This window comes from Vipera berus, assembly GCF_964194415.1.
Source record: "Vipera berus genome assembly, chromosome: 6".
Lineage (NCBI taxonomy): Eukaryota > Metazoa > Chordata > Lepidosauria > Squamata > Viperidae > Vipera > Vipera berus.
In genome coordinates this window covers 61,399,293-61,518,778 of record NC_138208.1, presented here as the reverse complement: position 1 = coordinate 61,518,778, position 119,486 = coordinate 61,399,293, and the positions used below count along the sequence as shown (strand labels likewise).

General features: G+C 39.0%; 2 protein-coding genes across 12 annotated transcripts; one reads left to right on the top strand and one right to left on the bottom strand.

The window, feature by feature from the left end:
- Positions 1–3,434: 3,434 nt before the first annotated feature.
- Positions 3,435–40,600, top strand: SGSM3 (small G protein signaling modulator 3). 8 transcript variants are annotated; one of them, XM_081331744.1, is made up of 23 exons: positions 3,435–3,510; positions 6,347–6,430; positions 8,904–8,966; positions 15,023–15,108; positions 16,822–16,888; positions 17,893–18,110; positions 18,190–18,297; positions 20,993–21,136; positions 21,638–21,833; positions 22,820–22,965; positions 24,508–24,732; positions 25,476–25,530; positions 26,304–26,431; positions 26,663–26,818; positions 28,128–28,182; positions 28,278–28,327; positions 31,202–31,354; positions 31,796–31,866; positions 32,709–32,757; positions 33,010–33,095; positions 35,602–35,724; positions 38,618–38,678; positions 38,909–40,600. In XM_081331744.1, exons 3-23 carry the CDS (start codon positions 8,960–8,962, stop codon positions 38,984–38,986), a joined length of 2,262 nt encoding a protein of 753 aa, XP_081187870.1. In that variant the 5' UTR covers positions 3,435–3,510; positions 6,347–6,430; positions 8,904–8,959; the 3' UTR covers positions 38,987–40,600. The 8 variants fall into 8 exon arrangements, 5 of the variants coding, with proteins under 5 accessions (XP_081187870.1, XP_081187869.1, XP_081187872.1 ...); XR_014026985.1 differs by lacking the exons at positions 3,435–3,510; positions 6,347–6,430 and adding exons at positions 35,900–36,103; positions 37,637–37,747 and having other exon boundaries at positions 7,317–8,966; positions 38,909–38,988; XM_081331743.1 differs by lacking the exon at positions 6,347–6,430 and having other exon boundaries at positions 3,439–3,510.
- Positions 40,601–40,809: 209 nt separating this feature from the next.
- MRTFA (myocardin related transcription factor A) lies at positions 40,810–113,440 on the bottom strand. Of its 4 annotated transcripts, XM_081331740.1 has the most exons (17): positions 113,300–113,440; positions 100,209–100,470; positions 84,584–84,634; positions 72,372–72,437; positions 65,216–65,271; positions 64,341–64,416; positions 55,434–55,595; positions 54,429–54,604; positions 53,552–53,710; positions 52,566–52,819; positions 51,340–51,508; positions 49,389–50,489; positions 48,844–48,939; positions 48,556–48,720; positions 44,785–44,967; positions 44,426–44,486; positions 40,810–43,680 (listed from the first exon to the last, which is right to left on the bottom strand). In XM_081331740.1, the coding sequence occupies exons 4-17, from the start codon at positions 72,376–72,378 to the stop codon at positions 43,184–43,186; spliced, it is 3,162 nt and encodes a 1,053-aa protein (XP_081187866.1). In that variant the 5' UTR covers positions 72,379–72,437; positions 84,584–84,634; positions 100,209–100,470; positions 113,300–113,440; the 3' UTR covers positions 40,810–43,183. The 4 variants fall into 4 exon arrangements, with proteins under 4 accessions (XP_081187866.1, XP_081187865.1, XP_081187864.1 ...); XM_081331739.1 differs by lacking the exon at positions 84,584–84,634; XM_081331738.1 differs by lacking the exons at positions 84,584–84,634; positions 113,300–113,440 and adding an exon at positions 112,962–113,061.
- Between the last annotated feature and the right edge of the window lie 6,046 nt (positions 113,441–119,486).

Sequence of the window (119,486 nt, the reverse complement as noted above, 5' to 3'; positions counted from 1 at the left end):
GGTCTAATTTTTAAATATTAAACAGATAAAATCCTTATTTTCAACTAATTTACAAATATTTTAAATCTAATGACCAGAATTCCCCTTATCTCAACTTCTCCCTCTAACCCTCTAATTAATAATATGAAATCCCCTCTAATAAATCAAAACCCCAATTTTCTTCAGCCTTATTCTGGCTTTCTTCCTTTACCAACTAGGCTTCCATATCAATGCCTTTAGATAGTCAAATAGATCTCCCTCTATTATACATGTTATTTGAAATAAAGGAGACCATTTAATTGCCATTTTTTTGGAAGAACTACTAGCCCATTTGTATTCATTAAGTTGTCTCCCTATTATTCCAATTCCCCATGATTGTCCTGATATGTTCCATTCAATCTGTTCTTCTTTCCCAAATTTCTTCTGATTTATATAGAAAGTTTTTTCCATTTTCAGTGTTGTCAACTCCCTTTTCTGGATTTTCCATTAACTATTTGTTGGTCAGTTGAGTTCTCTGTCTTAATATTTGATTGTTCCACTTCTTCTGTTATCTTCTGCATTGTTAGTTCTTTGGTTGTAGTCAGAGTTTGGGTTTGTGTATCTAAGCTGGCGTCTTGATGTTTTATGTTAGGTCTTATTTTATCACAAGCTGAAAGAATGGTTTTATGTATTGCTTTCAACATGGAAAGGATCTTTTCCTGGTCTTCATCCATCTCTTTCATGTGTTTATAAATAGTCTTTATAGTAGAAATCATTTGTCAAACAAGATTTTATAGCCCAAGTTATTTCATCATCTTATATAGTAACCAATATTCCTCAAATAAAGAGGTAGGAAGGCAATTCCCCACATAAAACTCTGAAAGTCAGTACAGGTTTACATTCACAGTTCAAGTAGGCCAGTTATGCTGCCCAGCTGTTCTCTTACAGCTGAGTTTCTCACAGGTGGTGCCAGGGCAGAAGAGTCTTATCTAAGGTCTGAGCTTCAAGTCTCTTAGGAAATAACAAGTGGTAGTAGCAACCCTCGCCACAAGATGTCACCGATGCCATGTAAGGTTTTTTAAGTCCAAAATTTTTATAATCCTTTTTCCAATTTTATTTCCTTTTTGTAGATAAAAGGAAGTCTCCAATAAAAATAGGAAAATTTTTGGTCCCCAAGTTTCAGGAACATATAAATCCAATTAGATTAAAGTTGTTCTTTTATAGTGCTTTAATTCCCCTGGGTAGTCAGTTGCCACTATTCTTAGAGGGTGGGATAGAAATTCCTTCCCTCTCTCCTCACGGGGAAAGATACTTCAGGCAGCTTTTACAGAAAAATAAAGTACTTAGGGTAAAGAGAAGATCAGATCTCACCCAGTTTCATTCGCGTTGCCTTCTAAGTGCATGGTGGTAAGTTTCACTTCGGCTGTTTGCAGCCTAGTGATGGGCCATATTACTATGGCCGGTCTTTCCTCCGCCTGTTTGGAGGGCTGCCACCCTCCAGCGATCAAGCGGGGGTCCCCTCCTTGTTCATCGCCCCTACAGGCAACTTTCAACCCTTTCCAGAGTACCACAGCAGAGAGAAAATGAATGCGGAAGATGGAGCTCACCTTCCAGCATCTGCGGTGGCCGCGATGGGAAACCAGAAGAGGAGATTTGATCTCTCCTGAAAAACATTGAATGTGAAGGATGGTAAATAGTACACTGGAGGCTGGTGACACAGTGAATAAAGATGAAATCACAAAGCAAATATATAAAGGAAAAGCAAATACAGGAAAAGGAAGAGTAAAAAAGTAATGGCTAGAGATCTTAAAATAGATTTAAAGAATAAAATGAAGTAAATAGTAAATGGATGGAAGCAAAAATGGTTTGCAAGGACAGGTAGGCAAAGGAAAATTGTACTGAATGATGTTAATATCACCTAGTTTTAGCTATGTTATCATCTATTTATCTATCATCTAGTTATTTACTTTTTTTCTGTGCCCTGTAATGTTTTTCATGCAGAAAGACATATTGTCTATGTATGTCTATGTATCAAATGATTCAACAGTGGCAGAAGCCTGCTCCAGGTTCTAGAGATGTACAAATAGAATTTCAGAATCGAGCTGGGAGGGACCTTGGAGGTCTTCTAGTCCAGCCCCCTGCTCAAGCTGGAGATTCTATACCATTTCAGACAAGTGACTATCCAGTCTCTTCTTAAAAACCTCCAGTGATGAAGCACCCACAACATCTGAAGGCAAGCTCTTATACAGGTTAATTGTCTTTGCTGTTAGGAAGTTTCTCCTTAATTCCAGGTTGGTTCTCTCCTTGATTAATTTCCATCTGTTGTTTCTTATCCTGCCTTCAGGTGCTTTGAAGAATAGGTTGACTCCTTCCTCTTTGAGGCAGCCTCTCAAATACGAGAATACTGCTGTCATGTTCCACCTAGTCCTTCTCTCTAGACTAGCCAAACCCAAATCCTGCAACTGTTCTTCATGTTTTAAGTCTCCAGGTCTTTTAATCATCTTGGTTGCTCTTCTACTTTTTCCAAAGTCTCAACATCTTTTTTGTAATGTGACCAAAACTGGATGCAGTATTCCAGGTGTGGTCTTACTAAAACCTTATAAAGGGGTACTAATACTTCATGTGATTTTAATTGTATGCCTTTTTATACAACCAAGGATTGTATTTTTTGGCTGCTGCTGCACGCTACTGGCTCATGTTTAAATGATCATCCACTAGGAATCCAAGCTCCCTCTCAGAGTTATTGTTTTTGAGCCAGGCCAGGTTTCGCCCAATCTGCACTTATACCTTTGGTTTTTCCTGCCCAGGTGTAAAACCTTGCTTTTCTCCACATTAAATTTCCTTTTGCGGGATAGGACCCATTGTTCAAGTCTATCAAGATCATTCAAAATAAGAAACAACCAACATAACATACAAGAACTGGGAAAACGTGTGAAGTCTTAAACTTGGCTTTAATAGGATGTTTAGAAGGAGAGATAATAAAGTTGAAAGTGAAATCGGATTAAATCCATTTAGGATTTTAATGGGAATCACACAAAACACTGAAATCTATTGTCATTTATTTCCCATTTTCAATGCAGGAATATCGGATTTTTTGCAGGCTATTTGTGCCAGGTTGTCTTAAGCGCTGCCAGATTTAGAGTGCGTTGTCGGGAGCTCTAAAATTATAATCTCCGCAGCCCATTTCCTCCCTAAATCGCAGGATAGTAGTACTCTTGAGATCTATTAGAATTGACCTTCCATAATTCCCAACACACACTACCACTTCTATGAATGGAAATCAGGCACCGGATTGGACAAGATTTTGATGAGCATCGACCACTTTAACCTCCGACAGAAAAGAGAAAATGACGTCAAGAGAAATTTCGAAACGCTCTCCTCAAGCGAAGTTTTCTAGCGCTAGCGCCTACCTACACTTCCCGTCATGCTCTGTGCTGGCCGCTCCTTCCGCCAGCCTCAGATCCCGCGCATGCGTGATGATTTAGGTAGTGCTGACGAGACTGACGGGGCGGGGGCTGCTGGTGGGCTGCGAAGTCCGCCCTGGCGTCCCAGGTAAGGGTCCGCTGGGAGCGGGGAGGGCGGGCGCGTGGGATGTTCTTTAGCGAGCAGCAGCGCCGTTCAGCAGCGGCACCGAGCGAGGCTCGGAGGTACTGAGAGCCCGGGAAATGGAGCCCATGGAGAGAGACCTACGGAGCAGGTTGGTGGGCAGCATAACCGAGGGCCAGGTCTCCGTTCTTGTGGCAGATTGAGGAGGAAAAGTGGAAGAGTAAACCGAAGAATTGGCCAACCAGATCGTTGAAAAAAAAAACTATGGGTAATCTACGGCAGCGTTTCCCAACCTTAGGAACTTGAAGATGCGTGGACTTCAACTCCCAGAATTCCCCAGCCAGCATAGCTGGCTGGGGAATTCTGGGAGTTGAAGTCCACGCATCTTCAAGTTCCTAAGGTTGGGAAACGCTGATCTACGGTAGACAGGTTTGGCAAAGCAAATATGGGTTGGGAAGTCCGTCGGGCTGATCCAAGATTTCATGAATGACCCGATACATCCATTCCTCTCTCCATCTGCGTTCGGATCTGCTGGAAACTGGAAGGAAGCAGCGTATTACAAGGGTCGGGACACTGCTGTAGGGAGAGATGCTGTTCCCTGAAGCAAAACTAACAGGAAGCATCTGCTTTTGCTTACAGACCATCATAGGAAAAACCTGCTGTCATTTTCACCTTGTTGTTGTTGTTAGTTGCGAAGTCGTGTCCGACCCATCGCGACCCTATGGACAACGTTCCTCCAGGCTTTCCTGTCCTCTACCATCTTCTGGAGTCCATTTAAGCTCACGCCTACTGCTTCCGTGACTCCATCCAGCCACCTCATTCTCTGTCGTCCCCTTCTTCTCTTGCCCTCGATCTTTCCCAGCATTAGGCTCTTCTCCAGTGAGTCCTTCCTTCTCATTAGGGGGCCAAAGTATTTGAGTTTCAGCTTCAGGATCTGGCCTTCTAAAGAGCAGTCAGGGTTGACCTCCTCTAGGACTGACCGGTTTGATCGCCTTGCAGTCCAAGGGACTCGCAGGAGTCTTCTCCAGCACCAGAGTTCACCTACCTTATAGATAATAGAATAGAGAGCTGGAAGGGACCTTGCAGATCTTCTGGTCCAACCCCCCAACCCCCCTGCTCAAGCATTTCAGATACATGGTTGTCCAATCTCTTCTTTAAAATCTGTTAAGGAGCACCCACAACTTTTGAAGGCAAGCTGTTCCACTGGTTAATTTTTCTAAGTTTCTTATTTCTAGGTTGTTTCTGTCCTTGATTAGTTCCCATCCTTTGCTTCCTGATTTGCCTTCAGGTGCTTTGGAGAATAGTTTGATCCCCTTTTCTTTGTGGCGGCCCCTTAGACATTGGAACTACTATCATATCACCCTTAGTTTTTCTTTTCATTAAATTAGACATACCCAATTCCTCCAACCATTGTTTATATGTTTAGCCTCTGGTCCACTAACCATGTTTGTTGCTCCATTCTGCATTCTTTTTATAGTCTCAACGTCTTCTTTATATTGTGACGGCCAAAACTGGATGCAGTATTCCAAGTGTGATCTTACCAAGGCATTATAAAGTGGTTTAACACTTCACATGATCTTGATTCTACCCCTCTGTTAATGCAGTTTAAGACTGTTGGATTTTTATTTTAAACAGAATTAGAAACAGCTAAGTCTTACTTTTAAGGTTTGTGCGTCTGGTAATGCCTTATTCAATCCAATAAATTATTAGAAAGTTGTAAGCAGTTCTTCATTACTCGTTCTGGTTCTGGATGTTAAGCTAAACCATAGGGAGACAAAGAGAGGTAACCATTTTCTCTTTATAACCAATGAAATGTTGGTCATGCTATCCAATGGTAATTACTTACATTTTCTCCCAACAGCCATAATTTGATCAAATTAACTGTTAGCTACATTAACTTGTTAGCACTTCTGAATGTTTTCTGATCTCAATACTGCTGTTTTGTACATATTATACATAGAAATGGGTTAGTCAGGTGTGCACCTTTCTGTTGCCAGTTTTCTACTCTTGCTCTCTGCAAAATGCAAATTTGTATTACATTAGGGATTAGGTGATGATATTGTCTAAGAAAAGTTCCTATGAAAACAAATTATTGACTTTTTGAGGACAGTGATAAGGGAGTAATAGTTGCAAAATCCCCCCTCCCCCATAATGTAGAACCAATATTATTGTGCAGACAATTCTAATTCATGTTATGATGTTACTCTCAAATGCAGTATTCTCTGCAGGGTTGTTTCCCTCTCCTTATTGCTTGAGGTTTGAGATTCAAAATTTGCCAGAACTATACCTATTTAGTAGGAATCCCAATTTTATTTCTTTTTTAAAAAATCAAAGCTATTATTTCACCCAGGATACATTCTCGTAAAATAATCCGTTTATTGCAGAGAAAAACTGAGAAAAGGCAAAGTAGCACCAAATTACAATATGTTAGCATATTGGTTTCTCTTTAATCAATTAAGAATCTATGTTTACAAAAATTTTTTACTTTTTATTCCATTTAGTGACTCATATATCTCACTGCAGTTTTCTGACTCACTTGTTTAAAACATTCAGTGCTGGTTGCATACAGATAGTCCTCGACTTACAACCATTTGTTTAATGACTGCCAAAGTTAAAATGACCCTGAAAAAAGTGACTTATGACTGTTTTTCCCACTTACGACTGTTGCACATCACCATGGTCATGTGACCAAAATTCAGATGCTTGGCAACTGATTCATGTTTATGACAGTTGCAGTGTCCTGGACGTCACGTGATCACTTCTGACAAGCAAAGTCAATGGGGAAGTCAGATTCACTTAACCATGTTAGTAACTTAACAACTGCAATGATTCACTTTAACAGCTCTGGCAAGAAAGATCAGAAAACAGGGCACAACTCATTTAACAACTGTCTCACTAAGCAACACAAAGGTTGGGTTCAATTGTGGTAAGTTAAGGACTACCTGTACTGTTGGATTTTAGTTTTGGTAATTTGCTGTTTCCCTCCCACCCTCCTTTGCTTTCTTTCTCTTTCGCATTTTCAACTTTCGCTTCCTAAAAGGCCATCTGTTTTTTCATTTTGAAGTTATTGGTGACTTTTCATTTTTGTTTTTAAAGTTATATTTTGATGTGTTACTGATATGGAAAAATATAGATTAGGGAAAGCATCCAGAGAAAATCTTTTTGAATAACATTAAAATATTTGTGTGGCCTAAGTATCAAATCTTCAAAGCACTCTGAATTCAGCCATATTTCTTGGTTTTTCGGTGGCCACAGAGATTTATTGAGATTTTACCGGGAGCATAATTACCCCAACCAAAAATGTATTCAATGAAAGAGCTGAGATCATACATTGATAAAACCTTAGCAGGGATTTATCCAACCAGCAAAATCCTGAGTAGTAGCCCTAGTACTGTTTAAAGAGAAAAAAGATGGGTCGATGAGGCTCTGCGTAGATTATAAAGGGTTAAATTGTGTGAGTGTGGAAAACACATACCCTCTCCCCTTTATGAGGGACATGTTGGCCCATTTAGCGAAAGGAAAAGTTTTTACAAAATTGGACCTAAGAGAGGCGTATTACCTAGTAAGAATCAAGGAAGGAGATGAGTGGAAAACTGCTTTTAACAGCCCCTGAGGAAGCTTCCAATTCAATGTCATGCCTTTTGGTCTGCAGGAGGCTCCTGTGGTATTCATGCAATTGATAAATCAAGTATTGCATAGTCACCTATATAAGGGGTTTTTAGTTTACCTTGACAACATTCTCATCTATACCGAGACCATGGCAGAGCATGTTAAATTAGTACTCGAAGTGCTAAAAAAAGCTGTTAAATGCCAAACTTTACGCAAAACTTTCAAAATGTGAGTTCCATCAAATGCACCTGAATTACTTAGGATATAGGATTTCCAGTGAAGGTGTTGAAATGGACCCAGCTAAAGTGAAAGCAGTACTGGAGTGGCAACCCCCATGAACCCGAAAGAAGCTCCAGAGTTTTTTGGGGTTTGGTTTTGTGGGGGCTGTTCTTTTGCGAAGGAATGACAGTGAAAATTTACATTCCTGCACTTACGCCTCCAAAAAGTTAACAGACACTGAATGAAGGTGGGTAGTCTGGGAGAAAGAGGCTTTCGCTGTGGCACCATTTTCTTGAAGTGAGAGACTTGCCCTTTGAAGTATGAACTGGTCACAAAAATCTAGAGGCACTAAAAACCCCTCGCAAACTGTCCCCTAATTAAGTCCGATGGACACAGTATTTTAACCGTTTCAACTTTACATTAAAGTACATCCTGGGAGGAAAATGGTAGTAAGGAATCATTTTCTGCTCTGGTAGCACAATCTTGATAAAATGGTGTGGTTGCAGTTCTATATTTACATTCTCATCCCAAAAAGGATTTCTATGCCCACTTAATAGAAATAGCAAGTACTTATAAATAGCAATTTAAGTAGCATTACTAGAAAGCAAGTTTTGGCTCTGTTGCTCCCTTAATTTTTAATACCTAATAAAATTTATTTCACACACTGTGATTTTTTTTATGCTCTTCTTCCATTTTTGAATAATAATATACTTGACCTCTGTTTTTTAAGTAACTTCTTTGCTGTTCAGGTTTTTTAATGTAAGCTTCCTGGAATCTATTCGATTAGGCAGGACATAAGTGATTGAAAGAACTTCAAAATTTGTATATGCTTATAATTTTATTAATGATCAAACAAGGTTTACAATTCTAATTTTACTATATATTTTGTTTAACCTAATATTATGTTGCAGAAATAAAAATGTTTTAAAGAAATAAATTACTGTGTTAATCTACCTCTCCTTATAATTTTTTAAAACTTCTGTTCAATTATGTCTGATTCTCGTAGACTGCCTGGAAAAGTCCCTGCAATTTTCATGATAAGGTTTTTCAGAAGTGATGTGACTTTGCCTTCTTTTCAGGGCTGAGAGAAAGTGACTAGCAGTAGTCACCCAACTGGCCTTGTGCTTGAGGTGGGACTAAAACTCACAGTTTCTGGATTTCTAGCTTGATGCTTTAATTACTATACCTAATTAGCTCCAATTATTTTTTAAAATGCATTAATTTGACTATAACTACAACTTCTTTGGTTATCGGGAGATAGGGCGGCATATAAGTCCCAAAAATAAATAAATAAATAAATAAATAAATAAATAAATAAATAAATAAATAAATAAATAAATAAATAAATAAATAAATAAACAAATAAACAAATAAATAAATAAATAATCAGGATATAAATTCAACACTTGCCAGATAAAAATAGTATTTAGTAGCATATGGACAAAGTATGTGTTGGAGTTAGAAATTTAATATAATTTTAGTAGAGCCTCTAAAAGTTAAATGGGAGTTACGATTGCTTGGTTCTAGGAATTAATTTGCTATTTCAATATTATGTCTGTATTTTGCAACAGAGTAATGACTTTCTGCAGAGTCTAAGAACCCTCACTGACTATATTCCTCCATAAAAATGTCAGGTAAGCCTTTTATGAACATTGAGTATTTGTGATTTAAATCAAACCATTGAGACTATTATCAAAAGTTTTACATTTTAGCACTGCCTTTTTATATACTCCTTCCTAATAATATTTGCTCCATCAGAGAATATTTTTTCTACTTTTGCTATTATCTAAAATTGCTTATAAGATGGGATACATATGATTATAATGAACCACAAATCTATATTTCACTTGTCTTCATTTTACTCTGAAATATAATATTCAGAAAACATATTCTAAATTATCTTTTCAATGACTTGATAAGAATTATGTTGGCATGAACTTTATTGGAGTAATTTTCTATATCTCTTTCCTCAACCACTTTCTGGAATAACAACTTTATGGCATTCCAGTTTAAATGAATTTCACATGTTATTTCAGCTGTTTTAACTAAATCAGTTGAGATCCCTGTAATATTTTCTGTTTCTATTCTCAAACCATGTCCATAGTCTCTGAATAGGAAATAATAACTTGCAAATTAAATTCTTAATAATGGAGAACACAATGTTCATGTCAGCTTTTTAGGTTTCAGTTTTAGATTTATTTTTGTAATTTGTAATTCATGTGAATTTGACAGGAGTTGTGGTGCTTGATTTAATGTGTTTCACTGTTGCTTTTACCTTCTGTGGGTTCAGAAACTAAACAGCCTCAGGCCTGGTTAGTACTTGGATGGGAGACTTCCAAGGAATACCAAGGTTTCAGGTTGGACTAGAAATTTGTAAAACATCCTGGGAGAGAGTAGAAACAAGCCATCATACTATTCATACTATTTCTAAATAAACTGTGTGGATGCATCCATGAAGTTACCAGATGTAAAGATTAACTTGACCAGTCTTTATCATTATTAACCTTGGCAATACATTAGTATGTTAACTACAGTTTGATTATAATACATATAGAATATTAGTTATTTTTAAGAGCAGCAGGGAGAGAATTTCTCAAGTGCGTTTTTCATGTTTCTTCACCTGATCTATCTTTCCAATATTTTTGTGAAATGAATTTCAGATATGGATATGGAAACACTTTTTCATGTCTTCTTCCAGAATTTTTTTTTGACGTCTCAGTTTAGCTTAGAGTGCTGGTTTATTCATGTTTTCCATCCAAGTAGTAACTAGGTCCAAATCTATTTAATTTCCAAGCCCAGACAAGATCATGAAATCACAAGGAATCCAGTTTATCTCAAAGAATACTTCTTTTATTTAGTAAAGTTCATGTAGAGATGATGTCATGGTTCCGATTAATAAGACAGATTAATTATACAATTAGTTGAAGTCCTCAAGCTTCTTTTATTTTTCCAGTGTAAATATTTAATACAGACATCCAGCTATTTCTATTGCTAAAGTATCTGTGGAAGACAGTTTTGACATACACAATATGCAAAAACATCACTGGATAGAAAATTGCCCCCCACAATGTCAAATCTTGACTTGCATCTCAAGAAAACCAGTTGGATTTGACCAGCCCCATGCAAAATTGGCAATGCTGAACCGAATTCATATTGGCCACCACAGCTGTCCTAACGCTCCCTACCATATAAGTGGGGCAAAATACCAATTGTGACTGTGGAGCCCAAAAACAAATTATCCAACATATGGTGACAGAGTACCAAAATAGAGCCTATAATGGAGACTGCTGATTTCCTGGCTGCAACAAATGAAACAAACATATCTGTAATCTACCGTATATACTTGAGTATAAGCCGACTCGAGTATAAGCCGAGACCCCCAATTTCACCCCCAAAAACTGGAAAAAGTTATTGACTCGAGTATAAGCCGATCCGCCGTTCTGCAAGCCTCTGCCGCCAGCAGAGGCTCGATCCGCCATTTTGCAAGCCTGAATACACAGGAATACCCTGTGTGGCCGCGGCTCTCGGGGAAGCCCTGGCTGTCCGCTTCCTCGCTCCACGCTGCCATTCGGGGCCCGCGCGTTCCCCGGGCAAATCGCGGCGCCCAGCAGGCGAGGAAACATGCCCGCTCCAGTCGCCCCCCCTTCCCTCAGGAGACGCGAAGCAAGTGACCGCCCGGAGCTTACCGAGGACTTGCACGCGGCCGAGGCTTCGGTGCTTCCAGGATCGCGCGCACCTCTCCCAAGCCGCCGCCGTCCGGAGACCTGCCGAAGTTTGGGGAGGTTTGGGGAGGTGCGCGCGCACCTCCCCAAACCTCCCCAAACCTCGGCAGGTCTCCGTTCCTCCTGCCGACCTTTGGGGAGGTTTGGGCGCCTCCCCAAACCTCCCCAAACCTCGGCAGGTCTCCGTTCCTCCTGCCGACCTTTGGGGAGGTTTGGGCGCCTCCCCAAACCTCCCCAAACCTCGGCAGGTCTCCGTTCCTCCTGCCGACCTTTGGGGAGGTTTGGGCGCCTCCCCAAACCTCGGCAGGTCTCCGTTCCTCCGCGCAGACCTGCCGACGTTTGGGGAGGTTTGGGCGCCTCCCCAAACCTCGGCAGGTCTCCGTTCCTCCTGCCGACCTTTGGGGAGGTTTGGGCGCCTCCCCAAACCTCCCCAAACCTCGGCAGGTCTCCGTTCCTCCTGCCGACCTTTGGGGAGGTTTGGGCGCCTCCCCAAACCTCCCCAAACCTCGGCAGGTCTCCGTTCCTCCTGCCGACCTTTGGGGAGGTTTGGGCGCCTCCCCAAACCTCGGCAGGTCTCCGTTCCTCCGCGCAGACCTGCCGACCTTTGGGGAGGTTTGAGCGCCTCCCCAAACCTCCCCAAACGTCGGCAGGTCTGCGCGGAGGAACGGAGACCTGCCGAGGTTTGGGGAGGTTTGGGGAGGCGCCCAAACCTCCCCAAAGGTCGGCAGGAGGAACGGAGACCTGCCGAGGTTTGGGGAGGTGCCCAAACCTCCCCAAACGTCGGCAGGAGGAACGGAGACCTGCCGAGGTTTGGGGAGGCGCCCAAACCTCCCCAAAGGTCGGCAGGTCTGCGCGGAGGAACGGAGACCTGCCGAGGTTTGGGGAGGCGCCCAAACCTCCCCAAAGGTCGGCAGGAGGAACGGAGACCTGCCGAGGTTTGGGGAGGTTTGGGGAGGCGCCCAAACCTCCCCAAACGTCGGCAGGTCTGCGCGGAGGAACGGAGACCTGCCGAGGTTTGGGGAGGCGCCCAAACCTCCCCAAAGGTCGGCAGGAGGAACGGAGACCTGCCGAGGTTTGGGGAGGTTTGGGGAGGCGCCCAAACCTCCCCAAAGGTCGGCAGGAGGAACGGAGACCTGCCGAGGTTTGGGGAGGCGCCCAAACCTCCCCAAACCTCGGCAGGTCTGCGCGGAGGAACGGAGACCTGCCGAGGTTTGGGGAGGTTTGGGGAGGCGCCCAAACCTCCCCAAACGTCGGCAGGTCTGTGCGGAGGAACGGAGACCTGCCGAGGTTTGGGGAGGCGCCCAAACCTCCCCAAACGTCGGCAGGTCTCCGTTCCTCCGCGCCCTGCCTGCCTGCTTCTTTCCGCTGCGGAAAGAAGCAGGCAGGCAAGGCGCGGAGGTCCGGAGACCTGCCGACGTTTGGGGAGGTTTGGGCGCCTCCCCAAACCTCGGCAGGTCTCCGTTCCTCCTGCCGACCTTTGGGGAGGTTTGGGCGCCTCCCCAAACCTCCCCAAACCTCGGCAGGTCTCCGTTCCTCCTGCCGACCTTTGGGGAGGTTTGGGCGCCTCCCCAAACCTCCCCAAACCTCGGCAGGTCTCCGTTCCTCCTGCCGACCTTTGGGGAGGTTTGGGCGCCTCCCCAAACCTCCCCAAACCTCGGCAGGTCTCCGTTCCTCCGCGCAGACCTGCCGACGTTTGGGGAGGTTTGGGCGCCTCCCCAAACCTCGGCAGGTCTCCGTTCCTCCTGCCGACCTTTGGGGAGGTTTGGGCGCCTCCCCAAACCTCCCCAAACCTCGGCAGGTCTCCGTTCCTCCTGCCGACCTTTGGGGAGGTTTGGGCGCCTCCCCAAACCTCGGCAGGTCTCCGTTCCTCCGCGCAGACCTGCCGACCTTTGGGGAGGTTTGAGCGCCTCCCCAAACCTCCCTAAACGTCGGCAGGTCTGCGCGGAGGAACGGAGACCTGCCGAGGTTTGGGGAGGTTTGGGGAGGCGCCCAAACCTCCCCAAAGGTCGGCAGGAGGAACGGAGACCTGCCGAGGTTTGGGGAGGTGCCCAAACCTCCCCAAACGTCGGCAGGAGGAACGGAGACCTGCCGAGGTTTGGGGAGGCGCCCAAACCTCCCCAAAGGTCGGCAGGTCTGCGCGGAGGAACGGAGACCTGCCGAGGTTTGGGGAGGCGCCCAAACCTCCCCAAAGGTCGGCAGGAGGAACGGAGACCTGCCGAGGTTTGGGGAGGTTTGGGGAGGCGCCCAAACCTCCCCAAACGTCGGCAGGTCTGCGCGGAGGAACGGAGACCTGCCGAGGTTTGGGGAGGCGCCCAAACCTCCCCAAAGGTCGGCAGGAGGAACGGAGACCTGCCGAGGTTTGGGGAGGTTTGGGGAGGCGCCCAAACCTCCCCAAAGGTCGGCAGGAGGAACGGAGACCTGCCGAGGTTTGGGGAGGCGCCCAAACCTCCCCAAACCTCGGCAGGTCTGCGCGGAGGAACGGAGACCTGCCGAGGTTTGGGGAGGTTTGGGGAGGCGCCCAAACCTCCCCAAACGTCGGCAGGTCTGCGCGGAGGAACGGAGACCTGCCGAGGTTTGGGGAGGCGCCCAAACCTCCCCAAACGTCGGCAGGTCTCCGTTCCTCCGCGCCCTGCCTGCCTGCTTCTTTCCGCTGCGGAAAGAAGCAGGCAGGCAAGGCGCGGAGGTCCGGAGACCTGCCGACGTTTGGGGAGGTTTGGGGAGGTGCACGCGCACCTCCCCAAACCTCCCCAAACTTCGGCAGGTCTCCGGATGGCGGTGGCTTGGGAGAGGTGCGCGCGATCCCGGAAGCACCAAAGCCTCGGCCGCGCACAAGTCCTCGGTAAGTTTTTTTGTTGACTGGAGTATAAGCCGAAGTGGAATTTTTCAGCCCAAAAAGTGGGCTGAAAAATTCGGCTTATACTCAAGTATATACGGTAGATATATGTTTATAATACTGTAGATTTTATATTTTATATTTCATATTTTTATCTTTTGTGCTTTTTAATTGAAATGTGATGTAAATGTGTCATACAATAAATAATGTGATATTACATACATAAACTGAATTATAAAGTCAATATGTAAAATATTGACAAATAGAAAGTAAAGCACTCATGAAGCTTTCTTTTGGCATTATAATTATGTTGGATATGGTTTCCATATCTTTGCATTCTACTGATCCCTAATACAAAAAAGACAATAAAATCAGAAAAAAAGAATATTAATTGCATGATCAGATGTGATTTAGAATTATCATGACACAGCAGGTGGTAACACCTACCTTACCTTTTCTGGGTTTGAGATTCAGCTGAATTAGGTCTGGTTAGTAGTTGGATCGCCAAACAATTGAGGCCCTTGAGGACTTTGAACTATGGTGCTGGAGAAGACTCCTACAAGTCCCTTGGACTGCAAGGCGATCAAACCAGTCAGTCCTAGAGGAGATCAACCCTGACTGCTTTTTAGAAGGCCAGATCCTGAAGTTGAAACTCAAATACTTTGGCCCCCTAATGAGAAGGAAGGACTCACTGGAGAAGAGCCTAATGCTGGGAAAGATTGAGGGCAAGAGAAGAAGGGGATGACAGAAAATGAGGTGGCTGGATAGAGTCACTGAAGCAGTAGGCATGAGCTTAAATGGACTCCAGAAGATGGTAGAGGACAGGAAGGCCTGGAGGAACGTTGTCCATGGGGTCGCGATGGGTGGGACACGACTTCACAGCTAACAACAACAGTAGTTTGATAGAAAAGCAAGACGAATTCCATAGTTGTAGGTTAGATAACCATTGGTTAAACATTTTTAAAAAATCCCAGAGGAAGGCAATGTTTCCATACTGCTGTGAAGAAATGAGTTTATCCATTTACTCATCTGGAACTGAATTGAAATATCTTTATCTTAATATTGGCTATCCTCTTACAATGTTTTTGGTTATTTCTGTAATACTCCTGTGTATGCTTACTCTTTTTGTGTATAGGAAGCTATACTCCCTCCACTGGTGGGCCCTTCTCTGCTCTCACTCCCAGCATATGGCCTCAAGAGATTTTGGCAAAATATGCTCAGGTACATAGATAGCAAAGTGAAAATCTGTTTTGTCCTTATTTTTCTTTTGCAAGAATCATTAATATCAAGTAATGGTAATGAAGGTGTACAAGAATGGTATAAGAATGCTTTGTAGACTTTGCAAATCAACTCATACTAACCTTTCGGCAGTAAATGAAGAACTGTTTTGCTCCTGCAGCACCACTCTGCCTTTCTATGATGAATGCCAAAGCTCAGCCTGACTCTTCTCTTAGTCATCTGGTTTTTCACCCTTGGCAACGAGGAGAAACCAGCCTGTTCACTATCCTGTAGAAGGTTCTATGCAGTTGCCTGCATACAAATTCCTTCTTTATAGCTGTCAGGAAAGTGCTTAAATACAAGGCTTGTTTAAAGCATGAGCACATTTAATTACTGGCATAGTCATATTATTATGAACTCATACTTGGACAAAAAGATTTCTATACAGCCAATAGGTAAGTTATAATGGAGGAATAAATGGCATACATCTTACTTGAACCTAAGAAAACAAAAAAAGTAAAAGGTCAGTAACTAGTTAATTGCCTCTTAAAATCATGTCTTACATCTGAATATAGAGAAAGTAGAAAAGACAGACTTCCCTTATGCTTAAAATGTACATAGATTCTTTTAAAAATACTTTGTGGGATGGTTGACAATGATAACCTATTCAGATTGGCTTATATACGTAGCTATGCATATTGATGGCTAAAGGTTGTCATGGGTCCATTTGTATTAAGTCAGTTAATCTATTTTAAATTAAATATGATTTGATAGATTTTTTTCTTCTTAATGAAATTGGGACAACTGTAATATAATAAAATAGTAATAGTTCATACTACAGACTCACTGCTTTTAATTTTTAATTTTTAATTTTATTGAATTTATATACCGCCCTTTCCCGAAGGACTCAGGGCGGTTTACAGGGTATAATTTTTAAAACATTAATACAAAAATTAAGACCAATTTAAAAAAGATTAAACTAAGTCCCTGCAGCATGTAAAACCCCAGTTAAAACCCCAATTAAAAACTCAGCCTGAGCCGGAAAGCTCGAAGAGCCAGGTCTTCAGGTCTCGGCGGAATGATCGAAGGTCGGGGGCAGTCCTAAGCTCCGCAGGCAGCTGGTTCCAGAGGGCAGGCACCCCCACAGAGAAGGCCCTCCCCCTGGGTGTCATCCGCCGGCATTCTTTGACCGGCGGCACCCTGAGAAGACCCTCCCTGTGGGAGCGCACAGGACGAAGGGAGCTTGATGCCGGCAGCAGGTGTTCCCTCAAATATCCTGGACCCAAGCCATATATTTAATGAATTAAATAATATATAAGTTAAAGAACTGATGATTGCTAGGTTAGAAGAATGGCTGGGACAAACAACCATAAAAATGTATGCACACCACAGATGGTGAAACACTAGCAACATTTTTGGTAAGAAATATGTTGGGCAAGGAACAGATGCTAATTTGGAGCAGTGAAAGAACATGATGTGATAGAAATTTCATTTAAATTCTTGATTTATGTATCTTGGAGAAATAGATAAGAGTGTGGAGGAATAGCCTTTCTGCTCTTAAGGTGTGTTGGCTGGTGATTAAGAATGAGGAAACCATGTTGGAGGAGACATTTGAGAGCAGTCACTGCTCATTTTGGATATCAGCAATGTATAAAAGTATTGCATTCGACCATTGCATTAAGTGACAAATAGCATTTCTTTTCTTTTCTTTTCCAGAAAGAAGAGTCTGTTGAACAGCCAGAGATCCGATACGATGAATTTGGTTTCCGAGTTGGAAAAGAAGGCAAGTTCTTCATTTCTGAAAGGCTTGACCTGTGATCAGATCCCTCTGTTTCTCATTCAGAAGTTTTTATTCCCACTAACACTATTTCATTTCTTTATTTTTTTTTTAATATTTTGAAAGAATATCAATGAAAAAGATATCTCAGACAATAAATATAAAATAGATATGCCCTATGTGATTTCTTGTTTTAGGACTATACCTTAAAATTACTTTGAGTGTGAAGAAGAAAAATGCCATCTTTAACTATGAAAATTATGAATTTGGGATCTTGTTAGTTATGAGGGCATCCTTATATGTGCATGAATTTTGTTTGAAATGTCCATAAGTGATAGCCAAAAAAGAATCAGAGATGCAACATCTTCAAAGATATATCAGGATTTGTCCTACAAATGTGGTTTTGGTTTGTTGTTTTTTTTTGAGAAATCAGATTAATCTGATTCAGTATCTACGTTTTCAAGACAACATTGGTGGAGCAGTGGGCTAATGCCTCCTTAAGTAACACCAGCTGCCTGCAATTAGTGCAGGTTCTCATCCCACCAGGCTCAAGGTTGACTCAGCCTTCCATCCTTCTGAGGTAGGTAAAATGAGGACCCAGATTGTTGGGGGCAATTAAGCTGACTTTGTAATAATGCCGCTTGGGGTGTGTGTGTGAAAGCCCTAATAAGCAGGCATATATACATAGAATGAAGGCTACTGCTAAGCTTGTAAGCCGCCCTGAGTCTTCGGAGAAGGGCGGGATATAAATGGAATTAAAATAAAATAAAAATAAATAAACATTTTTCTTTTCCTTTCATTTGAATTCATGGACGCGCATAGGCTTTATTAGGAACAGCTCACATTCTGTTTTTACTTTTGAATTCCTACATCTTTGATTCATCCAATTGTGAATTAGGAATTAACTCCAAATCAAAGTTCAGAAACTTGTTCTCCAATTATCTTTTGGAATACCTAAATATTTAGAGACTTGTTTATTTTTCCGGTGTTATTTTTCCCCCACTGGTTAGGATATACTACAGATAGTGCAGAGCCACTCAGCAAACTTTTGGGGATCTCGCTGATTGAAGAGCCACAGCAGAGATTGAAATGGCAAGCCCATCTGGAGTTCACACACAATCATGATGTGGGAGACCTCACATGGGATAAGATTGAAGTCACACTTCCACATTCAGACAAGCTACGTTCTCTGGTTTTGGCCGGCATTCCTCACAGTATGAGGCCCCAGGTAAGACTACTCAGGAAAGAAAACTTGCCTATAAGAATTTCTGACTACATTCAACACTTTTTCAACAATTTTTCCTCAGTTATGGATGAGACTGTCGGGTGCTCTACTGAAAAAGAGAAATTCCGAAATGTCTTACCGAGAAATTGTGAAAAACAGCTCCAATGATGAAACAATTGCTGCTAAACAGGTGAGTACTTCTTAGTGTTAATTCTTTGGGAAATGAAATCAGTAACAATACTGTTCTTGCACAGAGCAAGGGCTTATACCATGTGGACCCTGAGCTTCCTTTGTGTAGTTCTCTGAGCTTTTCTGACCATGATTGCTGAAAATTGCCAGCATAGTTTAAATAGGCATTCAATTAAAAATACAATTAAAAACAAATCAAAGAAAGTTCTCCAAACTACTCCCCCCAATACCCAGGCCTCATTTGTGCTTTATCCAGTTCACAGTCCTCAGCACTACAAAATGTTACCGATTTCAAGCTTAAAGAGGTAAGCAAGCTCAATCATCTTTCCAGGAATGAGTGGAAAGCATTTGCCAGCAGATTTACCTTTATAGTCTAAAGATCAAAGAGGAGTGATGTGCATATATCATATTATATAAAAAGTGTAATTAACAGAATGTGGGAATATACAGATTTAAATATAGAATTCTGTAAGCACCTGCCTTTATCAACACAGATCTATTTGCTGTATAAAAAGGTAAAGGTAAAGATTCCCCTGCACATGCGTGCTAGTCGTTTCCGACTCTAGGGGCCGGTGCTCATCTCCGTTTCAAAGCTGAAGAGCCAGCGCTTGTCCGAGGACGTCTCCGTGGTCGTGGCCGGCATGACTAGACACCAAAGGCGCACGGAACGCTGTTACCATCCCACCGTAGTGGTCCCTATTTTTCTACTTGCATTTTTACGTGCTTTCGAACTGCTAGGTTGGCAGAAGCTGGGATGAGTAACAGGCGCTCACTCTGCTACGCGGCACTCGGGATTCGATCCACCAAACGGCCGACCTTCCGATCGACAAGCTCAGCTTCCTAACCCACTGAGCGAGGCTGAATTCTCTGAGGGAAAGATTTTACATAAAAGATTCTTATGCAACAGCTGAGATTACGATGTGTTAATAAATAGTGATGAAGCACTTTGTTGTTGAATTAAACACTGAGCACTGTTGTAAAATAATTATTCATACTGGCAGAAGTGAGAATATTTTGCAAAAGTGTATAGAGGATAGAAACAAATAGAAGTACTACCTACCTTTGCACCTTCAACATCTGCAGATGAAGCATTGCAGAATGATTTGTATAGTATCTCTCATTTTGTTTAACATTTACATAAAACAAAATCATTGAGTGAGGTCAGCTGCCAGTTTGGGGTCTGGTATCAGTATGCTGATGATACCCAGTTGTATTTTGCCATCCCAGGCTGGGATGAAGTTTCCAGTGCCTGGAGTCTGTGCAGACCTGGATGGGGAGAGACTGACAGACTCAATCTTTCCAAGTCCAAGTGGCTTTAGCTGTTGGGACCCACCCAGATCTGGGGATTTTCCATGTTTAATCCTGAATTGGATGCACTTCCCTAGTCAGAGTGGTGCACCACTTGGATATACCTTTGGACTCACTGCTCCTGCTCAGAGTGGGTGTAGTCTGCGTCCCCATTATTAAACAGTGTTGTCTTTCAGACTAAGGAGATACCTCTTCTTTGTAGCAGTGCTTACTCTCTGGAAGGAGGTCCCCTCTGGGCTCCATATGGTTAGGGTATCCTGACTATTTATCCAAGCTTTAGAATAGGGTGGATGGGATGCATGTGTTTGTGATATTTATGGTTGCTTTTTTGTGGATTGCCACCTTGTGATTATTTTGTAGTTATTTTTGTATTTTTTATCCCACCTTTATTACTTTTATAAGTGACCTAAGTTAGTGAACATACTTAATACTGTTTCCTCCTCCTCCTCCTATTTTTTCCACAGCAAAAATCCTATGAGGTGAGTGGGGATAAGAGAGAGTGACTGGCCCAAAGTCACCCAGCCAGTTTCCCTGCTTAAGGTGGACTAGAATTCACTGTCTACTGGTTTCTAGCCTGGTACCTTAACCGCTAGACCAAACTGACTCTGTTTTTCGTTAGGGTTAATAATATGTATCTTCTTGTTTTGATGTTATTTTATTATAAACCAACCAGAATTAGTTGCAGTTGATTGGCATAATGAAAGGAAGGAAGGAAGGAAGGAAGGAAGGAGAAAGAAAGAGAAAGAAAAGAAAGAAAAAGAAAGAAAGAAATCTAAGAGACTTCTATACAGGGGTGACATGAATATTTATAAGTTAACTTTTACTTTGCGAGCTGTGCAAAATGGGAATGTTCCATTTTGGAGGTGGCTAGAAGATTAGGAGAAGATCCCACCCTCCACCCTATCTATACATTGGTCTTTTTAATTCTTTTAATATTAATGTTTTAACTTTTAATGTTTTAATCCTATTCTAATATTTATGGTATTGTGAGCCACCTATAGCCACTTGTTAGAGAGATGAGTGGTATACAAATAAAGAAAACTCACAGCATACTGTGAGCTAAATAATATGAAATTAGAGTTAGAACTGTGAAGACCTGAAAAAGTAGTTGGCAAAATTAGGAAAAAAAAGTACATCTTAACTATATATTTCTTAATTTTCTACACCAAACATATTTTTGAATAAACCAAGATAAATATAATGTATTTTGTAAAATAATATAATGAAATAATAAAAAAGGGGGTGAAAAAGTTTTTACATTTTAACTGCCAAAAGAAAGCCAAACATTTTTTTGTCTGGGAAAATTTCTGGGAATGTTTTATCTCTCAGGGAAAAGCTCAACAGTCACTGATTTTAAGTGCTTATTTTTGATTCTTGATATTTCTCAGATTGAAAAGGATTTACTCCGCACTATGCCCAGCAATGCCTGTTTCTCCAACATGGACAGCATTGGAGTACCACGGTTACGCAGAATTTTACGTGGCTTGGCTTGGTTATATCCTGAAATTGGGTACTGTCAAGGCACTGGCATGGTAAAATATTCTTTCTGATTATGAAATGTATTTGTGTTATGGCCATTTGCTTTAAGAATCTGTTCACAGAAAGGTGAGAAACAAATTCACTCTCAGTGCAGCTCTTGAACTAATTACAGAAAATCACAGGGAATCAAGCTTTTTGTCAATTTTTCTTAGTTGGCACTCTATATTTAATTGTATTTCAAACTTGCTTATTTAGGTAATATGTAGACTTCCATTTAGCAATACCTGTTAACATAATCACATTGAAATTGTGGCACAGAGTTGTGGATATATCCCAGGGATTCTCAACCTAATGCCACAACTAAGCTCTTCAAGCCTCCAAGATATAGGAGGCAAAATTATTAGAATTCTAATTTTCAAACGCTTCCTTTCTATTCTGCCATTGTACAGATAAGACTGTCTTGTATTTAAATAGTATTCTTTAAGCAGAATGAATTCCTTTTTGTGATCACAAGTGCTTTAGTTCTTACTTTTAGATCTTTTTCTTCATGCTAGGTAGTGGCTTCCTTACTTCTCTTCTTAGAAGAGGAAGATGCCTTCTGGATGATGTGTGCTATCATTGAAGATCTGGTGCCAGCCTCCTACTTCAGTACCACCCTGATGGGGGTCCAGACTGATCAACGTGTCCTGCGTCATCTCATTGTGCAATACCTACCACAGCTGGACAAAATTCTTCAGGAACACGACATTGGTAAGGACCCTTTATCTGCTAACTATTTTGGTTTGCTGAGATGAGGCAGTTGTAATAGATTGCAGTTTAATGGAGGAATAATCACTTGTTAATAGGAGACCATCCAAATTCAATCTTTAGCATAACACATTGTCAATTTTTAAAATCATTCTCAGGCAGAATATTTTGGAGACCCATTATCAGTTAAAGAAAAACATACTTGATATGCTTTAAAGCAATTCCTAAATACAGTTTCTGTTGTATGTATTATGATAGAGTTCTTTGGCTATTTTACATTCTTCCTATAAGCAGGTAATTTCATTTTTAAAGAAGCCTTCAGTTCAATTTAAGACTTTAACATTCAGTTCTGTGAGCAACAGCATACTGAACAGTGATAACAGTGCTAATAATATAGGTCAGAAATTTTAATTGAAAAATCTATTAGGTCATTGATTGTCTAAAAGATTGTATCTTAAAACAATTAGAATATGTGTAAACTAAAAACTATGGATATATGTAAGAAAGTTATTTTTTATGTGATAGGATAAAACTTGTCTTTAAATCTACAAATAGACAATATATATGAAAGGAAAAAGAGAGGAAATATTTATGGTAGCAATTTGAAATCTGTACTAATGATATCTATATATAATTGATTTACTACTACCCAGCCATCACGTTGCTTTTCAAATATGTGAATGTAATATTAGAAAATCAATACAATTTGTAAAAAAAGTATAGGTCAGAAATTATTTCCACACAATTTATTTCTGTAAATATGTGTCTGTGAATTCAAGAATATTCTGGTTTTTGAACATTTCATCTATGGGAAAAATAGTGTGTTTAGTTGCTGGGAATGATATATGTTAAGATGACTTAAGAACAGTGTATTTTCTTCTACATTGTTTAAAGCAATAATGTTAATGCTCTTGTTTATGTTGGCAATGAAAGGAGCAAGCATGCAATTGACAGATCAACTGATGTTATATACTTATTTCTATTCACAGAGCTCTCCCTCATTACCCTACATTGGTTTCTTACATCATTTGCTAGTGTGGTGCATATCAAGCTATTGCTACGTATCTGGGACTATTTTTTCTACCAAGGCTCCATTGTTCTCTTTCAGGTTACACTGGGTATGCTCAGTTTGAAGGTAACTAACATTTTATAAAATTTTTCCAACTCCCTCTTTTTCTTCCTCTCATGGAATGGAATGGACATACTACATGGGGTGGATAGAATTCAAGACTTCTTAGCTCTCTGAGGATCTTGGGAAGAAGGCTATCATTTCAGGAAGAATAAAAAGAATGAAAAGTTATCATATTTTGCTCACTTAAAACTCAGACAGTCTTTGGATTCTCAACATCCCCATAGCCTTAACATTTCTCTTTTCGGCCTTCTGTAATAGTGCCACTAGCCTAGTTTATAAACAAGACATTAAATACTATTTACATTTTAAAATATGTGTATTTCTGGATAGAGCTAGAAAAATCAGTAAATGCACATTTCTAACACCAGAATTAAATATGTTGTTATCTTGGTTTATCTTGAGTGCACGATAAGTAGACGCATGCATATTCAATATTAATGGATTAGTGAAACCCATCATTTTATGTGTTATTTTGTAACCTTGAGTTATTCTGATAAAGAATTTTTTTGAAGATTTGAAATTTTTTTCTCTTGGACCAAAACATACCTTTTCTTTTTTGTGCATTCATAAGAATGTGTTACCTGCAACGGGGCTTATTCCAAGTTAGGTGCAGGCAGACTGCAGACAGAAAAAGCCTGTATTTTGCCCTGTATAAAGTATTCATTTGTGTAGTAGTCCTTGACTTGCAGTTATTTGTTTAGTGACCATTCAAAATTACATAGGCATTGAAAAAAGTGACTTGCAACCGGGTTTTACACTTAGGACTGTTGCAGCCATCCCCATGGTCACATGGTCAGAATTCAGGTACTTGGCAACTGGCATATATTTATGACAGTTGCAGTGTCGTGGGATTGTGGGATCACCATTTGTATCTTTCCCAGCTGGCTTCCGACAAGAAAGGTCAGTTGGGGAAGCTACATTCACTTAATGACCATGTGATTCACATAACTGCAGTGATTTGCTTAACTGTAGTAAAAAGGTTGCAAAGTGGGACAAAATTCACTTAACAATTGCCTTGCTTAGCAATGGAAATTTTGAGCTCAATTGTGGTTATAAATCAAGGACTACCTGTAACTTGTCTAGAGTGGCTGTTGTATATCACTTGTAAAGAAGTGGCTGAAAATCTGGGTATTAGTGAGAAATTACTTTGCATGCAATTTTCATCTAAAGTCAGGAAATATAAGAATTCGTACAATCTACTTAAAACAATAGTTTATTTGTTCATCAAGTTAAGCTTAGCCAGAGTTTACTAGAAATAGTTCCCAAATTCCTGAGAGGAACAGCATTAATAAGACAACATAACTACTTCCAAGATTTGAATATTTGCCTCTGAGAGTAATATATCTTTATCAAGTATCTGCTCTAGGCATCATTGAGTAGCCAATGTGAAATGAGCAAGCAAAGCAGTGACTGATTTTATCTTGCTTTGAACCTCCCTCACCATTCCCCCATTGGATTAGGATTAAGTACAACAAATGGGAGCAAAAATATTCTATAGGATGATTCAACTGAATCATACAGAATAACTTGTCCATATTAACACAGGAAGATGAACTCGCCCAATCTGAGAACTCTGCATCTATCTTCAACACCCTCTCGGATATCCCATCTCAGATTGAAGATCCAGATGTGCTCCTACAGGAAGCTGTACGTGTGGCTGGCTCACTGACAGATGTAGTAGTAGAAACTCAGCGTTGCAAGCACCTCGCTTACCTCATTGCAGACCAAGGGCAGCTACTCAGCCCTGGTGCTGTGGTAAACTTATCAAAGGTATGTTTTTAAAGTCTTATATGTGGCTCAGTGGGTTAGGACACTGAGCTTGTCGATCAGATGGTCGGCAGTTTGGCGGATCGAATCCCGAGTGCCACGTAACAGAGTGAGCGCCGTTACTCATCCCAGCTTCTGCCAACCTTGCAGTTCGAAAGCATATAAAAATGCAAGTAGAAAAATAGGGACCACTACAGTGGGAAGGTAACAGCATTCCGTGCGCCTTTGGCGTCTAGTCATGCCGGCCACATGACCACAGAGACATCCTAGGACAAGTGCTGGCTCTTTGGCTTTGAAATGGAGATGAGCATCAGCCCCTAGAGTTGGAAACGACTAGCACGCATGTGCGGGGGAACCTTTACCTTTACCTTTATGCTTCATAAGTTCAAAATGCCCTGTACACTGCCCTGAGTCCTTCGGGAGAAGGGCGGTATAAAAATTTAATAAATAAAATTTAATTTAATAAATAAAATATATTTGGCCTTGGTTTCCATTGTCTTTGATAGTAATGATGGTGGGTCACAGTCTTATATACTCTGTGAAGAAATGCTCCCAGGCTCCCCAAATCTGTTACCACTATTTCAACTATATCACTTTTGTCACCAGTATTTCCTCCCCCACACCCATTTCTTGACCATAATTTTAAAAATATACCTTAAAATTCTAAACAAAGTGTAATTGCTCGGTAAAGGTTTTTTAAAAATACTTTTCTCCCTTTTTATGCATTGCTTTTCCATTTCACTCAGATTGTGCGACGCAGAACACAGCGTAGGAAGTCTGGAATCACATCACTCCTTTTTGGTAATAAAAAAAATTACATAAAGTATTTAATTCCCTGGAAAGCATAGTTGAAAGTTGCTAATGGCTTTCTGTATTTATTACCAAACCATGTATTTGCTTTCAGCTAGGTTAAGCGGAATAGTGCTTCTCTGTGAGCCCATCCCTAAAAGCAATTAGAAGTTGCAGCTAATGTAGAACATATGAACTTTTAGACTCTCAATAATATGTTTGAGCTCTTAAATAGTTAGGACCTAGAACTTGAAGAAACGCCTCCGCCAATAGGTGCCTTCTCAAACACGAAGCTCTGCAAGTAGATCTCTTTTCAGCATCCCAGAATTGGGAAGATCATCTACAAGGAATGAACTCTTTTCTGTTGTGCCATCCCAGCTTTGGAATTACAGATAGTTGTCAGAATTGCTTACTTTTCAATGCTAGATAAAGACTTGAATTTTTTACATTTGTGATTTAACAGCTTCAGCAGCCTGGTCATACTATATTTTCTCTTATAAAAATATGTGCCCCTTTTTCAATTAATTTAAAATTTTGCTTATTTTTTGCCTCATTTTACTGTTTTATCATAGATATTGTATAGATTGTAACTCACCTTGGGATTGTTAAAATGTTGGGCAAACTGTGTATTTTAACATATAAAAAACACGAGTTAATATTCTAACACTAGTGACTGTACAACTTAATTCCTTCTGATTTAAATGAAATGATGTTCATTTGAAATTTTGTCAGTACCTGCAATGAACCAATTTTTCTGCTTCATAGAAATTATTTCTTACTTCTAGGAGAAGATGATGTGGAGGCACTGAAAGCCAAAAATATTAAGCAAACAGAGCTAGTTGAAGACTTGCGTGAGGCCATCCTACAAGTGGCCCAGCATTTCCAGTGTGTGGATCCCAAGAGTTGCAGCATAGTGAGTATGAAGCTATCCTCATGGACACATCTATATATTCTGTTAATAACATAGCTACATTTATGTTTCCAATTTAAGGGGAGGCATAGTTTTGTATGATTGTCATGGAGAAAATTTATCCTATGTGGTCACTGAGAGATGATACCAGCTTGATGGCACATCAGTACTAATAGATTTGTATAATATTAGAATGGAAGAATATAGCTTACTGCTGTCCACCCTGCTGTCCAGGACTTGACTCCAGATTATACCATGGAAAGCCACCAGCGAGACCATGAAAGCTATGTTGCGTGTTCCCGTAACCAGCGACGACGTGCCAAGGCATTGTTGGATTTTGAGCGTCATGATGATGATGAACTAGGCTTCCGCAAGAACGATATCATCACGGTATGGTGGTCAGGACCGACGCAATATGACGTTAGACAGTGGGAAATTGAGATGACCTATTACTATAATATTGTATGAATAAGGAACAACAAATGTACTGAATTTTTTAATTTGTTTTATTTGTGCTAGACAAAACTATAACAAAAAAACTAAAAAAAAACAGAAAATCATATTTACATATTTACATAAATGAGGAATCCTTGGTGCTCTTTGAACTTGGTTATTTTCTTGCAGCCATTTCATTACCCTAACTAGTTAACGTCGTCAGTGCTAGGAAGGAGTGGGATTTGCTCTCCATTTATATAGTAACTTGCCCTCTCAGTGTTGGTGGGGGTGGTCTTAGAGGTTCTATGTTTGGGCTGTTTACTATTACCTTGTTTGGCAGTTCCTTGATTAGGATATTGATTACTTCTTGATTGTTGGTCTGATGTTAATTTTGGAGTTAATCTATGCTCACCTGGGCTTTGATTGTCGGTGGGGAGATGTTTTGATCTTTTTGTTCCCTTTTTGGATTGTCTCTTTTGCATAGTAGTTAGATTTTGTTTATGTGTATGTGTCTATTTGTAGCTAATTTGTCAGAGTGATGACTTCTAAAAATTCTTTAGTGTTTTTGGGCTTGGCTTGGTCTAGAATGGTCACAGTTTCCCATTGAAACAAATTAGGCATCAATAGACACATGGACATGAATCTCAGAATCTGCCATTTTCATTTTTCCTGAAACTTTTTGTTCTAGAGCAGGGGTCCCCAACCTATGGGCCATGGCCCAGTGCGCTAGTGCTGCTACGTGGGTGCTAGCGGTCCCGTTAGTGCATGTGTGGGGGCGCTAGCACCGCTGCTAGTGTCACACAGGTGCCAGTGGCCCATTTGCACGTGCGTGGGCGCTAGTGGCCCGCATACACATGGGTGCCAGCATGCCGCCAGTGGCACTGTGGGGGCTGCTTGTGCATCCACATGGGCCACTTGTGCTTGTGTGCACATTAGCACCACAGTGCACACGCCTGTTTGGGCATGCATGTGCGGGGTCACACAAATGCACATTTCCCTGTTCCTCCCTTTCCTTCCGGGCTGCCAAGCCGGAAAGGTTGGGGAGCTCTGTTCTAGAGTACTCTGGAGAATTTAGAGAAATAGCTGGCTGAATCTAAATTAGCTTTTCTCTTCTTTATGGTCTTTTATAATTAAATAGCAAAGTTGATCCCAATTCATGACAGATACACTTGAATTCTCTTCACCTCTCATTTCCTGTTCTTATTTGCCATTTTTTCTGTTTTTTTCTCTGTGTAATTATTATTTTTCCTTTCCATTTCTATAGATTATATCCCAGAAAGATGAACACTGTTGGGTGGGTGAACTGAATGGCTTGCGAGGTGAGTGAAAATGGGACTTGCAAAGTTCTTTTTTTTATATTTACCTTTTTTAACTAGCTGAAGTTTTATCCTTTTACTGCTTTTTTAAAAAATAGGTTGGTTTCCTGCAAAATTTGTAGAGGTCCTGGATGAACGGAGCAAAGAGGTAATCTTGTGTACATACCTTATGGCTGAATCTTGGTCAGTCTCTTGGCTCAACACATTCTATTATATTTTGGCCCAAATGCAAATCAAAATGTAAGAACACCAGGGAATTAATTAAATGTACTGTAAGAGCTAATTCGAAATTACCGTAGTAAGAAATCTTTTAAGAATAGCAAGTGAAAAGGCAAATAGAAAATTATTTAGAAATACTGTAGCAGCTTTACCCATACATTTTTGGGTTTATAACAGAGTTAGAAGGGACATTTGAGGTCTTCTAGTCCAACCCCTGCTCAAGCAGGAGACCCTATACCAGTGATGGTGAACCTTTTAGAGACTGTGTGCCCAAACTGCAACCCAAAACCCACTTATTTATCGCAAAGTGCCAACACAGCAATTTAACCTGAATGCTGAGGTTTTAGCCTTGGTGGAGAAGTGGGCTAATGCCTCCTTAAGTAACACCAGCTGCCTGCAATTAGTGCAGGTTCGCATCCCACCAGGCTCAAGGTTGACTCAGCCTTCCATCCTTCCGAGGTAGGTAAAATGAGGACCCAGATTGTTGGGGGCAATAAGCTGACTTTGTAATAATGCTGCTTGGGGTGTGTGTGAAAGCCCTAATAAACAGGCATATACATAGAATGAAGGCTACTGCTAAGCTTGTAAGCCGCCCTGAGTCTTCGGAGAAGGGCGGGATATAAATGGAATTAAAATAAAAAAAAATAAAAATAAAACTCATGTAGTAACTTCTTTTGTTTTAAAAGAACACAATAACAAAGCTTTCAATGATACAAGCAACTTTTTATTGAAAGGTAAAAGTTTGCATTTGGCATGCTTTTGAACAATTAGTGTGATTTTTGCTGTTGTATGCATGCTGATAATTTGTCTAACCTTGGCTCATACTTTGTAAGTTTGAGAGCAACACATGCAGCACTCAGATCATCTGTTAGTCTGTTTCTGGTGTCAGATTTGATATAATTCAAAGCTGAAAACAGCTGCTCACAAGCATAAGATGATCCAAACAAAGTAAGGAAAGCAATCCCAAGTGCTTTCATTGACTTAAAATTATTTGGCAGAGAATTCCACACTTTAAGGATTTCATTTTCAGAACTAACTGTGCTGTCCTTTGTCATCCTTGTTTTTGCAGGATTGCTCTCAATAAGAGCAGGGTGTGCTTTGGCTCCATTTTTGCCAGAAAGGGGCTTGGGAAATGGCTTTTCCTGGCAAAAACCAGCCTCCGAGCCCTGATGCTGGCGGAGTGAGGCAGCAGAGGCCAGAGCAGACCCTTCACTCTCTCTCCTCACTTCCCCAAAGCCTCCTTTCCAGCTCTGTTCTCCGCCACCGTGTGCAGGGTAACAAAAGAGGCTTGTGGGACTACCCATTAAAAAAAAAGTTTAACCAGACCTTCCAACTTTGCAAGATTTTTTTTTCCACGAGAAGTTGGAAGGTTAGATTGATCTCTTTTTTTAGTCCCATGTTGCCCTGCACACGAAGAACGTAGCTGGAAAGCAGGTTAGTGAAGGAATGCGGTTGCCCTGGGGTGGGGGTTAGCATTTGACATTGTGGATGCCCTGAGGTGTGGTGGGGGTTAGGGTTTGGCTTTGTGGATTGTGGAGTGTTCGTGCTCTAGTGGGACTATTCAAAATGGAGGGATTCCCTGCGTTTTGAAGCACCCTGTGTGACTGCACAGAAAGAGTGCTCTGTTTCTCAAGCACCCCATTCCAGGCAGACAGAGCTTGCCGTCTCTGCCAGATCTCCACTGGGATAAAGTCTTTTAGCTCCTATAGAGCGCTTTCAAATGCAGCCAGTCCCTGCGTTTGGAAGTGCTCCATAGGTGCTGAAACATAATTTGATCCCAGTGGATATCTGGCATAAGGCTCCATTTCTCAAGCACCCCATTCCAGGCATATGAGCTTGCAATCTCTGCCAGATCTCTGGCAGATCTGGCGGCAAGCTCCACATGCCTGGAATGGGGCGCTTGAGAAACAAAGCCTTACGCCAGATACCCGATAAAAAAATGTTTCGGCACCTATGGAGTGCTTCCAAATGCAGGGACTGGCTGCGTTTGGAAGCGCTCTATAGAAGCTAAAAAACTATCCCAATGGTGATCTGGCAGAGACTGCAAGCTCTTTGGCTAAGTTTTCACAGGAAAAAGCCATTTCTCAAGCCCCTTCCTAGCAAAAAACGTGCCTTGCTCTTCTTAAGAGCAATCCTGTGAACACTTAGCCAAAGAGTGAAGCATGCTCAGTCTGGACGCTTGATAGGAAGGGGCTTGAGAAATGGCTTTTTCCTGCAAAAACGTAGCCCAAGAACAAGGCGCGCGTGCACACAGAGAGGGCTCTGAGTGCCCCCCTCTGGCACGCGTGCCGTTGGTTCACCACCACTGCCCTATACCATTCCAGACAAGTGGCTGTTCAGTCTCTTCTTAAAAGCCTCCAGTGATGCGAGGGTACTCACAACTTCTGAAGGCAGGCTTAACCAGGTGATAGAACTTGCTGACAATGCATTTGATCTCACTGCACTTGTCACACCTCGACTTAGTGCATAGGAACCAATTGCTGTGAAGTTGTTTTCGACTCCTAGTGACCACAAAGATAGATTTTCTTCGTGACCATCTAGCCCTAATCTGATCTTTCAGGTTTTCCAATGAAGCAATCATTGTTACCACTTTGCTGCTTGTCTTCTTTCCTTTCCTTCTACCTTTCCCAGCATTAGAGGCTTTTCCGGAGAGCTAGGTCATCATATAATGTATCCCAAGAACTATAATTTGAGCTTCATTATTTTTGCCTTGAGTGAGAACTAAACAAATCTTTATCATGAATCACTTTCTTGGCTGGGCTACCTTCAGGTAATTAAGAGGCTAAAATCTCATTCCTTTCAGTACTCTATTGCTGGAGACGATTCAGTAACAGAAGCTATCACAGACTTGGTTCGAGGGACCCTCTGCCCAGCTCTCAAGGCTATATTTGAACACGGACTGAAGAGGCCATCTTTGTTAGGTGGTGCTTGTCACCCCTGGCTCTTCATTGAAGAGGTAAAGAAAGCATTCACTATTTGCAGGATCTTTGAAAATACTGATAGTCCTTGTTTAGTGAACACCTCATACAGTGACCATTTGCAAGTGCAACATTGGGGAAAAATAACTGTGTGACCAATCCTCACCTTTACGACTGCAGGTTTGTAAAGAAAAGGAAAGTTGAAGTAAGATCATAAGCACAGTTGTCGTTTCACGTAGCAACCACTTTGCTTAACAACCAAGTTGCCATTCCCAATTGTGGTCACTAAGATAGTATTGTGTACTAGAGTATATCAACTCTGTATTTTTGGACTGCAAGGCATTTGAATAAACTTGGGGACTAGATGTAGCTAATTTTGTGGGGTGGATATAGGTCTAAATTAATGGTCACCTGTAAGAGAAATAAAACCCAAGATTTAAAATAAAGTTAATATATGTGTGGGTGGTTCTTGTCTTTAGGCTGCTGGGCGTGAGGTGGAGCGAGACTTTGATTCTGTGTATTCTCGGCTTGTACTCTGCAAAACCTACAGGTAAAGTTTCTCCTCACTGAAATGTTCTATATTTACCAAGGTTTTTCTTGTAATATTTTCATAAGATTCTGGCCTAGTAAATGGTGGAACAGAATATTGTAGCATATATTCCTTAAACAGACAATTCTCTTAATTATTATTTTGGGGCAATCCAATCAAGTTTCAGGAAAAAGAAAATAGTATCTCCCCTACCATCACCATCTTTGTCTGTAACAGCCCCTGTGCTATCATCTGCCATAAGCCAAACTCAGAAGAATTAAAAGAAAGAATACTGGTCTTTATATTATCCAGGAAGTAATTTTAGATGTATCACTAGGTAAAAATTTATTTCAGTAAACCACTACCATCTTGTCTTTTAAACCCAAACATGCCTAAGATTTTTTTTTGAAATTGCACTGTAAATGTTTGGCTGTTTTATCTTCTTGCATTTTGTTAATGCTATTTTAGGATGTTGGCCATTGCCTATAAATTGCCAGTGAATGGGACTATGTCCTTGATTTATGAAACCCGTTTTTAGATTGCAGAAAATCATCTTTATCTGGGAGCAGTCTTCAGCGTTGGACATCTAAATATGTTATTGAAAGCACATAAAAAATCATCATGGTTCCAGTTACAGATTATTTTGGAGGGTGGGGACCAGAATGGCTGTCCTTTTTAATCCTCTATTTTATCTCCTACCCATATCAAAATATGACAGCTTCTAAAAGTATCTGTATGATGGAAATTGCAAGGACTTGAGACTCTATTTAAGAAGAAATACTATTAGTTTAAAGGTAGAAATGGCACTGGGCCTATTGCTTTGGCATAACTAATACATAAAGCAAATTACTTTACTGTTTTAGGTTAGATGAAGATGGAAAAGTGCTTACTCCAGAAGAACTTCTTTATCGAGTGAGTGTACAGTTTGATCCCTAAAATAGACATGGAGAAACTCCTAAATAGGCTGTTATGAGTGACCAAAATCTGTTAACCTACGAGACTGTGGAAAAGCCATTGGTACTGTCAGTGTCAGCAGATGGCATTTTAAGATTTAATCATCCCAGTTGCCTCCAGAGGCCCTAAATTGAGAATGTGAAGTTTTGGTATTTTCTGGTACCAAAGGGAGGAGGGTTATCCACGTATCTTCATTTTTTTTTCTGGAAGGCAGTACAGTCTGTGAATATGTCACATGATGCCGCCCATGCTCAGATGGATGTAAAGCTTCGGTCTCTCATCTGTATTGGATTGAAGTGAGTCATACAATTTTGTTTCAAGCTTGCATTTATTAATAGTAAAGAACAACTTTGGATTTCATTTTATTGAAAAAGCCATGGAATAGCAGTTCAGGGTGTATTTATTTTATTTATTTTATTTATTTTAATTCCATTTATATCCCGCCCTTCTCCGAAGACTCAGGGCGGCTTACAAGCTTAGCAGTAGCCTTCATTCTATGTATATGCCTGCTTATTAGGCATAATAAGTATTATAATAATAATAAGCATTAGTATTTGTCAGCCCATCAAGGTAGATCAGACTAGGAAACCAATGTCATGTGGATTAATGCCACTTTTATTATAAAGCTATATTAACATAGCCTTGCAGGTCTGAATGTGCTTCCTCCCTCCCTCCTTTGTGTGAACTATGGAGGGGTTTGCCTGAGATATTTTCCTCATGTCACACTCTTGTCCCAGATGCAGACTGCTCTTATCTGGCCCATTACCTTGGTAGCAACTCCTCCTCCTCTTATCTTTCAAGGTAATTCCTTCTGCCCTCCACACTATTGTACCAGTTTATGTCTTTAAGCATGCCAGATGACTCAGACTGCTTCTGTTGAATGCTAGTCTGTTTAGCTTGCCCCTCCATAAAGTGATAGAGGGGATGGGACAGCAGACTCACAATCTATCGTTAAGACATGGCTAGGTGAGGTTGGAGGATTGCTTACATCTGAAATCTGTCTTGCTGGATTTTGTATGGCATACAATCATAACTTCAAGGCAGAGGAGGAGGGTGGTATTGATGTGGCCAAAACTCTTAGCTACATGCCCTATTCCTCATGGCCAGATTTGAAGTTCTTTATGAACAGATGGGTCCAGTGACAGGCTGAGAGTTTTTGTGGTCTCTTCCCCCCAACCCCTTAACTCCTTCCTAGGCTCCTGAATCTGATAGCTGAGCTAGTGATGGATATTCCCAGGCTCTGTGTGCTAGAAGAACCGCTGGGTGAGATCATTCGTGGCTTTGGAGTTGGGTATTATCAGTACGCTGATGATACCCAGCTTTTTCTTTCGACCCCAAACCACCCCAGTGATGCCCTCAACGTGATGTCCCGTTGCCTGGAGGCGGTTCGGGTCTGGATGGGGAGGAACAGACTTCAACTCAACCCCGACAAGACTGAGTGGCTTTGCATACCTTCATCCCGGGTCTATTTGGATATTCCATCTCTTTCTATGGGGGGTGAATTATTACCCCCCGTAGATAGGGCTCGCAACTTGGGAGTCCTCCTAGATTCACGGCTCACCTTGGAAGACCACATAGTGGCTGTGACTAGGGGGGCTTTCGCCCAGGTTCGCCTGGTGCGCCAGTTGCGTCCCTATCTAAGCCGGGATGATTTATGCACGGTCACTCACGCGCTCGTGACCTCTCGTCTAGACTACTGCAACGCTCTCTAGATGGGGCTTCCCTTGAGGACCACCCGGAGGCTCCAGCTGGTACAGAATGCAGCCGCGAGAGTTGTGTTGGGAGTCTCCCGATACTCCCATGTCACACCTCTGCTCCGTGAGCTGCATTGGTTGCCAGTTGTCTTCCGGGTGAGATTCAAGGTACTAGTAATGGTGTTTAAAGCCCTACATGGCAGGGGTCCGGAGTACCTTAGGGAACACCTGCTGCCGGCGTCTACTTCCCTCCGCCCTGTGCGTTCCCACAGAGAGGGCCTCCTCAGGGTGCCACCGGTCAGAGAATGTCGACTGGTGGCCCCCAGGGGGAGATCCTTCTCTGTGGGCGCCCCGAGCTATGGAACCAGTTACCGGTTGAGCTCCGGACGGCGCCCGATCTTCGCTCCTTTCGCCGCGATCTAAAAACATACTTGTTCAAGCAAGCCGGCCTGGCCTGAGGGGGGATTGGTGGGGTTTTTATTGTCATTTTATTGGGGTTTTTATTATGTATTAACTGTATTTTTAATGGGCATGTATTTAATTACTTTTTAACTTTTGTAATTCTGTGTTTTATTCTTGCCCTGTACACCGCCCTGAGTCCTTCGGGAGAAGGGCGGTATAGAAATATTAATAAATTAAATTAAATTAAAATCTGTATATCTTGGAAATAGGGCCAGGGGAATCTAGGAGTCCATGGATACCATGTGCCAAAGCACCTTCTCAAGGGGAGGAGATATTGCCCTGTATCTAGGCTTCACCTCAAAAGCAATTAATATGTAACTTGACAGTGTAGGTGATTCACATCAATCTGTTTTCATGGTCAGGTATGTTAATCAGAATAAATTCTTTAGTTTAGAATTCATGAATTCTGGCTGTAGGTTGTAGTGGGTGGAGTGAATTAAAAGATTCCATACATTACTTATTTGCATGGCTGATCTAAAAAATCTGGCACTCAGTTCTAATCATTTCAGGATTCTGTTATTGTAAGTTGCATAGAATTGCAAAAAAATAAACTAATGAACAAGATTTCTTTCTTCTTTTTTCACCTGTTATCCTGGATTGCCTAATATGATGGAACTTGTAACTTGATTTATAACTTGATTTTCAGTGAGCAGGTGCTACACCTGTGGCTTGAGGTACTTTGCTCGAGTCTGCAGTCAGTGGAGAAATGGTTCCATCCCTGGTCATTTCTGCGCAGTCCTGGCTGGGTACAGATCAAGTGTGAGCTCAGGTAAGTGGCTTTTTTTTCTGCCTTCCATATTACTGTACTGCCAGATTGTTTTCTGGAAACTGCTCTCTTATCTAAATAAATTCATACCAATTTGATGCAATGAAGTTAAGTATATTGTTTAAATATCTCACACTCTGATGTCCTTGAGATTCTCTTATGCTGCCCTTCTCTGTAGAGATTCACAACTCTTTATGAGCAGATGGGAGTGGAGTCCTGGTTAGGAGAGCCCTTGCACAACTCCATGTTGCGCACCCGTTGTGCCTTTCTTGAATCAGGAGTTCCTACACACAAGTCACTGATCCTGAACCTCACTCAGTTGGACTGCTGCAATGTGCTGTATATGGGGCTACCCTTGAAAACTATCCAGAAGCTTCAGCAGGTGTGGAATGCAGCTGCGTGGGCAGTTCTTGGGGCCTCTAGGATGGTCCATGTTACATTGTTGTTCCGCAAGCTGCATTGGTTGCCAACTTGCTTCCTGGTTCAAGTCAAAGTGTTGGTCATTATCTATAATGCCCTTCTTATAGTATGGGTCCAGGTTATCTAAGGGACTGGCTCATCGCAACGGGATTAGCTTGCCCCACCTGCACCAACAGAGGCGGCATGCTGCGGACCCCGTCAGTCAAGGAATTTTGGCTGGGAGGGTCCAAGAGAAGAGTTTTTACTGCTGTGGTGCCCGCCTTCTGAAATATCCTGCCCCTCCCCTCTCCCCGTAAGTTCTGACCCACCCTTCTGACCTTCTGAAAGGGCTTGAAGACTTGGCTCTGCCAGCTGGCCTGGGGTCCCAATGGGGGAATGGTATTTTTGAAGTGGTTAATGGATTAGTCAGACCCCGTACCTCCTCATTTGCACTTTGCTCCCTTCCCTTCCTTTGTAATTAATTGAATTTTATCTAAATTCAGTTAATTTAGATAAAGTTAAAAGGGAACTGCTGGGCATTTGCCATGAATGGCAGAGTTTGATTGATAGGTAATTTGATTAGAGGCTCAAGGCTGCATGTTGACTACCTCCAATATAGATATAGGAAATCTGACAAGAAACTCATTGTAAGTAAAAATGTTGCACATGTACAGTCAAATTAGAATAAAATACATTCACTTTCAGTGTGCTGGGTGTACCAGTTTACCTTTTCCTTTGTTCTTTTCACAATTAAAACCATTTATATGAATATCTCCAAAGCAACAGTTTATTGTGAACTGGGCTTTTTTGTTCAATCTTGAGCCATGGTAGTGCTATGGTTAGAAAGCAATAGTGCAGGCTAACTCTCCCCACTGCCAGGAGTTTGATCCTGACTGGCTCAAGTTTGACCCATCCTTCCATACTCCCAAGGTCAGTAAAATGTGGACCCAAATTTTCGGTGGCAATATGCCGATTCTGTAAACCACTTAGAGAGGGCTATAAAGGACTATGAAGTGGCATATAAGTCTGAATCCTACTGTGATCTGATTGGCTCATTGCCAAAACAAGATGACACCTGATTGGCTCTCTAAAAACTCATGCTCATTGGCTGCAATCAGATAAAGGAAAGCTACCTGATATCAACCTAAGCAAGTTGTGCTTCCTTTTTCTGGTTACCTGGCTATAACTTTGCACAGAATACAGTACAGTTAATTGAACAAACTTTGTTGTATTACATTCTTGATTATATTATCTTTCCATTGATATATAATTTTATGGTACTACTCCAAAATAAGTGGTGTTATTAGCCATCAAACCTCAAAAATACATTTTTCCCAAAAGATTTCCACAATTTTGGCCACTACTGTACATGGCAACATCCATCGTCTTTGATGGGTGAAGTTGTCCTGTCCCCTTAGCAGAAAAACACCCCCAAAGCATGTTTCCATCTCCATGTTTAACGGTGGGGATGGTGTTCTTGGAGTCATAAACAGCATTTCTTCTCCTCCAAAAACAGCAAGTCGAGTTGATGCCAAAGAGCTTGATTTTGGTCTCATCATCTGACCACAACCCTGTCACCCAGTTCTCCTCTGAATCATTCAGATGTTCACTGGCAAACTTCAGACGGGTCTGTACATGTGCTTTCTTGAGTAGGGGAACCTTGCTGGTGCTGTAGGATTTCAGTCCTTCACGGTGTAGTGTGTTACCAATTGTTTTCTTGGTGACTATGGTCCCAGCTGCCTTGAGACCATTGACAAAATCCTCCCATGTAGTTCTGGGCTGATTCCTCACCGTTCTCATGATCATTGAAACTCCACAAGGTGAGATCTTGCATGGAGCCTCAGACCGAGGGAGATTGAGAGTTATTTTGTTTCTTCCATTTGCAAATAATCACACCAACTGTTGTCACCTCCTCACCAAGCTGCTTGGCAATACTCTTGTAGCCCATTCCAGCCTTGTGTAGGTTATAATCTTGTCCCTGGCATCCTTGGACAGCTCTTTGGTCTTGGCCATGGTGGAGAGTTTTGAATCTGATTTGATTGATTGCTTCTGTGGACAGGTGTCTTTTATACAGGTAACAAGCAGAGATTAGGAGCATTCCCTTTCAGAGAGTGCTCCTCATCTCAGCTCATTACCTGTATAAAGCATACCTGGAAGCCAGAATCTTGCTGATTGATAAGGGATCAAATACTTATTTCACTCATTAAAATGCAAATCAATTTATAACTTTTTAAAAATGCGTTTTTCTGGATTTTTTTGTTATTTTGTGTCTCACTGTTAAAATTAACCTACTGTTAAAATTATAGACTGATCATTTCTTTGTCAGTGGGCAAACGTACAAAATCAGCAGGGGATCAAATATTCTTTTCCCTCTATAAGCCCCAACCTCAAATAGGTCTGCTACAAATTCAGACTGTAGCAATGTTACCTAATTTCATTGTCTATATTATATATAGTTTAATCTTAAATCCTAATTGCTGGGTATATTCTATCACAGGGTTCTCAGTAAATTTGCATTCAGCCTTTCTCAGGACTGGGAACTCCCAACAAAAAGAGAGGTGAGTATGTTACCCTGAAACTACCTGGATTTTTTTTAGCACAGATCAGAAATTTCTTACTATCCTTGGCCTTGAATAGGAGTGGGAGGTGCATGTGACCGTATCTTCCTGTCCTAGCCCTCAAAGCCTTTCTTTCTTAGGGACCAACTGTCTGAAGGCCCCGAATGATACATTAACAAGAATCACTAAGGTTGTACACTGTTTATAAACTCTCTGCTTGCTTTCTATAGGAGAAGAAACCACTGAAGGAAGGTGTTCAGGACATGCTTGTGAAACATCATCTCTTCAGCTGGGACATAGATGGGTGATTCCTTTATGAGCTCCTGTTTGGACTTCCTGAATGGCAAATGAATGTTTGACATATATCCTCTCTTCTCCCAGGCAGTTTTCTGGCCCTTTGTGTGTTACATATCTTTCTGTAACCTGCCTCCCTCCAGTAAACGTCTACTAATTACTATTAACATTTGGCAGCCATTTGCAATAGAAGAGGATCGAAGACCCTGTTGTTCACGCATAGTGCGAACTATAATCTAAGTAGCCTACCTAATGGTGAGCAGTATTGGCCTTCTAAAGGGCCACAGATTTCCCATTCGATAGCAAACAGGAGCAGCATTTCAAGTGACCCAGGTTGTTCAGTAGTGTTACTTTTCTTCATAACTTATGGCTACAAAGAAATGTGACTTTATATCACTTGGGCCCCCGTACTTGTTAAAAACAAACACTTTTACTGACTCATAAATGTATTAGAAAATGAAGGATTCCCCCAAGGTAATCATCTAGCAGTTACATTTCTTCTGACCAGGAGAGCAGAGCGATGGTGGAAAAGTTCTGTTGAAATTTGCCTCCTTCATGGAAGAGGCTTTATTTTGCAATGCAAAAAATGCAAATTTACTTTACTAAGAACTTGATAGTGTGGAAATGGTTTTTCTTTTCTTGGTGCTAATATGCACAAATGGCTTTGGTACTGCCATAAAGTGCCTAAAAAGACTGTCCGGTGATTGAGGCTGCCATGGGTATTATAAAAAATAATTGCAATAGCAGTCTGTCCTTTTCATTCTGTTTAGCTGTGATCCAAGCCTAATTATTTTACCTAGATCATTTTTTAAATTATTACAAGAGAGCTATATTATATTCAGAAATTTATGTATATTTTGACATATCTCTAGAATGGGAAATGGATTCAGGCTTGAGCTGGCTCAGGGGATAACTTCAGCTTCTATCTGTGGGTGTGAGCAGAGTGCAGGGCAGAAGCACACTCTTTGCTTCATGGTATCTGTATTAGTCCAAATAAAAGAAATGAAGAGCACTATTGGAGAGCACAATCAAACCATTAAAGGAAGATTAATCAAAATTGTATCATTTTTGGCTTATAAATTGATGGTTTATCTTGTAACTGCCTATGACAGGCTAAATAGGAGTGAAATGTTATATATACTAGCCTGTTGTTCTTGTTCTTCATATGAACTACAGAGTATTAAGTCTTACTGAGTGGGTCTGACACTTTTGTACTTATATCTCTATAGACACTGTATACCACGTATGGGATGAATTATGTGTCTAGATGCAGTGTTTCTAATTCCATAAACAGTACTCTTACAATCAGTTTTTTCCACCCTTTTTCTTCCTACTTATGGGAACAGGCAAATTCTATTCAAAAGTAAGATAAAACACAGGTACAGCTAATGCTAGTAGTAGAGAAAAACTTCCCACCTAAATTTTGTGTCAATAGCAATACTGTGAAGTAGTTCCATGTTATTCATGTGCAGAATGCCTTTGTCTGTATTTTCACCATGGCAAATACATGTTATTGATAATGCCATGACCAAAGATAAGATGTACAAAAATGCTAGAACACAATTTTTTTTAATAAAATGGATTTTTCAGATATCTGTAAATGAAAAAATAAATTTGATTTATCCATTCTTTACCCTTCCCCAATTTCTCATTACATATCCTTTTCCAGTTGCATGTTCATTCTATGTCAATCCAAAAGCCCTGCTTAAGACTCCTTACGTTGCTAATTATTTTTGTTGATGGATACAGGAAGAAAATGTGCATGCTGATCAAATACATGTTATTCAAATATGATTTTCAGCAGAAAAATGTGTATATTTAGACTAGAGGCAAATTCTTAGTTGCTGTATGAAGTAAAAGGAGAATTTAGAGAGGATAAATGACAGATACTATTTTATACATTGGAGAAAAATGGATGTACACCCCAATTCCCCCTTCCATGACAAGTAATATCTCAAAAGCCTTTTAAGTTCATTAATAGTGTTCTGTCAAAGCTTTTCATTTTATTTTTGTATTTGCTTATGGTGAATAGTTTCTTCTTTCAGAGACAGGCAGTTGTCATAGCACCCTTTGAGATAAAGTCCTCTTGTTTGATAGCTTGTTTACTGTTCTCAGAACGAGGGGACATGCAAAAATGCTCACACTGATCTCCCTCCCACTGATATGGCCCTAATGTAGGTTATACAAGTTGTATTATCCAAACTATCCAAAACTAGCTATCTTTGCAAACTAGCCACTAATCTATATGATTGGTTGCATGTCCTGTAGAATATAACGGATGAATACATTCAGCAATTCTAACAATCTGATTCCTGCAGATTTTTACAGAAATCAGCTTCACTTGCAATTAGCTACTCTAGGACTCTGGCTAGTCACATAACCGCAACTTTTCAAGATGAGGCTGTTCATCATGAACGGGTATTAGGATGATATAGACTCTATAAACTGTTAGAGAATCGGAAGTAAAGGAGTTTTTGGAATTCTGTGAAACTAGAGAAGTCTTTTAGTGGGGAAGAAACTCATGCCAACAGATCCATGAGTTACACATTCTTCTCTATGGAAAGGGAGATTGACTAATAATATTTAATGGCATATGCAAAAAGGTTAAACTGGTAGTTCAAGGGCAAGGTATGTGTTCCAACTCCCAGCCTAAAATGATTGCTTTGTAACAGTTTTACAAAAAGGAGAAGCTAAAGGAAAGCATCACCTAATAATGATTAATTTCATTAGCTTTCTAGAACAGTTTTGTAGAGATATGTACAAGTTTACTAGGTAAAAAATAAAGACAAGTTTCAAGAGGAAAGACTAGGATTTACAACCACATTTCACAGTAGCAGGGGTTATGGCTACGTAAGTTTCCTCTGTGTAATAGTACGTGCATGTGTTCCTCGAGGTTCTTATGAATTGAATTATGTAAACTCTTAAAATAAGCCCTAGTTTTGGGCGAGGCACACACCTAAAAATCAAGCTAGGGCAAGGATGGGGGTATGGAGCTGCCTACGCGCCCTGCACCCTCTTACCTTGTAGCCAGGCCTCTCCACGCCAGCCCACTTCTTCCGTGGCGTCCCCAGGCCTACATTTTGCAGAGACCTTTCCTTTGCAGCTGAGAACCCAGCCATAGATTCAATCCATAGCTCAGGTTCTTGGCTATAGTGGCCTTCCAGAAAGGCCTTTGACTGCGAAATGCAGGCCGGAGCTTCATTCTCAACTGCAGAATGAAGCTGCTCCATTGGCCGCAGAGGTGGGCTGGCTGGGCTGTGCTGTTGGTACCGGAGGTGAGTGGAAAAGATACACACATACATACACCTGCTTCTTTGGGAGGGAAAAAAATAAAAAAGACCAGGGCTTACAGCTCAAAGTGCTGATGTTTAAGACTGCCAACCAGTCAGTTCAGAACTCCATTTCCTCAAAACAGCCCTATATTCCATAGCTGGAACCATTAGAATAATTTTTAAAGAAATTACAGGAAGCTGAAAATACTGTACTTTGTACAACTGTCTTGATTCACTGCAAATCTTAGCTCGTAAGATACTAGAACCAGAATAATTGGCCCTCTGTTTATTTTACACTGGGGCAATCCAGAACAATGTTAAACAGCAGGAGCTGTTCTCTTAAGTTATGATATAATATGGATTTAGCTTTCTTAATAGGCAGGAAGCACATACACTACAGCATTATCAAGAAAAAGGTTATTTTAACTAGACTGTAACCCTCCGAACTGATTGTAAACTTCAGTATGAATTCATCCTAATTCCCCACTTCCTTTCCCAGATGAGTCATATTCTATGTGAAAATCTTTACAGTGTGGACAAATCAACTTTTTCCAATTTTTTTATGCTTTCCAATTAATCTCCAGCAAGGAGAACTGTGTTTGCCAATGATTTTTCTGGATCCTTTGCCTAGAACTGCTCCAGCTTCTGCAGGATGTTGAAGTATCTGCAGTCACCCATAGAACTCTGATGCAATTGCTAAATGTTTGAGGAAAGAGCCCCATTTTGACAAACCACTGGAAAAAGTGGCAGCTTTCCTGAGATTGAATTTTCATTCAGAAAACATCATGGGTACTTGCCCTTGGCTCTAGCTTTACAAAAACTGGTCAAAATTGGGAAGGGGGGAGGAAAAAAGAAGGTTCATTAGATGCATTGTTTACTTAAATTCTTGCTCATCTCCTACACCCACCTGTACTCCCTTCAGTTTACTTGGTCAAAAAGTTATAAGCAAGAATCCCAGTGCAGCTGCAAATCATGTCCATCAAGGAAATCTGTGGAGAAGAGGCTAGGGGTTGCAGAACTGAGGGGTGTAAGGCTCATCACTGGCCCTCCTGACAGCTCCAACCAATCCATGCTGTCCAAATTGGGTTCTGCCAAGTCCAAACCTGGTCCCCCAGCAGATTCAGGGGCAAAGTGCAATTCTGATGTGTCCATAGGTGATGATGGATGGTCCAGGATAGCTGAACTGCTTAGCATCTCACTGTAGAGATCAATTAGGGGCTCGGTTCCATCAGGGACGGCTGTCAACAAAGAGAGACCAGTGGTACTCTCTAAGAAGTCTTCCAGTCTGCCTGGTGGATTAACGGAGCTTGGGTGACTCACAGGCCCCTGCAGAGAAAGCTCTGAGGAATGATGATTGCTGGATGGAGACGGGCATTTTGGGGTAACAGTGGGATCTTTCTTTGCTAAGGGAGATTCTTTGAATTGAGCTGAAATCTCTGTTGGAAAAAAAATGCAAGTAAATTACATGCACTCTAACACTAATGATATAGCCATTAACTCACCACTACTGCAGCACTTCAGGAATTACATACATCCTTACCACCTTCAGAAGATAATGGTGGTTTCATATCAGTGACAGGTGAAGCTTTCTCTCATGCATCCATTAGCCATTTCCTCATTCCACTCACTCACTGACCCTTTCATCCTGTTATGCTTCTTCAAGGCACCATCACTTACCTCAAATGTTCAGCTTTCCACCTTTTGGGGAAAACTTTAAGTTTCTGTTAATTGACTCTAATCATCATGTATCTATCTCCCCCAGTTCCCACACACGAAATAGGAACCAAACCTCAGAATGTAACCCAGTATGATCTCAACAGCTTCTGCAGACTCCATACACTGATTGTATTATGTTTGCACCTTACAACATTTCCTCCCTTTTTCTTCCATTAGCACCAGCATTATGTGGGAAGCCTAAATTTCATAAGAACTGGAGTACTTGCAGACTGCTTCATTCTGACCCAGCACACTTGTTCCTCCAGCAGCCTCATAGTAACGAGGAATGAAATACTAGGAGGGGGGCGGATGGCCCAAAGGGACTCCAAGGGTATTTTCCACTGGTGGAATGGCCTTTCCTCTCTGCTTTGATAAATAAAGCTGATAGGCACACACTTTTAAACCATTGGGCTAAATGCAGTAGAAGCCATCAGAATGATAGACCAGAAGATCCTCTCTTCATACCTCCATGTTCAATTAAAATATCAAACAAATCATCCATCTGCTGACTTGAGCAGCCATTCTCCTAAAAAAGAAAGGGAATAGGTTTGTATTACATTTAATAGTAATGCAGCAATTTATACATTATAATCATCACCCTGTGGCCAAATAATATAAAACATGATGTGCTAACCAAAAGTTTTACCTGTATCTTCCTTTCTGGTATGAAGAGTACATATGAAATATGGCAGAACGTAACCTTCAGTGGTGCAAAGTGGATCGAGTCAATAGATGAATTCCAAAAATTTTAAGATAATTTGCAAAAAGGATAGATCCATACCAAGTACTTTCCTAATTTCTCACAGCAAAGCAGTTACTCTCACCTCAGAGGACTTGGGTTGCTGCTTCACAGCCTCCTCATAGCCTGGTGGTTCTTTCATCACAACTGAGGTGGCAGGGAGAAGCAGTGGTGGCAAAGTGCCAAAGAAGGAAGGGCTCTGCTTCTGCTGCTCAAGGTCCACCTGGGGTGGAGAAGGAGGAGCTGGAGAGCTTGGCTGTGAGAGAAGCTGTGAAGGAAGAACAAGTAACAGGCGGCTGTAATTCTTTTGAGACCAACTCCAGAGCAAATTTTCAACAAAATGTTTGATGATGTACTCTGGCTGCTCTAGTTTATACTTTTTTCCTCTTCTGAGCAGGATGGCCCATTGTTATCACTTGTCCTCGATGCAATCTATGCATCATCCAATTCCTGATGGATTTCTTTATCTCAGGAAGCTCTGTATTCTTTTATATATTAAAAATAATTTTCTCTTACCTAAATAAAGTTTATATAATAAATTTCCTATTAAAGGGCTAGATAGAATTTCTCTCTAAGAAAACTCTTGATAGGATTCTTATTTCCACACCATGAGACACCATAACAGTAACATCCATTTGTTTTTAAAATATGCACAAGCCATCAGAAATATATAAGATTAAACCCATTCCTCAAGTAGATATTCCTAATGACACAATTGCATACACCCACCTTCAAGACAGCAGGCCTATTTTCTACATACTTAATATGATGCCTATTCAAGAAGGTTAAATAAAAATGCAAGAATCAAGAGAATATTAGTGTATACCCATATTTGTATCTGAAAGCCAGAAACCCATAGGACAAAGTGGGTAAACTGGAATGCCTTAAAATGTTCAGGTAGTCCTTGAATTACAACTGCATTTGGGACAGGAACTGCCATTGCTAAGCAATGCGATCTGCAATCATAAAGCATAACATCGCATGACAGCATAGCAACAGTAACCTACAGGCAGTCCTAGTTGTCCTAATTCCACATATTTATTTATTTATTTGTTTGTTTGTTTGTTTTATATACCGCCCTTCTCCCGGAGGACTCAGGGCGGTGTACAGAGCAATAAAGTAAGAATACAATAAAGCAATAAAGTGAGAAAATTTTAAAACCCAAATCCATCAGGTCAGGCCGGCTTGTTGGAATAGATAAGTTTTTAGATCACGCCGGAAGGAGCGAAGGTCAGGGGCCATCCGGATTTCAGCTGGTAAGCGGTTCCAAAGGATTGGCGCACCCACCGAGAATGCTCTCCCCCTGGGGGTCACCAGCTGACATTCTCTGACCGGTGGTACCCTGAGGAGGCCCTCTCTGTGGGAGCGCACAGGACGGAGGGATGTTGACGCTGGCAGTAGGTCATATGCAGGTCATTTAGCAGGAAGTGGAGGAAGTCACAGGAAAAAAGTGCAGAGGTGCTGCAAAGGTGTGAGGGAGACCTTGGGTGGCCCACCATCAGCCATGTACAAGTTGGGGGAGGGGAGGAAAATTAAGAGGGATATTAAAAAGCAGCCTGAAAAATTAAGCCATGTTTTATGGGAGATTTCAACTAATCTCAGTTTCAATCTACACACTGACTGGAAATTTTATGTTCAAACCATGGCAGAGAGATAACATTCTTTGATTCAATAAATAACCGTAAACTGGAGTAACTGGTTTTGGAACTGATGGGGGGGGGAGCAATACTAGACCTCTTAAGCAATGCTTTTTTTTTTAAAGAAATAGATGTAATTGAACCAACTGGGAATAATTCAACATTCAAAGAAGCAATAACATAGCAATTCCAACACAGTCATAGTTGACTTCAAAAAGGAAATGCCTCAAAACTGACAAAATGGGTGAAAAGGAAAATCAGGCATGGCTGAAAGGGCAAACACAAATACAAAATACAGATACTCCATTGAATATTCCACTAATCCAGATGGAATTTTTACCAGGAAAGTTAAGCTTTTTTCCTAGAAAGGCATCACTTGGCTTAACAATGCTTAACAGAAACAACTAAATTTCATTTCAATATAAAACTACGCCTGTTTTCTGAGAACTGACCTATAGTCTCTATTCGATCCTGCTTTATTCATGTACCCAGCCACACACATACTCATTTGACTTTGGCTCTCCCTCCCACTCTCCACTGATTCTAGACAGGTTAATGTAAGCAACCACTCCCCCCACCAAAACAAAAGAAAACAAGTTAAAAATGCAATAGAAACAATAAACAAGATGGAGCATCTAACCATCCATCATGGAAAACATATCCAGCAACGAAGTCCATTCAACCTAACCTAAGACGGGAAAATAGCAAGATCTTTAGCCTTCCTGAATGCCATTAGGATGGAAGCCACCTTGAGTTGAGGAGCAATCCTTTCCAGAAGCCACCTGGAGTTGAGGAGCAACCCTTTCCAGAGAACAGACATTGTGACATAGAAGATATGCTTCCTAGATTCCAACAGATGATATTACTTAATCAAGGGGACCAACAGTGTGCCCACTGTTGGCCCTTGCTGGCTGAACAGAAATCAGGGGCAATAAGAGAGTTCTTCAAATAGGTAGCTTCATGCCATATAGGGCTTTATAGGTGATAACCAACATCCTGAAGCATACTGGCAACTAGTGCAGTTTGTAAAGCAGGGGTGTTGTCTGGACATACTGATACAAGCCCATTACTGCCCATGCTGCTGCATTCTAGCCTGGGTGAACTTTTGAATGGCCTTCAGGGGAAGCCTCTAGAATGTATCACAGTAAGAGGTGGTTAGGCACGAGTGACTATCTGAAGGGCCCCTTGATCCGGAAAGGGGCACAACAGGGATCACCAGATAGAACTGCGCAAAGACCTTCTTGGTCACCTGACACGTGCTCTTCAAGCTGGAAGTGTGAATTCAAAAAGATCCTCATACACACTGCTTTTGAATGGGGAAGTGCAACTCCACCAAAAGCAAAGATAGAAGATCCTAAGATGTAAATGTCTATGGAGATTTTCAGTCATCAAGGTCATGGTTGTCCCAAAGGTGCTTTTTCAAAAGGCAACTGGACTTTTTTTCCCCTTAAAGATGTTTTGCTTCCCATCAAAAGGGACGCGGTGGCTCAGTGGGTTAGGACGCTGAGCTTGTCGATCAGAAGGTCGGCAGTTTGGCGGGTCGAATCCCGAGTGCCGCGTAACAGAGTGAGCGCCTGTTACTCGTCCCAGCTTCTGCCCACCTAGCAGTTCCAAAGCACGTAAAAAAATGCAAGTAGAAAAATAGGGACCACTCCGGTGGGAAGGTAACAGCGTTCCGTGCGCCTTTGGCGTCTAGTCATGCCGGCCACATGACCACGGAGACGTCCTCGGACAAACGCTGGCTCTTTGGCTATGAAACGGAGATGAGCACCGGCCCCTAGAGTCGGAAACGACTAGCACGCATGTGCGGGGGAACCTTTACCTTTACCTTTACCTTCCCATCAAAGAAGCTTCTTCAGTTCTGAACTGAAGAAAGCTTCTTGGATGAGAAGCAAAACGTCTTCAAGGAAAAACAAAGTCCAGTTGCCTTTTGAAAAAGCACCTTTTGGACACCCTAAGATGTAGGAGGTCCCAGCAGCTATTGCCACTCAGTCTTGGTAGGAATGAATCAGAGAGAGTTCCTCCCATCCAGCCTACAGGCATCAGGACTAGACCTAGTTGCCTCACTTGCAGAGGCTGGGATCAAACGGTGTAATTAAGTATCATTAGTGCACTTGATGATACAGGACCCCAAACTGATTAGATGACCTCATCCAGTGTTTTTATGTAGATATTGAACAAAAGGCTCATCTTATGATATTGGGACCTGCTGAGAATACCTTTTTTGTCTCACTGGACTGGCCAGTTTTATCAGGAACTCTGGCATTCGGCGGTCCTTTGTGGAAGCCGTTCAGGAAGAACGGCTGCAAGTTGGGAGATGCAGAAAAAGATAAGATTGTTTGTGGCAGCTGTCCAGTGACCATTTGCAGACCTGACTTCTGATGCTATATGAGAGATAAGAAAAAGAATTCAAGATCAGATTCTGATTGGTCCATTGATTTTAAAAAGGAGGAATACCCTTCAGTATGCAAATCAAGCCACGGTTAAGAGTACAGGTGGTTAGCTACCTTCTGGATGGACTCCTTTGGTGGAAGTTCAGGAGATGATGGAGAGTTCTTTATAAGTGGCTTGCTGGGTGCTATTGTAGATGGAGATGACATTCTCTGGAAAAAAAATACAGGTTTTAATGCTTGAGAGTTAGGCTGAAAGCCAAATTTCACAGTCACCTGTTATAGATGTCTGGGCAAAAGTTAAAGTAGTAGTGCAGGAGGGGATTTACTGAACAGGGAGAACAAAAAATGGACTTGCAAAACTAATGAGTTATCTAGAAAGTGTACAAAAAAGGAGCAGATCTAGTTTAACACAAGTGGACAATTTATGGTTGCTATCACAACAGTATGATTTCATTCTGATAAACTGCTTTCAGCAAGAAACATATGAAGTTTTGTTCAAAATGTTTTGTGTGTCAAACTAAATTATTAAACCAATCCCTGTTGTTCTAACATTATATTAGTTTCTTCAACCACTTTTGTGTGCCTCTGTGTGTATGTGCATTTATGTGTGTGAGAGAGAGGGAGGGAGAGAATGCACAAGAGTTTGTGCATTTACTTACTTTCAATGGCAATGAACTGCTTCCCACTTTCTCCTGAGGTGAGGGGTTCTGCCTTTCAGCATTCTGATTGGTCACAGTGAGGACTATGTGAGTGCCTGTGGAATCTGTGATGAAGGTAGGGGGGGAAGCTCCCTTGATGAAATCACTGAAACCTCCAGCTTGTTGTCCAAGGAAAAAACATGAGGTCTGACATGGTGGCTCAGTTTCAGCAGCTAGCACCTCCTGCTTCACCATCACTGCTTTCTTTGGCACTAAATTTGTATCTGATGTCTCCATTTGGCTGGTGGTCTGTGTGGGTCTTAGTTGGTCAATTTGGCAGTTCAGCTGCTCCACAGATTGGCAACTCACAAAGCCTTTTTCATTCTTGACAGAGGGGCCAAAAATAGAGGGCTCACAGACTGTAGCTCTGTCTTCTCCAACAACTGTAGCTGACAGTGGTTGTTGAGATCTCTTTTCTTTCTCCAGCTGCAGCTTTAGCATCTCCACCAACTGCTGTTTTTGTTTTAGCATCCGGGTGAGTTCCTCAATCTGCTTATCTTTCTCCTGCAGCATCTGGTCTTTATCCTGGACCTCCATGTCTTGGTTGCTGTTTATGCTGGACTCTACCCTTGACATTGCATTTGTGCTACAAGTGTTACCTTTGGAAGGCTCTTCTTTTACCAAAAATTGGACTGGCGATGCTTGTAGAGTAAGCTGAGTCAGGGGAGAAGTCACCATCTCCCCAAAGGTATCACCACTAGTTGAATTCTCATCTCCAGCACTTATCAGAGAACGTTCAGAGGGAGTGGGTGACACAGGAGGAGTTGAGCCTGTGCTCCCAAACTTCATGACCCCATTGCCCGTGACAGTGGCTACAACAACCTCTGTTGAAGTAAGGCCTGTATTGACAAGTGCAGGACCTGTACTCAGCCGAGCAGCTGGGAAAGTTACCACCACTTCAGTAGTCTTCGGGAGAATTGCTGTGTTAGCCTTCGGAGCAGCAATTACTCGACTGGTTATACCATTCTGCTCTTGATAAGCCTTGAGCCGCTCAATTAAATCTGTCTTGGTACCCGAAACAGGCAATGCCCTTAGCTTCAACTCTTGCTTTAGCTCTGCCACCTATCAAAGAGTCAGAATTCTATCAGAAGTTGTTTTACCTAAGATACCCTTACTTACTAAGGCTACATCAAGTCACAGTTGGAAGTAAACATGAGGGGTCCATCCTTTCAATTCTAATATATTTTTTAAAGAACGGATGCCACATATTATAAGGCATAAAACAAAGAGCACAAAAGTTCCATTTTCAAAGGACAATTCTATCACCACCAATAAATAAAATGTATGGCTAGCATCAAACTCATCAGTTTCAATGATAGTATCACCATCAACTAACAATGCAATAAATAACTTATACCACATTTTTATTAACAAATTTTAAAGGCTAAGGCAACGTACTGTTTAAATGAAATAAAATAAAGAACCTGTATTATAATTCATAATATTGAATGAACAACTAGACAAGTAATTACAATACATTCTATATTTAGGTAAAAGAAAGCTGATGTAAACATGCAGGAACTGTATTATCTTAAATTTGATCCAAAATTACCAGAACTAGTAGTAATGCTATGCAAGTAATTACAGCCTAAATGATGCTTCTGTTATTGCAGTAGTAATGATAACCCATCCAACAATAATACAAATACAAGATGATTCCTAGATGTATAAGGTGGAGTGCCTCAAGCTTAAGAAGATTAGGCATTATATACTTACAATATTTATCTATTTTCTAATATTTTATCCTTGTTTTATAGCTGCTATATTAGCCACCACACCAGAAGATGGAATCTGAAATACATTCTCTTACATTTTAAATATTTGCTGTGCTGCATATTCACAATAATGTTTATTTTACTTTCATTGTATGTCTAATATTTCTTCTCAAAGCAGCTAACAAATGCTTGGTTACCTTCATGTCATCAAGGTTAGTAGGGAGAGCCCCAGGTTTGCCTACTGGAGAATTGCTATTTTGTCGCAAGAGCCCGCTAGAACTAGAAGAAAGACAAGAGCCGTTTCTGGCAGCAGTGGAAAGATTACGCAAGGCTGGGGTGCTGTTGCCATTCTGTTCTCCTAAAGGCCTGAAGGGGAAAGAAAAGGTGAATTGAATAGCCAGCTGCAAGAAACTAGCAACAGAACCTTTGTCTTCAGTCTTTGCTTCTGCACTTCCCAGAGGAAGCTGAACATTCACTGCTGAGAAAACTTCTTAATCTAGTCTGACAATGCTTATAAAAGGTGCCAAGCACTTAGATAAAGCACAATGCAAATCATCGCTGCTGGCTTAGCATTTGCTTTCAGCTATACTTTGTGATAAATCATGAAAACTTCAGATATTTTCTTCAGTACTTATGTTTTGAATGCAGTAGAAACAGAGAAATATGAAGTAAAACAAAAAGATCATTATAAGGACTTCCATCATGCTTTTCAGCAGGACTAAATGAGGAAAAGCAGCCATCTGGGAAATTCCTATTAACCATTATCTTTTTAGTTTCATTCTGTATTGATTATTTATTGATTAAATTTTGATCCTACCACTTTTAAGTTAGTCAAACATGCATAATACTCCTTCCTCTTCCTATTGTCCCTACAACAAGAACCCTGTGAGGTGGACTATGTGTGACTGGCCCAAAGTCACCCAGCCAACTCTCATGCCTAAGGCAGGACTAGAACTCAGATTCCTGGTTTCTAGCCTGATACCTGCCCAGAGTCGGCAGATGAGGCTGGGTTATGAAAAACATGTTTGCTGAGTTTACGGAGAAACAAGTAAACAAATGAATATCCAATTAAATATATGCATTACTGATTGGGGGATTTTCAAAACCTCTCTCAAAATTATGTTGCCAAAACTTTTATTTACATTTATCTTACACTTATCTTTACACTAAAATCTTACGACATCTTCACTATTACAAGTACATTTACCATTTTCACTTACTTCTAATATTTGCAAGCTATACTTCCAATCAAGTGAACGTTAGAAAGTGAAGAAATATGGCTATGATTGAGTTGATGATGGGTTGACTTTACAAATCTCATACTTTGATGGGAATGGACAGATAGAGAAATAGGCTGCAGCTCTGTTGATACTAAGCTCTTGAGAAATAAAAATTCAGAATTTTAAGAAGAAGAAACCCCTACTTTGGTGGAGCTGGGAGGATGGTTTGATAGTTGTAGTGCTGTTGGTGCTGTTGATTAAGGATCTGGAGCTGTAAAAAGAGCTGTTGTTGCTGCAAGATTTTGGCATAAGATGAATCCATGGGGGGAGCTTCTTCATCCTGTTTTTGGTCCGGTGGAATATATTGGTGATATTTCAGCTTCTTGACTTTTGGTTTCGGCTCCTTGGATTTTTTGCTACGCTGGGACTTCTCACATGAAGATTTTGGCTGGCTTTGCTGTTTGAAAGAAAAATAGGTGGTTCAGGATAGGATGGTGGCATGATAAATATAACGAGTGACATTTTGAGAAATGATTGGTTGGTTTAATATTTTCCATACAATTTCTTCATTCTACTGATCTGCCCTAATAAATGTATACCTATTAAATAAGTATAACACTGCTAGCTTTTAACTAGACCAGGAGTCTCCAAACTTGGCAGCTTGAAGATTTATGGACTTCTGGGAGTTGCCAAGTTTGGAGACTCCTGAACTAGTATAATGCTAATTTTAAGATATAACAATTATATTACATCAATGCAGTGAACCTGCATGCACAATCCTTAGACCAATTAATGGTCTATTGCAGTTTTTTATTCATTAAATTTCTGTCTACTTTATACACGCATAAATCCACAGCATTTACATTCCATATACATCATATTCCAAACTGACAGGAAAAAAAAGGAATGATACAGCAAGGGAAACACATGTCATCAGCTCTGGGTATTTAAGTGAAAATATTTCCACACTGTGTCAAAACTACTAATCTACTAGCAAAGGATCCTAATGTATCACTTTAGTAACTATTTACTTAATAAGGAATTGAAAATGGCATTGAATGGTTGATTCATGATCTTGATCAAGATCACATTACTCAGTATCTCACCTAATCGTTAAAGGAAATCCTTGACATACCAGTAATAGATTTTTTGGCTGATAGTAGTACTTAAGACCTAATACAAAAGGTACCTTTATAAGAGTTGGAAGAGGTTTGGCAGCAGCAGGAGCAATTCCATTAGTGAGATTCAGAGGCACTGGAGGTGGCGGCTGTGTCAAGGGGGTTGGAGGCTGTTCAGACACATAAGTTGTCTCAGTGCAGTCTGTGCTGATTTTTAACTGGCACACAATCTACAAAGTAGATGAATATGAGTGTGTCCAGATGAATTTTCAGAAGACAGAATAAGCAGTTAGCAGGTGACTTCTACAGTATCATAAAAAGGCAGACAACTGCTCAGGTACATTTGTGTACTGCAAAATACAGATATGTGAGCAAAGCCAATTTCCAGAATCAATCCCACCATATAATAAGAGAGTTTACTTCTTTCCATGGTCAAATTTTAAGAAAATAGGAATTTATTTTTTCCACAAAGGAAAACAGCATAAGTGATGTTATTAATATTGTTTCAAGATCCAGTTTGAAAACCACTTTGGTGTAGTGGTGAATGTGCTGGCCTAGAAACTAAGAAACTGGGAGTTCTAGTCCACCTTAGGTATAAAAGCCAGCTGGGGACTTGTGGCCAGTCACTCTCTCTCAGCCCAACCCACCTCACAGGGTTATTGTTGTGGGGAAAACAGGAGGAGGAAGGAGTATTATTTATGTTTGCCACCTAATAAAAGATAGGATAAAAAGAAATCTAAAAAAAGATTCAGGTATCAAGTGTTTTATTGCTAATAAGCACAAATTCCCATAATGAATCTTTTCTGCCAAGGAAAATACCTTTCTTGCTTGAGCTTCTACAATCAAAACTGCTAAGCTTGTAAGCCGCCCTGAGTCTTCGGAGAAGGGCGGGATATAAATGGAATTAAAAAAAAATGCAACAAGGGGCAACACCTAAGGTGTCCTCACCTGAGCAGGGGATGCCACTGTGGGAGTAGGAACTAAATCACTCATCAGAGCATCCATTGGGGATGGCACAGATGCCTGGGATTCATGGCTAGCCGGTTGTTCTGGAGACAGGGCATCACTGCTGTCCTCATCAAAGGAGGAATTATCTGCTATTTTAGGATAGTCCACTTGACCTACTAAAAACAACAAATGCAACGTTAATTAATTAAAAACAGAGGATCTGGATCACTGAAAACCAGCAGGACATTTCTGGGCCACTATAAAATCCAAGATGGTGAAAAGTAGAGGAACTTTAGACAACTGTGCATTGTACATATACAATTAGATTCACCAATTGACCAGAAGTTGTTAACAAAAACCAAAATCTAATTCTGAATACAATAAAGAACAGGGGAGATTTTTTTTAACAAAACATTAAAAATACTCCTATTTTTTGTAAAAGTAAAATAAATCCAGAAGAACATATGTGCAATCTTACAAGTTCTAAAACTCCTTCAGAATGACCAATCAGGCAGTGATCCACAAATCTTTTAAGCTGTTACAATTCAGGAGTAAGAGACACTTTCTATATATTGTGTGAGGCCTGACTCCTTGCAGTGCTTATGCTTTGTATCCATACATTGTATCCATAAAAATATTTCTGCTCCTCTTATCCTACATAAATTAATCTGTATTTAATGCTACTCTCCATCACTCACTTAGAATAGGGTTCCACTTTAATATGACTATAAGAAAACAGAATACAATGCCAGAGGCAGACAACTTTTGTACAGCATCTCTTCAGTCTTAGATGTCAGCTCCATTTCTGCTTGTAATTTTTCTTATAAACTTGCTCACAAAATTTTGACTGAAACCATTTATGCAGGATAGGAAGTTGAGGGCAGAAATATTTTATGGTTATACAAAACAGCAAATATATTCTGTTTTCCTTATTTTAAAGAAGGGATTAAAAAAAGAAGCTACTGTTTTATCTACTACAAAGCTTCCTTTTTTTAGCAGACTTACCAATGAGCGCTTCCTTCAAGCTTGATTCCACAGGCAGAATATTTTTCTCCACCAATTCCATGGGGCCTGGTCTCTGGGCAATCTTCTCATTGAGATCATCAGCCAATCTAGCCCGCTTCAACTTCAGCTGCTTGGCCTGAAGAGAAGGTTCAGCAGAGGTCTCTGTTCAACAGAAACAACAAAAACACGATTATTTCTTAACTATAAAACCCATTACAGAAATCAGTTCTGTAGTTTCCTTTTGGAGAATCTCAAGCAGTACATAAAAAGCCAACCCTAACCATACTGGTACTCTTATACCTAAATAATTTTTAAGAATAACAGACCTGCCCTTCTGACTTGTTCCAAAGGCCTGTTACTCCATTAGCTAACCTGAATTTTGTGAGAAGACCCAAAGCAGGACACACAAAAATATCTGTATTTGTAATAACAGCAACTGGTATTTGAGAATATAAAATATTGACATTATCAGTTTAGCTTAATGTCATCTATCAGGACCCCCAAATTGAGCCTTCTCAGCAGCAAGGCCAGCCCTCTGGAACAAGGATCAGTTCTAAACTATTCTGCTGTGGTTTAGAAGAGCTGTAAAGACCTGACTCTTCAACCAGGTCCTTCAGTGAGGAAGAGTAAGGCCCCCTACTTCATCCCACTTGCCATCTTTTATTATAATTTCTTTATTTGTTAGCTGTCTAGAGTTGAGAAATGAATAGCATACTACTAATACTAATACTAATAATATTATCATATTCACCATTCACAATCATGGTGAAATCACACCTGCCAGTTCTTTAGATGGCCTTAATACACATTTGAGTTCTTCCTAAGAACCTAGGATGTTGTAATGAATCGATATAGCATATGTGCTGATCCAAGAGGTGTGGCTTTTGTAATTGACAAGGTACAAATTTTGTCGACGCACAGATTTTCTAAGTGCCCCCAATATTTTTGGTTATCATACCCAACGTATCAATAACCACAACAGTTGATTATGCCATAATCTTTCATCTTCGATTTTCAGATCTTGATGCTTTGTGATCTCCAATTCTTTGTCTTCTATTCTCCTATCCCCTGGTATTGCTACATCAATTATCCATACTTCCTCTTCCTTCTCCTCCTCCTCCATTGATAACCTTATTTTAATGTAATTAATCTCCATTTAATATTATCAAAATTGGAGCTATCACTAATTGTAGAAAGAAATTCAATTTTTACTCTTTTTTTAACCTAAAAATCTGACCATTTTGATTTATTAGATATCCTTGGATTTAACAAATACTAGAAAGGAAAACATTTTTATAATAAAACATACATAATTTTATATAATTAACCTGCTTCCTTGCTCAATATTTTCTAAACTAAAGCATTCCACGCAGTCCCAGTTAGATTTAATTTTCTATGCAACAACAGAAAAAAGGGGTGTTGCTGTATAAATTAAAGAGACAATAGATTCTAAAATGTTTTATTCAGATGAAGAATGAAGAATTGTGATGGTAGAAATATACTTCTGATGAGAAACTAATTAAGAAAATGTATGCTTTTCTATTAACTTTGAAAATGGAAAGCGTACAAGTTAAGAAACCATGATAAGATGGGCAAAAAAATTTGGATACAATATAGAATTAGAAAAATTGTGGCTTCCGGTTTGCACGCACAGCGCCGGCAGATGTGTGGGAAGGACACTCTCCCCGCCATATGGTTTTTCTTCCTTGGAGGACCCTGAAAAGGGTCGAAAGTTGCCCTCTAGGGGTGACCACTGTGAGGAGGCCCTCCTTGTGATTGCAGAAGGGCGGCAGCCCTCTGTTTGATCCAGAGCAGCTCTTCTGGCCCGAAGAAGAAAAGATCAGCCATCAACATGGCCGATCATTAAGCTGTTCCCAGCCAAAAGCCAAAATCACCATCAAGCACAACAAAGCAATCTGGAGGATTAGGGTGAGACCTTACCTTCCTTATTTCCCTAATTACTTTCCTGTGGGACTCTTAAAAATCTTCTCCCTTTTTTTTTGAAAGATCGGCGACTACCTACCTGGGGAACTAAAACTCTAAAGCCTCAAAAGAAATGGAAATAACTAAGCTAAATAATTAAGCAACCTTATTTGTACTTCTGGAATTTTTGGTCTACTAAAAGCTCTTACTTCTGCGGGGACCTGCTACCCTATTTACTGCTCAAGCTGTGAAAGAAGGGGAAAAGAAAAAAAATGGATTAATTGGATAAAAGCGTCATATGACTCTGGAAAGATTTTACATGCTATTGAGGACATCTTGTGGCGAAACCTGGCATAGCAAGTAAACTTTTTCTTTATTGTGAGAACTGACTGTAACTCAGATTTGTCCTTGACATTATCTTTAAAGACAAGAATTGGAAACACATGGTACTGAAAAACAACTTTTAGGAATAGTGGACGTGGACATTTACTGACTCTTATTAAAATAGCCCCCACTAAAGATCTATCTCTAAACATCAAAGAAATGGAAAAATATTATCCACCACTTGATTATAAACTTATACTTGAAACAATTCTGGCAATGACTGAGCAAATAAAAACCAGATTGAAAGACAAATCTGACAGCATAAACTCACCAAATGAGACCTTGACTTCAACTGATGAATTGACAATCCAAAAACCAACAGAAGAGGAGGAAATCAACATCAAAATAGGGGACCCTAAAGACCAAGTACAATCTACTGAGAGCCTTGATGCCCAAACTTCGATTTCAACTATAAAACTTACAATTCAACAAACAACAGAAGCTGAAAAAAGCAATACTAAGGTGGATGATGCCAAAGGCCTTCAAACACAGTACTCTGAGAATCTAGCCAACCAAATAATAACTATAACACTGGACATGACCTCTTACCTAAGCCAGATGGGATTGGAAGAAGAATGACAACTATACTATGTCAAACATGGAGATTTGATCTATTAGAGCAACAAGTCAATGACTATAAAGGGGTCGCTCTCTGAAAAATTGACAACTGGATGGTCTCCCTGGATTTAAACAATGTGTGTAGGAAGAAAGGGAGACACATTTGAGAAGCTAAAGGCACTGATATGGAAGCCTGCTTGGCACAAAAAGAAAGCTAGAGTTAAATTTAAAAAATGGTTTTTTTCTTAATGTTGGGATTTGTAATAATAGAGCTTAAAATTTCTTTTAATGGGCCAAAGGGAATCGTTAAAAGATATAAACTGATTTTATATTTAGGATCTAGATTTCTAAAGGAATGAAAATTAGCTACTAGAACATAACTGAATTATTTTACAGAACTTGGAATGATGCAACAAAAGATACTTTTTTTTAATCATTGATGAATTACTAAGATGACAAGTAGAATTTTTTTGAAATATAAACAAGAATGCACTTAAATGAACAACGTACATATTTCAGAAATGATAATTACTATACAATGAAATAGGGGAAATGTGTGTTACCCAAAAACTAAGTCTTTTAGATACTGTAGGCTAATTTGGAGCACTGTATTGGAATTAGATAAAATTTAAAAACAGGACATGGATAAGTATATGTGAAAATGTATTGATAATTGCTCTGACTGTGTCATAACTAGAAATGTATTAATTCGATGTTGATATTATAATTAAGGGAATTGGAGAGGGAGTTTTTGCTGATGTACCCTGAGCTATATGTACAAAAAGATTTTCCTATTGGACTTTTGACTACCCAATCACCACATTGCTTCATAAATATTTGGATGTAAAGTTAGAAAATTAATAAAACTTGTTTTTTTTAAAAAAGAATTAGAAAAATGGCAAAATTTATGGGTAAGAAATTACAAACTGACAATGTCAACTTTCTACAAAGAAAATTTATATAAAATGTTTTATAGATGGCACTTGCCACCAGCAAGACTAGCAAAAATGTTCAAAAACATGTCAGATAAGATGTTGGAAATGTAAACATGTCAGGCACTTATTATCATGTTTGGTAGACTTGTGACAAAGTAAAGAGTTATTGGAAAAAGATACATGACTGGCTAGAAAAGATGTTGGGAGAACATGTAGATTTTAAACCTGAACTTTTTAAATTAGGTATAATACCAGAAAAGACTAACAAACAAAGCATGTATTTGATTTTGCATGTCACAACAGCAGCAAGAATTATATTTGCGCAATAGTGGGAAAATGTAGAAATACCATCAGAAGAAGAAATAATTAAAAAAATACTAGAATGCGCAGAGATGGATTGACTGACTATGAGGCTGAAAGAAAAAGAAGAAATGGAATATTATCAAACTTGGGACTTATTTTATCGATGGCTAGAGGAAAGAATAAAGGATTAGGAATTAAATATGTATTAGCGAATGTAAACTCAAGACAGCATGTTTGTTGAAAAATGATTATTGAATGTATGGGGAAAAAAACCAATAAAAACCTTTACAAAAAAGAAAAGAAAAATCTACTTCTTTCCCAGGCAATCTTTTCCACAGCTGAACAGCTCTTAGACAATTTTTCATAATATCCAACTGAAATCTACATCCTTGTAATTTAAAGTTATTTTTTTCTTGTCCTATTTTCTGGAATAACTTTAACAATGTTGCACTTGCTCCTAAGTGACAAAGTTTCAGGTCCTTGAAAACAACTGTCATGTCTCTTGAACCTCTTCTCTGGGCTAAAGGATCCCAATGCCTCCAGCCATTTCTCATGTTCTTCCTTCCAGGCCCCTTACCCCTTGGTTGTTCTACCCTGGATACTAGCAATAGTAATAGCACTTATACACCACTCCACAGCGTTTTACAGCACTGTCCACATATTGGCCCCACCAATCTGGGTCCTCATTTTCCCGACCTCGGAAGGATGGAAGGCTGAGTCAACCTTGAGCTGGTCAGAATCGAACTCCAGGCTATGGGCAGAGTTTGCCTGCAATACTGCATTCTAGCCATTGCAACGCCAGGACTCTTTCTATACTTATTATTAAATGTTCTTCCTAAAATGCTGTTTCCAGAACTGCATGTAATATGTTAGATGCAGTCTAACCAACCTAGAAAAGAAAGAAACAATGACTTATCAGCATCCTGGCACTATACTTTGATTGAGGCAGCCTAGGACTGCATTTACTTTCCTTTTTTTTTTGCAAGTGCTATTGGCTTCCAGATAGCTTATGATTAATCAAGAGAATATGACCCACCACATCCTATACTTATGTCTTTGATTGAAATGGAGACTTGGGGGGGCAATGCACACGTCAACCCGGGGCTCCATTCTCAGCTGCAGAGGTCTTTCCTGAAGGCCTCTGCCAAAGAAACGGAGGCTGGGGGCAACACATGCGAGTGGCAGCGAGTGGCTGTGGAAGAAATGGACCGGCGCCAGCCATACGGGCTCCTGCTGGACGGGATTGTTGTTGGTGCCGCTGCGAGGTGAGACAGTGGAAAAAATAAGACATCCCCCCCAAAATAAGACCTAATGCCTCTTTTGGAGGCAAAAAAAAATATATAAAAAAATAACACTGGGCCTTATTTTCAGGGAAACACGGCATCACTTGGCATCTCTTTCCAGCTTGATGCAGAAGCACCAATGTACATTTGGTGGAGAAATTGTTCAACCGACTCACTATCCATTTAATGCTATTAAAACTGTATTTCTTTACCAGAATCTCATGACTCTGTTGAATATTTTGTTGATGATAAGTACAATAAGTCCACCTCATTTCCACATTCAACTAAACTGGTCATTCTATCAAAAAAGGAAATCAAGTTGCTTCAGCATGACCTGCTCTTGATAAACCCTTGCTGGATTCTTCCAAGCAATATATTCTTTTCTAGATGCCAAGAAAACTTTATTAATCAGCTGGGCTGTGATGGAATCTGCACCTGCAGGAGGAGTGGGAGAAAAGTTTGGCAACACTTTCCAAAAAAAAAGTCCAGATTAAGAGACAAAACAGTCTTGAGCTGGATGGAGAGTGGTGGTGGTGATGAGGTTCATGGTAGTCACATCCCCATCTCATTTCATTTTTCTTTAGCTACGAACATAGGTAAACAGCCCTCCTCTTTCTTCTTCTATTTTTATCTTTTCATCAACATTTTTCCTATTGATGATCAACAAAATCACTGAGGAATTTGAGACAATGTGGTTTCTCCCTGAGGTTTTTTTTAAAAAAAAAACAGATATCCAAATACTCTCTGCCCTGACAGTTCTATAAAAAATAATAAGAGCATTATCCAGTTCTTGCATTCTTACTCGAATGCTATTGACTTACTCAAATGTTCTTCAGTCCATGGTCAAATTCCTTGTGTGTGCACCTCCTTTACATATACCTTCTTTTCCCCTTTTGCCAGGCCTATTCAAGTAAGTGATACCTTTCAATTCTGGCATTCCACTCATATGTTTTGTCCTATTAGGTTTCAACAAGTCCTAATAAATCATTTTTGCCTTCCTGAATTAGGAATTCAGAAGAGTTACTTCTTCTAATTTTTTGTAAAGAAATTATGGAAACCTTTGTTCAAATATCTTGACTTATTCTTTCCTGTCTTTACATTCTCAGTTGTTGCCTTCACATCCTGAATACCCCTTTCAGTCTGTTTCCCAGTACTTCACATAATATTGTTTCCCAGATCTTTCTCTCTTCCACACAGAATTCATTGCAGAGCCTGCTAGATCAAACTTACAAGACACTTTCCTGTTATATTTGGGGGGAACCATCTTAGTAATCTTCCATTTTTCAGAGAAAAATGTATTTTCTTTTTTCCTGGATCACATCCTTCAACAGAAAGGTGTGAAGAAACCACCACCTGTGACCCTCCTGCTCCTTCACTCTCCTGCCCAGTATTCCACCTTGCAACTCTCTCCACAGTTGCATTTTCGGTGCCATTTGTTCTCATGAACACTACTAGACAGAGCAGGCTTAAAGAACTTTGGATACCTTTTAGCTTTGTTCCAAATTCATGACCCGGGAAAGCAACACAGCTAAATGGTCCAGCCAAGATTGCTGCTTCAGTCCCTCTCAGTAGAGAGAGTACCTGATCACCACTGTTTACTACTTCATGCATAGGCAGACATTACTCCCATGGCAAGGTTTGTATAGTCGCCTTTGCCGCTCTGAGGCTTGGCAGGTGCTTTTCATCCAAGGGTTCATAAAGATCATCAATAATGAGATTATGGAAATTGTTCTGAAGCTTTAAAATATAAGAGCTCACTTGACAGACTTGGGCTTGTGTTTCAGATTCCTGTAACTTTCCACAGTTCGGCATGTTTTAATCTGGGATGCTTTCTAGTGTTTATCTCTTTCTGCAAGCACTCCTTGTATCCAATTCAAAAATTCCCCATCTTCATTGATCAGCTGAGAACTGGATTTTGTCTTTAACTCTTTCAGCTTCTCCTCCAGCAAACATTTAGATCATGTTTGCATATTTTTTGTCATCTTTCAGAAGAAAAACAAAGCATATTCCCTGCAGCACTGGAGAGCAGCACTCTCTATTTCCATGACTTCCTGATGAATGAAAACAATTTTGAACTTGTCTTAAACTTCTGTTCTTTTTTATTTGCTTGATCACTGAACTACTTCTTGGATCTATTAAAAACTGTTACATTGGCCATTTTAATACTCTATTCCCCCAAAAAATCTTATGGATCCATATTTTTTGCTACATCAAATAATTTTGTAAGCATTCATTGGTGTACAAAGTGATTTAGTTTCTCATTCTCCTTCTTTCCAGCATTCTTTAAATCTCTTTTCATCAACAATAACAATCCAACTTCCATACCAATTCCATCTCTTCTTAGCATACTATTATTAGCAATGAGTACTTTGAAATCTTTTGCATCTCTTGGGCATCTTATGGAAAACAGTGTGTTTTGTTCTCATTTGGCCATAGTCCAAATTTTAGAGGAAGCCATTTTTCCAATAGCTTCCTTGACATTGTTAATCATGCAGATGACCTCTTGTATTTGATAGTACATTTCCTGATCTGCTTATATTTTAGCTGAGCCTATATTACTAACTTTCCTTTCCAACTTCCTTTTTATGAAAATTTTGAGACACTTCTTCTTTTGAAGAAAAAGATGCCTTTTCTTTTGAAGTCAAATATAAAGTGATAGACTGTGGTGAAACATTCCAATTAGGTGTTAAGAGTGGGACCACCTTAGAGTCTTTGCACTGTAGAAAGTGGCATAGGCCACCCTTCCCCAGAATTCCTGAAGCCCTTATCTGACTATTCTCATTGTAAGATTCTTGTAACGTAGATGACTAACAATAAAGCTTCTGCTTGTATCTATTCACAAGCAGTTTTTGTTGCTTCCATCTGACAAAGACTTTCTGGACAATTTTCAGATTTGCTAATGTTGTGAAACAAGATGCTTTAAAATTTTGCAAAAAGTTGTAGAAACTGTTTAATACAGAATAAATTGCTAATTTAAACTAACATTTAAGAAACTATTTAGAGGTTAATAAAAACAGAAAAGAGTTATGCCAGAGGTTTAGCCTAGTTGTCTGTTCTCACAATGACCAACCAGATGTTGATAGGAAGCCCACCAATGGCATCTTCCCCTTCATATTCTTCAGCAATATGTATATAATTATCATCACCGCAGGCAGAATCTGGTAGCATATTACATCTGGCAGTATATTACATATACTGCAATAACCAATTTTTTTCCACTATAAAAACAGAAGTAATGTTTTTATTCTTTAACAATTATTACATTCTTCACAGTCAGCCAGTTTTCCAGGACCAACAGCAATATATTTAGAAAACTACCTTAAAAATCTTATTCCTCAAGTTGTAAGACTAGCACAAAATAACTGATATTGCAAGAGCTACTTAGGCAAGAAGTACTTAGGCCCTAACTTTATTAGCCTATCCATTTCTAAATGAATAGAAGTGATACATGAGAACAATGAATGTCTATAGTTTGTATGTTTTCAAAAACTTACTAAACAACCATACACCAGAGACTGTACCTTCTAGAATGTGCATCCTCACCAACTCCGACCTCTCTGGTCGGGACCGGATCTTCCGTTTCAAGTAATCCTCTGTCTGTAAAACACAGAAAAATACATTCTAAACTTCAATGAAGTCACAAGACTATAAATATGGAATATGCAAGATTTTCCTGTTACAATTCATGATGAGATTCTTAAGTAGAAGAAATAACACTGCCTCAGATCTCAGCAGCTATGCTGCTAAAGAATGGAAGAAGCAAAAGGTCCACCATATAACTTTGCTTACTTTGCATGAGTGCACAGTATTTAATCAGAGATTGAAAACCTTGAGGGAAATGAAGCACAAAGTTTCCAACACTGTGGTGTTATGAAATGTTTAGGATACATTAATTGTCTATTTTCACATCTACTAACAGGGACACTTAAATCAATCTTATTCCCAGACTATATACATATCATTGTATAACAAACGTAAAGGTTTTGATTGAAATTATAATTCCCCACACATTTTAGTTTTAAAACACGTCAAGCCAAGTCACTCAGTCACAACTCCTCATCAAACTCATTGAAGGTCTTTATGATTGTAGCCCAAGATATGGTGTATTTATTCAATTCAACCAGAAGTTGTTCCACTTAAATTTATATTAGCAGACAGTTAATATCATAGAAGCAGACAGTGGGATCAATCAAATAAATTGTAGGATTACTGAAGGGGGAAGTTCTCTCTCTCTGCTATAGGGATCCTAGGCTCTAATTCTATTAATAATGCTACCATTTCCATCATATTACATATAATGTATAACATAAAATACTCCAGGAGAATGGAGGTCTCCATTTGGAAAAATCAGAGATCAAAGAAAAATGATATAGCTGCTAAGCATTCAAAGACTTACCCTGGCCCGTTCCAAACTTCTTCTCTGTTCATGAAATGCAGCTGGACTTTTCAGAGCTGTTGGAAGAGAATAATTCAATTACATGCCTTAATTTCCCACGTATATAAACATTTATGGTTCAACAATCATCAAAATCAATTGGACAAGATACTGAAGGCAGCTATTTTGACATATGGTGAATTGTATCTTGCACTCATTTAGTCTACATCGTTGTACTTTTCCAACCTAAGCAAATGATGAAGATTACATTCTGATCACTAAAATACCATACCTAAATGTAGGCAGATTAGCAAAGAACACACCAAGGAAAGGAGCTAGTGAAGTGGTTTAGCAAAAAAATATTTGTTTAACAGAGAAATTCACCACAACGTAATCATATATAAAGTCTTCTAAAAATATTTGATGACAATAGAATCCCATGTATTTGGATTTAATCATTTAAAGAAAGAAAATATAAATGTCTGAGGAATACACTTTATGCATGTTTAACTAGCAAGATAAAGGTGACAGAAAATTTAAGAATTAAGTTCAACAATGAATAATTTTTCCCCAGTGGACAATTGCCAAAATAGCTCCTGTTTTAAGCCACTGAGGCCCATCTACTTAGCAGTACGCAAGTTTTGGAAGAATCCTCTGGCAGGGTTTCCTCTGCCAGACTTTAGTAAGTTCACTTTGGTTGGGAAAAAAATGGTTGGCAACAATTTTTCTCAGTACATTATCATCAGAGTCAGGATAAAATTCAGCTCTCTGCTTTTACCACTCCAAGGAGAAAAGAACGTAGAAGAATTAATTTAATTTAATTTAATTTAATTTAATTTGTATACCGCCCTTCTCCCGAAGGACTCAGGGCGGTGAACAGGGCAATACATAATAAAAAACAAGATACAAAGATTAAAAAGTAATTAAACAGCAATGCCCGTAAATAAATTAGTACATATTAAAAGTTAAAACCGATTTATAAAACCCAACCCCATCCCATCAGGCCAGGCCAGCTTGTTCAAAAAGGAAGGTTTTGAGATCGCGCCGGAAGGAGCGAAGGTCAGGGGCCATCCGGAGCTCAACCGGCAAGCGGTTCCATAGGTCTGGTGCGCCCACAGAGAATGCTCTCCCCCTGGGGGCCACCAATCGACATTCTTTGATCGGAGGCACCCTGAGGAGGCCCTCTCTGTGGGAGCGCACTGGACGGAGGGAAGTTGACGCCGGCCGCAGGTGTTGCCGTAGGTAACAAGAATACACCATACAGCTGTTTATTTTGTTGAATAAGCGTGATTTTTATAACAGTAAATTGAACAGCTCCTATTGTTTCGTTATACATAGTGGGGGAAAATCTGACATATACTAAGTAGGTTGATATGTACTTATTCATTAAGCATTGTCGGGGGGGGAACTGACTCGATCTAGCCTGAGTAAAAGGCAAAAAGGAAGACAAAACTATAGAAATCCATTTAGAACAGGTATATTCTCATATGTTCTGAAACAATAATATGAATTAATTAATTAGTCCTTTTATTTAGGTGAAACCAATTTCTGGTTTAGAAAGGCTTGCTAATGAACATAGCTGATGCACTGTGAATGAACCAACAGCTAGGATAAAATTAAGTTTCCTATTTGGAACCAGTGGGGGAAATGTTTATAGTGAAGTAAAATAATAGGATGAGTATTTGGAGGGGGGGAATATTCTAGGGGAGAGAATCTTCACTGGATGCTATAATTCAGCTCACAAAAATACCTTCTATTGCAAGTATCCTTTCCAAAATGCTTCCAATATAGAAGAAAGATATTGTAATGGGGTGTGAGAATGATCTTGGGAGAAAGAATGAATATCTGCACCCAGGTCAATGGTCAGATAAGAGGAAGCTTAGCCCACAGAAGGAATATGTGTGTGACAATCTAGTTTCTTGTGCTGTAAAGATGACAGAGGAGAAAGGTACTTTTCAGACATGGATGATTCTGTTAATAAAACTTTACAATAAAATATAGTTGGTTCACTTGAGTCTGCTTCTTGTATGGAGTATCTTCCAAGGCTAATAGAAGTGGCTTGTATGATTGTGTTTGTTGCTGAGGCTTCTGAGTTTTATATACAGGTAATCCTCGACTTACGATCCCAATTGAGCCCAAAATATCCATTACTAAGCAAGACAGTTAAGTGAATTTTGCCCCATTTTTTGTTTTTTCTTGCCATAAAGAAAAGCAAGTAAATCACTGCAGTTGTTAGTAACACAGTTATTCAGAAAATCTGGCTTCCCCATTGACTTTGCTTGTCGGAAGTTGCAAAAGGTGGTCACATAAACTTCGGACACTGCAACCATCGTGAATACATACTAATTGCCAAGCATCCAAATTTTGATCATGTGACTGACTTATGACTGCAACAGTCATAAGTGTCACTTTTTTCAGTGTCGTACTATCTCTGGTCACTAAACAAATGGTTGTAAATCAAAGACTACCTGTAGTTGATTTGTAATGCTACGTACTGCTTGGAGTCACTGTATGCCACATAACTCTATTTAGTAAATAAACAGACAGACACATTCTGAACTAAGAGGTGAGAAATGATGGATAATGGATGGATATTGATCCTGGAGATGGCTTCCTTGCTATTGAAGGAAGAAAGACGTGTAGTTTCTGAAGTACATGAGCATAGCCAATTTGACTCCACTATACAATACATTTCCTACCTACTTGGAAACTTTTTGTTATCCTGAGATTGTATACAAAATTTGTGGGGTGAGTGACGGCCAAGGCAAGCTGAAGAATAATGCAATAGGCATAGAATCATATCATAAAACAGTCAGGATTTCCCAATTTTTTCCTGGGTTTTTTTTGGTGGGGGGGATAGAAAAAAACTTCTATCATAGTTTTGCCATGATTCTCATCCCAACCCTTCTAATTTCCAATAACACCACCACTGAAATTTGGCAAAATGATTCCAGAGGTTATAGAAAAAAAGGAGATTCAAAGGCCATATGTAGTCATGGGGCTGTGATCCCATATTTTATATACAAATGGATCTCAGCAATGCAGCCTGTTCATTTTTCCAAACCATCCAGAAGAAATGATAGCTAACTAGCAAACTGCCATTTAGCAAACACTCCGGAGGGAAATGCTTTCATATCCTCATGAGAATTTCTTTGGAAAAACACTCTGGTTTATAGTTCTTTCTAGTGCTGGCACTGTGACAAAGAAAATTTCATACTTGACTTTTGAAAATGCCAAAAATGAACAAGTTTCTCTCTATTTCTCCCATAACATTTTCACAAATGAAGGCAGAATTTGAAAAGAATCAGTGAATATGTATTATCAGTTTCCATCCATTTTTCTTGGCTGTATAAAAAGGACATAATAAATGGCCCAGAAATGTCAAACAATTTTACCATGTCAGTTATAAAGCTGAAAGGCTTTTTAAAAGCACGGCTTTAATATGTTTTTTAGTTATAAGTAGGAAGTTATGAACTGTAGTAACACCCATGTTTGGTTATTCTAGAAGGATGATTTAATTTTTTCAAGTTTAATTTTTAAAGAATGCTTCTTTTTTATATAAATAAGAAGAATATATTTTTAAATATGAATCTTTCAAACATTAAAGTGCTTTGATTTCCCAACTTTGCTCCCATATGATGAAATATAAAAGGTTTACTTATACATTCAATTATTAACCAAGAGGTTCGTTGTTCTAACTTGAACAAGTGAAACATGTTATCGCAATAAGATTTAATATTTAGAATTCCAAGGCCTCTTTCACTGGGATTTTGAAGGAGGGTCTTTGAATATATTTTTTTGCTTTTTCTCCATTATGTATAAATTTATTAATCATTTTCCACCTTTTTTCAAATATTTGAGGATTATACATGTAAATCCTCAAAGTCAAAACAAACTACAAACAGAAAAATACAAAAAAGGGGGGAGTTGTATGAATAAGGAAAAGAAAGGAAAAGAGGGGGGAAAAAGATGTAACTTTCCCCTTCATTCCATAAGGTAAAAACAATTTTAAGAGCTTATCATCATCTTAAAAATGAAATATAATCTCTCTTCTCCCTGTAGCTCATTTCTCAAATAAGGAAAACAAAGTCCAAATACTCGGCCAATCAATCTTTGTCAACAAAAGTCCAGTAAGGGCAACCAAATATTATTTTTATTTTATTTATTTTTAATCCCATTTATATCCCGCCCTTCTCCGAAGACTCAGGGCGGCTTACAATCTAAAGCACAAATCAATGTGCTTAGCAATAGCCTTCATTCTTTTAACTCTGATTGAGCAAGCCAATATTATAAACCTTCCCTGATTTTTTAAAAGTATTCTTTTACACCTTCAAAAAAAATCCCGGAGGTAATTTGCTGCTCATCTATGTTTCAAAGCAAAAAATCCTTTCAAACTTCCAATAGATTTCTCTTGTATAGATAAGTAAAATTAATCCTTTTGTTTGTCAGCTTTTAAAAAAGTTCTTACATATTGAGAAGAAAAAAATGATCCAAATCAGTTTCCTGATTTAATATCAATTCATCTCCTTTATGGAATAAGTCATCCAGATTCATTTGTATTACATTTACATCCTCTTTCAAATTAATTTCATAAACATCCATTGCAGCTCAATCTTGTTTTACAACTTTATTAGAATATGCTTTGTCAATTTTAACAAGTATCTACCCAAAGGCTTAGTTGAAAAGAATTCAAAAGTTTGCACTAAGCATTTTTGCTCCATTTTCTTTATCATCTGGCTCTAGCGTCCAGCCTTCAAGGTCTCCTTATCATAAAAAAAATGAAAACAATATCCATTTTCCCATGAGAAAGCATCTTCTAAATAATACAAAACTATAATTCAAAATTCCCTATAGTCCCCTAGGGTCTTAATCTCTCCAATTTGCAAATAATTCAAAAAAAAACCAACCCAAAAGTAATTAACATATGAAGCTCAATCAAGTTTAGTGTCCATAAAGGCTGTTTTGTGAGTCTGAGCTTGATGTAAATCCCGACTCTCAGTCATTCCAGTCATAAAGTAAAAGTAAAAATGACAAGTTTTTGCAGTCTACTCATGAGGAACAGCTGTTCAGAGCCACCTGGATAATAATGGATGATCTCAATGATTTCTCCTTCATTCTGGAGAGATTATACTATTTCAAATCAAACATTCAGGGACAATTCTACTTAGAAAGCTATCTTGCTAGCAAGGTGTTTGCTCACCATGGCACTTACAGAAACTCACATTTTACACCATTTTAAGAAATTTTTCATATATATGTATAAAGGGAGGGGGTAATACTTCTCTCCTTGAAAGAAGCAGTGGTATTCCTCTCCTAAAGAAGAAGTCTTTAGACCCAATGATTTTAGGTAACTATTGTTATGTTGTCAAACTTTCCCTTTTAGGTTGAATGTTATAGAAAAGCTGATGGTCAGTCTGCAGTTAAGAATATGAAAGTAATGAATTATCTAAACCTGTTTAAGTCAAATTTAGGGTCAGGGTTTCATACAGAAAAAGTCTTGTTTCATGTTTGTAGCTGACCTGTGTTGGAATAGGAATGGAGATGGCACATCCACCCTTGTGCACCTTGAACTGTAAGTGGCTTTTGATATCATTGACCACAGAGCCTCTAAGAACCCTCAATGACGCATTATTGACAATAACCACACCCCTCCCAAGGTCTTGGCTAGTGCCAAACCTGAAACCCAAGGGGTCATATTTCCGAGCGGGAGAACCTCCCTCTCAGGACACTCTCAGGTCTTAGTTATGCATGCCAGACTGTTACCCTTATCCACAACTAGATTAGATTGTGGATAAGGGTAAATTATTTGCACACCAACCTGGCATTCAAAAGCAGCAGCTGGAGCCTACTTTGTTTCAAGCAATTTAACCATAATGTGATTCCTCAGAGGCTTATGAAAGCCTGTTATTAAAAAAGAGACAAGGCACCTGCACACAATCAATAGGTAATTTATCCCTCCAAATTCTAATAAAAGTGGAAAGCATATATGAATACAATTTACAATTACAGCATAAAACAACATTTTAAAATCTGACAATTTTTATACACAAGCACATTCTTTTAAAAAATGTGTGTCCCTTATACAAAAGAGAAAGCAAATCTAGATAAAGTAATCATCATAAATCTAAACTTATTTATTAATATTAAATTCATATGGCCCCCATCTCAATATCCAAGCAACTGTGGGTGGCTTACAATACAATAAAAGCAATAAAACATTTTAATTAACGGGGTGAACAAACTTGAATTTTCCTTTTTATTTTTTAATATTCACAGATCCAAGAGCTATTTTTAAGTACATGTTTGTAACAAATCAATAAACAAAAAAACATATTTCCACAATAGCTAGATCTTACAAAACAAAACAAAAATGTGTGGTTTAATCTGAAAGAAGGAAATTCTTTCTAAACTGCAAATGAAAGTATGTAGCTCATACTATAAAGTGCAACAAAGTGTAGATGTGTTGGGCACCTGATTACTCAACAGCCCTTAACACCCTTTCTGCAGGCTTCACACCAAACACCAAAACGGAAGAAATTTCTGCTTTACTACTTGCTGAAGCATTATTGCTGCATTTAATACCTAAAATTCTTGCTTTAGTGTTCTATAGTAGTTTTTCGCATGTGAAAGTAATTTTAAAAACATTAATTAATCCTGCATGTATTCATTTCATCATTCTCTTTCCCTGTATCTGATGAACTAAATGCTGTAGCCGGCCACTTTGCAAAACCTCTGTTATCTAGTGACTCTGATGTACAATAGTTCTTCAGTGTGACTGTGTTGCAAATGCAGAAAAATTAACTTTGTAATTTACCTATCAGCATACTACTAAGCAAGTGTGCAGCCATGTTTACAATTCAAGCAAGACAGCAGTGTATTAAACAGGAAACATGCTAAGGAAATGATAATGTGAATGCAACATTTAAAATGTTTTGAGGATGGCAACAACTTGCCATATATTCTTTTTGTATAGTACTACTTTTTTACATTGTATAAATGTTCAGAAAGCAGTGGCTAGTGTGTTGAGTATCAAAAATTAAAAATGGCTTATGCCTGAAGCTCAGAAATTCTTCACAGAGAACAAACAGATCTTACAAGGCCACACATTTCAAAAAAAATTCTTTCATCTGAGTGGAAATGTCTCAAAGAGGAATAACAAACTTGAAGTTATACTTACGAGGCATGATCCCTTGACTAACCAGCTCTTCACGTGTCCGTCGCTGCTGGAGCTTCAACTGTAGCACTGCATAAGGCAGACAAAGAAGTAAATGAGGAGCAAATCACTGTATGATATACAGTGCAGAGCACATTTTCCTGTTCATTTTTATTTTCTTCTATCTCAAGAACATTAGCAAGGAGCAGAGAAGCTGTAATCCCCACCCAACACTTGCAAATTGCAGAAGTGGCCTCAGCAACAAGGTTTCCGTATTCTGCAGCGGACGGTGGGAGAGGAAGTTACAAAGCATTTTAGTAGGCTGATTTTAAAAATCCACAAAGTATGAAAATAGGCCATTACTCAAGAATTCCTATACTAACAAATAGAGTTGCAAATCATGAAACTAGAAAACAAGAAGACACTACACAAAGTGATACTGCTCCAATAGGATGTTATTGAAACAATGGTTGCTAAAATATCACTTAATATAAACATAGTTCAGAAAACCCCTAGAAGATGCCTATTTGGGGTAATTCCCACAATCCTCCCATCTTGGCACCTAGATGAAGCTGATCCATGATGAAACTTAAGTCTGAAAGTTACCAAGATTACCTACTTCTGACATACACTAACACTTATGACGAGTGGATATCCATGAGGCTTATTTCATTCACATCTGCAGATTACACTACTATTGCTATTCCCTCCCTTCCTTCCTTCCTTCCTTCCTTCCTTCCTTCCTTCCTTCCTTCCTTCCTTCCTTCCTTCCATTTGTATTTGCATGCATGCATGTTCATTCCAGAAATCTTTTTTTTTTTCATTTCAAGAGTTAAGAGAACTTTTAGGTCTTCCTGATTAGGAACATATAGCACAGAAAACATTCTTTGTTGTTTCATTCCTACTATTGTAGTTCTTGGTCAAAGGCAATTTATTCTTCACTGTCAAAGAACAGAAAAAGCACAGATATAAAATATTCCATATATATTCATAGGTAGGCTTATCTAACCCTTGAAATTTTAACCAAAATACAATGAAAAATGTGCCATCTGTGGATAAGCTAACTCTCAAAATTTTCATGATTTAATTTTCACAATTGGCTTATCAGTGGTCTTGCATTTTTCATGCTATTTTAGTTAAAACTTTGAGGGTTGGTTTATCCGCAGATGCATTTATCTGCAAACATTCATGGACACTTTTAAAAACTATTACCATATAAAGGTCCATGAGTAGTCCTTGTTACTGACTGCCTGTTCAGTTATGACAATGCTGCAAAAGGAGAGTTATGATGAGTCCTCAAAGTTACGGTCATTTGCTCTTTGCAAGCTTCACTGCTGGCTTCCAACACACAAATGCAGTGGGGAAGCAAGCAGGAAGTTACATCATAACTTACATTGTAAATCAGAATAGTTATTTCGCATTTTACTTTACAATCACACTGCTTAGCAACAGAGTTGCTGGTTTCAATTGTGGTTGGTAAGGGAGGACTACCTGTATATTCATAGGTAAACCTATCTATGGATAAGCCAAGCCTATTTGTTGGGGGAGGGGTATAACTGGGGATCTAAAATTCTCATCTTATCCATGAGTATATATGGTACCAATATTTCTAGGAAAAGAATTAGAAAATCATTTTTCTTAAAGAATTTCATAACATTAATGTCATTGAAACTATAATGTTTCAACTGTGAAGTTGTGACATTCACAATGTAAGTATGGATGACAAGGAAGTCAGAATTTTTGACTAACCTGATTTAATAGCTTCTCTCTTGGGACAAACAAAACAAAATAGAAGTGTGTATATCTTGCTAAGCAGACCATATTTTTTCTCCTTATGGGTCTAACTTATTCAGGAGCAGATAAGCAGTCATTTGGACATCACAGTAAGGAAGGCACACACATTTTCCAAACCAGGGATTATCCTCATATATAAAGGAAGGAACAGATCAAATAAAACATTGGGACTGGATAAGGAAATTAATTCTAATAATTAAATTAATGAAATACATTTAATGATTATGCCTGTATATTTCTCTTCTAAGACATTAAAAAAATACAAACTAGCAATTTCTGCAGAGATGCTTGGGAAGATACACTCTAAAACTGTGACTAACAATCTACTATTAATATTAATTAATCGGCTATTCACAATTTTTAAAAGTTCGACTTCCTAAGACTTACAAAATTCATTCTCAGATACATTTACACTCTAAGCATATTCTGATTAACTGAACAGACTTAGAAAAATAATTAGAGATGGATAGGTGTGATATTTTCTTTCGGCAAAAATAGAACTTTATAGCAGTGCAAACATTCAAATTTATTAAAGCATAGTATTTCCTTATATTTACTCTGTAATCATTTTAACAGCATATTAATTTTATATGTGAAACCATAAAATTATGAAATTACTGATAGTGGCTTCACTTGATTGCTACATTGTACTGAGAGGGTGGATCAAAATTGTAATGACAAACTGTTTGCATAGGAAGTGAAAACATCCATTCTAACCAGACAAAAATATAGAAGACCTGCAGATATGCTGAAAGTATTTATTACATTAGATATAGATAAAAATTTAAATGATTGTTCTTTTATAGGGGCTATAAGGCTACTGCTTCTCACACATTCTTATTTTACAGTACAAAATTCTGTTACATTCTGTGTTGTTTGCAAAAGTGATTTCTTGGTTTACGCTAAACCAATATTGGGTGCTATTGATATTATTTTTGCTTTTCATTTTTTGGACAAACAAACCTCCTGGCTGAGATTCCAAACCCTAGTCTTTTAATCAACAGATTGTTCAGTGACCATACGTATCTGGCATTAGATGGGGTGAAACATTTTTTTCACTGAATAGTTATGAACAGTCGCTAGCCCTTCAGATTTTTGCAACAGTCAACTGCAACAACTCAAAATCTATTACAGCACCTTATTTGGGAAGTATAGGATTTGTTCAAGGAGGCAGGAACATTCCAGGTTTTTAGAACCTCTCTATGTGAATTTTCAGAATAGTGGGCAGTGCCTGTTCCTATTTATGTTCCTATCTTCCTATTTTTGGCAAAACATGCAAATGAGATAATGGATCTCTTTCTGCAACCATCAGCAAGTCCTGTACAAGAAGATGGCATCATAAAGTAAGATAGGATGGAACAGATATACATCTAGAGAACAGTGAGTGCTTGCAGAGTAAATGGAAGTCCAAGACCACCTTGGAAGAAAATATTTTTTTTTATTAAGGTCCAGCTTTTCTTTTTCAGCACAGAAAGCACAAAGTCCACTCATTCAAAAGCCAGTTGTGACTGCAATCAAAATAGTTCCCTTCCAAGTGAGAGTTTGGACAATATGGCTGACCAATAGCTCAAAAGATACTGTAAAATGCTAAGAAAAGAACAAGAGGTACTATGAAATGTGAAAAACAAAAGAAGAGAAATATATTGACTTTCAAAATTGATTTAACCAAAGTTCAAGAGATAAAATAAAGCTACTGAAGCTATAAGCAAGGTTAAATTTATAATGACAAGCTTCTTCATTTTAATTGCAATAGGAATTTCATAAATATGGGAGACAAAACAATCATAAGGAAGAATCCCTCCTTCTACACAAAGGATATGAAATAGTTCACTTATAATGAAAATGTTAACAATATTGAGAATTTGAAATGTACATCATGCCAGAAGCTTGAGAATAAATTACAGTCAGATACAAAATTGTAGTGTTGTTATATGGACCAAAGGTCCTACCTGATCAGAAGCCAAAGAACTGAGAGAAGAGGCAAATGTACATCTACATCTGATACAATCACTACAGAACTAATCGGGTGCTGTCTGTACAGTTGTGAAAAACCTTGCATAATAAAAGAGGCATGGAACCTACAGTTTCAGCTAAATAGAAAGTATCTCCCAATAATCTGGAACTAAGCTTGCCTCTATTGATGCAATTATGCTGGCAGAAAGCATTAGAATGAATGACCAAGTACTTCTATCTAGACTCTCTTTCAAGCACCACTGTAGAAGAGGAAAGCAAGGACTTCCACTTGTTCTCACTTGAAGTGAACTGATGATATCTGACTGAGTGCATCTATCTTTCCATACATCTTGGATGACTCCCAAAGGAGAGGCAGAAATGAACTCTAGGCCATAGCCAAAGGCTATTAGGGAAAGAACTCAACAACCTATTGTTGAAGTATCCCCTTTGAGGAGGAACAGTTTATCCAAGAACGAGTCAGAACTAAAGCTGCATCTGCAACCCTGTGCTGATCAACAACAGAATGATCCAGTGGAATCTTAATAGCTGGGGAAATGGATGCTAAAACAAGATGCTAAAACAGAAAAACATCTACTTCTGCTTCATTGACTATGCTAAAGCCTTTGATTGTGTGGATCATAACAAACTGTGGCAAGTTCTTAAAGAGATGGGAGTACCAGACCATCTTATTTGTCTCTTGAGAAACCTATATGCGGGTCAAGAAGCAACAGTGAGAACTGGACATGGAACCACTGATTGGTTCAAAATTGGGAAAGGAGTCCGGCAAGGCTGTATACTGTCGCCCTGCCTATTTAACTTATATGCAGAGCACATCATGAGAAAGGCAGGGCTAGATGAATCAAAAGTTGGAATTAAGATTGCTGGAAGAAATATCAACAACCTAAAATACGCAGATGATACCACTCTAATGGCAGAAAGTGAAGAAGAACTAAAGAGCCTCTTGTTGCGGGTGAAGAAGGAGAGTGCAAAACTTGGGTTGAAACTTAACATTAAGAAAACCAAGATCATGGCATCTGGCCCTCTCAATTCCTGGCAAATAGATGGGGAAGAAATGGAGGTAGTGACAGATTTTATTTTCCTGGGCTCCAAGATCACTGCAGATGGGGACTGTAGCCAAGAAATTAAAAGACGCTTGCTCCTGGGGAGGAAAGCCATGGCAAATCTAGACAGCACACTAAAAAGCAGAGACATCACCCTGTCAACAAAAGTGCGTATAGTCAAGGCTATGGTCTTCCCAGTTGCAATGTATGGCAGTGAAAGTTGGACCATAAGAAAGGCTGAGCGCCAAAGAATTGAGGCCTTTGAACTATGGTGCTGGAGAAGACTCCTGCGAGTCCCTTGGACTGCAAGGCGATCAAACCGGTCAGTCCTAGAGGAGATCAATCCTGACTGCTCTTTAGAAGGCCAGATCCTGAAGCTAAAACTCAAATACTTTGGACACCTAATGAGAAGGAAGGACTCACTGGAGAAGAGCCTAATGCTGGGAAAGATCGAGGGCAATAGAAGAAGGGGACGACAGAGAATGAGGTGGCTGGATGGAGTCACTGAAGCAGTAGGCGTGAGCTTAAGTGGACTCCAGAAGATGGTAGAGGACAGGAAGGCCTGGAGGAATGTTGTCTATAGGGTCGCGACACGACTTTGCAGCTAACAACAACAGTATTTTATTAAGCTGATTTCTGACTGATGTCATTGGGTCCTTTGTGACCACTTTGTATGCATTAATGTCTTCAAGTAAGTATTGAGCCTTATAATTGTATTCAGATTTATCCATGACTACAGTGCCCTGCCCTTATCTGCTGGTAAAATGACAATGGATTTGTCCCTACGTAGTTCTTCTAGTGCCTCCCTCTCCATTTTTGATAGAATATGGTGTGGTCTATGGGCCATGAGTAGTCCTGTGATTCGTTGCCTAATTGAGTTTTTAATCTCTTCGTTAATTGTAATACGTTGTAGTGTTGGTTCTATGGCCGTCACAAAATCAATTGGACATGCATTCATAAGGTTGAGGCCCGTGTCCCATTGTAGCAGTCTGGTTTGTTTGTTTGTTAGTCAGGGTTCTTAATGATATATTATGGACAAGCCTGTTGGCATTATTGTGGTTATCTGCTTTTCTCAAATACTCCATTTTTTTAATGCAGTATTTCAGTCTTGTGTTGGCGTTATCCATATAACCTGTCAAAATGCTGAGGCAATAATGTGGTTTGGCAGAATTCTTGGCGTTTCTGAATCTCTATTGTCCAGGTTTTAATGCGTCTGTGATGATCGTTGATTAAAGCATGTAATGTCCGCCACTAGAACTGCCGGATTATCGCCTGGCCTTCTCATGAAGTGTGAGTCAACAATTGATCTTCTACGAAGCGATTTGGGTGGTAGATCACTGCGAATACAGTCATGTAAAAATCTTAATTTTTGATAGCAAATAGTCTCTTTTTGCAAGTTTTTCCCACCTTCTAGCTTGGAGCAATACTGCTCGTCCATAGTTATTCTTAATAATTTTAAAAATATGAATCCCAGGCATATTTACTTAAAGTATAAAATCTTCGAACACCGGGATGGATAAAACAGTCATTTATTGCTAAAAGATCATAATAAGCAATAAAAAGTAACTGTTTAAAGTATATCTACCTAATCTAAGCTTTCGCTGGTCCTCTGCCAGCGTCATCAGAGAAAAAACATTGAAGGTTTGAAAAACTGTTGGTAAGCCTGTTTGGTTCCGTGCTCTGCTCATTGGCCGTTTTGTTTGGATGTTTCTCCGATATAGCTACATTGGCAGTCATTGCATCACACCCTATAGATATTTTTCTTTTTCAGATAGATGTTCTTTTGGGCGCATCAACTTGGTACGGAGTGTCTGGTTTGGCCGGTGTGCCACATTAATGTTAAGCGGTGCATGGTGACCCTATTAGACCATGTGGAATAGGCAGATGTAGATGAGAAACAGGCAGATGTAGATGAGAAATATCACCTCAGGAAGCCTTTTTTTGGAAAAAAATGATGGTGAGGTCAATGGTAAAATAATATACTTTAATCAAAGTGAACCTACCCTCAAGGACAAAGAAGAGTTGAAGCCAGAAGCCCACACCTATCATTGGTTTACATGTTTACACTGGAATGTTTAGTCAAAAATCTTAAAGGTTTGACTTTGTAAAAAATGAATTTGAAACTGCACTGTTTATAGTGATATAATAATGAAGCTCTAGAAGAAAATGAACCAAGCTCAGAGACCACCACAGATCCCACATATTCATTCTCTAAATTTATTTTCAGTAACATACTCTAAATAGAATTTAGAGTATGAATATGTGGGGTCTTTGATGCTCTCTGAGCTTGGTGGTTTTCTTGCAGATGTTTATTACCAAACTAGATAACATCATCAGTGACTCTACAGTTCAACCCTAAGCTGCAATGGTTGTGTGAAAAATGGTCATATGTCACATTTTTCAGTGGCATTGTAACTTCAAACAGTAACTAAATGAACGATTGTTAAATCGAGGACTACGTGTACTTTCATTTTCATTTTGTACTTTGATAAGTTGAATAAAATTTTAAAAAAGAAACAGTACACTGCAACTATCAATGAACTAATTTTTATTTCTTTTAAATACATAGGTTGACTGAAAAATGTCTCCACTCCTATAATTTTAAAGAGATTTTAATAAACAAAGCAAAAAAAATCTTCGAAATAAGTTCTCGTTATCTGCATTTACTTCTCCAAATAATCACTATCATTTGCCATACTCTTCTGCCAAAGATGGGTAATGAATAAAAGAACTGTGCACTTTTTATCTTCAACCACATTGTCAAGTTCTTTTCACTTTTTCATTTGAGTCCATGTAGGCACAATATTCCTTCAATTTGGGGACATAGCATTGTACCAAATCTGGACTGTTTGTCAAATGGGATAAAACATTAAGATCTTATTTTGCAATTGCTTCTTGAGCAGCTCATGAAGTGTGAGGCCTGTTGCATCATAATAAAAAGTCTGTGTTTTTATCACACACACACACATGAGAGACAGACAGACAGACAGACAGACAGATGAAGTTTTATTAATTATATTCTATGGACTGATGCCTCAGTCAGCATTCTTTTGTCAGAATTCATGACACTGTGAAAAAACTCTTCATTTTCATTCTCCAAGTATGACAGGAATTGTTGGCAAATTTTAACCCTTGAAGCTTTCATTGTTGCCATCTGCATCTGAGGAACCATATCACACAATCGCCAAGATTCGAACTTAACTGAACAGGTAATATTATCATTATATTTCAAATTGTTTTGTTTTGTATATGAGTTGACAGTTCATCAGGCTTATATTTGCAACAGAAAATTGCATATTTTGAAGGAAGTAATTGGCTCTGCTATAATAAGTTACCACTTACATTCCATTCTTGCATTAATTTAACATAGAAACAGTTATTGCTACAAAATGGAAAGTTATGTTTAGTTTGCTTAAAATGTGTTCTGGTTTTCATAAAGAAGATATTTGGTTTAGTTCAACAGTAGGCAGCTACTGTCATCCAGTTATTTTAACTTTATCGACTTCAACCTACATAAGCCCCATTTATAATGGTAAATAGCAAATCGAGTTACAGAACATAACATTTCCTATCACAGAATGTTAGTACAACACAAAATGGATCATTTTCTATTTGAACCAAACACAAAAGCAGACATGAAATAAAATAACAGGTATTACCTTCTGTAATCACAACCATGACAATCAGCTCATCCCAAGATTTATATAGCAACCATGGCATGTTCAATGTTTTACTAGAAAATGACTTAAAATAAAACTGGAGACCTCCTTAGACAAGGCTTGCTAATTCTTGCTAATTTCATTCTATTAGTATGAAATTGCCATCACTCTATGCTTTAACTAACTTCCAAATACTTGCCTTGGCCTGGAGCCTATGCAGGATTGCACTGTAACTTCAGCTAAGAATTCTGTACTTTGCAAGTCGGTTGTTCACAATGATTTTTAAATGATTTTGACATAACATTTACTCCTGTTATGTGTGATGTTTTATTTTTTCCTAACTAATTCCCATAAATTGCATTATATTAATCCTTCTGCTCTGAAGAAAGTCACTCTGCTTTAGCTCTGGAAATATATGAACACTCACATATATGCAGGTCAATTTTCCAACAGCGTCTTCATTTTGAAATGTTGTTCTTCCATTTTTGCTGGCTATATAAAACAACTGATCAAGCCTCAACAAAGCTGCAATTCTCCCTACAAAGGACAGCAATGCTACTTTGAGAAATAAAGTTTAATCAGGACTTGCTTAGCAGCAGTTCATAGATGATAGTTCCCATTTGGAACTCAGCTTTATGACTAAGAATCTGTAAACCACCCTTTCTCCACTCGGGAGACTGTAACTGAAGAAGTTTGTATATGTTTTCTGATTTTTATGTTGGGGTTCCCTAAGACCTGAAAATTATCTTACAAGTTCCTCCAGGGTAAAAAAAGCTGGGAAAAACTAATGTCAGTTAATAGTTAATTTGTAGATATCCATTTTTAAAAAAATATTTATTCATTTTAAACTTTCTAAAACAATATTTAAAAGGCATTTGTGAATAAGAGACATAAAGACATATTTATTGAAACTATTCACTTTTTCACTTCCCTTTTATTACTAAAGGGACGCGGTGGCTCAGTGGGTTAGGATGCTGAGCCTGTCGATCAGAAGGTTGGCAGTTTGGCGGGTCGAATCACGAGTGCCGCGTAACAGAGTGAGTGCCTGTTACTCGTCCCAGCTTCTGCCAACCTAGCAGTTCGAAAGCACGTAAAAATGCAAGTAGACAAATAGGGACCACTAAGGTGGGAAGGTAACAGCGTTCCGTGCGCCTTTGGCGTCCAGTCATGTCGGCCACATGACCACGGAGATGTCCTTGGACAAGCATTGTCTCTTCGGCTTTGAAACGGAGATGAGCACTGGCCCCTAGTCAGAAACAACTAGCATGCATGTGCGGGGGAACCTTTACCTTTACCTTTATTGCTAAAGAAGTGATATAAAGTTACTTGATATTAAATAAGCTTTTGTTGACATGATTCAAAACTAGTATCTTAAACTGACTCAGTGCCAAATTTTCATAAAAATACTTGGAAATAGCCAAACTAAAATAAAGATATGGATATAATCTGGTTACAATCTGCTATTTTATCCATAAAACATAAAATGAGAATTGCATTAGCAATTAGAATTTTTGATAACTTTCACTGAAACACAATCAAATATATCATCATATACAATGTTCCTTAAATGACAGACCTTCAAATATAATATTATCTGTGGATAACTTCGTTTTAATTCTTCCAAATTAAGCTGATTTCAAAAATATGGTTGTTGTCCTTAATAACATAACATTCAATAAGCAACTGCTACTATTTAAATCTATCCAATGTAGAAAAGGGCACTTTTTGAAAAAGTTGGGCAATATTTGCATTTTTATAGAGGATATATATAGTATGCCTTATAGCAATAAAATCTGGCAGAAACATGTTTTTACCTAGTAATACTTAATAATTACAAGCTGGTTAATCTTTTATAAGGAACGTATGTAGTTATTTGAATCATGAATATTTAAGCATTAAGTTACTATTTTATTCCACCGGGTCTGAATCAGAACTACAGTATTTAAACATAATGAGTTAGATTTGGTGAAGCTCACCCTCGGGTCTGGGACTGCTTCAAAGCCCTGTCTAGGGTATTTCTGTTCCATCAAATTCCCCATTTCATTCCAATGAATTTATTTTTAGCTAACACATACGACGGCAGTCTAGATTTCTTGCACAGCTATTCCAACTATTTCTCTCAATGTAGGCTTTTGGGTTGCTGTCATGAGGTTCTATCATCCATCCCCGTATCCCTAACTGCCATGAATCATCCACTGCAACATCCCCAATTAGATGAGATTAATGTTCATTATCTTTTACTATAATTATTTTTGTTTCTTCCTCTAATCAATATCCAAACATCTTGTATCACTTCTGTCCCTTACTACTGAAACAAGAAAGCCTTGTAAAGACTAAAGGGTATAACCTAATTTAGATTCTCACATACACCCGCTCATAAGAGATTACGATAAAACTGAACAAAGAGCATCTTCTAGCAGAAATTAAAAGACATCTTAAGCACTACCAATACAAATAAATTCACTGTAAAGTATTATAACAAACTTACAAGAAGACCCTCAATAGACATGAATGGTAAGTTTTAAGAGTCCTCCTAATATAAGCAAAACAGAGCTCACTAACCTTCCCTCAAACAGTGGTAGGAGTCCTGACTCAAACCTGCATTCTTTACATCCTTTAATACAATCTCTGCAAATGGCACAATTCCACCATAAGTAGGTTGGAGAGTTTTTATTTTGTCCAGCATGTTGAAGAAAATCCCAGGATCAGAATATTCCCTCAGGGTTGTGCAGAGTTGTTAAACTTAAGTAAAGGCCAATATATATGGCTCAAAATGTCCGGTTGAACCTTCGCTCTTGAGTGCCAGTTTATAGCTTGAAGCTGAGCTCACGCAGGGGTTAAGCAGATAAAAGAGACAGATACATCTAAAACGTAGACATCTAAAGATCAGAATCAATAAGCTTCTAGCCAAACTCTTGTCAGCAGCAAGTTCAGGCAGAGAAAAGTCTTTCTTTCATTATGGAATGAATGTATATGCATGCATGCAGTAATGAGACTGAGGCTCAATCTTCACAATCAACACAATGACTGATGGAAGCTGTATGCACTAATAGCTAACCTCATTCACCCAAAATAGTATGCAGTTGGTTTCTCTACTCAGAGCTCAAACATTTGTCAAGCCAGCAACACTACGTGATACAGTTCCAGCCTTCTTTGTTTCCAAATCTAAAACTTCTATGTCCACAAACATGACATGAAAACATGGGATCAACAAACATGAAAACTCCTACCTAATCCAAACTTAACTAATATTAAATTATAGCATCTGGAGTAAAGTCACTAAACTAAGTTAAATAAAAACATAACTTACTAAATTCTTTGTACAACTATTGTGCAAAGAATAGTTTACTCTTAAACATTACAATGCAACTGAGCCATTGTATCAGTAATACATTAATCTACAACAGTGTTTCTTAATGTGTGGTGCTAGGACCCTGGGGGCAGAGTCTCTCTTGGGGGTTACAAAATCAAAATTATTTGCCTGCCTATGTTGAAAATAGTATTAAAATCTCATCAATCATGAGAGCACCAGCTAATGTATTAATTTTAATATGGTAAATATTGATAACTCAAACAAAAGCTCTTCTGGAGTCCTCCATAATTTTTAAAAGTTGGTATGATCTTGTGGGGAAAAAAATTAAAGAAACTCTAATCTATAATAACAGAATGAGTTCTAAATTTATTTCAGACCTATTAAGTTCCACTTATGGAATGCTTCTGGACATGAAAAACAGAATTGCAAGCATCTTTACATCTTTCAAGATTTCACCTTTAATAGTTCCATGAATAAAAATATTACACTCCTCTCCTTCGGGCCAATCTGTAAAATAAAAGAATAAAAATAAAAGCTCTACATAATTATTTAGCCTAAAAGAAAATAATCATATATCCAGAGTACTTTTAAATATTCCTTACAACTTTTTTTTTAATTTCCAAAGAACTATCTAGTGCACTCTACTTTGGCAAAGGTTGTCATTAAATCTTTGCACAAATATATGTAGGCTTTTGAGTTGCTAGGTTTGGGTTACAACATTTAGCAGCATTTCACTTAGAAAGTAAGAAATAATTACTACAAATATAATGCTCTAGCAAAATAATTTCTTAAACAACTGCCTCTACAAAGGAAAGAAGGGAGCAATTTCATCCTTGGGAAATTTCCAGTTTGTCTCTAGGGACAAAAAGATCTTACTGCTGAACAAGAACAAAGCATTTGCCCCTTTTAAATTTCAGGTTGAAAACCCCAAATATATAAGGCTTCTCCAAATAATTACACTCTGATTACTATGAAAACAAGAGGGAATACATGTATTTCTCACTGAACAATCACAACTGGGACAGCAACTCAATCATTAAATGATCACTAAGTGAAACTGGGACTATGCTTACGAACTTACTTCAGTATTCCTTTGCTTTACATATCTACGAAGATCATAATTTTTTAGGACTGATAATGTTTTTCATCACTCTGGTCACTAAACGAGGCAGCTGTTAAGCAAGGACTACCTGTACAAGTTTAAAGGCTTTCACTCTATCTTCATAGGAATTATTTAAGCTATCAGAAACTATTTCAACTTGGAACTTTTTCATAAGTCATTTGGTCCTGATAACTTTTAGAATAAAATATTTAATATAACATTTACTGTACATGCCTGCACAGAGTGTGCAGTTTATTCTTCCTGACAACTGGCTGCAGCTGCTCAAGCAGCTCAGGAGTTTCCTTGCAATGGTGGACAGATGGCCAAAAAGAAATTTCTCTAAAAGCAGAAAAGACAATCAGCTTGGGAATCTGCATTTCGGCCTAAACACTGAAACGCTCTGCAGCAGTTCCTACTCTCCTAACACAGGGCTTTTCAACCTTTTCACCAATTGTACCACTTTTAGGATATGGCAACATCCGAGTACCACCAGTCGCCTAGCAAGGTGTCAAAAACTTAATGACAAAAAAAAGGAAAAAGGAAAAAAGTGATGAAGTACAGGTAGTCCTCAACTTACAACAGTTCACTTAGTGACTGTTTGAAGTTACAATGGCACTGAAAAAGTGCCCCCCAAGCCACAGCCGAGCAAGACACTTGCCTCCCTGCCTGCCCGGCGGCGCTCTTCCTCCTGTCTGAGGTTTCTATTCTTGTGAGCATTTCTGTTGAGGATTGGCAGTAGGGATGGGGTGGGGGGGTGTTTGGTTTTTATTCCCCCCCCCCGTCTGCTGGGTGGTTGCAGCAGGTTTTGGTCACTTCACATGACCCTGGGACACTGTGACCGTCATAAATATGAATCAGTTGTAAAGTATGTGAATGTAAACCACAAGACCCTGGGGATGCTGCAACATTCCAGCTGATCGGTGCTTCTTCTGGGCTCAGCAGAAGCGCCAGGATCAGTGCTGAGCTCCAGCTGGAGCCTAGCGCTGATCCTGACGCTTCTGCTCAGCCCTGACAGCCCTGCAGCTCCAGCCATCTCTCACTCAGGGTTGTGGAGTGCTGCCATCGGTTCAGCTCATTCCCTTCCCCCGCTACCACTTTTCTAGGATGGTCGCATACCACCTGCCAGGTGCCAATGTATCACAGGTGGTACTGGTACCACTGGTTGAAAAGCCCTGTCCTAACAGATTTGCATGTACAGACCATATATTTTTACAAGTGTCTGTTGCTTGTGCATAAACTTTGCTATACCATGAAGTATAGATGCAGGAATAGAAAATGAAGGCTGGAGAAACTATCAGAGTTAACCACAGTAATTACTACTATAAGCTTGGGGAGGGGAGGGGAGGGGAAGAGAAGAGAATTATATTCTGGAGGCAAATGGCTTCCCTATCTCATCCAGGCACTGTACTTGTGATTACTAAAAATATATCTAATAACTAGTAAGTTGTTTGAGCAATCTAATAAATTGTCAAAAATTCAATGTTCAAGTACACTATGTCCAATGAAGATGACAATCAATTAAGAAGTCACTCTGAATTACTGTTCCAGATTCTGCCAAGAACATTTGGATATATAAATGCTTATTAGGTCTCACAGATACACACAATTATATGTGAAAGTGCAGTTAAGATCAACCGGCGTGAAGCCAAGAAGCTGTATTTGAGGACATATCTCCCCCTCTTGAGAATTTAACCAAGTTTTGCTTTCAGAATGTACCATTTTTTTCTTACAAGATAATAGAGAACGTAAAAACAAGCAGTCAAAACCACATAGTTAAAACATTAAACATGGTATTAGCTATTCTTAACCAATCTACTTCTTTTATTTCCCCCCCCCCCTCTTCTGAAAATCACATAAATAGCATTTTCTACCTTCACATGCTACCTAGAAAAATGAAGAAACATGCACCCCTTGCGCTTCTTCTCTGGCATGATACTTTATCCAAGGAGGCCACCAATAAAGCTTAGCTTGCCTATGGTGGGGAGGGGATCAAAAGTCACTTTCAGAATCTCTTGGTTTCTAGGCCAGCACCTTCACCACTACACTAAACTGATAATTCCAAGAAAAGATGCATTTCATTAAAGGAGCTGCAAACAGATCTATGTTTCTACCTCTGGGCACTTCAAAATACCTTTTTATTTTCAAACTCAAACAACAATAATTTTTAATATACAGACCTCAATACCTTGCAGAGTAAATAAATCTGTTTTCTGCATGTTGTAAACACACATTAAAAATAATACATATATACAAATTAATTACTCGGGATCCATTCCCTACATTGCCCTATTATCAGACTATTAACGTCATTTCCCCTAAAGATTTCTGATATAAGTCAATTCTATTAAGAGGCTTCAGGAATATTTCCCACAGGTAGTGGATTATGCTCTATTTAGTGATTCTTCTTCTTTACTTCCTTTTTTTACAGTTTCGGGTCTTTAGGGAGATACAAAATTCTGCTCTTGCTCTTTTGGCGGTCTCAATCGTTATTAATTGAAGTTGTTACAGAATGTCTTTGATGTTTTCTTCATCTTCTTCTGAGTCTGTCTGCTGCTGTTCTCTGACCTTCTCCTCTTTTTGTATATGCCTTGTATGGTATGAAATCCCACTCCAGGTGAGCAAGCCAGTTTATTTGCTGTTTTTGTATGTAATTAAAGATTGCCAATTTTTTTCTCTTCTGGTCTCATTTCTGATTTTATCTCTTCTGGTCACTCCAGCAGCTGTCCTCAAGCATCTCATTTCTGTGGTGATTAACTTTCATTTACGTTTTGTTGTAAGTGTGCATGTTTGGTACTGGTAACATAGGGTGGGGATGAATATGCTTTGTATGAAATGCTTCTCTGTGCGGATCAGTACTGCCTTACATTATGAGTGGAGCAAGGTGTCCTAATACTTGGTTTGCCTTACTGCATCATATGTTAATCTCTTCATCCACTTAAAACAAGCACTAAATTGTTGGAGAAAATAGAAAGCTTTGGAGAAATGGCAGGTCTGAAAATAAATAGAAAAAAGACTAAAATATTGACAAAGAACCTAACAGATAAACTAAAAAGTCAATTTACAAAAAAGACAAATCTGCAAATAGTTAGTACCGTATATACTTGAGTATAAGCCGAATTTTTCAGCCCACTTTTTGGGCTGAAAAATTCCACTTCGGCTTATACTCCAGTCAACAAAAAAAACTTACCGAGGACTTGTGCACGGCCGAGGCTTTGGTGCTTCCGGGATCGCCCGCACCTCTCCCAAGCCACCGCCGTCCGAGACCTGCCGAAGTTTGGGGAGGTTTGGGGAGGTGCGCGCGCACCTCCCCAAACTCCGCGCCTTGCCTGCCTGCTTCTTTCCGCAGCGGAAAGAAGCAGGCAGGCAGGGCGCGGAGGAACGGAGACTTGCCGACGTTTGGGGAGGTTTGGGCGCCTCCCCAAACCTCGGCAGGTCTCCGTTCCTCCGCACAGACCTGCCGACGTTTGGGGAGGTTTGGGCGCCTCCCCAAACCTCCCCAAACCTCGGCAGGTCTCCGTTCCTCCTGCCGACCTTTGGGGAGGTTTGGGCGCCTCCCCAAACCTCCCCAAACCTCGGCAGGTCTCCGTTCCTCCTGCCGACCTTTGGGGAGGTTTGGGCGCCTCCCCAAACCTCGGCAGGTCTCCGTTCCTCCGCGCAGACCTGCCGACGTTTGGGAAGGTTTGGGCGCCTCCCCAAACCTCCCCAGGTCTCCGTTCCTGTTTGGGGAGGTTTGGGCGCCTCCCCAAACCTCCCCAAACCTCGGCAGGTCTCCGTTCTTCCTGCCGACCTTTGGGGAGGTTTGGGCGCCTCCCCAAACGTCCCCAAACCTCGGCAGGTCTCCGTTCCTGTTTGGGGAGGTTTGGGCGCCTCCCCAAACCTCCCCAAACCTCGGCAGGTCTCCGTTCCTCCGCGCAGACCTGCCGACGTTTGGGGAGGTTTGGGCGCCTCCCCAAACCTCCCCAAACCTCGGCAGGTCTCCGTTCCTGTTTGGGGAGGTTTGGGCGCCTCCCCAAACCTCGGCAGGTCTCCGTTCCTCCGCGCAGACCTGCCGACCTTTGGGGAGGTTTGGGCGCCTCCCCAAACGTCCCCAAACCTCGGCAGGTCTCCGTTCCTGTTTGGGGAGGTTTGGGCGCCTCCCCAAACCTCCCCAAACCTCGGCAGGTCTCCGTTCCTGTTTGGGGAGGTTTGGGCGCCTCCCCAAACCTCGGCAGGTCTCCGTTCCTCCGCGCAGACCTGCCGACCTTTGGGGAGGTTTGGGCGCCTCCCCAAACGTCCCCAAACCTCGGCAGGTCTCCGTTCCTGTTTGGGGAGGTTTGGGCGCCTCCCCAAACCTCCCCAAACCTCGGCAGGTCTCCGTTCCTCCGCGCAGACCTGCCGACCTTTGGGGAGGTTTGGGCGCCTCCCCAAACGTCCCCAAACCTCGGCAGGTCTCCGTTCCTGTTTGGGGAGGTTTGGGCGCCTCCCCAAACCTCGGCAGGTCTCCGTTCCTCCGCGCAGACCTGCCGACCTTTGGGGAGGTTTGGGCGCCTCCCCAAACCTCCCCAAACCTCGGCAGGTCTCCGTTCCTGTTTGGGGAGGTTTGGGCGCCTCCCCAAACCTCGGCAGGTCTCCGTTCCTCCGCGCAGACCTGCCGACCTTTGGGGAGGTTTGGGCGCCTCCCCAAACGTCCCCAAACCTCGGCAGGTCTCCGTTCCTGTTTGGGGAGGTTTGGGCGCCTCCCCAAACCTCGGCAGGTCTCCGTTCCTCCGCGCAGACCTGCCGACCTTTGGGGAGGTTTGGGCGCCTCCCCAAACGTCCCCAAACCTCGGCAGGTCTCCGTTCCTGTTTGGGGAGGTTTGGGCGCCTCCCCAAACGTCCGCAAACCTCGGCAGGTCTCCGTTCCTCCGCGCAGACCTGCCGACCTTTGGGGAGGTTTGGGCGCCTCCCCAAACGTCCCCAAACCTCGGCAGGTCTCCGTTCCTCCGCGCAGACCTGCCGACCTTTGGGGAGGTTTGGGCGCCTCCCCAAACGTCCCCAAACCTCGGCAGGTCTCCGTTCCTGTTTGGGGAGGTTTGGGCGCCTCCCCAAACCTCCCCAAACCTCGGCAGGTCTCCGTTCCTCCGCGCAGACCTGCCGACCTTTGGGGAGGTTTGGGCGCCTCCCCAAACGTCCCCAAACCTCGGCAGGTCTCCGTTCCTGTTTGGGGAGGTTTGGGCGCCTCCCCAAACCTCCCCAAACCTCGGCAGGTCTCCGTTCCTCCGCGCAGACCTGCCGACCTTTGGGGAGGTTTGGGCGCCTCCCCAAACGTCCCCAAACCTCGGCAGGTCTCCGTTCCTGTTTGGGGAGGTTTGGGCGCCTCCCCAAACCTCCCCAAACCTCGGCAGGTCTCCGTTCCTCCGCGCAGACCTGCCGACGTTTGGGGAGGTTTGGGCGCCTCCCCAAACCTCCCCAAACCTCGGCAGGTCTCCGTTCCTGTTTGGGGAGGTTTGGGCGCCTCCCCAAACCTCCCCAAACCTCGGCAGGTCTCCGTTCTTCCTGCCGATCTTTGGGGAGGTTTGGGCGCCTCCCCAAACCTCCCCAAACGTCGGCAGGTCTGCGCGGAGGAACGGAGACCTGCCGAGGTTTGGGGAGGTTTGGGGAGGCGCCCAAACCTCCCCAAACAGGAACGGAGACCTGCCGAGGTTTGGGGACGTTTGGGGAGGCGCCCAAACCTCCCCAAAGGTCGGCAGGTCTGCGCGGAGGAACGGAGACCTGCCGAGGTTTGGGGAGGTTTGGGGAGGCGCCCAAACCTCCCCAAAGGTCGGCAGGAGGAACGGAGACCTGCCGAGGTTTGGGGAGGCGCCCAAACCTCCCCAAAGGTCGGCAGGAGGAACGGAGACCTGCCGACGTTTGGGGAGGTTTGGGGAGGTGCCCAAACCTCCCCAAAGGTCGGCAGGAGGAACGGAGACCTGCCGACGAGCCTTGGCCACACAGGGTATTCCTGTGTATTCAGGCTTGCAAAATGGCGGATCGAGCCTCTGCTGGCGGCAGAGGCTTGCAGAACGGCGGATCGGCTTATACTCGAGTCAATAACTTTTTCCAGTTTTTGGGGGTGAAATTGGGGGTCTCGGCTTATACTCGAGTCGGCTTATACTCAAGTATATACGGTACTTGGGAATCTATTTAACAGCAAAATGTGCAACACTAAAAGAAAATAACTATGAAAGATTGTTAAAACAAATAAAACTGGATTTGAAAAACTGGAAAAATCTCCAACTGTCAATGTTAGGAAGAATAGCTACAGTGAAAATGAATATCTTACCGAAAATACTCTTCTTATTCCAAAAGATTCCTGTAAAATTGGGAAAAGTTTTTTGATGACTTGAATGCAACAATATTGAGATTTATCTGGCAAGGGAAAAAAGCACTAATTAAAATGAAAATGTTACAAGAAGCCAGAGATAGTGGAGGATTTGGACTCCTGGACTGAAGACTATTATTATTAAGCAGCTATTTTAACATGACTTAAAGAATGGATAACACTTATATTTATATTAAGTTACCTGAATGGCTTTCAACAATGGAAGCTTTTGCTTACCCAAATTTAATTAACTACGACAAAGTCGTGACTTATAAAGATATCTTGGATAATGAAGGAAAACTGAAAGATAGACAAGATTTACAACGACAAGGTATTGATCTAGCGTGGTGGCCATATTTGCAAATTCAAACGAGATATGACAAAGATAAGAAAACAACAAGATTTTATAAAGAACAGAGAATTTGATCAAATATTGCTAAAAACAGATGAAAAGTTGATTAAGAAACTTTATAAATTTCTGCTAAATTTAAACATGGAAGAAGAACAAGTAAAAGAAACAATGATAAACATGGGCAAAGAACTTTGGATATTCTATAGATTTGGAAGACTGGCAAAACTATGGGATAGAAATATTAACTAAAGCAGTGCCATATAAGGAAAACCTCTACAAAATGTTTTATAGATGGCATATGACACCAGTAAGATTAGCGAAAATGTTTAAAAATATTTCAAATAATTGTTGGAAATGTAAACAAAGGCCAGCTACTTACTATCATATCTGGTGGACATGCCCTAAAGCAAAAAGGTTTTGGGTTAAGATACACGTATGGTTGGAAATGATGATTAAAAAACAGATAGAATTCAAACCAGAACTGTTTTTGTTAGGAATATTAGGAGCTAACTATGAGGAGAGCAAATATTTATTATATGTATTAACAGCAGCGAGAATTGTATTTGCCCAATATTGGAAAAATGAAAACTTACCAACTAAAGAGGTACTAAAGAAAATTTTAGAATGTGGAGAAATGGATAGATTGACTTTAGAGATTAAAGAGAAAGAAGAGTCAGTTTACTTTAGAACATGGGATAATTTTTATCAATGGTTAAGAAAACGAACTAGGAAGAAAGGAATGAGATATGTTCTTTTGAATACATATTAGTAAGAAGAATGCTATACATTGATTAATATTGTCTATGATAACTAATCATACTTACTATTGTTATCTATTACTATATTAATTATTGTTAGCTAAACATATGTAGCAATATTTAGCAAACAGAATATTCTGTTTGCTAAATATTGAAAAAGTTACTGAGGGATAACCCCAATGTTGACCCCAACCCTGTCCTAATCTCAACCCCGATCCCAACCCCACCCTAAACACCAACCCCAATCCTGACCCTATTTTTTTCCTAATCCTATAAAATCCAATAAAATTCTTTAAAAAAAATGCATATATTCATGAAATTTTCATGGGACCAAAAGAAAAATGTCACTGCTTTTGAGTATAATTATTTTAATTTACCAATCTAAACTATTATTCCCCAGTAATGTGACATCCTTCTAATAACTAGGTTCAACCTTGCTTAACATCCAGACCTAAATGATCAATTGATTACTATCATGTAGTATAGTGAGGCAACTAGAAGTAATGAAGCTTCTGACATTTCGGTTATAGGCAAAATGAAACTGAACAAATACAAAGCAAGCAAGTGATAAGGGGGGATGGAGGAAAAAGGGTCAGGCACAGGAGACATTGCCTATATGGCTTGGTTTTTTTTTCTTCCCTCTCGTTGCAGAAAAATTGGAGTGGAAGGAATTACAAAAGAATAAGCAGGCACATTGTGCAGTGCACTGGGTTGTTTGGGTATCCCATTCATAGCTGCCAGTGTCAGCACTTTCCTGTAATATGAGCCTACTTGCTCATTTGCAATCCCTTCATCTCTAATCTCTCTGCTCTGCAAGGCTGGAGAAAAGAATAAATGTTCAGGCACATGACAACATGTATTGGCTGTAATGACAATCATGTGACTGAAAGACACAGTTTGTAAATGAAGGCACTGGTTGCAAATGTAATTATGTTTTTAGCACCACTGTAACTTTGAATGGTTACTGAACAAGGTAGTTGGTAAGTAAGGACTGCCTATACAGCCATTTCAAACAGAATATATCCAGAATTTCTCTGCCATGTTTGATAGAGTGCTATACAGTGAATAGTTGACAGGAAACTCCCCATTAACCTCTAACATTAAGTTCATCTGCCCCAAGACTAAAATTCCACACATTTCTTTAAACTGAATTTCTCCAAAATGTATTTTTCTTTTCACAGGAAAAACTGCTTAGTTGATGTGTCCATGCAGATTAACAAGCTATTGCAAGTTCTAGCCAACCTGATTTGAAGTGTGACCCAGAGAGTCAAGTTGCCAGGAATGTGAAATAATCAAAATCAGACCAAAACTGATAATAATCACAGCTTTGGAGGCCTTGGGGTAGATGAAAGATTACTGCTTCAGTTAACTAAAGATGTGCTGGGGACAAAAAGCAAAAGCATTATATGATGATTGATTGTAAATGACAGCAAAATTTGTAAGTAAAAAAGTGATTTTTTTAAAAAAAGTATTAGTATGAAATCCAGCCTATAGTACTAGAAAACACTCACTACCAGCTGCTCACTAATATTTAAATGTATACATATGCCAAAAACAAATTAAACTATCATAATTAACTGGAATATTTATCAATGAAATTATAAACACAGGAAAGTTTTAAACAATACAAGGGAACTTTTTAAAATAGTTCAGGAAAATTGACAATTAGAAATCATGCTATGTTGGGCTACCTAAGATTTGAATAAAGCCAAATGATCTAGTACACGGATGTCAAACTCGCCGCATCACGTGACATATCACGACATATTGTGACTTTTTTTGCATTGCTGGAGCAGGGGTAGGCACGGCCTTCCAATGATGCAACCGGCCAGCAGTTTGACACCCCTGCTCTAGTATGAACAGTTGATCACATTAGCCCCCCACCAAATTCTTCCTCATGGTTATTTCTTCACAGAAATCTCAAATATGAATACTAAAGTTTTCACCAGCATGATATAATCAAATATATACAAAACTTTCAGATTGTTCCAATTGTTGTCAATAGACCGTTCTATAAGTACCTGACAAAAAACATAACAGCTTTATATTTCTCTGAAAAGAACTGTCATAGCAGTCTAAAATATGAAGGAAAAGTATGCATTGAATGCAGTGGTGGGATTCAAATATGTGAACAACCACTTCTCTGTGTGGATGCCACTTCTGAAAGTCCATTCTGGGCTTGGGCAACAAAAAATTAGCTACCGGTTCTGCTGAAGTGGTGCAAACCAGCTGAATCCCACCAGATTGAATGTTTCAATAGGCTCAATATTAAGACACTGATCACAATGAAATAGCTATCCTTCACAACATGACAGTGGTTATAGGCAGTTCTCTGTAAAAAAAAAAAAAAAGGTGCCGGAACTCACACACATCATACAACCCACCTTGCCTACCCTACAAGGTTTACTTTTGTACCCCTTCAATTGTTAGTGTATCTAAAAGACTAGGGTTTTGTTCCAAGGTAAGTTAATACTATTAATGTTACCATGCACTGTGTGGCTTTAAATTACAAGAAGGCATTTTATTAATCTTTTGGGACATTTACCACTGGCATACCCATTAAGTTTAATGAGTGGAAATGTCAGCTTTCTATGTGGAATGAAATTGGCCCATTAAAACAAAATTTGGTTGCTTGTAAAAGATTGAATTATTTTTAAGAAGTTGTCAAACACGGTGGAAAAATTTGCATTTGGAGTTTAATATGGATATTGACTTGAAACAAATTAAAGTTGAAACTTTGTCAGTGAACAGATTACTTTTAATTTACCTTTAAGTTCAGCTGCCTTTCTTTCCTCTTGCTTTACCTCTTTTTAACCTCATACCCCGCCTTCTGTAAGGGAAGGCAAAAGGCTCACTCACCCTCCTGTGAAACATGGCCTCCATGTTTATGTGTCTTCCACCGCCACCATTGGCTTTCACACCACATGGTCTGACCCAGCCAATCAAGCCACACTCTGGCTGTGGTGCTTTGGCACCTCATGACTCCTCCTAGAGGAGGCAGACAGTGGTAGAAGGGACCGTCTCACACCGTACCACCAGCGGGGCATTTTCAAAAGCAAATGAGGGCAACAATAGGAAAAAAACGCAACTCTGGAAAATCTGTCGAAAAAAGGTGTCGAAAATCTGTTCCGGTGTGTTCTATGACAAAAAAAGCCCTGGTTATAGGCAACTTTTAATACCACCATACCTGCACTAAAAAAATAGAGAAGGAAATGATGTCTCCCCTTGGAACAGCATTCATCATTTCTCTCACAGAAATAGTAAGCTAATAGCTAATGGAAACTGGATTTTTGTGCTTTTTTATTGTTAAAAATTATTCTTTCCACGTTCAGTGAATTGAAGATCTTATGTTACTTGCAATAGTTAAGGTACCAGGCTAGAAACCAGGAAACTGTGAGTTCAGGTCCCACCTTAGGCATGAAAACTGGCTGAGATGACCTTAGGCCAATCAGTCTCTCTCAGCTTGACCCACCTCACAGTGCTGTGATTGTAGGGAAAATGAGGAGTAGTAAGGAGTATTTATGTATGTTTGCTGCCTTGAGTTACTATAAAGTAATAAAGGCAAGATTTAAAAAATCTAAAATCTATGAATAAATTTCTAATAAATAAAGGTTATATGCAGATGATTAAAATAAAATATAGTCATTTTTATTGAAACTATTTGTAAGGCTTTACATATTCATATATATATATATATATATATATATATATATATATATATATATATATATATATATATATATATATATATATATATATATATATATATATATATATATATATATATATATATATATATATATATATATATATATATATATATATGTAGCACATATATTTATAATATTTTGGGGAGTTTTCTTTTTTCTATTCTATTAACTGAACAAAAAAGTAAATAGCTAGTTGGAAAAAACTAAGTTAATCTTGCTAATGTGCATAAAACAGTAGCAATCATCATAAAAAGTAATCTCACATAAACAGACAAGATGTATTGATATCAAACATTTTGAGTCCAAGTTTAATCAAGTTTCAGGGAAATTTTAAGGATAATATTACCTGAAAACACCTATGTAAAGAATAATTAAAAGTCTTCAATTTTCAGATAAAATTATTTGGATTAAATTATATAACTTCAGAGTTTGATAGTTTTTATATATTTTGGGGAGCATAGGTCATTGGGACTAGGTATTTTCTCTTTTTTACAGTATGTCAAAGTGGTTGAAATTTACATGAAAAACCAAGCTATCAATGTAAGTGCATACAATTATTATGAAATTCCAGACCTGATATATGCATGCCCTAGATTTGATTTGTGTAGTATTCTGAACTACTTCTAAAATATACACACATTTATAGTCCACCAAGTGTTAACCTGTTCTGAGCCACTCAGGACAATTAACTTAGTTGTGACTCAGTCTGTGCCTTAAACTGGAAACAGAACAAAACCTCAGTAGTAACAAAAATCAGACAATATTTTAATGACTCCTTCCTATTGTTCCAAGTACATTTTCTTCATCCCTCAATGTAAAAAACTAGTCAGGTGTGGTCTATTCCATTATAATATTTCTATTTTGAACTCATCATCAACTCATTTTCGGGTTTAACAAAAGGGCTATTTCAAACAACTAAGATTTAAAATAATTTTATAATTTAATATCCTACAAAACAAAATTTTAAACAGAAAAAAACCAATATTTTAGGAAAAAGCTATTCTCCAGAATTAATTTGGTAATGTCAAAAGAATTTTAAAAATGAACTAAACCTCAACAGCACTAACAGATATTTATATCAATGTTTGAAATGAAAAGGAAAATTATTACATCTAAAATATAAATACTACTGCTGGTAAAAAACTATTAAACATCTATTTTCAAAATAGCTGTTTTCCATATAGCAGTTTAAGATCTCAACTGAAAAGATATTCTAATATAAAAACCACAAAATATTGCTAATGTATATCTAGATACCTAGATTATATATGTTATTAAAGTGATTACACATTGTAGCCTTCATCTTCAAAAAAGCATACATTGTTCCACAACTAATACCACACAATTGTATTTCTATAGTTGTCATTGTTGAATTAAAAATCCCTTCTTAAGTCCATAGTCACATATACAAAATGATAAATTATTAGCAAACTGAACATATATATTCAGAAATAAGATTCTTTCCTTCCATTTAAACTCAGGCATATGATAATGTGGTTGAATAAAAGTATTCAGCAGGTATACAATAACTTTTAAAATAAAATAGGGAGTGATTGAAATAGAATAGCAGTATTACAAATGTGTATGAATTTACATCTGTGAAAGACTGAAGAACAGCCATGCAGCTGCATTAGAAATATATTTAATTAAAAAAAAAATAATTTTAATTGTGGAGCAACATAAAAAAGTGACGCTGTTCATTTATCTACTCTTACAAATGTGCAAAATAGTTTTCCACAGCTTAGTTTATTACATTTTTTGTAAATATTAAACATCCAATAAATTTTGGGGGTCCTTCAAGTTACCATTGGCTTTTGGTTTCCCAGTTTCTAGCCTGGTGCCTTAACTACAATACCAAATTGGCTCTCCCAATTATATTATTGCCCATAAAATTACTTGGTAACTGTCACCTAGGGAGATACATAGACAGCCAGATACTTTATTTTGTTTAGTAACTGTTAAAAACTTCCAAGTGCAGTACATACAGCTAACTACACTCAAGAGCTAACATCAAATCTTATCTTCACCGTACTTAATATTGTAGAATAAATTATATTGATATGGTGAAATCTATTAAGTACAACAAAAATCACATACAAAAGGATCTCATTATTTTCTCCATAAAATATGGTTATTAAAATACTTAAATGCTATAGATATGTTAGTTCTAAGTTGGATCTCTCCTTGATAAGTTTCCATCTGTTATTGTCCTGCCCTCAGGTTCTTTGGAGAATAGATTGACCCCCTCTTCTCTGTAACAGCTCCTACAATATTGGAAGACTGTTACATCAGCTCTTAGTCTTTCTCTTCGTTAGACATATCCAGTTCCTGCATGTTCTTCATATGTTTTAGCCTCCTAAGTCTTTGTTGCTCTTTTTTCCATTCTTTCTAAAGTCCCAATATCTTATTTGTATCATGGTGACTAAAACTGGACATATGCAAGCGTTGTTTTATCAAAGCAGTATAAAGCGGTACTAACACTTCATGTGATCTTGATACTAGCCCTCTGTTGATGCAGCCTAGGACTGCACTGGCTTTCTGGGCACTTGCAGAACACTGCTAGCTCATATTTAAGTGGTTGTCCACTAGGACTTCTTGATCCTTCACATAATTACTACTATTGAGTCAGGAACCATGTATTCTATAGCTGTGCATTTGTTTTTTCTTGCCTAAGTTAGAACCTTTTCTCACCACTGAATTGCATTTTGTTTGATAGGTCCCTGTATTCAAGTCTGTCAAGATTCTTCTGGAGTGTTAGTTATTCTCCCCAGCTTGGTCATCTGCAAATTTGATGAGTTCCCCTTCTATCCCCTCATCTAAATTGTTTATGAAGATGTTGACGATTACTGGGCCTAAGACAGAACCATGATGTACTCCACTGCATGCTTCCCTTTGCTAGTCCTCTAATAATTCCCTAGTGCTCCAGGATATTTGAAAGGTATGTTTCAGTAGTTCCAAGGTCACATCTGTCAGCTCCTTCAGAACTCTGAGATGTAATTTATCTGGTCTTGGTGATCTGAATTCATCTGCAGTGGATAAGGGTTGTCTTACCATTTTCTTGCCTATTTTGACTTGATTAATTTGACTTTTATGATACTGCTTTGTAGGTTAGACTGTTTTTCCTTTTGTGTAAAGACAGAAAAAAAGAATAACTTAAGCAGTTCCCTGCTGCCCATCACCTCGTCATCTTCTCCATTAATAGATCAATCATTTCCTTTACTTTTTTCTCATTTCACTCATGCTGAATAAACTTTTTAAATTATTTTTGACATTTGTTGCAAGTCTTTGTTCATTCTCAGCCTTAACTTTCCTGATCCTGTATAAAATCTTTGTGCATAGTACTAATTTGTGCAGCAGTTTATTTCTTTTGAAAAAAATAGATTTGTATTTTACTAACATTTTGAGGGCTACTTTGCTGTGAACCACAGCTCACATACTACAAGTCACACAGGACATAAAGCCCAATCCAAACAAAGCACATTGTGCTCTATGGTTAGTTAAACATAAATGAAATAAGAAATGCAACTATTTCTAGCTAATGGTCTGCTACTCAGTTTGTCTATGTACATCAATAATATAAATGAATGTAAACATTCTTCAAGATAAGAATCATGTCCCTATGTAAACCAATTAACGTAACTTTTCTTAATTTAAAACAGAAGCAGACAGTACATTAGGATAGTTTATACTATACCTAGTAAGATGTCCATATGTCTACTGAGAAATTAAAAACTGTTGTGCAAAAACCAGTATAATAGTGTTTTTACAGTACAATTCATTAATGATAGTTAGTTTTCTATGTACCACGCTCATTATGACAGGCCTTATTATTTCACTTACCATTCTTCCTCTCACTAAGAGGAGGAAGATTGGGGTTCCGGCCAGGATGAAGGCCTACAGTCAGCTCGGGCTGCAAGGAAAGTTCCTGCAGTTCATCGGCAACAGCTTCACTTTGTGGGCTTGGTGCAGCCGAAAGAGACACTGAGAGTGTTTCATCTTCATTCTCGCCAACCCCTCCTCCGTCCAGCCCATTTCCAGCAACGACGGAAGGGGGCAGGCACAGGACGCCAGAGAAATCCACTTTGGCTTTCGTGATGACAACCTGAAGAGAAAATAAAAGTTAGAAACTAAGAAACACAGACACATACATATATGCATTCCTACATTCTCCTATTCTCTCTCTCTCTTTCTCTCTGTCTCTCCCTCCCCCCTCGTGGACACTCAGGACAGCCTGATAAACCACAGAGATGGCAATGGATCCTTGCCACGGATTGACTAACACAGCTAAATAACCATGATAATCAGTGATACAGAGGGACAGATCGGACCGGCTATGAGATCAAAGCGAACTAGCCTGACTGATGCTGCAAATGTGACTGGGAGGCCACCAACCAGGTCAACTGCACAAGGTGGCAATAACACACTGGACCGTAATAGGGAGAGCGATGGCGGGATAATGCCTAACAGTTTGACATCATGAGACAAGTGTACACAACCTAGGAAGCAGGCAATGGGAAGCAGGGCGAGGAAGACTATATATACATTGACCAATACAGCTGAGCTGGATGTGACGCATCCAATTACATGTGGGTGGCGAACCAATGGACCTATCACATGTTCGATGGCTAAATTATTGATAGTTAAAGGACTATAAAAACAATGTCTCTCTAATGTTGGCTTACTCTCTGAAAATGTTAGCAGCGGCTAACAAAAGCTCAGTGCAAAGTATACTTTCCGTCCTGGAGATCAATATGTCCTCCTTTTTACAAATAAATACACCTGGTACTCGGATTTTTATATATATATATGTATGTATGTATGTGTATGTATATATATATGTATATGTGTGTATGCATGTATGTGTGTATATACACACATATATAAATGTATATACACACATATGTATATATACACACATACACATACATACATCTGTGTGTATACATATACATATATTCATATACATATACATATGTATGTATGTACACACACACACACACTCTACAATCTCATTGATAGAAAAGGACTAGATGACATTTTTGGACACAGTCACTTCTTTGTTGAGAAAAAGCATGTGAAACTTCCGATTTAGCAATTAGTGGGAACTTCTTTAGCAATAGTGACATTTACCTATTGTTCTTGTGCGCACACCGGTGTTTGGGCATCCAGCCGGGCTGATCACCCTGATACCATGTTTCCCCAAAAATGAGCCCTAAGGTGTCTTTTGGAGCCAAAAAAATTATAAGACCCAATCTTATTTTCAGGGAAACACAGTAACTTTTAGAGATTTTGGTTACACTGTAATTAGTTTTTAATTTTTTGTATTTTGTTTTATGTTTTTAAGTATTTATATTTTTGTGAGCCTCATAGTTTTTAATTGGGATTGGTGTCAGTATAAATTTTGTAAAAAAAAATCAACAACGAGTTCTACAAAGGTATCTTTTGATCAGTACGATTCATTTTTATAATTTGTGATATGAACAGCAAACTCCAACGATGACAATCAAAATGTATGCTCTTTTTTAAGTTAATGAACCATCAAACTCATATCTAATTGTGATCTCACTAATTGGAACATTTGACTCAATTGTAAGCCACCCTGAGTCTTCGGAGAAGGGCGGGATATAAATGGAATAAAAATAAAAATAAAAATAAATTTTAGGGACGCGGTGGCTCAGTGGGTTAGGACGCTGAGCTTGTCGATCAGATGGTCGGCAGTTTGGCGGGTCGAATCCCGAGTGCCGCGTAACAGAGTGAGCGCCTGTTACTCGTCCCAGCTTCTGCCAACCTAGCAGTTCGAAAGCACGTAAAAATGCAAGTAGAAAAATAGGGACCACTACGGTGGGAAGGTAACAGCGTTCCGTGCGCCTTTGGCGTCTAGTCATGCTGGCCACATGACCACGGAGACGTCCTCGGACAAGCGCTGGCTCTTCGGCTTTGAAACGGAGATGAGCACCGGCCCCTAGAGTCGGCAACGACTAGCACGCATGTGCGGGGGAACCTTTACCTTTACCTTAAAAATAAATTTACTCTTCTTAAGGCTAATTGATTTAGTTCTTCACATACTTTTTCTAACTAAGATAGTGAATAGGATGTCTTCAATAAAGTTATGTCACAGTAAAGTTTTCCCAAATATTGAATCTATAAAGGAGAATATCTGTAGCTTAGGGTTGAAATGAGGGGTCTCTGATGCTCTCTGAGCTTGGTTGTTTTCTTGCAGACATTTCATTACCCAAACTATGTAACATTATCAATGCTAGGAAAAGAGTGGGGTTTGCTCTCAGTTTATATTCTAGTGGCTTGCCCTTTCAGTGTTAGTGGAAGTGGTCTTGGAGGTTCTTTGGTTGGGCTGTTTACTGTTAGCTTGTTTGGCACTTCCTTGATTGGGGTATTGTTTACTTTTTGATTGTTGGTCTAATGTTAATGTTAATCTATAGTCATTTGGTTTCTGGTATTCTCTTGCATTTTGTTAAAGACAAGGGACTAATCAATAGAAGTGAAATAATTAGTGCACTCTTTGGAATGTTTGCTTAACCATAATCTGCTTATGCATTAGCAGCACTTAGATGGAAGTTTTTCATCTGTAGAACAATTAGGGATCATTTCAACTCATTCCAACAAAATGAGTTCCAATGTAGAGAAAAGCAAGTTTTACATTTAGGCAAGAAAAATCAAAGGTACAAGTACAGATTAGGCAAGACCTGGCTCAAAAACAGCAACTGTGAGAGGAACCTTGGAGTCCTACCTAGACGATCACTTGACTATGAGCCAGCACTGTGCAGCAGCAGCCAAAAAAGCTAATACAATCCTGGGTTGTACAAACAGAGGCATAGAATCAAGATTACACGAAGTATTAGTTCCACTTTATAAAACCCTAGTAAGATCACACCTGGAATACTGCAGCCAATTTTGGTCACCATATCACAAAAAAGATGTTGAGAGTTTGGAAAAAATTCAGAGAAGAGCAACTAAGATGATCCAAAGCCTGGAGACTAAAACATACGAACAGCTACAGGACTTGGGTTTGGCTAGTCTAAAGAAAAGAAGAAATAGGGGAGGACTTCCGGTTTTGTGTCGTGGTGAGATGGATTTTGTTATACTTTACTATTATTTTGCTATTGTTGTAAGACCCCTTGAGCATATATACAAATGCAAAAGAGTATAAATTAATATAATTATTATATATATAGTTCCACTATAGTTGAATTAAGGAAGGGAATTTTAAACTGAAGTGAATTTCCATACTCAACATGCCTATTTGATGAAAGCTGTCAACCTGCCTATAAATTCAAAATGGAAATTTTAATTTGCCAATCAGGAACTATGCTAGTATGCAAATTGCCCATCAATATTATAGATGTACATAAGATAATTTAAACCTCCAACAGACAAAATCATTTATAATTATCCAGTGTTAGGCATTAAAGGAGATGTGCAATTCTTTTTCTATCAGATCATGTGTTAACAACTTTTTGCTTAAATAAAATCAAGGAGAAAATGTTTATTTTTTTACTTTCCATTTTCCATTCATACTTGTTTCGTGTGTAAATGTATACATACCTAATTTTCATTCAACTCACTTTCAAAATGGACAAACAATTTCTGAGGGACAAAAAATTAGGGTTACTTTTAAGTCATTCTGCTTACTTTTAAGCCATGGTAACTTTTAAGCCAGACACAAAATCGCCACAAAACTATTTTAAACTGTTGCATTTCAGCATTAGTAATCTAGCAACAAGAGAAGAATAATTATCCTGCCTGTACTTGAGCCTTCATATTATTTCTAAAAGGTCCACAGAGAAACAGATACTTTAGAAATTTCCAATTTTGTGATATGTTTACAAGTATTCCTTGACTTTTAACCAGTCATTTAGTGATCTTTCGAAGTTATAATGGCACTGGAAAAAAGGGCTTATGCCTGTTTTTTACACAACTGGTGCAGTGTCTCGACCGTCATGTGATCAAAATTCGAGCTGTTGGCAACTAGCATGTATTTATGACAGTGTCGTGTGACCACCATTTGTAACCTCAGCTGACTTCAAGCAAATAAAGTCAATAGGGGAAGCTAGATTCGGTTAACAACTGCATGATTTGCTTAACAATTGCTGTGATTCACTTAACAATTGTGGCAAAAAAGGTGGTAAAATGGGGCATGCAAAACTCATTTAACAACTGCCTTGCTTAGCAATTGAAATTTTGTACTCAGTTGTGGTAATAAATCTGTATTTCTTTTCCAAATTTTAAAAACTGCAAAGGAAATAAATCTGAAAAATGCTGACATTATGAATCAGGAATTCTCATACTCTGGGTTACAATACCTCCTTCCCCTCTTCCCAAGCAACTTATCAGGTTGTGCAGGCAAGGCAGGTACACTTTCAAACTTGCTTTAGGCTTTGCTTCCCACTTTGTTTGCATAAGCTAACATTTTTAAAGTTTTAATAGTGTTTGTACTATTCCCTGCACAACCTGATATCAAACTACTCTTAAGGTTTAATGACTGTACTATTCCATAATGCCTATTAATTTAATTTGAATCACACTGTGGTTTGACTGATCGCTCATGTTTACTTACAAAATAGTGCACATCTTACAAATTCTGCAAAGGGAATATAAACTTACAAGCACAACTATAGGGGGGAGGGGCTCTTGCTAAACAAAATAATACACTATTACAGCAAGATTTTTAAAGGAAAATATCCCTTTGTGCTGCTATGAAAGTTCTGGAAGCATTCTGCTAAGAAATCATTCATTTTTGTTCAAATCCTGATTGCACACTGAATGTAAGTGGGACAAAGTATTGGATGGTTATCTGAGATTTAATTGTAATTAAATACATTTTACCAGAGATTGCTTGCTATAAAGTCCCATTAAATGGGATTAAAATAAAATAAAAAATAAATAAATTAGAAGCCCAATGACACCTATTAGAAGCCCTTCAGAGCCTATGGGAAAGATAGCCCAAAAAATTCCAAATGTTTTAGTAACATAAAAAGTACACAGAGCCTAATGTGCAGCTTTAAATCTTTACAAAACTAATATATACTTGAAACTACAGGAGCAAGTCTACATATGGCACAGCACATATACTTGCCATACACTAAATAAATAAACAGCACATATACTGGACACATGCTGGAAAGAGCAATAATAGATTTATTTCTTTATTTCTTTACTTACTTATTAAATTTATTGGCTGCCCATCTTACCATAGGGTAACCTGGACAGCTTACAGTTACATATGCAGTTACATAAAATTAAAATCAGACATTAAAAGCAAGGACACACGGGGAGGGCTGGGGCATAGGTGGGATATGTTGTTATTCAACCATCTCCATTGCGCTGTTCCCCACTGGGGTCCAAAGCCAGCTGGCAAAGCCACGTCTTTAGGCCCTTACGAAAAGATAGGAAGGTTGGGGCCAATCTCACATTGGAGGGCAAGATGTTCCAGAGGGCAGGAGCAACAGCAGAGAAGGTCCTCCTCCTGGACCACATCAGCTGGCATAATTGGGCTGAAGGGACCCATTGCATGCTTCCCCTGCCGGCGCGAGTGGTACATACTGCTATGGGCCAATCCCAGTAGGTGAGATGGTCCCTCAAGTAACCTGGAGCCATGCCGTGAAGGGCTTTAAAGGTGATCACCAACACCTTGAATTCCATCTGGAAGCAGACTGGTAGCCAATGCAGCTCACAGAGCAGTGCTGTTACAGGGGCCATTCTTGGGGCCCCCAAAACTATCCACACTGCTGCACTTTACACTAGCTGAAGCTTCTGAATGCTCTTCAAAGGTAGTCCATTACAATAGTGCAGATGTGAAATGATTAGGGACTGAACAACTTAGTGCAGGGAATCCTGATCCAGGAAAGACAGCAACTGGCAGACAACACAAAATTGTACGAAGATTCTCTTAGCCTCAACTGTCACCTGCTCCTTGAACAGGAGTCGCGAGCCCAGGAGAATCCCCAAGTCGTGGACCAGGTCTTTCTGGAGCAGTTCCACCCCATCCAGAGTCAAAGATGACAAAGTCCCAGATCCTGGAGCCCCCCCCCCCAATACCCAAAGCCATTCAGTCTTATCAGGGTTCAGTTGAAACCTGCTGTCCCCCATCCAGACCCCCACAGCTTCCAGGCATTGCAAAAGGGTGGCCACAGCATCACCTGGATCACCAAGAGTGAAAATATATAGTTAATATATTATACCTAATATTATCTTGATAGGGATATGAAAAAAGGAAAAGGTAAAGGAAAAAATGCTGATACTACAGTATTTTATTAACATTAGATATGGGCTGCAAAATATAATATCGGAATGGAGATAAATGTAAAATGATTTCCAGGGGTGGAGCTAATTGCAATGTAACTCCTATGAACTGCCAACTCTAAAGTGTGACAAATGAATTTATTAAGTGTTTATGGCACCCAACTCCCAGAAACTGTGGGTGGTTCTCATTTAGTAATACTGATATATAGTATCTCAAATACTGATTGTAATTTTGTGCCATAAAATTTTACAACCATCAATAAAATTGCACACATTTGGTAAAATGGTAACTAGCTGTAGCAGTAAAAATAAAATTAGAGAGGTATCTAAAAAAGAAGTATAATAACAACAGACTATTTCAACAGACTCCCACAACTAGAATACTATTGGTATAATAAAGATACCAACTTTTTAGATATTCTAAAATACTGTGCTGGGTCAGAAAAACAATACTACACTGAATGTTAAAATGTTGTAATATCCAGAATTTTACTCAAGATCTAAACATACTTGAACCAAGTGGGAATAGTGATCATAATGTTACACTTTTTAATGTTTATGGGAGCATTGCTGAGAAAGTCTAATATGCTGAATGAAGGTTCTCAATCATCCAGATAAGAGTTGTCTAGAAGTTGAGACATGGCTACTGGACATTTTCTTTTTGGTTTGAAACATTTCACTACTTATCCAAGTAGCTTCTTCAGGCTTCTTCAGATTGAAGAAGCTACTTGGATAAGTAGCAAAATGTTTCAAACCAAAAAAGAAAATAACTCCAGTTTTCATGACTCAACTTCCAATCCAATTTGATTTGACTTCAGGAAAGGTAATAACAGAATCTCAGTTAGAATGTATATCTAAAATGAAAAACATCTATGAAGTCCAAGAAGACACTACAGTGGTTAATGAGCAGCATCACAACTATTAAAGGCAAGTAAGCCTTCTTTTAAAAAAAACAAACCTGAAGTTCTATCCAAGTGAAGTAAAAATACAAAATGCCATAAACTTTGGCAAAAATGCAATCTTTTATCAATAAAAGACGCAAACCCCACCCTCTTTGTCTCAATGCTCTTTGCTGTGTTCTTCAAACAACAAATGTATCTGAAATAGGAATCCAACTGAGAGGCCACTGAAGAGAAAAGGTAATAAAAAAAATGCTAAATGAGAAGGGAAAGAAACTAAACACTTCTGCTTTTACCATTGAAACATAAGACAAATATCCAAATAAGAAGAACTGATAAAAGTAACTAGAAGTCATGCTATATGCCAAATTGAGAAATTCAAAATATATAAAATCACCCAATTTAGATATTACATATTCAAAAGGTGTATTGGCTGTCAGGGATGGATGCGCTCATCTCAGCTGTGAGTTTTGAATTTTGTGATGTGGTTTTTTATATGCTTTGATCTTGTTTTCATTGTTGTATTGTTTTGCTGTTTTTATGTTGTTTTTATTTGTAATAAAACTGAGAGTCATGGATTGAGAAGGATACTATATAAATGGGGAGGTTAAATTGTGAATTTTAACTGTGGACTTTTAATCTGTGTTATCTGAGTTGGGCAATTATGTAAATTTGTTTAATAAATACGTTCAATTAATAAAGTGTCAAACTGTTAAATATGAAATTTCTAACCTTTTTACAAAAAATAATTTCCCCTTTAACACTGGCATTTGTTCTCCACCACTGAAAAACAACCAACCAAACAATTCAGAATAAAATTAAAAAAGTGTCCAAATTGGGTGATTGGACTGATACATTTCAATATAAATCTACACAAAGTAATGGATGCTGGGACAAAAGAATCCAAATTTGTTCATGGAATTATACTGGACTCTTCAAAGATATGTCAACCCATGTGTTCTGTTGCTGTAAAAACGGCAATTTTCATTGTTAGGATCATTAGGAAAGAAACTGAAACTAGAACTACCACCTAAATAATGCTCTTATATAAGTCTGTAGTAAAACTTTGTTACACTAGCCATTACATTTCAAGAAGTATATTATAGAGCTTGCAATGGTTCCAAAAAGAGTAAGTAGGATAGGCCTATGGCCTGGTCCAGCAATACCCTTCCGGTGTTCTTAAAGACAATGTAAACAACTGAAGACAGCCAAGACAAATACTTAGCCTATTTTTTATTTGCCAGTTTTATCAAGAATCATACATTTATGCTGATCTACATCTCAGAAATTCTACTAAAAGTCCCCAATATATTTTTTATTTCCCTATCAATGCAAGTGTACTATTTTTTATTATATGGATTCCACTAGCAAATATTAAAATGTGCATAAATTTCTCATTCCTTGACTAACAGTTGATAACAGAACAGAGATATTCTGTTTCCCATCTATACAGGATGAGATGATGGGAGGATAAGAGGGGAAGGGAATTTGTTCTTCTCAGAACATAACATCATCTTGAAAAGATGTAGAAGTCTTGTCTTGCTAATAAATTTCTCAATTCAGTGGAAATGTTTATAGATCAGTGTTTACATGTCCAGGCCAAACTGTTGCTATTTCAACAATTACAATGTGTTATCTGCCTTCCACTACTTGTGAGTCAGAGCTTCAGAGTAGCTGAGCAACATGGAAAGTCTCCAGCTGGCACTCCAAAAGTCTCTGATCTCAAGACAGGAACTTGGATTTTATTCATCTTCTCCCCACTCATAAAACAAAGAAAAGTGACAAATTGTTCAAGGAAATTCTCTTTGGTTAACTCACTAAATAAAAGCTGTGAGTTCCTGTCGCGGTTTCAAAGTTTCTGTACTTTGCCCTTAAAACCAGCATATTGTAGTCTGTATGATTTTTGCTTCCTTGATAGCCAAACAACAATAACAAATCAATAGCTGATGCTATAGAAATGTAATATATAATTAATATCAATGATTTGCTCTAAGCAATTTCAGCACATCTTCAGAAATTAATGTATACCGTATTCTACTAAATGTTGCATTTCTACAAAATATAGGAAATATTTTTAATTTTATCCATTCAAACTACCTATAGATGAGTTATTAAATCAATTAAGCAATTAATGGTCAAATTTTAGAAGGATTAATATCTGAAATATTGAAACTAAGTGACTCGTGCAACTTTCTTTAAAAAGTGCATTACAAATGAGACACTATCACCTTTATAGAGTGAAACATCCTGCTGGGAATAGTAAGTGTGCACAGGAAAGTGTTTCACTTTCAGATGTTTTTAAATTAGTTTGTAATTCTCTCACAGTCTTTAGCTGAAAAGTAATGGCTACATTCAGACATCATACTATGTCATTAGTTTAATGTGATAAAAATAATGGTTTCATGTACTCAGACATTCCTTTCCTTTATCACTCAGAATTCATAATGACAATAACTGTCATACTATTAAACAGAAAACTGACATTTTCTGACTAGAATTAATAATTTGAAGCATACCAGCTTAAAAATCTAAAAAGCAAAACATCTAAAAGCTGCTAATATACTTCAAAGAACAATGCATAATATTTTCAGCACAATAGAGAATGCCTGTAGATATTCTCAAGTAACCATTCCAAAATTTCCCTCATTAGTAGATTTTTAATCTAAAATTCCCCAAATAACTTCTTGCTTCAATAATTTTGAATCAGCTTGGCTTCAACTGCAGCTTGCTTTCTACATAAAGGAATGCTGTATCTAGTTTTCTTAATTACAAAACTTCAGAAGCCTCCATGTTTGTCTAAACATGAGTTTCTTTACATCAGTGTCATAACTGTGAACAGTTGCTGTCTGAGGCAGTCGCCAAACAAGGACTACCAGTATACGCATGCAGCAGAACACCAGATAAGCTTATTTGGAAGTAAGTTCTACTGAGTTCAAACTTATTTCCACCTATATTGCTGCAGTATACATTTTTAAATATCTCCCTATAGTTTTAAAATATAGTAAAAGAGAAAAGAAGAGGAAGAGAATAAGCTATCTAAAGTTGACTCCAATGGATAAAATATGGAATTGATATAAAGAAAAATAAGTTCTATGCAACAGAGAACAGAAAATAAATAATCTAAATAAATTAAGGAATGCATGTTGTATTTAGTTTCTGAATTCCATGGCTAAGAAGAATGCTAAATTCTGAATCCAATACCAAACTATGCACTTTTCTGTAATTTTGCACAAATATTGAAAACAATTATAGACACCTAGATAATTGCAGAATAGTAGTTACTATTAGTTTTACCAACTTCCTACAACTAGTGGTTAGAAACTACTAGCATACGTGGTTGCATTCACCATTAATTCACAAATCATTTTTCTGAAAACTTCAAAGGTTATGTTTATAAATACTCATTATTTCTGTAGATCTTACAGAATCTTTGCAATATGTCAAAAATTGAAGATATAGTTATGACTGAACATATAAACTGCTAACATAGATTTTAATATTCTTATTGCATATAGCAGTGAAACCATGTTTTCCTTTTTTCACAAATATATAGTAAATACCATATACCAGGGGTGTCAAACTCACAACATCACGTGGCGTGGCGTGGCATATCACAACTTTTTTGCCATTGCTGGCAATGGGGTGGGCACAGTTTTGTATGATGCATCCGGCCTGTAGGCCGGCAGTTTGACACCTCTGCCATATACTGTATAATTCAAAATATTAGCTTGTACCTAATTTAACAATGAAAATTCAGGAAAGTATACTTTTTATGAGCACTTTATAAGTACTTTTATTTACAAATCTCCTTTATTTCAATTACTTTAGGATTCAAAACAATAATATATGCCAGCATGTTCATGCACACTAATTATGTATAATCAGTTGCTGCTGATGTTCACATGAATGCATGGTCAAGATTTAAAAAACATTATGTCCATACCAAAGAGGGATGTTGAGAAGATATACGAATCATTCTTAAAATACACGTTTTGAAGAAGTTGCAGAAGTTACAACAAAGAAAACATTTATTATGCAGTCAAAATCACTGTTTTGTCTTTTAATCCATTATAACTAACAGATAATTCTCATTTGTTTAATTCCAAAAGATATTATGTAGTTATCCATTTCTGCATATAAATCAATTTCTTAATCAGAAATATGTTAATTATGTTTCAGGTATCTTTCATATTTAGGTCATCACACTATCATAAGATGTGTACAAATGAGCAAGAATGGCTGAACAACACTGTTTAGATGAGGAAAACTAAATTATTGAGATGGAACAGAGAATGGCAATCTTGGTCTTGCTTTCTCAACTTGCTAGTAACAAAATCTTTTAACTTTTTATTTAGTATCTAATCCAAAGCAATAATTAATATATCATTTTCTACTGCTGTGCTCATTAAAGCACACTTTAAGATAGTTTTCATGGAAACAAACAACTACAGTCAATATGTAGTTAAGTTTCTTAATAAATGGAACCTTAGTTGTATAATTTAAATACAGAAATATTCTGAGAAACCATTCCAGCAGCAGAAGCAAGTAGAAATATGCACTTTTAAGAAAAGCATGTGTGGTATTTCAGGGGAAGAATTCATATCAGAAAAGCTAACAAATCCAGTGGCTTAACAGTCCATTTTAGTATGCGTACATAGTATGAATAATATGAAAGTACATACTACAATAAATGTATTCATATGAAAGCAGCATAAGACCTATTTTTACAAAAACAGCCAGCTACTCTTTTTTTTAAAAAAAAAGTAATGCTGGAGTGAATTCAAAATGGGAAACTTAGGAAAGCTGTCATGTCTTCTGTCTGTAACACAGAACATACTTTTATTATGGATTATTCAAAACATATTCTTATGGTTATCAAGGTATGCAGCTACAATGGGAGTGGTATTAAACAATGCCTAATAGTCTGTAGCCCATTAAACCAATCATAGGCAATTTTTGCCTACTATATTCCAATATACAGAAAAACATTCTTCCCAATATATTTTTGAAACTGAAGCCTCAATGTGGTATTGCACAGTAACCATACTGTATGTGACCTGCAAAACTCCAGAAAATATGGCAGCAAATGGCATTTTTGGTATCTCTTCACTGCAATCCACTGGTGTTGTGAATTTTAGCATGCAGGTACGGTACTCCTACAGAATCAGAATATTTCAACGCCTACATAAATGTCGGGGAGGGGGCGTTAAAACAAGACCACTAAGGAAATCTTTCTTGCAGCCAAAGTTTGTTAAAGAATTCTTTCCTCGGTCAACGAACCTAAGTTCCTTTGCTCACAAAAACCCTTTTCCCCTCCAATGGCGTAATCACCAGAAGGAAACGAAAAAGAAACGCGTTCAGAAAAAAAAACGCAAAAGCATGGAGCGACACGATTGCAGGCGGCGTTACAGCGGAGAACAGAAGCCTCGTAGCTCACCAAGAAAAGCAGGAAAGAGCCCCGGCTTCACCGACGGAGATCCATGGGAAAAGAGAGAAGTCTACTCTTTGATTAGGACAGGGGGTCTTCAAACTCGGCCCTTTTATGACTCGTGGACTTCAACTCCCAGAATTCCTCAGCCAGGCATGCTGGCTGAGGAATTCTGGGAGTTGAAGTCCACGAGTCATAAAAGGGCCGAGTTTGAAGACCTCTGGATTAGGAGGTACTGCAGCAGAGGGAAGAGGGCGAGGGGCATCCCGAAGTCAAGCTGATTAAGAGAACTGGTGAAGAAGGCCGCCGCCCCCGCCGCCGAGGGAGGGACCGCACGCCTGACTCACTGGAGGAGAAATTAAAGAGTGTCCGCCGGCAGCGGCTGTTCATTCGGGAGGTTCCCAGGACGAAGGGCGGCGGCTCACCACGGTCCTCACATCGCGAGAAACGGAAGGACCGCGGCGACCCCGGCTAAACCCCGAGCAGCCCCGGGTTTGTGTTTTTTTTTCAGAGGGGCGGTTCCCTGCCCCATACATGGAAGAGTCCAAGAGTGGGAGGGATAAGCGGTCGGTCCGTTCTCTTCGCAGCCTCTTTCCACTCACCTGATCACTAATACATCCTAGCGGTCGTCCTTGCCTTCCAAAGTCAACACCGCCCCCGACGAAAAAGTTGTCTGAAGACGCAGAGACCGCTCTCGCTAGCACCACCGCTGCCGCCGGTTCCCAGCCTCGCCGCCGCGGAAGCTTCCGCCCATCGATTGCCGGAGTCCCAAATTGACAAGCTTGCATAGCCAATGAAAATGAGGCATAGCAATGAATGGCACCAGTTCCCGTCAACGGTTGTGGAGTAACTAGAAATGTTAACGGCCTCTGGGCGGCGAGTGAGGGAAAGGGATGGGCGGGAAGGCAAAAAAGTGACTGAAGCAGAAAGCAGCCAATTAGAAGATAGGAATTATGTCATCGCCCCTAGGTGAAGTTAAGAGTATTCAAATACTGTCATGGCCCTGGGAGGAAGGAGATGGAGGAATTCTTAAAGGGATAGCGCACCAACATGTGTATTGTAGAGGTATGTAACTTCCTTGGACATGTTTTAATATGGTCTGCTTCTGATCCTCCAGAAAGTCTCTTCTTAGATTTCTTTGATAAATGGAAAACAGTTGATCTCAATTTTGCTCATGTTACTGGGATAATTTTGTCAATTTAACTGAAATCCTCTTTATTATAATTTCAACCACTTAATCTGGTTCAGGATTTACAATCTGCATGCTCTTCTTGGTCCTAATGCCTTTCATATGAATTGGACTACAGCTCCCATATTTCTCATTCAACATTGCCAAATGCAATATAAAACATATTTTAACAGATAGTCCTCGACTTACAACAGTTTAATGACCCAAAGTTACAACCACTCTAAAAAAGTGACTTATGACCATTTTTCACACTTATGACCGTTGCAGCAACCCCATGGTCATGTGGTGAGCTGGCTCATATTTATGATAGGTGCAATGTTCCAGGCTTATGTGATCCCCTTTGACAACCTGACAAGCAAAGTCAATGGGGAAGCCAGATTCACTTAACAACTGAGTACCTAATTTAACAACTGCAATTGATTCACTTAACAATTATGGTAAGAAGGGTCATAAAATGGGGCAAAATTCACTTAAATATCTCACTTAGCAACATAAATTTTGGGCTCAATTGTTGTAAGTCCAGGACTACCTGTAGACAAATTATACTCATGATTGATGGACCAGAAGAAATATTTACAACGAAGTAGAATATTAGTTGGGGAAGAAATGGAGGTAGTGACAGTTTTTATTTTCCTGGGCTCCAAGATCACCACAGACGGGGACTGCAGCCAAGAAATTAAAAGACGCTGCTGGGGAGGAAAGCCATGGGAAATCTAGACAGCACACTAAAAAGCAGAGACATTTATTTATTTATTTAGACATCACCCTGCCAACAAAAGTGTGTATAGTCAAGGCTATGGTCTTCCCAGTTGCAATGTATGGCTGTGAAAGTTGGACCATAAGAAAGGCTGAGCGCCAAAGAATTGAAGCCTTTGAACTATCGTGCTGGAGAAGACTCCTGTGAGTCCCTTGGGCTGCAAGGCGATCAAGCCAGTCAGTCATAGAGGAGATCAACCCTGACTGCTCTTTAGAAGGCCAGATTCTGAAGTTGAAACTCAAATACTTTGGCCACCTAATAAGAAGGAAGGACTCACTGGAGAAGAGCCTAATGCTGGGAAAGGTTGAGGGCAAAAGAAGAAGGTGACGACAGAGAATGAGGTGGCTGGATGGAGTAACTGAAGCAGTAGACGTGAGCCTAAATGGATTCCAGAAGATGGTAGAGGACAGGAAGGCCTGGAGGAACGTTGCCCATGGGGTCCCGATGGGTCGGACACGACTTCGCAACTAACAACAACAGAATATTAGTAGAAAAATGGATAAGGTGGTTAGGAAGAGGACTGCCAAAATGTCTTTGGAAGACAATTTTATCTAATAAGTCAAGATGGTGAATAATGGTCCATACTGTCATCCTGGCTTTTCTCCATAACATCTAACTAATTTTAAGGAATAGAGAAACCATGCATAAACCCTTTAGTCTTTGCTCCTCTCTTTGCCAATCTGTTGGCATCTTTCCAAGACAGCACTATTGTTGCAGATTGTATTGCAAATAAAGTATTGCTACTATAATTCACTTGATGTATTAGATTACTTTAGTCTTTTTAGTTGTCTTACATTGCAGACCCATGTTAACTTCTACTATAAATCCTTAAATTCTTTCTAGAAATGCTTCTATATCATGTTAAAAATATGTTTTTATCTATTATCTATCTTTATATTTTTGTTTTGAAATTCAGTTTTAACCTGTCAGCATTACCATGATATGATTAATCTTTCAGTGGATATTTATAATTTGTTTCAATAATGCTACATAAACACAAAAAATCACAACATCCTCAATTACAGTCTATTTAAATTATATATAGTCCATATATTCATTCACTCGTGCAATAAGAACCATGGTGTGGGGAAAAACTTGTCAGCTAATCAAACTTAAATCTCTGTATTTGTCAGAACAGCAAAAGTTAAAACAATGTTAAACTAAACATCATTAATTTATTAAAGGTAAGACATATTGTAAGTAGTTTCTTAGGGTATTTGTTTTTTATTATTTTCTGGAATCTACCCTGTTTTTGGTCGCATTTTTTTACTCTCCAGCTGGAGCCTGTACAAAAAAAGTTACTTAAATAATTCTGAGGGGAAAAAATATGTTTTGAATACCAGAAATGAAAATTTACATTCCTTTGAAACAAAAACCAAGTGGCCACCAGAATTGGTTTTCATTTTAGCACTACAAATTATACCATATAGGAGGGATGGAATCATATTGTTGTCATTCTGATTAAGTAATTAGGAAAGAGAATTATTTGCTGATGTAGTGCAGATCACCCAGAGACCTGCAGTAAAGATCTACAAATGTCTGTTACTGCTACACAGTGATGCACAGCATCATTTATTTTCCTAACAGCCTGTGACCTCTAGTGGCTGTACTACTGGTATATCACTTATTCTCTATTATTTATACTAAAAGCCTTCATAGTAATGGCTAAATGAGCCCCTCCCCGCCAACTCAGTATGTTGAACTATCTTTTTTAATTTTTCTGTTTAAAGACTGATCTCTTGTAAAACAACTATAATGCATCTTTTTGCTGAAGCTCAGTGGCAGAAGCCTTAAGGCAGTTTTCAATTAATCAAAAATGACAGAATACAAAAAACAAAAGAAACAAGACATAGAAATATATGTGGTATATATTGCGGAAGAACAGGGTAGAACAACGGCTTATGACCCTCTTTTACCGGTCTACTATAGAGAGCGTCCTCTTATATGGTATTGTGGTTTGGTATGCTGATCTGACAACCACAGATAGGAAAGCATTACAGAGGGTGGCGAGCACAGCACAAGACATTGTGGGCTGTCCCCTGACACCACTGGATGACATCGCCAGGGCTCGCTGCCTTGGAAGTGTGAGAAAAATTCTCAGGGATGACAAACACCCGGGACCGTATCTCTTTACTCTCCTACCATTGGGTAGGAGATAAAGGAGTACAGCCAGCCGTACCAACAGGCTGAAGAACAGCTTTTATCCGTGGGCTGTTAGGCTTTTGAACAGGAAATAATTTTATACACTTTATGCATGATTGACTTGCGAGGCCGGTGCGTTGTGCAATTAGCTCACATGGTGTAATAAGATGGAGGGTTTGTGTCACTGTAAGTTGGGGGTGGGGGCACGAAGGGAGGCTCAGCCAATCTCAAATGTATACATGGTTGTACTTTGACAATAAAGGTTTTCATTCATTCATATGTGATTGCAATAAATAGCTACAATTCTATATATATTTTCTAATATAAACATTTTATACACACACACTTCTAATACACTTTTATAGCTATCATGGGTTTTTTTAACCTACTGTGTTATATAAATGGGTCTCATATTTCATTATATTTATCCAAACAAAGTTTATGTCTCTATGCAATCTGCTCATACATAGCAGGTTTAATCAAAACTTCAATCCATTGAGTAAATGAAGCCATATATTTATCTTCCCAGTATTGCAGTATGAGTCTTTTAAACATAGTAATAGCTCAGGAAAAACATTTATATTGTTCAGGTCAAGTTCACTATAGTAGGTATGTAATTCAAGAGAACATTATCCTCTGAAAACTTTAGCTTTTGTCACAGAGTCACGTTTATATAAGCCACTACTTTCTCCCAAAGCCTAGTAAAGGCATTGTACATAGGACATTGTACAGATATATTTTAAGGAAGCATTGTCCTTCTTACATCTCCAACATAATGCTGTTTTAGACAAACCTTTACTATACAAACATAATGGAGTCCAATACATTCCAAATATTATTTTTGTTATAGAAATCATAGTTTAAGAGCAATTGACTCTTGCCATAAAGTTCAGTCTCTCATTGTCTACTCTAAGCAATATAGGAAGCTCTAATTCTTTATTCCACTCATCTTTTAACTTCTGCATAACAAATTGATTTATTGGTAACAAATGCCTGTAAAACTAAATGGTAGGATTTTTTTTTAGTTTCAGAAGATTTACCCAGTTGTCTCAGAATCTAAAAATGCTGCTGATTTGAGCATTAACAAATGTTGTAGCTGTAAATATAGCCATTGAGTTACATCTGATATTGTTTCTCAGCACAGCATATGTTAAAATTACCCTCATCATCTATCAACTGATCTTCTCTTTTATCCAATTTTCCATATCACAATTTTAAGACTTCCATGTTAGTTAATATCATCTTCTTGTGCATTTTTCTACTATTTAAAGAAGTATACCATGTAAATGTATGATACTGGCCTAGTCTGCTTTCATAATTTCAATTCTTCCTAAAATATATAAATGGTTTCATTTCTATTTTAACAGTTTTGCTTTTTCTTGATTCATTGTCACATTTTTTCAATTACTATATGCATATACTTGTTAATTGAGGTACTATTATTTCAATAATCAATAACCAACAGTCCTTAAGACTTTCATTTTGCCACATGCTTAACTCCAAACTGATCTGTGGAAACTTGATGTTCTTCCTATGTTTTCCAACCTAGACTTCTCATAATCTCCATCCAAATTTATTTAAACATAAAAACTATGTCGGTACAGTTTCATTGACAACAGTACAGATATTTGCTTTCATGTTCATTTAAGTTTGATTTAGGAGTTCCTTCTTCTAGATGGATGGCTTTCCTCTCATGCCTTCAGAGCCCATTTTCCTCATCCCACTGTGGATTATGCTTATAGCTCTCCCCCCGCCCCCGTCAAGTTTATTAGTTCCTATCCTGCATCTGCATTACTCTTAGGGTCTACTGAGGCTGCTTGGCCTTCCCACCATGTCAATAATAACTTATATGATTCATAAGGTTTGGCAGCAGAAGAGTTACTGTGACCTAACATTTGGCAAAACTACAGTAAGAATCAATCCAAACAATGTTTCTGTTTTGAAAAAATAACCAATTTCAAAACAGGTTTATTCTTTATTAATCAATTATGGATCTGAAGTAATAATACTCTTGAATAATTCTTAGTCTTTCACTTATTACAGTTACAATATGGAATGTTTATTATTTGCTGTGAGTGGTTCTTTTTTTCAAAATTTAATTATAATTTTAATAATAGGGTATATGTGCATTTATTTAATATACAGATAGTACAACACTATGATTTATCACAATAAGAATCATAAACTTGCACATTCCATCTTTATTTTCTTATTCCAGCATGGCTGCAGTAACTAATTTTATCAACCCTAAAAAATTATGTTAAAATGGCTCATATGATAGAAGAGGGAGAGGAATATGTATGGAATAATTTTAATTTCTTAAATGTCAGAAATATGACATGATTAACATTCTATATTTATGTATATTATCCAATTTTATCATACTAGGGAAGCCTGACACAACATTTGATTAAGCATTAAAATGGTAATAAAATTGATGCTTATA

Coding starts and splice junctions, on each gene's coding strand:
- SGSM3 (XM_081331744.1), top strand. Junction 24,733..25,475: donor CTGTGGTAAACTTATCAAAG/GTATGTTTTTAA, acceptor CATTTCACTCAG/ATTGTGCGACGCAGAACACA. Junction 32,758..33,009: donor CAGAAGAACTTCTTTATCGA/GTGAGTGTACAG, acceptor TTTTTCTGGAAG/GCAGTACAGTCTGTGAATAT.
- MRTFA (XM_081331740.1), bottom strand. Junction 54,605..55,433: donor CTTGAAGGAAGCGCTCATTG/GTAAGTCTGCTA, acceptor TGTTGTTTTTAG/TAGGTCAAGTGGACTATCCT. Junction 44,487..44,784: donor AGCAACCCAAGTCCTCTGAG/GTGAGAGTAACT, acceptor TTTCTTTTTTAG/GAGAATGGCTGCTCAAGTCA.